This window comes from Eleutherodactylus coqui, chromosome 5 (genome assembly GCF_035609145.1).
Source record: "Eleutherodactylus coqui strain aEleCoq1 chromosome 5, aEleCoq1.hap1, whole genome shotgun sequence".
Classification (NCBI taxonomy): Eukaryota; Metazoa; Chordata; class Amphibia; order Anura; family Eleutherodactylidae; genus Eleutherodactylus; species Eleutherodactylus coqui.
Genome location: NC_089841.1, coordinates 23,065,733 through 23,202,596, shown reverse-complemented (window position 1 = coordinate 23,202,596; position 136,864 = coordinate 23,065,733). Strand labels below are relative to the sequence as shown.

At 47.7% G+C, this 136,864-nt stretch overlaps 1 protein-coding gene across 5 annotated transcripts; it reads left to right on the top strand.

Moving 5' to 3' along the window:
- The first annotated feature begins 24,488 nt into the window (after positions 1-24,488).
- Positions 24,489-119,765, top strand: LOC136627330 (zinc finger protein 271-like). Of its 5 annotated transcripts, XM_066602345.1 has the most exons (10): positions 24,489-24,599; positions 59,150-59,253; positions 59,588-59,767; positions 59,850-59,973; positions 71,759-71,862; positions 72,197-72,376; positions 72,459-72,582; positions 94,623-94,687; positions 113,293-113,395; positions 117,708-119,765. In XM_066602345.1, the coding sequence occupies exons 2-10, from the start codon at positions 59,176-59,178 to the stop codon at positions 119,642-119,644; spliced, it is 2,895 nt and encodes a 964-aa protein (XP_066458442.1). In that variant the 5' UTR covers positions 24,489-24,599; positions 59,150-59,175; the 3' UTR covers positions 119,645-119,765. The 5 variants fall into 5 exon arrangements, 1 of the variants encoding a protein (XP_066458442.1); XR_010792774.1 differs by lacking the exons at positions 24,489-24,599; positions 59,150-59,253; positions 59,588-59,767; ... (5 more) ...; positions 113,293-113,395; positions 117,708-119,765 and adding exons at positions 26,270-26,604; positions 26,724-26,852; positions 28,786-28,893; positions 29,971-30,786; XR_010792772.1 differs by lacking the exons at positions 24,489-24,599; positions 59,150-59,253; positions 59,588-59,767; ... (5 more) ...; positions 113,293-113,395; positions 117,708-119,765 and adding exons at positions 26,270-26,604; positions 26,700-26,852; positions 28,786-28,893; positions 29,971-30,786.
- Positions 119,766-136,864: the final 17,099 nt, after the last annotated feature.

The following is a 136,864-nucleotide window of genomic DNA, read 5'->3' as shown; positions in this document are numbered from 1 at the left end:
GTCGGGATCCCGGGATCGCTGATCTAGCTGCCAGACTCAGAGTCGGAATTTTTTTTTTCCATTTAAAATAAGGAAAAATGGCTTTTACCTCATTGGGTATATTTGCCTTCCTGTAGATCAATATTGGGGTGATAGGCTGAACTCCGTGGATTTACTATGTTTCTATGTTTTGTTACTATTTATTGTATCGCTGCAATCAGAATCTGCGGTAAAGGATAACATTCTATATAAATTACACCAGCATGACAAAGTAATAATGCACCAAGTGTGGAAATTCAGTTTTTATTCACAAAAACCGCTCTGTAAAACGTGAAAGAAAGTAAAAAAATCAAAAACCATAAATTCAATGTTGTCCCCACAAGCATAAAGAATGACGGCTCACCCGGCCTCACTTGTTCCGCTGTCAGGAAACTTCATCGGCTCCATTTATTCCTAGGATGATGGGAATTTGATTGTGGAAATCCTCGTCTTTTGTACAATTGCATCTGAAGCGATAGGATTGCACAGAGGGGATGGGAATTTTTCATTTTCGGATATGGACCCTTTTGTAGTGTAACAGGCGGTTACTGTCCGCTTAAAAAATGTTTTGGTAATAATTCTCCCTTCTTCGTGACTCACACTAAATAGTCAATAGATCAGAGTCTTGGCCGGTAAATGTAGGATTCCAGTCATTAGTATTAAGGTGCGGAGTAAAATGTAAGAAGACCTGTGAATGTAGCGTCTATATAAATTCCTATGTGACCAATGGTGCTGGGATGATGTGTGTTTCCTTACAAACTCTCCCACATAGAGAAATCCATACATAGAGAGGCAGCATCCACGGCAGCAAGATGAATAAAAAGGAACTTTATTCCATTATGGTTCCAGTAGGAAAAACAACAACATGGACTGCAAAACCAGGTAGTAACGGCGACGTTTATATCCAGATAGGATCTTTCTCAAGCTCAAACTACCCACACTCAAAGTTTATATGCATGTAATAATTAAAAACTAATTACCACCAGCTGATTGATCGTCATTAGAGATGAGCGAGCACCAAAATGCTCGGGTGCTCGTTGCTCGAGTCGAGCTTTCTGCGATGCTCGAGAGTTCGTTTCGAGTAACAAACCCCATTGAAGTCAATGGGCGACTCGAGCATTTTTATATATGACCCATGCTCCGCTAAGGTTTTCATGTGTGCAAATCTTCAAAACCTGCGAAACTGATGGAAACGACACAGATACAGATAGGGCAGGCGAGGGGCAACATGCAGGGCTGCATATCAGGCTCCCAGGTCCCACTATTAAGCCACAATAGGGGCAAGAGTCTGCCCCCCCCCCCCCCTAACAATTTTTACTTTGGACAAACCCTCATTAGCAAGGCACACCTTAGCTAAGCACCACACTATCTGCAACCAAGGACAATCACTGCCTGCGGGACACACCGCTGCCTCTTCTCCTGGGTTACATGCTGCCCCCCCCCCCTCTATTTATAAGTGCATCTGCCATGAGGAGGAACCGGAGGCACACACTGCAGAGGGTTGGCAGGGCCAGGCAGCGACCCTCTTTGAAAGTGTGGGCAATAACCCACAATGCTGTTGAGAATTGATAATAGATTGACGTTCCATCTTCATTCCAATCCTTTGCCACCTCCGTCAGGTGGTCATAAACCCCGTGGGCATAAAGTGGAGTCCACTCCAGCCCAGCACTTCTACACATCTCCACAATTCAGCAATACTCGGTGTGCGAAGTATGTGAGCGGGCCCTGGGTCAGCCTCTATCTCAGCAAACACCTTGTGTGGCACAAGGTGCTGCGAGTGACATAGCAATGTGGACTCCATGTGTCCACACACTACTCATTCTGTTTGGGTGTCGGATACCTCATCGACAACGCAAGGGGTAAACCATCTGCACTCTGCACCCTACCCAAGTCTGTCAGTGTTTTGGGGACAGACAGGTACAACTCGGGGGGGGGGGGGCCTAACCTGCAGAACGGACGGTCGCACGGCTCCGGAGATCCTGAGCAAGAGGGGATATTATGGACCTTCCCCGACACCTTTAGGACTTTCAGCGACACCTCCGAGCTACAGCTGATATCCCTGCAGGCTGGGATAACCCTGGGAAAGACCCGACACCGGACCGATCTGCACCCGAACATCGGGACCGTGCACCGGAGACAAGCTGCGGCCATTCTGGGTGCCGAGAAGGAGCGCGTCGTTCATAGGAGCGCAGTGCCCAGAGGAAACCTACTAGAGACAAAGCAGGGCAACGATTCCATTCCCCGAGGTGAGCGAGGGTAAGGGAGAGCGGGACAGGCTGTACTTACCAACTCAGCGGGCACCCGATTCCACCGGAGCAGCTAAGGGAGACGTCCGGACGGGTGAGCGGGGAAGTGGAGGAGGGAGACGGCCCAAAGCAGGGCAACCAACAAGAAGAGTGAGGTGCCCTATCAGATTCGAGGCAGCTTCTTTCTGGGACGAAAAGCTAAAGATGATAACACAAGCAGCCTCTGCCTCCTCGCCATCTTCTCCCCCCACTCCCCCCCTTTCTTCACCACAGGGGCAAGTTTTTTCCCGCCAGAAGCCTCACCACCATCTTACCTTCCCTGAGAGGAGATAGAGGCTGAACAAATAAAGGGGAGCCCACTAATCTCTGAACACTCAGCATACAAGAGACCCGCTCTAATTTTTACGGAACCTACAGTGCAAACCTTAAGTTCCAAACTATAACAATTTTTTACACTATAGACTCTCATAAAGAAAGTCAACTCTTAATTTTTTCACTGCCCCCAGGCAGAGCCTGACCACGGAGTGTAATGGCTGCTTGATTGCAGAACCCCATTGCAACAGCACACTCCGGGGCCCTTTCCAGCAGCAATCATTTAAAGAAAATGGTCAGAACAGGCAGAGAAAAAGGGGGAGACCTCCAGGGCACCCCTCGCCCAGCCAGAGGACAATCAGACCTTCAACGATTTCTGAAAGACCGGACCGCTCGCTCCCCTCATGCAGTAAGCAAGATGGCGCCATCCCAGCAGACCGCCGCTGCAACTGTTGCCGACAGGGAGATGGAAGATTCATCAGATGAGGAGGACGGCGAAAGAGTCTCAAAGGGCTTTATGAAGGAACTATTCTCCTCAGCTCTTCGCCCTGTTATGGCTGATTTAAATGAAATAAAGGAGGAAGTCAGAAGCATGGGAAGGAGGATAGACGATTTAGAGAACTCCACTTCCTGTATTACAACACACTCTCTAGAAATGGTGCAAGCTCTGAAAGACCACCATGACCAGCTAAATAGAGTTCTGTTACTACAAGAGGACTTAGAAAACCGTAACAAACGTAACAATGTGCGTTTAAAAGGACTCCCTGAATCCTGGGCCACAGAAGCCCTTGAAAAAGTTGCTATGGAAATCTTCACTTCACTAGTAGGGCCTGACAAAGCGACTCCTATGGTCATTGAAAGAATTCACCGAGCAATGAGACCAGTCCCAGCCATCACTGATCCACCCAGGGATATAATTTGCAAATTATTATCTTTCCCAGATGCGCTGGCGGTTCTGAGGGCAGCGAGAAACTCACAAGATCTACAGTATGGAGGTACTATGATCCAAATCTACCAGGACCTGGCCCCCTCCACATTGACGAAAAGAAGGGCATTGAGACCGCTACTAGATGTCCTAAAATCAAAAAAATATAAAATATGCGTGGCTGTTCCCCTTCGGCCTGGGCTTCAACTACAAAAGCAAGCGCTTTAACATACGCTCCCCAGAAGACCTACAGAACTGCTGGCCACACCTGGGAGTCGATCCAATTTACTTACCCTGCTTGTTACCCTTACCAGAGCTACAAAATTTTACACAACTGCCCACGCCAGAGATGTGGCAACTGGTCAGAAACCAGAAATCTCCAAACAGCAAAAAGAAGAAGAGCAGAGAGGAAACTACACCAAATGACACTTGATACTCTGGACGCTGATCCTATCACTTAATATCTCTGACCGACTAGGCGTTCTACCCAGGTGGCAACCAAAATGGTTACTTGTTTCATAGGACAGTTCACAAGAGGACATTCTAAATAGTTAATCTACTGTGCTCTTCTAAGGTCATGCACACTCACCGCAATTATCTTAAATGATTATAGTTACCTTGCTCGTCCCGAGCAGGAATAATTTACTGGGCCCCGGTGGTGCCTGTACCGATCAGGCTAAAAGCCCAGTTAAGATATAAACTCAGCTCATAACGCTGCATATCTCCCCCCCCCCCTCCATATTTGTGTATACTTACTCTCGTGGAGGAAAAATACCTATAGAGGGTAACACAAAGTTACTTATACAAGTTATTCCTTCCCCTTTTGTCTTTCAGTCACTGTCTTCTATCCTTCCGTTTTGCCCCTTCCCCACCCCCTTCCCGCTCCTCGCCCTCTCATTCCCTCTTATTACTCTGGAGAGAGACCCTCCAGACTACCCCTCTGATAAAGTCGTTTATTGTGTATTCACATTCTAACCTTTATTTTCAGCACTCCAAGCCAAGAACAGAGCTCTTCTCTACATTAGCCCCCTCCTAGGCTGAAAATGCATACCACCCGCATTTCTACGTTCAATGTTCGGGGCCTGAATTCACCTCTCAAGAGGCATAACCTCTCGGCACTACTAAAAAGGTATGATACAAAGGTCCTCTTTCTCCAAGAAACCCATTTCAAGGGTAACAAACATATGACACTCCCCGGGAGGCTTTTCCCGCAAGAGTACCATAACCCACATCCCACATCGGCTTCAAAAGGGGTTTCCTTCCTTTTTCACAGGTCCATCATCTTCAAATACGAAGCCCAATATGCAGATGGGGAGGAGAGGGTCATCTTTCTGAAAGGCACAATAAACAATGTGAAGATAACCTTCGCAAACCTATATGCACCCAATTCTGACCAAGTGCCCTGGTTAATGAATCAACTAGAGATCCTAAAACAATTTGCTGTGGGCCTGATAGTCGTTGGAGGGGATTGGAATCTAACCCTGAACCCCCTACTGGACACCTCAACAGGTCGCTTCCAGGTCTCGCGGAGGAAACTTAGGACTATAAATCGAGCGCTCCAGAACCTGGAAGTTACTGACGCTTGGAGGTGCTTGCACCCATCCACCAAGGACTTTACATACTTCTCCTCCTTCCACTCCTCCCACCAGAGGCTTGACTACCTATTTGTATCATATACCCTTTTACCACAGGTAGGAAAAGCCTATATCGATGCAATGACCATATCAGACCATGCCCCCCTACATCTAGATATCAAGTTCGGTAAAACTGAACCAAAAGAATGGAGATGGAGGCTAAATGAATCTCTACTAGATTCAGAAGAAGAAAGGACACGACTGTCCAAACTAATAGAGGAATACTTTCAATTAAACTCAAAAGACGACATAGAAATACCCATTATATGGCAAGCCCACAAGGCTTTCTCAAGAGGCCTCTTGATAGCACTAGGGACAAGGATGAAGAAACAGCACTAGGGACAAGGATGAAGAAACAGCAACAAAAACAACCAAATAGTAAAACTAGAACAAAAAGTAAAAAACTCCCAATCCAAAAATAATTTAGAGGAATTGATAGCTTTAAGATGCGATCTCAAAAATTGCTTGGAGTCCAGATTTAACAAAAAGCGTTTATTCTTTAAACTTACAGTCTATGCACACGGCAACAAAGGTAGTAAGTTTATGACTGCCCTCATTAAAAAAGCGCGCGCAAGAAACCATATCTCAACAATAAAAACAAAAACAGGTGAAGTTGTATCATCGACGGCAGAAATAGCTACTGAATTTCAGAAATTCTACACAGAACTGTATGACTTAAGTGGCATAGGGGGAAACCCCACTCCACAAAAAACAAAAGTTGAACTAGATAACTTCTTGAACGCTCTCAATCGCCCTAAATTAAACGCAACGGAAACTAGTAATTTGATGGCTCCGGCAACGGACACAGAAATAGAAAGTATACTTGAATCTTGCCCGTCAGGGAAAAGTCCCGGCCCGGACGGCCTATTGGTCGCCTACTACAAATCTTTCAAAGAGATACTAATCCCTCGCCTTAAAGACTTATGTAATGCCCTTTTACAAGGAAAATCCCTACCTAAACAAGCATTAGAAGCGCACATTACGCTGCTACATAAGGAGGGGAAAAACCCTGAGCTATGTGGCAGCTACAGGCCAATTTCGTTGCTGAACTTAGACGTCAAGATCTCGGCCAAGCTCCAGGCCAAAAGACTTGAAGATCTCATCCCTGCATTAATTAATAATGAACAAACGGGATTCATCAAAGGAAGGGAGGGCAGGGACAACTGTCTCCGTTTACTACATATAGCTAGATATGCCCAGTCGCGGAATATCCCTTTAGCTTTTTTGGGAACAGACGCCGAAAAGGCATTTGATAGGGTGAGCTGGACTTACCTGGAAGCAGCTCTCAGGCGATTTAATTTCCCCCCCCCCCCCTTCATTGCATCAATTTTTTCATTATACTCTAAACAGTATGCAAGACTAAAAATTAATGAAATACTTTCCCCTCCATTCGATATACGCAATGGAACTCGCCAGGGATACCCACTTTCCCCCTCCCTCTTCATTCTCGCACTAGAACCCTTCCTCCAGAAAGTGAGGCAGGACCCAGAAATAAAAGGCCTTACAACAGGCCCCCACTCTATATCCACTGCGGCGTTCGCCGATGACATCATGTTTGTTGTCACGGACCCCGAAAGCGGGATCCCTAGACTTACTCTACTTTTACAAGAATTTGGCACCTTATTAAATTTTAAAGTAAATTTCTCGAAATCCACAATATTAAACATCTCTATACCAGAATCAAAGTATCGCCTCTTCAAGTCCAGCTCACCCTTCACCTGGTCTAACTCCCATATTAAGTATCTCGGGATCAACCTCACCAAAAAAGCAGAAGACATTTATAAATATAATTTTCATCCTCTGATAGCCAAAGTGAAAGTAATGCTTCACTCCTATGACCTGCCTACCATTTCTTGGTTTGGCAGGAAAAATATTCTAAAATCTTATGTCCTCCCAACAATATTATATAAACTTCGCATGCTCCCAATTTCACTTCCAAGATTCTTTTTCAAAGCCCTTAAGAGAGCCTTCACAGACTATGTATGGCGACACAAAAGGCCATGCCTGGCTTATGGCTTAATGATAAAAAAAGACACAAAAGCGGAATGGACTTACCATGTATAGAAGACTTCCACAAAGTAGTACAACTAAGCTACTGGATGGAGCTCACCCAGCCCATAAGGGACCCGACCCTATCTTTACTGGTGGAGGGTGTGTGTGGGGAGTCCTTGGTGGAGGATTTGTGGTTCCCCCCTAGGTTCAGGTTCGAGAGGAGCAAATTTGAACCCCTTCTCCGAGGCCCCTGCGAGGCCTGGGGCGAGCTTGGGAGCTCCCTGGCCCCGAATCCATCCCCAGCAATGCCTCTTCGTGCATTATGCAAGCTAGTAGACACCCCTCCTGATCTGACAACTGCTAGTATATGGAAAAAATTCAAAAAGTTCTCAGTAGGAGATCTCCAGGCTCTGGCACATAAACCCCCTCCAGAAGTACTTTTGACCCTCCTCCCTCAGCATACTTTCTCAGTCCTACAAAAAGCTCACATTATTAAAACTATTGAGAAGTTCCAGAAAACGTTCAAGTCCACTAGACCTAAGACACCATTCAAGAGAGCCTTAGGCGAGAAGGCTCTGGGACAAAGGAAACTAGCAAACATAAAAAAACGATTCATCTCTCAACCATCCCTACAAAAACAGCCTTTGTAATCTCGTGGGAAAGTGAATTAAACATCTCGCTTTCTCCTGAAGAAACCAAAACTATTATGAAAACAGCTTTTGGCCTCTCACCGTGCGTCTTACTACAAGAGAGCCATTATAAACTCTTGGTAAGATGGTATAAAACCCCACAATGGCTACACGCATATAAACTAGCCCCCCACAATAAGTGCTGGAGATGAGACTCCTCTGTAGGCTCCTACTTGCACATCTGGTGGGAACGCCCAATTGTTGCACCTTTCTGGAAAGAGGTGGAGAAAACCCTACAAAAACTTTCCCCGAATCTAGAGCTATCAGTCGATACGGTTTTACTCTGGAGGCCATAAACAAACTTTCACCCGTTGAAATGCAAATTGATTGCGCTCTTAATAGACGCAGCAAAAACCTTGATCCCTAGGCTCTGGCTCCAGAAGATTCCTCCTACATTGGCCCAATGGAAAGAAAAAGTAGACATGATCTGTAACCTGGAGGAACTTTCGAGTTGGTCTAGGGGAGATCATGATGGATTTGTGAAAATGTGGACCCCCTGGAAATACCTCGGCTGATATAAACAAAAAGAGAAAAAGACCTAGTACCACTACTCTACCACACCAGTCCATTCCTTGATAAAAACCACCTAAGAGAGACCATGAGGGCCTTAACTCAGAGTCTGATAGAGAGGCCCCGAACAGATCAGAACGATTGAGACAAAGGAGGAAAAGAAGAATGGTGGGAAATTGAGATAATACCTCCGCCCCTCACCTGCCCCCCTATAACTTCCCCCCTCACCCCTTCCCCTTGTCTTGTCTATCCCTCCACCCCCCCCCCCCAGTTGTTTAAGAAGGGTTATATAGGCACACCAGGTTCGCCACATACAAACTATTCTGATGCTCAATGAAACACGGCCAACAATATTAGTTTATATTAAGAAAAGACTCACATCTGACGCCATACTAACCCCATAGAATATGGCAATCTGTAACTGTATATCACATGTTATGCTTGAAAAATGAATAAAAAAACTCTGATTTAAAAAAAAAAAAGACAGGTACAACTCCGCTATGGCAAGTCTGTGTGCACCCATACCATGGGTGGCTAGCAGGAACACACAGACGGTACATAAAGAAATCCCATTGCAGTGCCCCGGATAGCTGAGGTTACGTGAGAGGAAATACATGTTGGCCGCAGCCCACACGCCATGCCCTAGACATTCTGGGTTTTTTAAAAGTGCCAGCCAGGTAAAATTCCGCTATGGCAAGTCTGTGTGCACCCATACCATGGGTGGCTAGCAGGAACACACAGACGGTACATAAAGAAATCCCATTGCAGTGCCCCGGATAGCTGATGTGACGTGAGAGGAAATACATGTTGGCCGCGGCCCACACGCCATGCCCTAGACATTCTGGGTTTTTTCAAAAGTGCCAGGCAGGTAAAACTCCGCTATGGCAAGTCTGTGCGCACCCACAGCATGGGTGGCTAGCAGGATCACACAGACTGTACATAAAGAAATCCCATTGCAGTGCCCCGGATAGCTGAGGTTACGTCAGAGGAAATACATGTTGGCCGCGGCCCACACACCATGCCCTAGTCAGTCTGGGGTTTTTTGGGGGCCAGATAGGTAGAACACCGCGATGGGAAGACTTAGTGCACCCATAGTATACACAGACCCCTGTAATATTCCTGTAGCAAAAGGTATAAGCTGACCCTAGTAACATTTATGTTGCAGAAGTCTAGGGAGACCCCATTAACATTTCTGTAGTAAAGTATAGACAGACCCCAGTAACATTTCATTAGCAGAAGTATAGGCAGACCCCAGTAACATTTATGTAGCTGCAGTATTGCCAGACCCCTGTAACATTTCAGTAGCAGCAGTACAAGCAGACCCCCTGTAACATTTACGTGGCAGAAGTATAGGCAGACCCCAGTAACATTCTTGTAGCAGAAGTACAGGCAGACCGCTGTAACAGTTATGTAGCAGCAGTATTGGCAGACCCCTGTAACACTTCTGTAGCAGCAGTATAAGCAAACCCCTGTGACATTTATGTAGCAGAAGCATAGGCAGACCCCTGTAACATGTCTGTAGTAGAAGTATAGGCAGACCCCAGTAACATTTCTGTTGCAGCAGTATAAGCAGACCCCTGAAACATTTTTGTAGCAGCAGTATAAGCAGACCCCTGTAACATTTAAGTAGCAGTAGCATAGGCAGACCCCTGTAACATGTCTGTAGTAGAAGTATAGGCAGACCCCTGTAACATTTCTGTTGCAGCAGTATAAGCAGACCCCTGAAACATTTTTGTAGCAGCAGTATAAGCAGACCCCTGTAACATTTAAGTAGCAGAAGCATAGGCAGACCCCTGTAACATTACATGGCAGCAGTATTAGCAGACCCCAGTAACATCCTTGTGGCAGCAGTATAAGCAAACCCCATTAATATAACGGGGCAGCAGTATAGGCAGACCCCAGTAACATCCTTGTGGCAGCAGTATAGGAAGACCCCTGTAAGATTTACGTTGCAGAAGTATAGGCAGAGCCCTGTAACATGTAAGTGGGAGCAGTATAGGCAGACCCCTGTAACTTTCTTGTACCAGAAGTATAGGCAGGCAGGCAGACCCCAGTAAAATTTCTGTAGTAATAGTATAGGCCAACCTCTGAAACATTGGGATACCATGAGCGTAGGCGAAGGCCGGAAAAATTAGTTGGATAAGAGTGTAGGCGTGGACCCCAAAATTAGTGTACCAAGAGTACAAGTGTACCTCTGAAAAATTTATCAACCGAGAGGTCAGGTGAAACCCATAAACATTTTTTTAAAGATACATCTCACTGTGGCTTAATTTGTAACAGAGCCTGGAGGCAGCCCTGTTGAAAAAAATGGTTCATGTTACAGTCTCAATATTTTTGAAACTTTAAAAAATTATTTAAAAAATTGGTAGATGTAGCCTTTTGTGCCGCAGAAAAATTGGCCGTTCAGCGCGATGACATGTTGTTTCTGGAGGAGGAGTAGCAGGAGGAGGACTAATGTCAGAGACAGATTGATAAAGATAAATGCCCCATTTTCCTGGTGATAGAGAAGAGTGCTTTTATCTGCGGTTGCAGCGAAAAAATTCTTTAGGTTCCGCTGCTCTCCGCCGGTGGAGAAGAGAAGTCTGGGGAACTCCAGGCTTTGTTCATCTTTATAAGTGTAAGCATGTCGGCACTGGAAATTGACAGGCGGGTACGCTTGTCCGTGATGATTCCCCCCGCTGCACAAAACACCCTCTCTGAAAAGACGCTAGCGGCAGGGCAAGCCAGCACCTCCAGGGCATACAGCGCAAGTTCGTGCCCCGTGTCTAGCTTTGACACCCAATAGTTGTATGGAGCTACAGCATCACGGAGGACGGTGGTATGATCGGCTACGTACTCCCTCACCATCTTTTTACAGTGCTCCCTCCGACTCAGCCTTGACTGGGGAGTGGTGACGCAGTCTTGCTGGTGAGCCATAAAGCTGGCAAAGGCCTTGTAAAGTGTTCCCCTGCATGCGCAGAACATGCTGTCTGATCTCCGCACCTCCCCTGCTACTTGGCCCTGGGAACTGCGGCTTCTGCCGCTAACGCTGTCAAATGGGAAGTTTACCATCAGTTTGTCCACCAGGGCCATGTGGTATTGCATCACTTTCATACCCCTTTCCTCTTCGGGAATGAGAGTGGAAAGGTTCTCCTTATACCGGGGGTCGAGAAGGGTGTACACCCAGAAATCTGTAGTGGCCAGAATGTGTCTAACGCGAGGGTCATGAGAAAGGCAGCCTAACATGAAGTCAGCCATGTGTGCCAGGGTACCAGTACGCAAAACATCGCTGTCTTCACTAGGAAGATCACTTTCCAGATCCTCCTCCTCATCCACAGGCCATACATGCTGAACAGATGGGAGGCAAGCAGCATGGGTACCGTCTGCAGTGGGCCCAGCTGTCTCTTCCCCCTTCTCCTCCTGCTCCTCCCCCTCCTCCAAAACGTGCTGACATATAGACATGAGGGTGCTTTGACTATCAAGCGACATATTCTCTTCCCCCGTCTCCTTTTCCGACCGCAAAGCCTCAGCCTTTATGCTTTGCAGCGAACTTCTCAGCAGGCATAGCAGAGGAATGGTGACGCTAGTGATTGCAGCATTCCCGCTCACCATCTGGGTAGACTCCTCAAAGTTTCCGAGGACCTGGCAGATGTCTGCCATCCAAGGCCACTCCTCGGTAAAGAATTGGGGAGGCTGATGTTATCGGACCACACCGGTATTGATCTGATGACCTCGTTGCCAGGTGCCACATTGGTAGATATGGAAGCCCGTGACGAGGAGATTTTGCTAGCATTATCTATCAATAGCATGAAATCACTCCATGCTATGTCAAGACACTTCTCCAGTGAGAATCAATGAATTCTACTTTATTATCAACATTGCCAACTCTTATACAGAAAGACGAGGGCGTATCAAAATGTTGCCTGGTACAAAGATTTGTGTTACGTAGTTTACTGTTACAAAGGTGAAAATACTTATTGATCATAAGACTTATTGACATCTATATTGACATTATATTCTCAAAGCTCTTAAGGCCTGTCTCAGACATAGAAATGACCTAAGTCAGGATATTGCTGTTGCATTAGACAATAGTTCTGCAATAGTTGTGTGTCTTCTCTGTTAACATAGCTTAGCCTTATTTAATTTGTCTGTTGACTTCTTATCTTAAAATCCTAGTTCCTGGCACTACAAAGCATAGGTTTTAGTCTTCTATTTAAGGGTCAATAGTTCAATGCAAGGTAAGAAACATACACTTATTGCATTCTGAAACTTAACAATTTATATTCCATGACACTGACTACCACTACGCCGCCCATGTTGGAGTTGGCATTCCACTATTGCTCTACGCTGCTCATACAGCCTGGCCAACATGTGGAGCATAGAATTCCACCGTGTGGGCACGTCGCACAGCAGCCGGCGCTCTGGCAGATTAAACCGATGTTGCAGGGTCCTCAGGGTGGCAGCATCCGTGGTGGACCTGCGGAAATGTGCGCAGACGTGGCGCACCTTGCCAAGCAGGTCTGACAAGTGCAGGTAGTTTTTCAGAAACCGCTGAACCACCAGATTGAAGATGTGGACCAGGCATGGCACATGTGTGAGGCTGCCGAGCTGCAGTGCCGCCACCAGTTTACGGCCATTGTCACACACAACCATGCCCGGTTGCAGGCTCAGCGGCAAAAGCCAGAGGTCAGTCTGCTCAGTCAGACCCTGCAACAGCTCGGGGCCCGTGTGCCTCTTGTCACCTAGTTTCAGTACGGCCTGCTGACGCTTGCCCACTGCTGTGCTGGCGCGCCGCGCCACACCAACTGCTGGCGACCCGCTGCTCACATTTCTTAATTGAGAGGTAGAGGTTGCGTAGGAGGAGGAAGACGGGAAGGGTTTAGAGGAGGTGGCATAGACCGCTGCAGATAACAGAACCGAGGAAGGACCCGCAATTCTGGGTGTGGGTAGGACGTGTGCGGTCCCAGGCTCTGACTCGGTCCCAGCCTCCACCAAATTCACCCAATGTGCTGTTAGGGAGATATAGTGGCCCTGCCCGCCAGTACTTGTCCACGTGTCCGTGGTTAAGTGGACCTTCCCAGTAACTGCGTTGGTGAGGGCACGATTGATGTTGCGGGAAACGTGCTGGTGTAGGGCTGGGACGGCACAGTGTGAAAAATAGTGGCGACTGGGGACTAAGTAGCGTGGGACCGCTGCCCCATCATGTTTTTGAAAGCCTCCGTTTCCACAAGACTGTACGGTAGCATCTCCAGGCTGATTAATTTGGCAATGTGCACGTTTAAAGCTTGAGTGTGCACGTGCGTGGCGGCGTATTTGCGCTTTCGCTCCAACGCTTGCACTAGCGACAGCTGGACGCTACGCTAAGAGACATTGCTGGATGGGGTCGAGGACAACGGAGGTGAGGGTGTGGGTGCAGGCCGGGAGGCGCTCGTGGCTGTGTCCTGAGAGGGGGGTTGGATCTGAGTGGCAGGTTGGGGCACAGGGGAAGAGGCAGTGGTGCGACCCGGAGGCGGTGAATGGCCTTCATCCCACCTTGTGGGGTGCTTGGCCATCATATGCCTGCGCATGCTGGTGGTGGTGAGGCTGGTAGTGGTGGCTCCCTGGCTGATCTTGGCGCAACACAGGTTGCACACCACTGTTCGTCAGACGTCGGCGCTCTCACTGAAAAACTGCCACACCTTTGAGCACCTCGGCCTCTGCACGGTGGCTTGGCGCGAGGGGGTGCTTTGGGAAACAGTTGGGGGATTCTTTGCTCTGGCCCTGTCTCTACCCCTGGCCACCACACTGCCTCTTCCAACCTGTCCTGCTGCTGCACTTGCCTCCCCCTCTGGAGACCTGTCCTCAGTTGGCTTAGCAAACCAGGTGGGGTTAGTCACCTCATCGTCCAGCGGCTCTTCCTCCGAATCCTCTGTGCGCTCCTCCCTCGGACTTACTGCCCTTACAACTACCTCACTGATAGACAACTGTGACTCATCATCATCGTCCTCCTCACCCACTGAAAGCTCTTGAGACAGTTGCCGGAAGTCCCTAGCCTCATCACCCGGACCCCGGGAACTTTCCAAAGGTTGGGCATCGGTCACGACAAACTCATCGGGTGGGAGAGGAACCATTTTTTCCCAATCTGGGCAGGGACCCGAGAACAGTTCCTGGGAGTCTGCCTGCTCCTCAGAATGTGTCATTTTCATGGAGTAAGGAGGCTGGGAGGAAGGAGGAGCAGCAGCCAGAGGATTCAGAGTTGCAGCAGTGGATGGCGTAGAAGACTGGGTGGTCCATACATTGCTGAATGCATTTTCTGCCATCCACGACAGGACCTGCTCACACTGCTCTGTTTGTAATAAAGGTCTACCACATGGACCCATAAATTGTGATATGAAGCTGGGGACCCCACAGACTTGCCTCTCTCCTAATCCCGCAGCAGCCAGCTGTGATTCACCTGGACCAGGAACTCGGCCTGTGCCCACACCCTCACTTGGACCTCCGCGTTCTCGCCCGCATCCACGTCCACGTCCTCGAGCCCTACCTCTCAGCATGGTGGATTACGAATAGAGCAAACACAGAGCGGTGTAAATAATTATGGAATTATTTGTGTACACTTTCACGCTGACAGTGGTATTGTAACGCTAACTTCAGGCAGAAACAAAGAATACAGAAGGCTGCAAACAGGCCTAGCCGTGCAATAGTGATGCACTACAACTCCCACCAGACACCCTGTAAATTTCAGACGGTCAGAGGTAGCTCAACGATGGAGCTTTTCTTAAATTTTTTTTAAAAAAAGAATACAGGCTATATAGCGTGTACATGACTTTCCCTCTATCAGTGGCTGTGGCCGTACGCTGTGCGTTAAGTTCACTGCAGACACAGACCGGTGTAAAAAATTATGGAATTATTGGCCTACAGTTGGAGGCTGACAGAGATATTGTAACGCAAACTGCAGCCAGAAAAAAATTATACGGAAGGCTGCAAAAGGGCTAGCTGTGCAATAGTGCTGCACTACAACTCCCACCAGACACCCTGTAAAATGCAGACCATCAGAGGTAGCCCTAAGAAGGACCGTTGGGGTTCTTGTAGACAGGATCCTACACTACCACTGTCCCTATCTCAGCAACACTTTCCCTATACTCTGTATTACAGACTGCAGACTTAGAACGCTATAGCTGTAATCGCCTGCACAACCCGAGATGAAAAAAAAAATTTTGGTGCAAAACTGCTCCCAGCCAGCCACAACAGTAATGCACACGGTCAGATGTGGCCCTAAGAAGGACCGTTGGGGTTCTTGTAGACAGGATCCTACACTAACACTTTCCCTATGCTCTCCCAGTGTGTGTCTGAGGCGAGCCGTGGGTGGGACTCACTGCAGGGGGGTGGGATAGGGCTGGCACGTCACAGGAGGAAGTGGTAATGCCTTCCCTGCATGTCTATTGGTTAAAAAATGGCGCTAAACATGCAGGGAAGGAAACGGAATTGACTCGAGTACCGCGTGGTGCTCGTCTGGAGTAACGAGCATCTCGGACACCCTAATGCTCGGACGAGTGTGCTCACTCATCTCTAATAGAAAGTCAAACACCACAACATAGGTAATAAGTGACATTTCCCACAGGCCTACTTTACACTGCAATAATTTTTTAAGTGTTATTTTATTTTTTTCAGACTCCACAAAGTATATAAATTTAGCAGTAATTTTTCACATTTCCTAGCAAATTTCAAAATCTGACTTTTTTAAGGACCAATACAGTTCTGACGTGGATTTTAAGAGCCTGCATATCAGAATCCCCCATCAATTGCCCCATTTTAAAACCTGCACCCTTCAAAGTATTCAAAATGGCATTTAGAAAGTTTATTAACCCTTTAGATGTTTTACAGGAATTAAAGGAAAGTGCGTCAAAAATTAGAACTGTTCCGTTTTTCTACAGATTTTCAATATAAAACCTTTTTTTTCTATAAAACAGCAGGAGTTAGCAAAGAAACAAAACTCGGAATGTATTACCCAGATTCCGCAGTTTTTATAAATGCCCCATATGTGGACGTAACCTGTTGTATAGGCACATGGCAGGACTCAGAAGGAAACTACACCCCTCAGGGACTTTTTTAAGGGGTGTAGTGAGCGGTTTGAACCCACAGGTGTTTGAGGAATTTTTTTTAATAGTTTGAGTTCAATACAAAAAAAATCAAATTTTTCACATAGTGTTCAGCTTTAGGCCCAGATTTAAATTTTTACGAGGCGCAGAAGGAGAAAACGTACCCCATGATGCGTTACCCAGTTGCTCTCGAGCACGGAAATGCCCCATATGTGGACGTAACCTGTTGTATGGGCACATGGCAGGGCTCAGAAGGAAAGGAGCGCTTTATTTGAATGCAGATTTGGCTGGAATCATTTTCAGCCCCCATGTAGTGTTTGCAGCCCCTGAGGTACCAGTGCATTTGAGACCCCCAACAACTGACCCCATTTTGGAAACTAGACCTCTTAGGGAGATTATTAAGGGGTGTAGTAACTGGTTTAAACCCACAGGTGTTTGAGGAATTTTTTTTAACAATATGAGTTGGGAACGAAAAATTCAAATTTTTCCCATAATGTTCAGCTTTAGGCCCAGATTTGTATTTTTTAGCAGGGGCAGAAGGAGATAAAGTACCCCATGATGTTACCCAACAGGGAAATGCCCCATATATGGATGTAAACTGTTGTTAGGGCGCAGGGCTCAGCAGGGAAGGACTTGGCATGTGGTTTATGTACAAGCTGTGCGAAGTACATCGGGGTAACACGTCAGGGCAATAGTAAAACTACAATTTCAGGGAGGTGTAGTAGATCTTAAAGCAATGCTTTATACACAGGCCGGGTTGTGTGGGGCACGTTTCACACTGGTATACGGTGTCTTTTCTTATCCCCTGTTTATAGCAGACTCTGCACCTCTTTTGGGTCCTTCCCTTCTTTGCAGTGGTGGGAATTTCACTGGGAAAGTACTGCCCTGGTACAATCCTCGTGGCCTCGCTTCCAGAAGTACTGGGCCTCTCCCCCACCTCCTGGTCCCCAAATATTAGGGCCTTGATTACTTCTTCCTGAAATTCAAGGAATGTCCCCCTCTGGCCTGCACCCCGATACAGCACATAGGCATTATACAGTGCCATCTGTACGAGGTGCACGGACAGCTTTTTGTACCACACCCGTGTTTTCCACATGGCATTATACGGCTCCAGTACCTGGTCTGATAGATCTACCCCTCCCATGTACTTATTATAGTCGAGGACACAGTCTGGTTTGGGGGTCTCTGCACTGGGCACACGGGGAAAAAGTTTTATAGAATAGGACACTGCGGGATGGTGTGACCACGGGACGGGGTCAGAAAGACAGCGGAAACGTATGTGGTGTATTCACACTGACCAATATGGCACTGAGCACACCTGTTGGTTTTTTTGTTTTTTTTACACTGACAGACTAAACGCTACACTGACTAACTACACGCAACACACTAGATGGACTAACTACACGCAACACACTAGACGGACTAACTACACGCAACACACTAGACGGACTAACTACACGCAACACACTAGACGGACTAACTACACGCAACACACTAGACGGACTAACTACACGCAACACACTAGACGGACTAACTACACGCAACACACTAGACGGACTAACTACACGCTACACTAACTAACTACACGCTACACACTAGACGGACTAACTACACGCTACACTGACTAATGACGGGATAGGAAATGAAATGGGAACAAACTGAACTTTTTTTTTTTTTTACATCAAAGGATACACTGACACTACACGCTGCGCTACACTACACTGCTGGTCACACACTACAGGTCACTCACTACACTACACTGCTGATCGCACACTACAGGTCACTCACTACACTACACTGCTGATCGCACACTACAGGTCACTCACTACACTACACTGCTGATCGCACACTACAGGTCACTCACTACACTACACTGCTGATCGCACACTACAGGTCACTCACTACACTACACTTCTGATGACACACTACAGGTCATTCACTACACTACACTGCTGATCGCACACTACAGGTCACTCACTACACTACACTTCTGATCACACACTACAGGTCATTCACTACACTACACTTCTGATCACACACTACGGGTCACAGCTACACTACACTGCTGGTCGCACACTACAGGTCACTCACTACACTACACTACACTTCTGATCACACACTACAGGTCAGTCACTACACTACACTGCTGATCACACACTACAGGTCACTCACTACACTACACTGCTGATCACACACTACAGGTCACTCACTACACTACACTGCTGATCACACACTACAGGTCACTCACTACACTACACTTCTGATCACACACTACAGGTCACTCACTACACTACACTGCTGATCACACACTACAGGTCACAGCTACACTACACTGCTGATCACACACTACAGGTCATTCACTACACTACACTTCTGATCACACACTACGGGTCACAGCTACACTACACTGCTGGTCGCACACTACAGGTCACTCACTACACTACACTACACTGCTGATCACACACTACAGGTCACTCACTACACTACACTACACTGCTGATCACACACTACAGGTCACTCACTACACTACACTGCTGATCACACACTACAGGTCACTCACTACACTACACTGCTGATCACACACTACAGGTCACTCACTACACTACACTTCTGATCACACACTACAGGTCACTCACTACACTACACTACACTGCTGATCGCACACTACAGGTCACTCACTACACTACACTGCTGATCGCACACTACAGGTCACTCACTACACTACACTGCTGATCGCACACTACAGGTCACTCACTACACTACACTTCTGATGACACACTACAGGTCATTCACTACACTACACTGCTGATCGCACACTACAGGTCACTCACTACACTACACTGCTGATCACACACTACAGGTCATTCACTACACTACACTTCTGATCACACACTACGGGTCACAGCTACACTACACTGCTGGTCGCACACTACAGGTCACTCACTACACTACACTACACTGCTGATCACACACTACAGGTCACTCACTACACTACACTTCTGATCGCACACTACAGGTCATTCACTACACTACACTGCTGATCGCACACTACAGGTCACTCACTACACTACACTGCTGATCACACACTACAGGTCACTCACTACACTACACTGCTGATCACACACTACAGGTCATTCACTACACTACACTGCTGATCACACACTACAGGTCACTCACTACACTACACTTCTGATCACACACTACAGGTCACTCACTACACTACACTACACTGCTGATCACACACTACAGGTCACTCACTACACTACACTACACTGCTGATCACACACTACAGGTCACTCACTACACTACACTTCTGATCACACACTACAGGTCACTCACTACACTACACTACACTGCTGATCACACACTACAGGTCACTCACTACACTACACTACACTGCTGATCGCACACTACAGGTCACTCACTACACTACACTTCTGATCACACACTACAGGTCACTCACTACACTACACTTCTGATCGCACACTACAGGTCATTCACTACACTACACTGCTGATCGCACACTACAGGTCACTCACTACACTACACTGCTGATCACACACTACAGGTCACTCACTACACTACACTGCTGATCACACACTACAGGTCACTCACTACACTACACTGCTGATCACACACTACAGGTCACTCACTACACTACACTGCTGATCACACACTACAGGTCACTCACTACACTACACTGCTGATCACACACTACGGGTCACTCACTACACTACACTGCTGATCACACACTACAGGTCACTCACTACACTACACTGCTGATCACACACTACAGGTCACTCACTACACTACACTGCTGATCACACACTACAGGTCACTCACTACACTACACTGCTGATCACACACTACAGGTCACTCACTACACTACACTGCTGATCGCACACTACAGGTCACTCACTACACTACACTGCTGATCACACACTACAGGTCACTCACTACACTACACTGCTGATCACACACTACAGGTCACTCACTACACTACACTGCTGATCACACACTACGGGTCACTCACTACACTACACTGCTGATCACACACTACAGGTCACTCACTACACTACACTGCTGATCACACACTACAGGTCACTCACTACACTACACTGCTGATCACACACTACAGGTCACTACACTACACTACACTTTGAATCACTCACTACACTGCTGATCACTCACTCATTATACTTCTAATCACTCACTACACTACACTGCTGATCATTACACTATACTCCTTATCACTCACTACACTACACTGCTGATCACTACACTACACTGCTGATCATTCACTTACTACACTACACTTGTGATCACTCACTACACTGCTGATCACTCACTACACTACACTTCTAATCACTCACTACACTACACTACACTACACTGCTGATCACTACACTACACTGCTGATCACTACACTACACTTCTAATCACTCACTACACTACACTGCTGATCATTCACTTACTACACTACACTTGTGATCACTCACTACACTACATTACACTTCTAATCACTCACTACACTACACTGCTGATCACTACACTACACTACACTTCTGATCACTCACTACACTGCTGATCACTCACTACACTACATTACACTTCTAATCACTCACTACACTACACTACACTTCTGATCACTCACTACACTACACTACACTGCTGATCACTACACTACACTGCTGATCACTCACTACACTACATTACACTTCTAATCACTCACTACACTACACTACACTTCTGATCACTCACTACACTACACTGCTGATCACTACACTACACTGCTGATCACTACACTACACTTCTAATCACTCACTACACTACACTACACTGCTGATCACTCACTCACTACACTACACTTGAGATCACTCACTACACTGCTGATCACTACACTACACTGCTGATCATTCACTTACTACACTACACTGCTGATCACTCACTACACTAAATTACACTTCTAATCACTCACTACACTGCTGATCACTCACTCACTACACTTCTAATCACTCACTACACTACACTGCTGATCACTCACTCACTACACTACACTACATTACACTCACTCCCTGCCTAATCTACACTCTGATCACAGGTTTTTCACACTGATTACAGGTTTTTCACACTGATTACAGGTTTTTCACACTGATTACACAGTAAGTGCTCTATCTACAAGCACCGGAAACACACTGAGGTGCTTGCAGACAGAGCCCCTACAGTAAACAGCGTGAACTCCACTGCCATGCTGTGATTGGTCAGGGAGTTTTTCCCTGACCAATCACAACGATCGTGGGGGAGGGACCGCAGTGATTGGTCCCCAGCCCTGACGCAGCGCTTGTCTGCTGACTATGTCAGCAGACATCACTGCTGTGTCGCCGCAGTAACACTTTATTGACATGACGTACTGCTACGTCATGTTGCGGGAAGTACCCTGCTCCCGTGACGTACCGGTACGTCATGGGGAGGGAAGGGGTTAAATATCTGTACTTCAAAAAAGCCTTGAGAGAAGAGCCGAGGCCGGGGCTACTAAAGATAATGAAAAGGCCTCCAGACTAGCCCCCGTGTTGAGATGACATGTTCCTCACTGTTCACATATGTTCCAAAATATTCTCTCTAAACCACTTAATGATGCCATTACTGTACTTGTGTGTTCTGAGAAGCTAATCATGTATGATTCTACTGTGCCTGCTCGGCATTTTAGAGGTTAAATTCTTTATCTTGCCTATTCATATTGTGTTTATGTTTCATTGACCAATAGTAATAAATGAATTATAATAAATTTGAATTATTGTAATCAAAGAATGAGTCTCCATAAAAGCTGCTGCCTGTCAATCAATAAACAGATAACTATGGATCACATCCAGTCTGACAATTTGTTTTCAGGCCCATATATACTTCTAACCAATTTGGACCCGAGAAGCATATCTCATAGCTAATATATTTATTTGCACTAACAGGGCTAGCAATGGGGGACCCTCATACTATTGGGGCAGCAATGAAGGGTCTCATCACTATTGGGGTGGCAATAGGGGACCCTATTACTACTGGGTCTGCGATGGGGGTTACTATTACTACTGGGGCCGATATAAGGGACAGTATTTGTTAGGGTTGTGCTGTGCTGGAATCTTTTTCCCTCAGTGTTTCTAGCAGCACAGCTCCACAGGTGGATGGTGTAGCTGTCTAGGTTGTTTGCTCAGGTCAGCCAATCCCCATATATCTATATATATACATAAAGACGAAAGCCCTCACTGACTCACTCACTCACTCACTCACTCACTGACTGACTCGCCACTAATTCTCTCACTTCCCGATGTCTTGGGAAACATGAAATTCAGCATGAGCATAGAATATGTCATAAATAGGAAAAGTAAAAAGGTCCCAACTCGATTATTCAATTCTAGCGCAAAAGAATTAGCGTCCAAATTTTACGTACGGAATCTAAATCTCTCACTTCCTGATGTCGTAGAAACATGAAATTTGGCATGAGCATTGATTATGTCATAAATAGGAAAAGTTAATGGGTTGCAACTTGATTATTCAATTCTAAGCGCAAAAGAATTAGCGTCCAAATTTGACGTACGGAATGTAATTCTCTCACTTTCTAATGTCATTTTATATAAAGGAATTGTCGCATGGTTGCCTCCACGTGGTGTTTCCTGGGTAACGCAAAGAACTATGCAAAATGGTGAACATGTTGTTTTCCTCGGTATCTGTACAGCAACCACGACTTCATAAGATTTTCTGTCTGAACACCAGATAAACACCAGTACCAAGTTAACTCGGGCGAAGCCGGGTATATCAGCTAATATGTGCATATATGTCTGTTCAGTTGCTATGATTTGTATCTTGCTGTCTTTGCAGTGCTCTGCTACATACACAATACACATACAGTACAGGAGCGTGTACATTACACACATACAGCTCTGCTACATCCACAATACACATACAGTACAGGAGCGTGTACATTACACACATACAGCTCTGCTACATCCACAATACACATACAGTACAGGAGCGTGTACATTACACACATACAGCTCTGCTACATCCACAATACACATACAGTACAGGAGCGTGTACATTACACACATACAGCTCTGCTACATCCACAGTACACATACAGCACAGGAGCGTGTACATTACACACATACAGCTCTGCTACATCCACAATACACATACAGTACAGGAGCGTGTACATTACACACATACAGCTCTGCTACATCCACAATACACATACAGTACAGGAGCGTGTACATTACACACATACAGCTCTACTACATCCACAATACACATACAGTACAGGAACATGTACATTACACACATACAGCTCTGCTACATCCACAATACACATACAGTACAGGAGCGTGTACATTACACACATACAGCTCTGCTACATCCACAAGACACATACAGTACAGGAGCGTGTACATTACACACATACAGCTCTGCTACATCCACAATACACACACAGTACAGGAGCGTGTACATTACACACATACAGCTCTGCTACATCCACAATACACATACAGTACAGGAGCGTGTACATTACACACATACAGCTCTGCTACATCCACAATACACATACAGTACAGGAGCATGTACATTACACACATACAGCTCTGCTACATCCACAATACACATACAGTACAGGAGCGTGTACATTACACACATACAGCTCTGCTACATCCACAGTACACATACAGTACAGGAGCGTGTACATTACACACATACAGCTCTGCTACATCCACAATACACATACAGTACAGGAGCGTGTACATTACACACATACAGCTCTGCTACATACACAATACACATACAGTACAGGAGCATGTACATTACACACATACAGCTCTGCTACATCCACAATACACATACAGTACAGGAGCGTGTGCATTACACACATACAGCTCTGCTACATCCACAATACACATACAGTACAGGAGCGTGTACATTACATACATACAGCTCTGCTACATCCACAATACACATACAGTACAGGAGCGTGTACATTACACACATACAGCTCTGCTACATCCAGCAGCAGAATTTTGCAGAAGCTAGTCCTCCTGGTCATGTGACCCGTGACTTCTCCCCACATCAGTGATCATATGACAGTGACAACATCACAGTTCCTGGAAGCTCGCGGCTCTGCAGGTTTTGGTCCGTGGAGTCCTGAGTGAGTTGATCAGCGGAGCTTATAAGACCTGCAAGCAGTAAGTGTAATTGTATCAGGGGGAAACTAGGGGTGCGTGTGTGTTTTGCTGCGCGGGATTTGAGGGGATGATATGAGACAATTAGTGAAGAGTTTGACTGTAAATTGGCCATGTATGTGCAGCTAATTTCATACTATGCGGCGCTCCCCCTCACCTCCTCTGCAGGCTTCCTGCTGTCGGCGCTCCCCCCTCACCCCCTCTGCGGGCTTCCTGCTGTCGGCGCTCCCCCCTCACCCCCTCTGCGGGCTTCCTGCTGTCGGCGCTCCCCCCTCACCCCCTCTGCGGGCTTCCTGCTGTCGGCGCTCCCCCCTCACCCCCTCTGCGGGCTTCCTGCTGTCGGCGCTCCCCCCTCACCCCCTCTGCGGGCTTCCTGCTGTCGGCGCTCCCCCCTCACCCCCTCTGCGGGCTTCCTGCTGTCGGTGCTCCCCCCTCACCCCCTCTGCGGGCTTCCTGCAGTCGGCGCTCCCCCCTCACCCCCTCTGCGGGCTTCCTGCAGTCGGCGCTCCCCCCTCACCCCCTCTGCGGGCTTCCTGCAGTCGGCGCTCCCCCCTCACCCCCTCTGCGGGCTTCCTGCAGTCGGCGCTCCCCCCTCACCCCCTCTGCGGGCTTCCTGCAGTCGGCGCTCCCCCCTCACCCCCTCTGCGGCTTCCTGCTGTCGGCGCTCCCCCCTCACCCACTCTGCGGGCTTCCTGCTGTCGGCGCTCCCCCCTCACCCCCTCTGCGGGCTTCCTGCTGTCGGCGCTCCCCCCTCACCCCCTCTGCGGGCTTCCTGCTGTCGGCGCTCCCCCCTCACCCCCTCTGCGGGCTTCCTGCTGTCGGCGCTCCCCCCTCACCCCCTCTGCGGGCTTCCTGCTGTCGGCGCTCCCCCTCACCCCCTCTGCGGGCTTCCTGCTGTCGGCGCTCCCCTCTCACCTCCTCTGCGGGCTTCCTGCTGTCGGCGCTCCCCTCTCACCTCCTCTGCGGGCTTCCTGCTGTCGGCGCTCCCCTCTCACCTCCTCTGCGGGCTTCCTGCTGTCGGCGCTCCCCTCTCACCTCCTCTGCGGGCTTCCTGCTGTCGGCGCTTCCCTCTCACCTCCTCTGCGGGCTTCCTGCTGTCGGCGCTCCCCCCTCACCCCCTCTGCGGGCTTCCTGCTGTCGGCGCTCCCCCTCACCCCCTCTGCGGGCTTCCTGCTGTCGGCGCTCCCCTCTCACCTCCTCTGCGGGCTTCCTGCTGTCGGCGCTCCCCTCTCACCTCCTCTGCGGGCTTCCTGCTGTCGGCGCTCTCCTCTCACCTCCTCTGCGGGCTTCCTGCTGTCGGCGCTCCCCTCTCACCCCCTCTGCAGAATTCCTGCTGTCAGCGCTCCCCCCTCACCCCCTCTGCAGAATTCCTGCTGTCAGTGCTCCCCCTCACCCCCTCTGCGGGCTTCCTGCTGTCAGCGCTCCCCTCTCACCTCCTCTGCGGGCTTCCTGCTGTCAGCGCTCCCCCCTCACCCCCTCTGCAGAATTCCTGCTGTCAGCACTCCCCCTCACCTCCTCTGCAGGCTTCCTGCTGTCAGCGCTCCCCGGCTTCCTCTTTCCAGTGGTCTGGTCAGGTAAGGCCACTACAGGCTGCTGTGAACCGCAGAGCGCTGATAGGAAGCTTTTGGAGGATGTGTGAGTCCTACTGTCTGTCTGTTACATGCTCTGCCCTAATCGCATATTACCAAAGGAGGCCTGAGTTCTCCTATGGGGCCGATTCAGCCAATCAGCTGGCTGGAATCGGCACCACGTGACACAGCGGCGTGCCCGCGCATTGCCGTGCACAGGATTGTGCTGCCTGAGTTCTCCTGTGCGGCCGATTCAGCCAACAGCGGCGTGCCCGCGCATTGCCGTGCACAGGATTGTGCTTTGCCCGCGCTTTCACGTGCTCAGTGCCTTGCCATGCACTCGTGTGGACACAGGATTGTGCCTTGCCCGCGGTTTACATGCCACTCGTGTGTGCACAGACAGTTATTGATTTGGCAGGTATTTTTTGTGCTTTTTGGCAGTTTTTTTTTGTGCTTTTTGGCAGTTTTTTTTTGTGCTTTTTGGCAGGTTTTTTTTTGTGCTTTTTGGCAGTTTTTTTTTTGTGCTTTTTGGCAGTTTTTTTTTTGTGCTTTTTGGCAGGTTTTTTTTGTGCTTTTGCCAAAGGTGATTATTTCTTTTGCGCACGTGGATTTGCCAGCGGAAGTTTTACATCTTTTGCGCAAGTGGATTTGCCAGCGGACGTTTTACACAGGACTACTAAAAGCCAAGGTAAGCTGCTGCATCTGCTCATTTAATTGCGCTCTTACTTCCCCTGCGCGCATTGGCGGAGAGGCGGCCAATTCTGCATGCCGCTGCATCCGCGCATGCCGCTGCATTGTCCACGAGCGCGATCCCCAGCATGCCGCTGCATTGTCGCCGCGATCCCCAGCATGCCGCTGCATTGTCCACGAGCGCGATCCCCAGCATGCCACTGCATTGTCCACGAGCGCGATCCCCAGCATGCCGCTGCATTGTCCACGAGCGCGATCCCCAGCATGCCGCTCCCCAGCATGCCGCTGCATTGTCCACGAGCGCGATCCCCAGCATGCCGCTGCATTGTCGCCGCGATCCCCAGCATGCCGCTGCATTATCGCCATGCCGCTGCATTGTCCACGAGCGCGATCCCCAGCATGCCGCTGCATTGTCGCCGCGATCCCCAGCATGCCGCTGCATTATCGCCATGCCGCTGCATTGTCCACGAGCGCGATCCCCAGCATGCCGCTGCATTGTCGCCGCGATCCCCAGCATGCCGCTGCATTGTCGCCGCGATCCCCAGCATGCCGCTGCATTGTCGCCGCAATCCCCAGCATGCCGCTGCATTGTCGCCGCAATCCCCAGCATGCCGCTGCATTGTCGCCGCAATCCCCAGCATGCCGCTGCATTGTCGCCGCGATCCCCAGCATGCCGCTGCATGCATGGTCGCCGCTGCATTGTCCACGAGCGCGATCCCCAGCATGCCGCTGCATTGTCGCCATGCCGCTGCATTGTCCACGAGCGCGATCCCCAGCATGCCACTGCATTGTCGCCATGCCGCTGCATTGTCCACGAGCGCGATCACCAGCATGCCGCTGCATTGTCGCCGCGATCCCCAGCATGCCGCTGCATGCATGGTCGCCGCTGCATTGTCCACGAGCGCGATCCCCAGCATGCCGCTGCATTGTCGCCGCGATCCCCAGCATGCCGCTGCATTGTCCACAAGCGCGATCCCCAGCATGCCACTGCATTTTCGCCATGCCGCTGCATTGTCCACGAGCGCGATCCCCAGCATGCCGCTGCATTGTCCACGAGCGCGATCCCCAGCATGCCGCTGCATTGTCCACGAGCGCGATCCCCAGCATGCCGCTGCATTGTCCACGAGCGCGATCCCCAGCATGCCGCTGCATGCATGGTCGCCGCTGCATTGTCCACGAGCGCGATCCCCAGCATGCCGCTGCATTGTCGCCGCGATCCCCAGCATGCCGCTGCATGCATGGTCGCCGCTGCATTGTCCACGAGCGCGATCCCCAGCATGCCGCTGCATTGTCGCCGCGATCCCCAGCATGCCGCTGCATGCATGGTCGCCGCTGCATTGTCCACGAGCGCGATCCCCAGCATGCCGCTGCATTGTCGCCGCGATCCCCAGCATGCCGCTGCATTGTCCACAAGCGCGATCCCCAGCATGCCACTGCATTTTCGCCATGCCGCTGCATTGTCCACGAGCGCGATCCCCAGCATGCCGCTGCATTGTCCACGAGCGCGATCCCCAGCATGCCGCTGCATTGTCCACGAGCGCGATCCCCAGCATGCCGCTGCATTGTCCACGAGCGCGATCCCCAGCATGCCGCTGCATGCATGGTCGCCGCTGCATTGTCCACGAGCGCGATCCCCAGCATGCCGCTGCATTGTCGCCGCGATCCCCAGCATGCCGCTGCATGCATGGTCGCCGCTGCATTGTCCACGAGCACGATCCCCAGCATGCCGCTGCATTGCTATGTGTGGAGACGCGGTTACCAGAGATTTGTGCGCTGTGCGCTGCTACGTGTGGAGACGCGATTACCTGAGATTTGTGCGCTGTGCGCTGCTACGTGTGGAGACAACACCCAAGATTTGTGCGCTACGTGTGGTGAGTACGTCACCTGAGATTTGCGTGACGCCACCTGACGCAACCTGTCTTTTTTTGCAGATTTGTGCGCCTTATTGCAAAATAACGTGTGGAGAGGATCCTGACGTTTGGACGCGTTTCGAGAAGAATTTCGCTTCGCTCGGACACCATCTGACATCACTCAGCGAGGTAAGCTGCTGCATCTGCCAAATTTTTCATTGCTTGCATATGCTCATGTGTACATGCATGCGTGCCTGTATGCGTACATGCCTGTATGCGTACATGCATGCATGCCTTATGCGTATGCGTACGTGCGTGCCTGTATGCGGGCATGCGTGCCGTATGCGTGCGGGCATGCGTGCCGTATGCGTGCGGGCATGCGTGCATGCCTTATGCGTGCGGGCATGCATGCCTTATGCGTGCGGGCATGCCTTATGCGTGCGGGCATGCGTGCATGCCTTGTGCGTGCGGGCATGCGTGCATGCCCTTGTGCGTGCGGGCATGCGTGCATGCCCTTGTGCGTGCGGGCATGCGTGCATGCCCTTGTGCGTGCGGGCATGCGTGCATGCCTTGTGCGTACGGGCATGCGTGCCTGCCTTGTGCGTACGGGCATGCATGCCTGTATGCGTGCGTGCATGCCTTATGCGTGCATGCATGTGTGCGTGCGTGCCTTATGCGTGAGTGCATGCCTTATGCGTGCGTGCCTTATGCGTACATGCATGCCTGTATGCGTGCGTGCATGCATTATGCGTACATGCGCGCATTATGCGTACACGCATGCCTTGTGTACACGCGTGCCTGTATGCGGACATGCACGCGTGCCTGTATGCGGACATGCACGCGTGCCTGTATGCGGACATGCACGCGTGCCTGTATGCGGACATGCACGCGTGCCTGTATGCGGACATGCACGCGTGCCTGTATGCGGACATGCACGCGTGCCTGTATGCGGACGCATGCATTTATGTATAGATGCACGCATGCGTGTACATGCATGCAGATGCACACATGCATGCATAGATGCACACATGCATGCGTAGATGCACACATGCATAGATGCACACATGCATGCATAGATGCACACATGCATGCGTAGATGCACACATGCATGCATAGATGCACACATGCATGCATAGATGCACGCATAATTCTTCTGACCTGGTTGGGGGAGTAGTGGTCATTGTAAGTGGGTTGAGCGGATCTAGGAATCAGTAATACTGGTGGGATGTGACTGTTAACCTGCTGATTTCTCGTCATTTCCTGCAGATCTGACGTCCTTGAGAACGGGAAGGCTGCCAGACAGTGAAGAGACCCTCGTCGTTCAGCAATCTTTAAACCCTTCTTTTAATGCACTGTTTTTTCCCAGTGACTCCCTTGTTTTTAATACGCTTTTAAAAAAAAATAATTATGACGGAGGATCCTGAAAAACTGCGCAATATTTTACTGCAATGCATTAAACAGAAAAGACCCATAAACACAGCGGCCTTTTGTCTATGTCACAAAGGCTGCTAGGTGTCATAATTAAGGATGAGCGAGTATACTTGCTAAGGTACTACTCGTTCGAGTAATGTGCCTTAAACGAGTGTCTCCCTGCTCGTCCTTAAAGATTCGGGGGCCGCCGTGAGGGAGAGCGGGGAGGAACGGAGGGGAGATCTCTCTCTATCTCCCCTGCGACTCACCTGTCAGCCGCAGCGGTCCCCGAATCTTTATGGACGAGCAGGGAGATACTCGTCTAAGGCACATTACTTGAACGAGTAGTGCTTTAGCGAGTATACTCCTGCTCATCCTTAATTATGACACGTAGCAGCCTTTGCAAACTTGGATTGGTGTAGGAAAACTAAGTGTTCCTCAAAATTCTGAAAAGTAATGTTAAATTTGTACGTCTCCTAGATGGAAAAAATAAATGTACAAAAGTTTTAAACCGTGCTTCCAGAATAAAGTGAACGGATGGAAATCTATATGTTCGCAGAGATTTGTACAGAATGTTTGCACTTATTTTATATATGACATTTGACAATGTGAAAAAATGAAAATTCAAAATTGTGCAAAGTAGCAATTTTAATAAATATACACAACTTTTAACAGTCCTTTTAACAAGGGGAAGAAAAAAATGTCACAGTCACTTGGATATGCAAAACCTTTACGGACTTATGATATGTCAAGTGACACATGTAAAGTTCCAAGTTTTCAGTCTGTCACTAAGGCGCAAACAGGCTTGTTCTCTAAGGGGATAAATAGCTTAGTGTATAAACTGTGAACCGACTAACGAGGGACAGTGAGCAGCATCACATGCATCGTACTGCTCCATCAGATCCTGATGATGGATTTCCATAGCAGGTGATGGGCCATTTCCAGCTTTTAAGCGTCCTCCTGAGCCAACATCTGGGAACTTCTGGCTCTCTGGTGATTCAACTCTGTGGTTGCGAGCAGCGGAAACGGTTACCACAGTGCAGTATTCTGACCAAAACGTATCAGCTGACCTAGAAGGAGGAAGAAAAAAAAAATTAACCCTGCCTGCAATTGGCTTAATTCCGTGGGTTTTCATAGTTATTGCACTGTCCCTGCTTTTCTTCACTCCTACTTTAATAGATAAAGACATCGTATTTGGACAATTGGTATGTTTCTCCGAAGGTTTGTTCAGTATTGGGATGGAACCTGTACGTTTGCTAAAAAAAGGAATTAAATGCTCAAATCTAATGTTATGTCTTTTTCGCCCAATAAGACGAATTTAACACAGCAAGTGTGTGTGTCTGTGTGTGAGAGAGGGGGTGGCTGAGTAAGTGGGTGAGCATACATGCATGTATACATACATGCACGCATACAGGCATGCATGCGTGCATGTATACATACATGCACGCATACAGGCATGCATGCACACAGGAACGCGTGCGTGTACGCATACAGGCACGCGTGCGTGTACGCATAAGGCATGCACGCATAAGGCATGCATGCACGCACATAGGCATACATGTACGCATACAGGCATGCATGTGTGTACGCATACAGGCATGCGTGTACACACAGGCATGCGTGTACGCATAATGCGTGTACGCATAATGCGCGCACGTACGCATAAGGCATGCACGCACGCATACAGGCATGCATGTACGCATAAGGCACGCACAAGGCATGCACTCACGCACACAGGCATGCAAGCACACAGGCATGCACGCACGCACACAGGCATGCACGCACGCACACAGGCATGCCCGTACGCATAAGGCATGCACGCACGCACACAGGCATGCCCGTACGCATAAGGCATGCACGCATGCCCGTACGCATAAGGCATGCACGCATGCCCGCACGCATAAGGCATGCACGCATGCCCGCACGCATAAGGCATGCACGCATGCCCGCACGCATAAGGCATGCACGCATGCCCGCACGCATAAGGCATGCACGCATGCCCGCACGCATAAGGCATGCACGCATGCCCGCACGCACGCATAAGGCATGCACGCATGCACAAGGCATGCACGCATGCACAAGGCATGCATGCCCGCACGCATAAGGCATGCACGCCCGCACGCATAAGGCATGCACGCATAAGGCATGCACGCATGCCCGCACGCATAAGGCATGCATGCCCGCACGCATAAGGCATGCACGCCCGCACGCATAAGGCATGCACGCATGCCCGCACGCATAAGGCATGCACGCATGCCCGCACGCATAAGGCATGCACGCATGCCCGCACGCATAAGGCATGCACGCATGCCCGCACGCATAAGGCACGCACGCATGCCCGCACGCACGCATAAGGCATGCACGCATGCACAAGGCATGCACGCATGCACAAGGCATGCATGCCCGCACGCATAAGGCATGCACGCCCGCACGCATAAGGCATGCACGCATAAGGCATGCACGCATGCCCGCACGCATAAGGCATGCACGCCCGCACGCATAAGGCATGCACGCCCGCACGCATAAGGCATGCACGCATGCCCGCACGCATAAGGCATGCACGCATGCCCGCACGCATAAGGCACGCACGCACACAGGCATGCATGCACGCACGCATACAGGCATGCATGCAGGCACGCATGCCCGTACGCACAAGGCATGCACGCATGCCCGCACAAGGGCATGCACGCACGCACAAGGGCATGCACGCATGCCCGCACGCACAAGGCATGCACGCATGCCCGCACGCACGCACAAGGCATGCACGCATGCCCGCACGCATGCACAAGGCATGCACGCATGCCCGCACGCATAAGGCACGCATGCCCGCACGCATAAGGCACGCATGCCCGCACGCATAAGGCATGCCCGCACGCATAAGGCATGCATGCCCGCACGCATAAGGCATGCACGCATAAGGCATGCACGCACGCCCGCACGCATAAGGCATGCACGCATGCCCGCACAAGGCATGCACGCATGCCCGCACGCATACGGCACGCATGCCCGCACATAGGCATACAGGCACGCACGTACGCATACACGCATGTACGCATAAGGCATGCATGCATGTACGCATACAGGCATGTACGCATACAGGCACGCATGCACGCATACAGGCACGCATGCATGTACACATGAGCATATGCAAGCAATGAAAAATTTGGCAGATGCAGCAGCTTACCTCGCTGAGTGATGTCAGATGGTGTCCGAGCGAAGCGAAATTCTTCTCGAAACGCGTCCAAACGTCAGGATCCTCTCCACACGTTATTTTGCAATAAGGCGCACAAATCTGCAAAAAAAGACAGGTTGCGTCAGGTGGCGTCACGCAAATCTCAGGTGACGTACTCACCACACGTAGCGCACAAATCTTGGGTGTTGTCTCCACACGTAGCAGCGCACAGCGCACAAATCTCAGGTAATCGCGTCTCCACACGTAGCAGCGCACAGCGCACAAATCTCTGGTAACCGCGTCTCCACACATAGCAATGCAGCGGCATGCTGGGGATCGTGCTCGTGGACAATGCAGCGGCGACCATGCATGCAGCGGCATGCTGGGGATCGCGGCGACAATGCAGCGGCATGCTGGGGATCGCGCTCGTGGACAATGCAGCGGCATGGCGATAATGCAGCGGCATGCTGGGGATCGCGGCGACAATGCAGCGGCATGCTGGGGATCGCGCTCGTGGACAATGCAGCGGCATGCTGGGGATCGCGCTCGTGGACAATGCAGCGGCATGGCGAAAATGCAGTGGCATGCTGGGGATCGCGCTCGTGGACATTGCAGCGGCATGCTGGGGATCGCGGCGACAATGCAGCGGCATGCTGGGGATCGCGCTCGTGGACAATGCAGCGGCATGCTGGGGATCGCGCTCGTGGACAATGCAGCGGCATGCTGGGGATCGCGGCGACAATGCAGCGGCATGCTGGGGATCGCGCTCGTGGACAATGCAGCGGCATGGCGAAAATGCAGTGGCATGCTGGGGATCGCGCTCGTGGACATTGCAGCGGCATGCTGGGGATCGCGGCGACAATGCAGCGGCATGCTGGGGATCGCGCTCGTGGACAATGCAGCGGCATGGCGACAATGCAGTGGCATGCTGGGGATCGCGCTCGTGGACAATGCAGCGGCGACCATGCATGCAGCGGCATGCTGGGGATCGCGGCGACAATGCAGCGGCATGCTGGGGATCGCGGCGACAATGCAGCGGCATGCTGGGGATTGCGGCGACAATGCAGCGGCATGCTGGGGATCGCGGCGACAATGCAGCGGCATGCTGGGGATCGCGACGACAATGCAGCGGCATGCTGGGGATCGCGACGACAATGCAGACAATGCAGTGGCATGCTGGGGATCGCGCTCGTGGACAATGCAGCGGCGACCATGCATGCAGCGGCATGCTGGGGATCGCGGCGACAATGCAGCGGCATGCTGGGGATCGCGGCGACAATGCAGCGGCATGCTGGGGATTGCGGCGACAATGCAGCGGCATGCTGGGGATCGCGGCGACAATGCAGCGGCATGCTGGGGATCGCGACGACAATGCAGCGGCATGCTGGGGATCGCGACGACAATGCAGACAATGCAGCGGCATGCTGGGGATTGCGGCGACAATGCAGCGGCATGCTGGGGATCGCGGCGACAATGCAGCGGCATGCTGGGGATCGCGGCGACAATGCAGCGGCATGCTGGGGATCGCGACGACAATGCAGCGGCATGCTGGGGATCGCGACGACAATGCAGCGGCATGCTGGGGATCGCGCTCGTGGACAATGCAGCGGCATGCTGGGGATCGCGCTCGTGGACAATGCAGCGGCATGCTGGGGATCGCGGCGACAATGCAGCGGCATGCTGGGGATCGCGCTCGTGGACAATGCAGCGGCATGCTGGGGATCGCGCTCGTGGACAATGCAGCGGCATGCGCGGATGCAGCGGCATGCAGAATTGGCCGCCTCTCCGCCAATGCGCGCAGGGGAAGTAAGAGCGCAATTAAATGAGCAGATGCAGCAGCTTACCTTGGCTTTTAGTAGTCCTGTGTAAAACGTCCGCTGGCAAATCCACTTGCGCAAAAGATGTAAAACTTCCGCTGGCAAATCCACGTGCGCAAAAGAAATAATCACCTTTGGCAAAAGCACAAAAAAAACCTGCCAAAAAGCACAAAAAAAACCTGCCAAAAAGCACAAAAAAAACTGCCAAAAAGCACACAAAAAACCTGCCAAAAAGCACAAAAAAAAACTGCCAAAAAGCACAAAAAAAACTGCCAAAAAGCACAAAAAAAAACTGCCAAAAAGCACAAAAAATACCTGCCAAATCAATAACTGTCTGTGCACACACGAGTGGCATGTAAACCGCGGGCAAGGCACAATCCTGTGTCCACACGAGTGCATGGCAAGGCACTGAGCACGTGAAAGCGCGGGCAAAGCACAATCCTGTGCACGGCAATGCGCGGGCACGCCGCTGTTGGCTGAATCGGCCGCACAGGAGAACTCAGGCAGCACAATCCTGTGCACGGCAATGCGCGGGCACGCCGCTGTGTCACGTGGTGCCGATTCCAGCCAGCTGATTGGCTGAATCGGCCCCATAGGAGAACTCAGGCCTCCTTTGGTAATATGCGCCCTAATCACATGACTTTGACGTCATCACAGGTCCTGTAAGCACACTTAACTCAGGATGAAGAACCTGTGATGATGTCACTGTCATGTGATCAGGGCCGAGCATGACGGTGACATCATCACAGGTACTTCATCCAGAGTGCTGTGCTGCTTGTGATCCCTGTTGTTTGGGATGAAAAATGTATGCAGCAGAGCTGTATGTGTGTGTGTGACATGCATGTAGCAGAGCTGTATGTGTGTGTGACAGGCATGTAGCAGAGCTGTATGTGTGTGTGACAGGCATGTAGCAGAGCTGTATGTGTGTGTGACATGCATGTAGCAGAGCTGTGTGTGTGATATGCATGTAGCAGAGCTGTGTGGCGCACTGCACCACCAGAATCACTGGCACTATAATTTCCTTACAATTACTAGTCCTTTTTTACAATGACAGATGTAACATCATACGTAGTAATAAGCCCCGCCCCCTGATGTGTTGGCACTTTGTGATAAATAAAGAGGTTTGGGGATACAGTTTGGGCAAACAAAGCTTTGCCATCATTGCCCTAGACGGAGAGAGTGCCCTCTAGGTACAGTCTTGGGTATAACATTATAGGAGATCTCTGTACTGTCCCCTCATATACCCATTAAAAAGTTATTAGTTAATAGAGCGCCCCTAGTTACAGTCCTGGATATAACTAGATGATGGGAGAGATCTCTGTACTGTCCCCTGATATATGTATACATAGTTATTAGAGCTCCCCCTAGTTACAGTCCTGGGTATAACTAGATGATGGGAGAGATCTCTGTACTGTCCCCTTATATATCTATACATAGTTATTAGAGCTCCCTCTAGTTACAGTCCTGGGTATAACTAGATGATGGGAGAGATCTCTGTACTGTCCCCTGATATATGTATACATAGTTATTAGAGCTCCCCCTAGTTACAGTCCTGGGTATAACTAGATGATGGGAGAGATCTCTGTACTGTCCCCTGATATATGTATACATAGTTATAAGAGCGCTCCCTAGTTATAGATCTGGGTATAACTAGATGATGGGAGATCTCTGTACTGTCCCCTGATATATGTATACATAGTTATTAGAGCTCCCCCTAGTTATAGACCTGGGTATAATAGATGATGGAAGAGATCTCTGTACTGTCCCCTGATATATGTATACATAGTTTTTAGAGCTCCCCCTAGTTACGGTCCTGGGTATAATAGATGATGAGAGATCTCTGTACTGTCCCCTGATATATGTATACATAGTTGTTAGAGCTCCCCCTAGTTACAGTTCTGGGTATAACTAGATGATGGGAGATCTCTGTACTGTCCCCTGATATATGTATACATAGTTGTTAGAGTGCCCCCTAGTTACAGTTCTGGGTATAACTAGATGATGGGAGAGATCTCTGTACTGTCCCCTGATATATGTATACATAGTTATTAGAGCTCCCCCTGGTTACAGTCCTGGGTATAACTAGGAGATCTCTGTACTGTCCCCTGATATATGTATACATAGTTATTAGAGCTCCCCCTAGTTACAGTTCTGGGTATAACTAGATGATGGGAGATCTCTGTACTGTCCCCTGATATATGTATACATAGTTATTAGAGCTCCCCCTAGTTACGGTCCTGGGTATAACTAGATGATGGGAGATCTCTGTACTGTCCCCTGATATGTCTATACATAGTTGTTAGAGCGCCCCCTAGTTACAGTTCTGGGTATAACTAGGAGATCTCTGTACTGTCCCCTGATATATGTATACATAGTTATTAGAGCGCCCCCTAGTTACAGTACTGTATATAATAGATGATGGGAAATCTCTGTACTGTCCCCTGATATATGTATACATAGTTTTTAGAGCGCCCCCTAGTTACAGTTGTGGGTATAACTAGATGATGGGAGATCTCTGTACTGTCCCCTCATATATGTATACATAGTTATTAGAGCTCCCCCTAGTTACAGTTCTGGGTATAACTAGATGATGGGAGATCTCTGTACCGTCCCCTGATATATGTATACATAGTTATTAGAGCTCCCCCTAGTTACGGTCCTGGGTATAATAGATGATGGGAGATCTCTGTACTGTCCCCTGATATATGTATACATAGTTATTAGAGCTCCCCCTAGTTACAGTCCTGGGTATAACTAGATGATGGGAGATCTCTGTAGTGTCCCCTGATATATGTATACATAGTAATTAGAGCTCCCCCTAGTTACAGTCCTGGGTATAACTAGATGATGGGAGAGATCTCTGTACTGTCCCCTGATATATGTATACATAGTTATTAGAGCTCCCCCTAGTTACAGTCCTGGGTATAACTAGATGATGGGAGAGATCTCTGTACTGTCCCCTGATATATGTATACATAGTTATTAGAGCTCCCCCTAGTTACAGTCCTGGGCATAACTAGATGATGGGAGAGATCTCTGTACTGTCCCCTGATATATGTATACATAGTTATAAGAGCGCTCCCTAGTTATAGACCTGGGTATAACTAGATGATGGGAGATCTCTGTACTGTCCCCTGATATATGTATACATAGTTATTAGAGCTCCCCCTAGTTATAGACCTGGGTATAATAGATGATGGAAGAGATCTCTGTACTGTCCCCTGATATATGTATACATAGTTTTTAGAGCTCCCCCTAGTTACGGTCCTGGGTATAACTAGATGATGGGAGATCTCTGTACTGTCCCCTGATATATGTATACATAGTTATTAGATCTCCCCCTAGTTATAGACCTGGGTATAATAGATGATGGAAGAGATCTCTGTACTGTCCCCTGATATATGTATACATAGTTTTTAGAGCTCCCCCTAGTTACGGTCCTGGGTATAATAGATGATGGAAGAGATCTCTGTACTGTCCCCTGATATGTCTATACATAGTTGTTAGAGCGCCCCCTAGTTACAGTTCTGGGTATAACTAGGAGATCTCTGTACTGTCCCCTGATATATGTATACATAGTTATTAGAGCTCCCCCTAGTTATAGACCTGGGTATAATAGATGATGGAAGAGATCTCTGTACTGTCCCCTTATATATGTATACATAGTTTTTAGAGCTCCCCCTAGTTACGGTCCTGGGTATAATAGATGATGGAAGAGATCTCTGTACTGTCCCCTGATATATGTATACATAGTTATTAGAGCTCCCCCTAGTTATAGACCTGGGTATAATAGATGATGGAAGAGATCTCTGTACTGTCCCTTGATATATGTATACATAGTTTTTAGAGCTCCCCCTAGTTACGGTCCTGGGTATAATAGATGATGAGAGATCTCTGTACTGTCCCCTGATATATGTATACATAGTTGTTAGAGCGCCCCCTAGTTACAGTTCTGGGAATAACTAGATGATGGAAGAGATCTCTGTACTGTCCCCTGATATATGTATACATAGTTATTAGAGCTCCCCCTGGTTACAGTCCTGGGTATAACTAGGAGATCTCTGTACTGTCCCCTGATATATGTATACATAGTTGTTAGAGCGCCCCCTAGTTACAGTTCTGGGTATAACTAGATGATGGGAGAGATCTCTGTACTGTCCCCTGATATATGTATACATAGTTATTAGAGCTCCCCCTGGTTACAGTCCTGGGTATAACTAGGAGATCTCTGTACTGTCCCCTGATATATGTATACATAGTTATTAGAGCTCCCCCTAGTTACAGTTCTGGGTATAACTAGATGATGGGAGATCTCTGTACTGTCCCCTGATATATGTATACATACCGTGTTTCCCCGATAGTAAGACACCCCCGATGGTAAGACGTATCTGGGGTGTCAGGGGGGTCGGCCAATGTAAGCCGTACCCCGAAAGTAAGACATACCGTAGAAAAAAAAAAATCATTACTCACCTCCCCCGGCGTTCTGTCGCGCTCCGGCAGGATGTCGCTCGCTCCTCGTCCCCGGCGCAGCATTGCTTTCTGAATGCGGGGGCTTGAAATCCCCGCCTCCAGAAAGCTAATACACACGCCGTCAGCCAGTTACAGAATGGCTGTGATTGGCTGAAGGCGCACGTGGCTTCAGCCAATCACACTATTCAATGACATCATTGAATGGCTGTGATTGGCTGAAGGCGCACGTGGCTTCAGCCAATCACACCCATTCAATGATGTCATTGAATAGTGTGATTGGCTGAAGCCACGTGCGCCTTCAGCCAATCACAGCCATTCAATGCTGTCATTGAATGGCTGTAACTGGCTGACGGCGTGTGTATTAGCTTTCTGGAGGCGGGGATTTCAAGCCCCGCATTCAGAAAGCAATGCTGCGCCGGGGACGAGGAGCGAGCGACATCCTGCCGGAGCGCGACAGAACGCCGGGGGAGGTGAGTAATGATTTTTTTTTATTATAAGACATACCCCGAAAGTAAGACATAGTCTGGCTTTTGGGGATAAAAAGAAAGTAAGACACTGTCTTACTTTCGGGGAAACACGGTAGTTATTAGAGCTCCCTCTAGTTACGGTCCTGGGTATAACTAGATGATGGGAGATCTCTGTACTGTCCCCTGATATATGTATACATAGTTATTAGAGCGCCCCCTAGTTACAGTACTGTATATAATAGATGATGGGAAATCTCTGTACTGTCCCCTGATATATGTATACATAGTTTTTAGAGCGCCCCCTAGTTACAGTTGTGGGTATAACTAGATGATGGGAGATCTCTGTACTGTCCCCTGATATATGTATACATAGTTATTAGAGCTCCCCCTAGTTACAGTTCTGGGTATAACTAGATGATGGGAGATCTCTGTACCGTCCCCTGATATATGTATACATAGTTATTAGAGCTCCCCCTAGTTACGGTCCTGGGTATAATAGATGATGGGAGATCTCTGTACTGTCCCCTGATATATGTATACATAGTTATTAGAGCTCCCCCTAGTTACAGTCCTGGGTATAACTAGATGATGGGAGATCTCTGTAGTGTCCCCTGATATATGTATACATAGTAATTAGAGCTCCCCCTAGTTACAGTCCTGGGTATAACTAGATGATGGGAGAGATCTCTGTACTGTCCCCTGATATATGTATACATAGTTATAAGAGTGCTCCCTAGTTATAGACCTGGGTATAACTAGATGATGGGAGATCTCTGTACTGTCCCCTAATATATGTATACATAGTTATTAGAGCTCCCCCTAGTTATAGACCTGGGTATAATAGATGATGGAAGAGATCTCTGTACTGTCCCCTGATATATGTATACAATGTTTTTAGAGCTCCCCCTAGTTACGGTCCTGGGTATAACTAGATGATGGGAGATCTCTGTACTGTCCCCTGATATATGTATACATAGTTATTAGATCTCCCCCTAGTTATAGACCTGGGTATAATAGATGATGGAAGAGATCTCTGTACTATCCCCTGATATATGTATACATAGTTATTAGAGCTCCCCCTAGTTATAGACCTGGGTATAATAGATGATGGAAGAGATCTCTGTACTGTCCCCTGATATATGTATACATAGTTATTAGAGCTCCCCCTAGTTATAGACCTGGGTATAATAGATGATGGAAGAGATCTCTGTACTGTCCCCTGATATATGTATACATAGTTTTTAGAGCTCCCCCTAGTTACGGTCCTGGGTATAATAGATGATGAGAGATCTCTGTACTGTCCCCTGATATATGTATACATAGTTGTTAGAGCGCCCCCTAGTTACAGTTCTGGGTATAACTAGATGATGGGAGAGATCTTTGTACTGTCCCCTGATATATGTATACATAGTTATTAGAGCTCCCCCTGGTTACAGTCCTGGGTATAACTAGGAGATCTCTGTACTGTCCCCTGATATATGTATACATAGTTATTAGAGCTCCCCCTAGTTACAGTCCTGGGTATAACTAGATGATGGGAGAGATCTCTGTACTGTCCCCTGATATATGTATACATAGTTATTAGAGCTCCCCCTAGTTACAGTCCTGGGTATAACTAGATGATGGGAGATCTCTGTAGTGTCCCCTGATATATGTATACATAGTAATTAGAGCTCCCCCTAGTTACAGTCCTGGGTATAACTAGATGATGGGAGAGATCTCTGTACTGTCCCCTGATATATGTATACATAGTTATTAGAGCTCCCCCTAGTTACAGTCCTGGGTATAACTAGATGATGGGAGAGATCTCTGTACTGTCCCCTGATATATGTATACATAGTTATTAGAGCTCCCCCTAGTTACAGTCCTGGGCATAACTAGATGATGGGAGAGATCTCTGTACTGTCCCCTGATATATGTATACATAGTTATAAGAGCGCTCCCTAGTTATAGACCTGGGTATAACTAGATGATGGGAGATCTCTGTACTGTCCCCTGATATATGTATACATAGTTATTAGAGCTCCCCCTAGTTATAGACCTGGGTATAATAGATGATGGAAGAGATCTCTGTACTGTCCCCTGATATATGTATACATAGTTTTTAGAGCTCCCCCTAGTTACGGTCCTGGGTATAACTAGATGATGGGAGATCTCTGTACTGTCCCCTGATATATGTATACATAGTTATTAGATCTCCCCCTAGTTATAGACCTGGGTATAATAGATGATGGAAGAGATCTCTGTACTGTCCCCTGATATATGTATACATAGTTTTTAGAGCTCCCCCTAGTTACGGTCCTGGGTATAATAGATGATGGAAGAGATCTCTGTACTGTCCCCTGATATGTCTATACATAGTTGTTAGAGCGCCCCCTAGTTACAGTTCTGGGTATAACTAGGAGATCTCTGTACTGTCCCCTGATATATGTATACATAGTTATTAGAGCTCCCCCTAGTTATAGACCTGGGTATAATAGATGATGGAAGAGATCTCTGTACTGTCCCCTTATATATGTATACATAGTTTTTAGAGCTCCCCCTAGTTACGGTCCTGGGTATAATAGATGATGGAAGAGATCTCTGTACTGTCCCCTGATATATGTATACATAGTTATTAGAGCTCCCCCTAGTTATAGACCTGGGTATAATAGATGATGGAAGAGATCTCTGTACTGTCCCTTGATATATGTATACATAGTTTTTAGAGCTCCCCCTAGTTACGGTCCTGGGTATAATAGATGATGAGAGATCTCTGTACTGTCCCCTGATATATGTATACATAGTTGTTAGAGCGCCCCCTAGTTACAGTTCTGGGAATAACTAGATGATGGAAGAGATCTCTGTACTGTCCCCTGATATATGTATACATAGTTATTAGAGCTCCCCCTGGTTACAGTCCTGGGTATAACTAGGAGATCTCTGTACTGTCCCCTGATATATGTATACATAGTTGTTAGAGCGCCCCCTAGTTACAGTTCTGGGTATAACTAGATGATGGGAGAGATCTCTGTACTGTCCCCTGATATATGTATACATAGTTATTAGAGCTCCCCCTGGTTACAGTCCTGGGTATAACTAGGAGATCTCTGTACTGTCCCCTGATATATGTATACATAGTTATTAGAGCTCCCCCTAGTTACAGTTCTGGGTATAACTAGATGATGGGAGATCTCTGTACTGTCCCCTGATATATGTATACATACCGTGTTTCCCCGATAGTAAGACACCCCCGATGGTAAGACGTATCTGGGGTGTCAGGGGGGTCGGCCAATGTAAGCCGTACCCCGAAAGTAAGACATACCGTAGAAAAAAAAAAATCATTACTCACCTCCCCCGGCGTTCTGTCGCGCTCCGGCAGGATGTCGCTCGCTCCTCGTCCCCGGCGCAGCATTGCTTTCTGAATGCGGGGGCTTGAAATCCCCGCCTCCAGAAAGCTAATACACACGCCGTCAGCCAGTTACAGAATGGCTGTGATTGGCTGAAGGCGCACGTGGCTTCAGCCAATCACACTATTCAATGACATCATTGAATGGCTGTGATTGGCTGAAGGCGCACGTGGCTTCAGCCAATCACACCCATTCAATGATGTCATTGAATAGTGTGATTGGCTGAAGCCACGTGCGCCTTCAGCCAATCACAGCCATTCAATGCTGTCATTGAATGGCTGTAACTGGCTGACGGCGTGTGTATTAGCTTTCTGGAGGCGGGGATTTCAAGCCCCGCATTCAGAAAGCAATGCTGCGCCGGGGACGAGGAGCGAGCGACATCCTGCCGGAGCGCGACAGAACGCCGGGGGAGGTGAGTAATGATTTTTTTTTATTATAAGACATACCCCGAAAGTAAGACATAGTCTGGCTTTTGGGGATAAAAAGAAAGTAAGACACTGTCTTACTTTCGGGGAAACACGGTAGTTATTAGAGCTCCCTCTAGTTACGGTCCTGGGTATAACTAGATGATGGGAGATCTCTGTACTGTCCCCTGATATATGTATACATAGTTATTAGAGCGCCCCCTAGTTACAGTACTGTATATAATAGATGATGGGAAATCTCTGTACTGTCCCCTGATATATGTATACATAGTTTTTAGAGCGCCCCCTAGTTACAGTTGTGGGTATAACTAGATGATGGGAGATCTCTGTACTGTCCCCTGATATATGTATACATAGTTATTAGAGCTCCCCCTAGTTACAGTTCTGGGTATAACTAGATGATGGGAGATCTCTGTACCGTCCCCTGATATATGTATACATAGTTATTAGAGCTCCCCCTAGTTACGGTCCTGGGTATAATAGATGATGGGAGATCTCTGTACTGTCCCCTGATATATGTATACATAGTTATTAGAGCTCCCCCTAGTTACAGTCCTGGGTATAACTAGATGATGGGAGATCTCTGTAGTGTCCCCTGATATATGTATACATAGTAATTAGAGCTCCCCCTAGTTACAGTCCTGGGTATAACTAGATGATGGGAGAGATCTCTGTACTGTCCCCTGATATATGTATACATAGTTATAAGAGTGCTCCCTAGTTATAGACCTGGGTATAACTAGATGATGGGAGATCTCTGTACTGTCCCCTAATATATGTATACATAGTTATTAGAGCTCCCCCTAGTTATAGACCTGGGTATAATAGATGATGGAAGAGATCTCTGTACTGTCCCCTGATATATGTATACAATGTTTTTAGAGCTCCCCCTAGTTACGGTCCTGGGTATAACTAGATGATGGGAGATCTCTGTACTGTCCCCTGATATATGTATACATAGTTATTAGATCTCCCCCTAGTTATAGACCTGGGTATAATAGATGATGGAAGAGATCTCTGTACTATCCCCTGATATATGTATACATAGTTATTAGAGCTCCCCCTAGTTATAGACCTGGGTATAATAGATGATGGAAGAGATCTCTGTACTGTCCCCTGATATATGTATACATAGTTATTAGAGCTCCCCCTAGTTATAGACCTGGGTATAATAGATGATGGAAGAGATCTCTGTACTGTCCCCTGATATATGTATACATAGTTTTTAGAGCTCCCCCTAGTTACGGTCCTGGGTATAATAGATGATGAGAGATCTCTGTACTGTCCCCTGATATATGTATACATAGTTGTTAGAGCGCCCCCTAGTTACAGTTCTGGGTATAACTAGATGATGGGAGAGATCTTTGTACTGTCCCCTGATATATGTATACATAGTTATTAGAGCTCCCCCTGGTTACAGTCCTGGGTATAACTAGGAGATCTCTGTACTGTCCCCTGATATATGTATACATAGTTATTAGAGCTCCCCCTAGTTACAGTCCTGGGTATAACTAGATGATGGGAGAGATCTCTGTACTGTCCCCTGATATATGTATACATAGTTATTAGAGCTCCCCCTAGTTACAGTCCTGGGTATAACTAGATGATGGGAGAGATCTCTGTACTGTCCCCTGATATATGTATACATAGTTATAAGAGCGCTCCCTAGTTATAGATCTGGGTATAACTAGATGATGGGAGATCTCTGTACTGTCCCCTGATATATGTATACATAGTTATTAGAGCTCCCCCTAGTTATAGACCTGGGTATAATAGATGATGGGAGATCTCTGTACTGTCCCCTGATATATGTATACATAGTCATCAAGCTGTCTTCTTTTTAAACTAAATCATCCCAGTTTTGATAGCCTCTCTGGATATTGTAGTCCGCCCATTCCAGTAATTACTTTAGTTGCCCACCTTTGTACCCGCTCAAGCTGTGATATGTCTTTCTTTTGTCCACAATATCCCATGTGTGGTCGGACCAGTGCCTTGTAAAGAGGAACAACAATGTTCTCGTCATGCGATCTCTTTTTTCACGCTGGTTGCCCCAGTTAACCCCTTAATGACACGGCCTATTTTGGGCTTAAAGGGGTTGTCCCGCGGCAAAACATAATTTTTTTGTTTTGTTTGCACAGACCCCCACTTAGTAAACAGTAAAACCGCTGCCGTTTGTTATTTTTTTTAATTTTTTTTTAATTCTCTTACCTGGATCCCCGTTCTGCAGCTGTGAAGATTCTTCTGTCCAAGATGGCTGCCGCTGGTCTTCTCCCATGGTGCACCGCGGGTCTTCTCCCATGGTGCACTGTGGATGTTCTACTCCAGTCTGAGCTCCACTGCCGATTACAGCCACCTCATTGGTTGATCGGCACCACGTGATGGGGGGCGGAGCTACGCGATGACGCGGAGAAGAGGGAGGAGCCAGGACGCAGCTTGTGAGCCCGGACCATCCAGAAGAGGAATCTTCAATGCGCAAGCGCGACTGTTCCTGCGACCAGAGGAGAATGATGGTCGCCGCCATGGAAACGGGGACGCCAGCATAGGGGGGGGGGGGGGGGGGGAAACCCCTGTAGGTAAGTAAATAACTTCTGTATGGCTCATATTTAATGCACGATGTATATTACAAAGTGCATTAATATGGCCATGCAGAAGTGCTGAACCCCACATGCTGCCGCGGGACAACCCCTTTAAGGACGCAACGATTTTTGGTGGATTTTCTTCATTTATCAAAAGTCATAACTTTTTTATTTTTCTGTCAATGCGGCCGTGTAAGGGCTTGTTCTTTTCGTGGCGAACTGTAGTTTTTATCGGTGCCACTTTTGGGTACATTGACTATATTGTAAAACTTTTATTTTATTTTTTTTTATGATAGCAGGGAGAGAAAACACATCAATTCTGCCCTAGATTTTTGGGGAGTTTTTTTATTTTTATTTACAGCGTTAATTATGCAGCATAAATGACACAATCCATTTTTTCTGCGGGCCGGTACGGTTACAGCGATACCAAAATTCTTACTTTTTTTTTTTTAGATTCTCCCACTTTTCTGCAATAAAACCCCCTTTTTTTGGAAATCTTTTTTTTCCTCTATAGCTGCATTCAAAGTCCTGTAACTTTTTTATTTTTTGATGTACGGAGCTCTATGAGGGCTTATATTTTGCGAGACGAGCTGTAGTTTTTATTGGTACCATTTTGGGGTACATACAGCTCTTTTGATCACTTTTATTGCGTTTTTAGGGAGGCAAAATGCTAAAAATTACCACTTTGACTCTTTTTTAGCATTTTTTTCAATGCTTTTTTTTCCGTGCACAGTCAAAAGCATGTGCAGCTTACTGTACGGATCATTACGGACGCGACAATACAAAATATGTGCCATTTTAATTTTTTTTAACCTATTTTTATGCTAATATGAGAAAAAGCATTAAAAAGGGTTTTTTTAACATATTTTTTAAAATTCATTTTTTAAATCTTTTTTTTTTTTTACACTATTTGTGTCCCCCTGAGGGACTTACAACACTGCCCTGATGATTGCTGTGATAAGGCATGGCAGGGATACTGCCCTGCCATGCCTTATCGCTTACACAGCGATCTCAGGCACTGGCAACACAGGACGCCAGTGTCTGGCATCCTGTTGCCATGGCAACAGGCCGGGCTCTCTGCGATTATATCGCGAGAGCCCGGCAACTTCACAGAGGGAGCGCGCTCCCTCTGTGAACCAATCCCATGCCGCCATATACATAGATCGCGGCAGGGAAGGGGTTAACACTGGGGGTCGCATATCTGATGCACACCCGCTGCTGCAGCGGGAGGCTGGCTGTGACTGACAGCCGTCTCCCGCTGCGGGATAGCGCAAGAGCACATGTGATCTCCGCTATCCCCAAGACGTAAGTTTGCGCCCTGTTGAAGAAGGGGTTAAAGGGGTTTTCTCATTAGGAAAAAAATCAATACTTACCTATTCCTCCCCAGGCAGTCTTCTTACCTCATCCTCTCCCCACCGATCTTCTCCTGGCTTCTCCAGTCCCCTGGGTCACGTCATCTCCAGCCGTCCAGATCCTCTACTTCCTGTTTTGGAACGTCCATTAGCTGCAGTGAATGCTATGAGTGACGTAGGTTTCACTGCCTAGCAGCGAATGCTGAATCCTCTGCAGCCTGCTTTAGTGCACATTCGCGATATCTCGTCGTCACGCAGTCACGCTAAAGCAGGCTGCCAAGGGTTCAGCATTCCCTGCTAGGCAGTGAACTCTATGTCACTAGTGACTGGGTACACTGAGCTGCAGGAAGCAGAATGCTGGCAATGTGTGCTACGTCACAGGAAGAAGAGGATCCGGCCGGCTGGAGGTGACATGACTCGGGAGACTGGAGGAGCCAGGAGAAGATCATTGAGGTGAGGATCTGGTAAGAAGACTGACTGGGGAGGAATAGGTGAGTAAGATTTTTTATTTTTAATGACAGAATCCCTTGAAGTTTACAGGCCACAAACTTCATGTGTTTTATTTTTTTACAAGATTTTTAGCCGCTCATGTTTTTCACACAATGCTGTTAGTCATGTAGTGGACAGGAGGAGAGAGGAGAAGGGACAATACCTATCGGTCCCGCCTCTGTCCTCGATCACTCTGCAGTATTGCAAGCTTAAAGTCGTTAGAATACAGGCTGATTTATACATAGCTTTCCCGGACTTCTACACGCATGTGAAGCAAAATCTCAAATCATCCACCTGATCCGTTCTAACGCACTCCGGACCTCTGCAATACTCCTACAAATAACGCTGCCACCACCAGCTTTGGCATCGGTAAACTGGAAGCCGAATTATGAACACAAACTTCACCGTTATGGTTTGTTGTAAAATGGACAAGGCTGACTTTTCAATTGCAGATTTAATCTAGAAAAGGCCTCGCAGTGCAATATATCTGATTTGTACAAAAATATAAAAAGGTTGTTCACAGGACAGAAGGAAATACAGTAGAATACACAAGACAGATTTTTAAAATAAACTGGTGTAAATAAAAGAAAGATACCGGATTTGGATATTGGTCCAATGTTCCAATACATGCAGAGTCACTGAAGTGAATGGGACAGCCTTATGCTAAGGCGTATCGGATTTTGAATTTACGCCCTGTTGTGGGAAGGGGTTGAAGCCATATGCTAAGGCGTATCTGTAGGATCTGACAATTTGGGGCCTGTAAGGTCCCACATAGAGATGAGCGAACGCGTTCGTCCGAGCTTGATATTCGTGCGAATATTAGGGTGTTCGGGATGTTCGTTATTCGTAACGAACACCATGCGGTGTTCTGGTTACTTTCACTTCCTTCCCTGAGACGTTAGCGCGCTTTTCTGGCCAATTGAAAGACAGGGAAGGCATTACAACTTCCCCCTGTGACGTTCAAGCCCTATACCACCCCCCTGCTGTGAGTGGCTGGGGAGATCAGGTGTCACCCGAACATAAAAGTCGGCCCCTCCCGCGGTTCGCCTCAGATGCGGTGTGAGTTAGATGAGGGACAGTGCTGTTTGTACCGGAGCTGCTGTAGGGAAAGAATTGGTAGTTAGTGTAGGCTTCAAGACCCCCCAAAGGTCCTTATTAGGGCCACTGATAGCTGTGTGTTGGCTGCTGTAAGCAGTGGCAAATTTTTTTTTCTCAAAATCGCCTCTGCAGACCGTTGCACCTGGCATTAGGGACAGAAGTGCTGCATAGGCAGGGAGAGTGTTAGGAGTGAGTGTAGCCTTCAAGAACCTCAACGGTCCTTTCTAGGACCATATTTATCCGTGTGCAGTACTGTCCAGGCTGCTGTTAGCTGTGCTGCATTTTTTTTTGCTTCTCAAAATCGCCTCTGCAGACCATTGCACCCTCCATTGATACTGCAGGGAAAGAATTGTATAGGCAGGGCCACAACACAGTTATTATTCATAGAATATACGCAGTGCTGCCTTTTGGTGGGAAAAAACTGAAAACAAATCTATTTGTCCAGCCTCTGTCCGTCCTAAGGGCGGTGGACACGTGTGAGCTGCTTGAACAACATTGCTAAATCAGACGCACCCAGCTACGCTTTACTGCTGGCTTCGCCATTTGCTTTCCTTAATTGGGAAAAAAATACCTGCTCTGCCAGAGTTATAATAACTCTGCTACCCTCACGTTCTGTGACACATAAGCAGGGACACAGCACAGTTATTAAACTTCTCATGTTCATTGAATATACGCAGTGCTGCCTTTTGGTGGAAAAAAACTGAAAACAAATCTATTTGTCCAGCCTCTGTCCGTCCTAAGGGCGGTGGACACGTGTGAGCTGCTTGAACAACATTGCTAAATCAGACGCACCCAGCTACGCTTTACTGCTGGCTTCGCCATTTGCTTTCCTTAATTGGGAAAAAAATACCTGCTCTCCAAGAGTTATAATAACTCTGCTACCCTCACGTTCTGTGACACATAAGCAGGGACACAGCACAGTTATTAAACTTCTCATGTTCATTGAATATACGCAGTGCTGCCTTTTGGTGGAAAAAAACTGAAAACAAATCTATTTGTCCAGCCTCTGTCCGTCCTAAGGGCGGTGGAGACGTGTGAGCTGCTTGAACAACATTGCTAAATCAGACGCACCCAGCTACGCTTTACTGCTGGCTTCGCCATTTGCTTTCCTTAATTGGGAAAAAAATACCTGCTCTCCAAGAGTTATAATAACTCTGCTACCCTCACGTTCTGTGACACATAAGCAGGGACACAGCACAGTTATTAAACTTAGATAATTCATTCACTAGAGGCAGTGGGGCCTTTCGTTTTCCAAAAAGGGCAAAAATTATATTTGGCCTGCAGTCTTGCGCCAATTTATTTCCTGCCTGTGAAATCAAATCACTGGTAATACAGCATGCTGAGGGGTAGGGGTAGGCCTAGAGGACGTGGACGCGGCCGAGGACGCGGAGGGCCAAGTCAGGGTGTGGGCACAGCCCGAGCTCCTGATCCCGGTGTGTCGCAGCCGACTGCTGCGCGATTAGGAGAGAGGCACGTTTCTGGCATCCCCACATTCATCGCCCAATTAATGGGTCCACGCGGGAGACGGTTATTAGAAAATGAGCAGTGTGAGCAGGTCCTGTCCTGGATGGCAGAAAGTGCTTCGAGCAACCTATCGTCTACCCGCAGTTCTGCGCCGTCCACTGCTGCCAATCCGAATCCTCTGTCTGCTGCTCCTCCTTCCTCCCAGCCTCCTCACTCCACTACAATAACACCTGCTCAGGAGCGGGAACACTCCCAGGAACTGTTCTCGGGCCCCTGCTTAGATTGGGCAGCAGCGGTTCCTCTCCCACCAGAGGAGTTTATCGTCACTGATGCCTAACCATTCGAAAGTTCCCGGGGTCCGGGGGAAGAGGCTGGGGACTTCCGCCAACTGTCTCAACAACTTTCTGTGGGTGAGGAGGACGATGACGATCAGACACAGTTGTCTTGCAGTGAGGTAGTAGTAAGGGCAGTAAGTCCCAGGGAGCAGCGCACAGAGGATTCGGAGGAAGAGCAGCAGGACGATGAGGTGACTGACCCCACCTGGTGTGCAACGCTTACTCAGGAGGACAGGTCTTCAGAGGGGGAGTCAAGGGCATCAGCAGGGCAGGTTGCAAGAGGCAGTGCAGTGGCCAGGGGTAGAGGCAGGGCCAGACCGAATAATCCACCAAGTGTTTCCCAAAGCGCCCCCTCGCGCCATGCCACCCTGCGGAGGCCGAGGTGCTCTAAGGTCTGGCAGTTTTTCACAGAGACGCCTGACGACCGACGAACAGTGGTGTGCAACCTTTGTCGCGCAAAGCTCAGCCGGGGAGCCAACACCAACAGCCTCACCACCACCACCATGCGCAGACATATGATGGCCAAGCACCCCGCAAGGTGGGACGAAGGCCGTTCACCGCCTCCGGTTTGCACCCCTGCCTCTCCCCCTGTGCCCCAACCTGCCACTGAGATGCAACCCCCCTCTCAGGACACAGGCACTACCGCCTCATGGCCTGCACCCACACCCTCATCTCCGCTGTCCTCGGCCCCATCCAGCAGTGTAGTTCAGCGCACCGTTCAGCCGTCGCTTGCGCAAGTGTTCGAGCGCAAGCGCAAGTACGCCGCCACGCACCCGCACGCTCAAACGTTAACCGTCCGCATAGCAAAATTCATCAGCCTTGAGATGCTGCCGTATAGGGTTGTGGAAACTGAGTCCTTCAAAAGTATCATGGAGGCGGCGGCCCCGCGCTACTCAGTTCCCAGTCGCCACTACTTTTCCCGATGTGCCGTCCCAGCCCTGCACGACCACGTCTCCCGCAACATTGTGCGCGCCCTCACCAACGCGGTTACTGCCACGGTCCACTTAACTACGGACACGTGGACAAGCACAGGCGGGCAGGGCCACTACATCTCCCTGACGGCACATTGGGTGAATTTAGTGGAGGCTGGGACAGAGTCAGAGCCTGGGACCGCTCACGTCCTACCCACCCCCAGAATTGCGGGCCCCAGCTCGGTGCTGGTATCTGCGGAGGTGTATGCTTCCTCCACTAAAGCACCCTCCTCCTCCTCCTCCTCCTCTGTCTCGCAATCAAGATGTGTTAGCAGCAGCATGTCGCCAGCAGTCGGTGTCGCGCGGTGTGGCAGCACAGCGGTGGGCAAGCGTCAGCAGGCCGTGCTGAAACTACTCAGCTTAGGAGATAAGAGGCACACGGCCCACGAACTGCTGCAGGGTCTGACACAGCAGACCGACCGCTGGCTTGCGCCGCTGAGCCTCCAACCGGGCATGGTCGTGTGTGACAACGGCCGTAACCTGGTGGCGGCTCTGCAGCTCGGCAGCCTCACGCACGTGCCATGCCTGGCCCATGTCTTTAATTTGGTGGTTCAGCGCTTTCTGAAAAGCTACCCACGCTTGTCAGACCTGCTCGTAAAGGCGCGCCGGCTCTGCGCACATTTCCGCAAGTCCCACACGGACGCTGCCACCCTGCGCACCCTGCAACATCACTTTAAGCTGCCAGTGCACCGACTGCTGTGCGACGTGCCCACACGGTGGAACTCTACGCTCCACATGTTGGCCAGGCTCTATGAACAACGTAGAGCTATAGTCGAATACCAACTCCAACATGGGCGGCGCAGTGGGAGTCAGCCTCCTCAATTCCTTTCAGAAGAGTGGGCCTGGTTGGCAGACATCTGCCATGTCCTTGGTAATTTTGAGGAGTCTACCCAGGTGGTGAGCGGCGATGCTACAATCATTAGCGTCACCATTCCTCTGCTATGCATCTTGAGAAATTCCCTGCAAACCATAAAGGCAGCTGCTTTGCGCTCGGAAACGGGGGCGGGGGAAGACAGTATGCCGCTGGATAGTCAGGGCACCCTCCTGTCTATTTCTCAGCACATACAGGAGGAGGAGGAGGAGCATGAGGAGGATGAGGAGGAGGAGGGGGAAGAGACAGCTTGGGCCGCTGCTGACGGTACACCGGCTGATTGCCTGTCATCCTTTCAGCGTGTATGGCCTGAGGAGGAGGAGGAGGAGGAGGATCCTGATAGTGATCTTCCTAGTGAAGACAGCCATGTGTTGCGTACAGGTACCCTGGCACACATGGCTGACTTCATGTTAGGATGCCTTTCTCGTGACCCTCGCGTTGCACGCATTCTGGCCACGACGGATTACTGGGTGTACACACTGCTCGATCCACGGTATAAGGAGAACCTGCCCACTCTGATTCCCGAAGAGGAAAGGGGTTCGAGAGTGTTGCTATACCACAGGACCCTTGCGGACAAGCTGATGGTAAAATTCCCAGCCGACAGCGCTAGTGGCAGAAGGCGCAGTACCGAGGGCAAGGTAGCAGGGGATGTGCGTAGATCGAGCAGCATGTACATCCCAGGTAGTGCAACAGTCTTTAAGGGCCTGGCCAGCTTTATGTCTCCCCACCAAGACTGTGTCACCGCTCCCCAGTCACGGCTGAGTCGGCGGGAGCACTGTAAAAGGATGGTGAGGGAGTACGTAGCCGATCGCACGACCATCCTTGGTGACGCCTCTGCCCCCTACAACTACTGGGTGTCGAAGCTGGACATGTGGCCTGAACTAGCGCTGTATGCCCTGGAGGTGCTTGCTTGTCCTGCGGCTAGCGTCTTGTCGGAGAGGGTGTTTAGTGCGGCTGGGGGAATCATCACAGATAAGCGTAGCCGCTTGTCAACCGACAGTGCCGACAGGCTAACACTCATCAAGATGAACAAAGGCTGGATTTCCCCAGACTTCTGTTCTCCACCAGCGGACATCAGCGATACGTAAGCAATACGTAGGCTGCACCCGCGGATGGAAGCTACGTTCTCTCTCACCATCCAAAACGGGGACATTTCTGCTTCATCAATCTGTGTCTAATATTCCTCCTCCTCCTCCTCCTGCTCCTCCTCCTGAAACCTCACGTAATCACGCTGAACGGGCAATTTTTCTTAGGGCCACAAGGCTCACTCAAATAATTTTTCAGAACAATTTTTATAAGTTTCAATGCGCTTAAAAGCATTGGAACTTTAACTTGAACCAATTTTTCGTTACACTGGGCTGCCTCCAGGCCTAGTTACCACTTAAGCCACATTAACCAAAGCGATTAATGGGTTTCACCTGCCCTCTTGGCTGGCCATGGCCAATTTTTGGGATGTACATTAGTACTGTTGATACAGCAATTTTTGTGGGCCCTCGCCTACAGTGTAATCAAATTAATTTTTAGCCCACCTGCATTACAGCTGACGTTACCTCAGCTGTGTTGGGCAATGCAATGGGATATTTTTATGTACCGCCGGTGGGTTCCAGGGAGCCACCCATGCTGTAGGTGCACACTGAGTTTTTAATACATCTGTACACTTCTAAAGAACCCGTCTGACTGGGGCATGCAGTGTGGGCCGAAGCCCACCTGTATTACGCACGACATTACTACCTCAGCTGTGTTGGGCAATGCAATGGGATATTTCTATGTACCGCCGGTGGCTTCCTGGCACCCACCCAGGCAGTGGGTCCACAGGGAGTTTAACCTACATGTGTCCACTTGTAAAGAACCCCAGTCAGACTGGGGCATGCAGTGTGGGCCGAAACCCACCTGCATTAACCCTTTCCAGTCCACTGTGTGACCTGTGAAGACATTAGGGTTTAAGGCTGTACAGCTCCGTTGTTGGTAGACGTCCGTCGGGGTTCTCTTACTGTATATTGCCAGCCTCTCTGCTGTCGGAGCCTATCCTACATGTCAGCTCATGCAGTACTGGCTTTAGCCAGCATATAGCGCCGTTGTATAACAGCAGAAAAAGAGTAAGCCCCCTAGGAAAACCATATACAAATTGGATTGGAAAGGGTTAAGCACAACATTACTACCTCAGCTGTGTTGGGCAATGCAATGGGATATTTCTATGTACCGCCGGTGGCTTCCTGGCACCCACCCATGCTGTAGGTGCACACGGACTTTTTACTACATCTGTACACTTATAAAGAACCCCAGTCAGACTGGGGCATGCAGTGTGGGCCGAAGCCCACCTGCATTAAGCACGACATTACTACCTCAGCTGTGTTGGGCAATGCAATGGGATATTTCTGTGTACCGCCGGTGGGTTCCAGGGAGCCACCCATGCTGTGGGTCGACAGGGACTTCACAATAGGGAGTTGTACCTGCCTGTGTCTATGAATTAAAAAGCCCGGTCTGACTGGGGCATGCAGACACCTTGACAGAATGAATAGTGTGTGGCACATAGGTTCCCCATTGCTATGCCCACGTGTGCAGCTCCTGATGGCGGTGGCACAGGATTCTATTTCTCATTGCTTCTGTACAGCATTGTGGGCTATCGCTCCGCCACTTTTAAAGAGGGTCGCTGCCTAGCCGTGCCAACCTCTGCAGTGTGTGCCTGCGGTCCCTCGTCATGGCAGACGCAATTCTAAATAGACATGAGCGTGGTGTGGCATGAGGGCAGCTGAAGGCTGCCCAGGGACACTTTGGTGTGCGCTGTGGGGGGGGAGGGGGGGCGGTTGGGCAGCATGTAACCCAGGAGAAGTGTCAGTGGAGTGTCATGCAGGCAGTGATTGTGCTTTGTTGTAGCTAGTGTGGTGCTTAGCAAAGGTATGCCATGCTAATGAGGGCTTTTCAGAAGTAAAAGTTGTTGGGAGGGGGGGGGGGCCCACTCTTGCCGGTATTGTGGCTTAAAGGAGATGTCCCGCGCCGAAACGGGTTTTTTTTTTTTTTAAACCCCCCCCCCGTTCGGCGCGAGACAACCCCGATGCAGGGGTTAAAAAACCCACCCGCACAGCGCTTACCTGAATCCCGGCGGTCCGGCGTCTTCATACTCACCTGCTGAAGATGGCCGCCGGGATCCTCTGTCTTCATGGACCGCAGGGCTTCTGTGCGGTCCATTGCCGATTCCAGCCTCCTGATTGGCTGGAATCGGCACGTGACGGGGCGGAGCTACACGGAGCTACACGGAGCCCCATAGAGAAGAGGAGAAGACCCGGACTGCGCAAGCGCGGCTAATTTGGCCATCGGAGGGCGAAAATTAGTCGGCACCATGGAGACGAGGACGCCAGCAACGGAGCAGGTAAGTATAAAACTTTTTATAACTTCTGTATGGCTCATAATTAATGCACAATGTACATTACAAAGTGCATTATTATGGCCATACAGAAGTGTATAGACCCACTTGCTGCCTCGGGACAACCCCTTTAATAGTGGGACCTGTGAGCTTGAGATGCAGCCCAACACGTAGCCCCTCGCCTGCCCTATCCGTTTCTGTGTCATTCCCATCACTTTCTTGAATTGCCCAGATTTTCACACATGAAAACCTTAGCGAGCATCGGCGAAATACAAAAATGTTCTGGTCGCCCATTGACTTCAATGGGGTTCGTTGTTCGAAACGAACCCTCGAGCATCACGGGAAGTTCGTTCCGAATAACGAACACCCGAACATTTTGGTGTTCGCTCATCTCTAGTCCCACATTATAAAAGGACCCTCAGAACACTCCTTACCCCGCCCCCTCTGCTGTCACTGGAGAGTTGGGGTGGAGTCCTGTATTCCTGGTGGAAATCATATTTCCCAGTTTTCAGTCTTATCTCGACGGGAAAGCCCCCTCAAACGTGAATTTGGGCGTGGCATATTCTTAGTCCTGATTTTACATATGGTTTGAGCCCACGCACGGATGGGTTGACATCCATATTTTCCCAGATATGCAGTTCTGGGTGCTCTGAGCCTTGGACCTCAATGCCTGTAGATGAGTTTTGTTCGGCTGGTCAGCCCGATTCTGAAAATCTAATTCATATCTGGCTAAGACCTTCATTCGCCCAAATATCCTTTATTAAATGATTTCCTTCTGATGTGAACTTGGCACCAGGATGTCTGCGTGAACCATCCAAGGTGCCAATCCATGCCAGGAGGGGCCTATTTAGCATCTCCTTGTCAGTAGCTGGTGGGACAAAGGGCTTCCTGTCCTCCTGTAGATCGAAGACTTGCCAGATACAAAAGAGAGGAATGAGAGGTTAGAACACTGAATTCATCCAGCTTTCCCAGGGCCTGACAAATGACAACCATAGCATAGAAGCTGAGATAGGCCCAAGGCCTGAGACACACAATGCCTGACAGCCTGAAGTCTCTACACCACCCTGTGCTACTTATCTAGGAAACTGCCATCCAGAACTCATTATGGTCAACGGGGTCTGTCCAGTACCTTATCCTCTGTATAAGAATAGTAAGTCCTAGTGGCTGAAGGATCAGATCCCTCTGACCACCAGGATGTAGACTCCTCTGTATAAGAATAGTAAGTCCTAGTGGCTGAAGGACTAGATCCCTCTGACCACCAGGATGTAGACTCCTCTGTATAAGAATAGTAAGTCCTAGCGACTGAAGGACCAGATCCCTCTGACCACCAGGATGTAGACTCCTCAGTATGAGAATAGTAAATCCTAGTGACTGAAGGACCAGATCCCTCTGACCACCAGGATGTAGACTCCTCAGTATAAGAATAGTAAGTCCTAGTGACTGAAGCAGCAGATCCCTCTGACCACCAGGATGTAGACTCCTCTGTATAAGACTAGTACGTCCTAGTGGCTGAAGGACTAGATCCCTCTGACCACCAGTATGTAGACTCCTCTATGTAAGAACAGTAACTCTTAGTAGATGGAGCAGATTCTTCTGACCACCAGGTTGTTGATTCATCTGTCTAAGAATAATTAGTCCTAGCGGCTGAAGGACCAGATCCCTTTGACAAACAGGATGTAGACTCCTTTGTATAAGAATAGTAAGTCCTAGTAGATGAAGGACCAGATGCCTCTGATCACCAGGGTGTAGAAGATGCAATTGTTTGCAGGGCAGGGTGAGGCTGGAGGGCGCCCCCTGCAGGTTGTTTTGGTGGCCATTTGTATGACCTTCAGGATGTTTTCCATCTGTCATCAGGAATGTATTAGCCGTTCCTCACTAGTGATATTTGTTATCTTTGAGACGGCAGCGTGTAACGGGTTTCACTATAGAAGCGGTCGGCCTACTTTCTGCTACAGATTGGGCCCAGACGGGATAGGGCGGTGTAAACTTTACTGAGGTTTGTGCGGCTTATTGGATGCCGCGATCCGGACGCTGGTAAACGTTTAGGTCGTGGAGTCAGTAAGTAATTAGTACAGAGAAGTAATTAGATGGGAATGGGCTCATCTTCTCACTCCTTTTCTGGAGGAGCCACGGGCATGGCTTGATAGGCATTCTGCCAGGACAGCCCGGGGCGTTACAGAGGGCCCCCGGCTGCCATGACACCTGCACGGCTCCCTGCGATCTCATCGCATTTAAATGGCGCTATCAGAATTGACAGCTTATCGGAGTTGGTATCAGCCGCAGTAAACAGCCGGCGCTCGCGCTGTATGGAGGGAGATCGCCGCGCGTTCATACATACCCCGACGCTGCAGGACGTACATGTACTACCTATAGCACTAAGGGGTTAAAGGATTCCAGCAAATGTTTTTATAAAATGTCCTATTAAATGAATTCCTAATAAAGTATTTCTAAGGTTCTCCCACATTAAATGCTGCTATTAAAAATCCTACTTGTCCCTCACAATACCGGCGCTCATCCAGCTTTATTAGCGGATATAATAGCAATTGTCGTTGGGCGGTGGGGAGGAGAAATGGCTGCAGGAAGGGGTTAACGGGAGGCTGTCCGGAGGATTCTGCTGCCCGATGTCACACATACATCCCAACACGCATGTACATTGCAGACATCTATATTGTGCGCTAAAACACTGCAGCGCTTCAGAGAAAACCCCGTAAAAAGCAGCTGAACTTGGAGATGTTGGTTTTTGTGGTTTTTACATCGGTTCATATTGTTTCCATTCAGGTCCCTACAGGACTGATTCATCAGAGATGGAGAAGGACAGAAACAAGATGGCAGAGAGTGTATTCAACCTCACCCTAGAGATACTCCTCCAGCTGACTGGGGAGGTGAGAGACTCTGATGATGTCACATTACATCATTCTTATCTATGGTAACAGATGATGTCACTGGGGAGGGGAGAGATTCTGATGATGTCACATTACATCATTGTTATCTATGGTAATAACAGATGATGTCACTGGAGAGGGGAGAGATTCTGATGATGTCACATTACATCATTGTTATCTATGGTAATAACAGATGATGTCACTGGAGAGGGGAGAGATTCTGGTGATGTCATATGTCATTCTAATCTATGATAATAACAGATGATGTTACTGGGGAGGTGATGGACTCTGGAAATGTCTGTAGTGATATTTATTAATGTCTCCCCATACATAGGATTACTCAGTAATGAGGAAGACCTCTAGTAAAGACTGTCGGGCCCCTGTGTGTGTTGAATGGGGAAGACCCGTGAGCCCAATCATGGGGCCCTCACCTCACCCCCTGATACATGAGGACATCAATGTACAGAAGATTCTAGAACTCACCAACAAGATGATTGAGCTGCTGACTGGAGAGGTGACGCTGCAGGGAATGCTGGGACATTATACAGTAACAGCACTGGAGGCTTCTGGGTGATGACCGTATATTGTGTTGTCAGGTTCCTATAAGGTGTGAGGATGTTGCTGTCTATTTCTCCATGGAGGAGTGGGAGTATTTGGAAGGACACAAGGATCTGTACAAGGAGGCCATGATGGAGACCCGCCAGCCGCTCCCATCACCAGGTAATGGATGTATTTAGGATCATAGCTGTGGAGGGGTGATGTGGGGCATGTGCCCCTGGTGCTTGTAGGCAGGAAGTGGGGTGTGAGCCAGGCAGGACACTGTGCTAGTTGGATTAGTAGAGCCATTCACTACACAGTTGATTAAAGACAGTATAATCAGAAGGCCTACAGATCACCAGCACACATTTAGGCCCCCGGCACACGGGCGGAAATTCCGCAGCAGGATTTCCTGCTGAATTTACGCCTGTGCAAGCTGGCATAAGATTGTGTTAGAAAACGCAATCCTATGCAGACGGCCGCCATTTGTCTGCGCGAAATCACGTGTGGAAAACAAATCGCGGTATGATCTATTTCTGTGCGGAGCTCTGAGAGCCCCGCACAGAAATTTCACTCCCCGGCTGGCGGCTCCGCTCCGGCATGTGCCTGCTGGCCGGCAGCTGGCACATCAAAGACCCGGAGCCGCGCTGGTCCCTTCAGAGGCTTGGGTCGGGTCCCTTTGCGACAATTCTCGCAGCAGGATCTGACCCAGTCATCTGCAGGCGGCCTTATCAATTGCTGATATGTAAGCATCCCGGTCCTACAGTGACACTAGTCAGCGACTGTATGGCGGATGACTGCTATATCAAACAGAATGTGTCTACAGAAGATCTCTGCTCCACTAGCCCTACTGCTACAGTAGCCGGCGGCGGTGCAGGGCTGGAGAGGTGCCTTGGCCCATGCTGCCCCTGTCCCCCCAACTATCCCCACCAGATCCTCCGCTTTGCATTTAATCCCTGCAGGACCGGAGGAGGAGGGATCTGGCATCACCAGTAAGAGCTGCTAGGTTGTATCTACAGAGTGGATATCCAGCTTGGTGGGACTTGTGAGCGATGGTGGCCAATAATATATCATTGTCCGCCTTTATTGTTCTCTTAGTTTCATATTAGTAATTTGTAGAACCCCTCTAAATTGGTGAAGGGGTCACCAGTACGGCTGTGGCTACATGGAGACTCTGACCACAATACTCTTCTCATTGGGATGTAATGGCGGTCAGTACGGTTGTATCGCAGTTTGCTGTGACCCTACAATTACATGAAGCCCGGCTAGTTTGGAATTCTTGTGATTCGCGGGGGGAAAACTGCAAGCCACAATGCATTCCCCTTTACAGAAGTACTGGATGAAAGTTGTGCCGTTGATATCACCTATCTGGGTGTCAGGAAAGCCTTTGTACAGTTTCACATTAACCCCTTATTGACGAAGCTTGTTTGCGCCTTAGTGACGGAGCCAAATTTTGAAAATCTGACATGCGTCGTTCAACATAGCATAACTCCGTAAAGGTTTTGCATATCCCAGTGATTCTGACATTGTTTTTTCGCCACATGTTGTACTTCATTTAGCTGGTAAAAATAGACTGATAGTATTTATGTAACACATTCACTGAAAAAGCCAAAAATACCTGAAGGTCTGCAAAGCAGACACGGTCGCCATAGGCACGATCGCCATAAGGCAGGCACAATCGCCACCGGCACAATCGCCGTAGGGCAGGCGCAAAGGCCTTAAGCCCTGAGGATATGTAGTCAGCCAGACAATAATGTGTGGAGGAGCAACTTGTTCCTGGCAAGCTAATATGCAGTCACCCACTCAACCCAGCCCAGAATGGGGAGGAGTGACTGCATATACTAAAAGCCTGCACATGTGAACGATACCAAAGATGTCAGCCATAGATAGGTGGTGACCCACCATACAGGATATCAACCCTGGCTGATATGACAGCGGGTTGCCCTGTATCTCTAAGGTGGGCCACACTGGCTGACATCTTGGGCTCCCCCACCAACTAGCAAACTACATACAAAAGTACTAATGCATACTGATAAAATGCGGGTGTTAGTACTGCATTTTGGCCAAAACGCATAGGCTGACGGACCGCGTCGAGGTCACACCGCTTCCGTCAGTACCTACGCTAACTCACGATAAATTACATAAAATCACAGAGGTGGCGATTGTGCCTGCCTTATGGCGATCGTGCCTATGGCGACCGTGTCTGCTTTGCAGACCTTCAGGTATTTTTGGCTTTTTCAGTGAATGTGTTTCTTTTTTTCTTTTTCCTCACCTCTGTGATGATAGTATTTATGTATATTTATTAAAAGTACCAATATTGTAAAAATTTTGAAAAAATTGTCATTTTTTCACATTTTCAGCTATAATATCTCAAATATGTCCAAACATACTGTACAAAGTTTTGATGGGATATATAGTTCCACCTGTTTACTTTATTCTGGACGCATGTTTGAAAAACTTGTGTGTTTTTTTAACCATTTAGGAGCTGTACAAATTTAACATTACTTTTCAGCATTTTGAAGAACCCGTTGTTTTCCTACACCAAGCTAAGATTGCAAAGGCTCATAGGTGTCAGAATGATAGATACCCCCACAAATGACCCCAATTTAAAAACTACACCCCTTAATGTATCAACTGAGGGGTGTCATGAGCATTTTGACCACACAGCTTTTTTTTCAGGAATTCAAATTTAAAGACCTATTTTTTTTCTATAGTGCACATGAAAATGAGGATTGACACACCAAAATGGATCCCCCTGTTTGTCCCGTGTTCAGAGACATGCCCATTGTGGCCCTAATCTTATGTCTGGATGCACAACGGGGGCCAAAATGAAAGGAGTAGTCGGTGTCTTTCAGAACATAAATTTGCTTGAAGGTGTTTTAGGCCCCATTGCCCACTCGTAGAGCTCTTGAGTGGCCAAAACCATAGAGAAACCCCACAAATGACCCCATTTTGAAAACTAGACCCCTTACCAAATTTATCTAGGGGTGTACTGTGTATTTTGAACCCACAGTTTTTGAATGAATTCAAGCAAAGCAAAAGGAAAAAATTGTGATTTTCATTTTTTTTGGCAATTGTCATATTAAAAAACGCTTTTTTTGAACAGCACACACATGAATGAAGACGTTCACCCCAAAATAGATAACCCCGTTTGTCCCGTGTTCAGAGACATGCCCATTGTGGCCCTAATCTTATGTCTGGATGCACAACGGGGCCCAAAATGAAAGGAGTAATCGGTGACTTTCAGAACAGACATTTTGCATGAAGGTGATTTAGGCCCCATTGCCCACGATTTTCATTTTTTTGTCAATTTTGTCAATTTAAAAACAGTTTTTTGTCAAGCACATACATGAATGAAGACGTTCACCCCAAAATGGATACCCCCGTTTGTCCCGTGTTCAAAAACATTCCCGCTGTGGCCCTAATCTACTTACAGGAAACATGGCAAGGCCTGTAATAGAGGGAACACTGTTGGATTGCAGGGCACAACTGAATAAATTCCAGGCCCCATTGCCCACTTGTACGAAATAAAAATTGACACGTTGAAAAATTCCTACACCCCTCCCCCCCTTTTCAGCGTTCCCCAAATCTTAGCTGAAAGTAATAATATGAACTGTGTGGTATTTCCGAAGACAGGGGTAATTACGGAGGCTGGTTGGGATGGGTACATCGGGCAATAAAACCGGGTATCCCCCCTCCTCTCATGCTTTTTGGGGGCTATTTTGTGACCTCAGCCGCGCGGATGGGGTGTAAAAAGTGGCGCTCTGTGGGTCTCCGTAAGCTTGCCGAAGTGCGGCGGTCTCGCACAGAAGGCGCTCAACAAGCTGCTCCTGGAACTGCACGAAGGCGAGCGTTCCCAGGGCTTCTTGTAAAATACGTATTACAGGTAGTGGTCTGAATAACGCCGGGCTCCTGCGGCCATATGTGGAATCCGCTTGCGGAGACCCGCAGCGGATCCCAGCTGTGAGCCCGGCTGTGACCCTGCATACAACCGCGTAATCTACTGCGCATAACTGCCTACTCACACAGGCGGTCATGCGCAGTATATATATTGTTTTGTTTGTATTTCCCGCACCGTCGCTTAGCGATGACACGGGTACCAGCAGCCGTATACAATGTAGTTGCGTATGGGCTGCGGGTATATCCACGACCATGGAGCACAATGGGCTCTGTGTTGCTGATCTCCGCAGTAAAATAGAACCTGCTGCGTTCTCTTTTCTGCCAGTGGATTACGTAATTCCGACCCGCTAATGTGAGCGGAATTGTGTAATCCAATGCAAATGATCTGCGTATTACCGCGAATCAGAGACATGCGGAATCCGTAATTCCTATCCGGTCATGTGAGACCGACCTAAGGTAGATCGCTACCTTTTTATCACGTGACCGGCGACCGCTCAACAAGGTCACTGCTCCAGGCTCTCGGCGACCGTTGGTTGCTGGAAGTAAGGAGATTTTACATTTCCCGGGCTCCCCGACTCCTGCGCATGTGTCCAGTGTTTTGCCGGTGGTCGCATGTGCAGAATCCGGGAAAGTTCACGGAGAAAGATCGCGTCGGGTTGCAAATACGGAGCCCCCGCTAAAAAGTTTCATCTCCTCTCACCGATCACATCAGGGAGGGGAGATGAAGCTTCACCTTTTTTAACTTTTACGTGATCGCCATTATCCATTGGAAAATGGCCAACACGTGATCAGAAACCGCTCACCGCGGCTCTCCGTGAAATCTCCAGGCTCTCGGCTAAATTTTGTAGCCAGGAGCAGGGAGATTTTGAATTTCCCGGGCAATCTTTGACTTTTACGAATGCGTCCGCCATTTTGGCGATGGGCGCTTGCGCAAAAGCTAGGGTAAGGTCCGCGGATTAATCCAGGGGCCTTACGTACGTCATTTCATCCTCCCTCACGGATATGATCCGTGGGGGGAGATGAAATGTAAGCTTTTTACACTTTAAATGATCACATGCTGGGTGACATCCCTCTGCTCCTGGCTACACATGGCAGCCAGGAGCAGAGGGATTTTGAATTTACGCCCTGTTGTGGGAAGGGGTTGAAGCCTTATGCTAAGGCGTATCTGTAGGATCTGACAATTTGGGGCCTGTAGGGTCCCACATTATAAAAGGACCCTCAGAACACTCCTTACCCCGCCCCTCTGATGTCACTGGTGGGTTGGGGTGGAGTCCTGTATTCCTGGTGGAAAATCATAATTCCCCGTTTTCGGTCATATCTTGGCGGGAAAGCCCCCCATGTCGTCAGACGCCAGGAGCAGCGCGCCGAGACAGAGGCACGAGCGGGGGAGGGTGGGGGGCTGAAGGGGACATCGCAGCAGCGCAGGAGCCGATACTGGCGCCGAAGCAGGGGCAGTAAGGTGAGACCGGAGCAGAGAAGTAGCCGACGCCAAGAGGCCACCAGGAGTCCAGCCCCAGCAGCAGCAGAGGGGACCAGAACGGAGCAGCTGAGACAGGAGGGCAGAGTGAGCGGCCGCCGGGAGAGCAGGTGATGTCACCAGGAGGAGTGGAGGAGCCGCAGGAGCCGATAAGTATCTTCTGTGTGTGTTTGTGAGCTAAGTGTGTGTCTTCTGTGTATCTGGTGTGCCCTAGTTGTGTCTTCTGTGTGTGTGTGTGTCTGTGGGTCTAAGTGTTTGTAAGGGGGGGGGGGGGAATAAAAATTTTTTTTTGAACGGTTGCGCATAAGTGTCAGCGTGTGAGTGGTTGCGCGAGGGCAGCAGCGTGTGAGTGGTTGCGCGAGGGCAGCAGCGTGTGAGTGGTTGCGCGAGGGCAGCAGCGGGTGAGTGGTTGCGCGAGGGCAGCAGCGGGTGAGCGGAGGCAGCAGCGGGTGAGCGGAGGCAGCAGCGGGTGAGCGGTTGAGCGGAGGCAGCAGCGTGTGAGTGGTTGAGCGGAGGCAGCGTGTGACCAGTTGAGCGGTTGCAGCAGCGTGTGAGAGCCAGCACCGCTGCAGCACGACATGCCCTCTGAACGCCAGCGGGATGACTGCTCCTGTGAGACGGGGACGGGGAGTGCAGGGCAGGCTAGACAGGTTCTAGTGGTGGGGGACTCAATTATAAGGGAGATAGATAGGGCAATCTGCCATAAAGACCGGGATCGTCGAACGGTGTGATGTCTTCCTGGCGCTCGAGTTCGACACATCGCGGATCAGATTGACAGATTACTGGGAGGGGCTGGTGAGGATCCAGCGGCCATGGTGCACGTTGGCACCAATGAACAAGTTAGAGGTCAATGGAGGGCCCTCAAAAATGATTTCAGGGACCTAGGGTCCAAGCTCAGGGCACGGACCTCCAGGGTAGTTTTCTCGGAAATACTACCTGTACCTAAAGCCACACTAGAAAGGCAGCAGGATCTTAGGGAGGTAAACAAGTGGCTCCGGAGTTGGTGTAAGAAGGAGGGATTTGGGTTCCTGGAGAACTGGGCTGACTTTGCTGTCGGCTACAGGCTCTACCGTAGGGACGGGCTGCATCTTAATGGGAAGGGTGCAGCCGTGCTGGGGGAAAAGATGGCTAGAAGGCTGGAGGAGTGTTTAAACTAGGGACTGGGGGGGAGTGTGAAATGAGAAATAGTGAGGTAGCCAGTGTAACTAGCAACCCGGGTCCAAGCAAAGGGAATGGGGGTCGAGCAGGGGGTGGGGTTAGTACAGTTAGAACTGATAGATCAGCCATTAGTACGAATAGCAACAAAACAAATTAAAAACAAACAAACAAACTATATAAATTGTATGACCACGAATGCAAGAAGTCTGATTGGTAAAGTGGGTGAGCTTGAAGCGAGAATGACTGATGAAAATTATGATATAGTCGGAATTACGGAAACAGGGCTTGATGATAAGTGCGATTGGGCAGTGAATTTGCAGGGGTACAATCTCTTCAGAAGGGACCGTAGGAACCAGAAAGGGGGAGGGGTATGTCTGTACGTCAAATCGAACTTGAATCCGAGGCTACGGGAGGATATAGGAGAAGAACAGGTGGAATCTCTGTGGGTAGAAATACAGGGAGAAAAAAATAACAAAAGCCTGATAGGGGTCTTCTATAGACCACCAAAAGCAACAGAAGAAACTGAAAACTTACTATTAAGGCAGATAGAAGAGGTGTCAAACCGCAACGAAGTAATTATCATGGGGGACTTTAATTATCCGGATATAACATGGGAGAACGAAACCTGCAAATCTCACAGGGGTGATAAGTTCTTGAGAGTAATTAAAGACAATTACCTGAACCAACTTGTGCAGGAACCAACAAGAGGGAGGGCCATTCTGTACCTAGTACTAACTAACAAACCGGAACGTATAAAGGGGGTGCAGTTTGAGGGCCACTTGGGGAACAGTGACCACAATATAATCAATTTCCAGCTGTCATTCAATAAGAAGCCTTATCAGGGAGCGACAAATAAACTAAACTTTAGTAAAGCAAAATTTGATGAGCTTAGAACTACTATCGGTAACATTAATTGGGACAACATCCTCAAAAATATCAGTACGGAGGACAAATGGGAAAAGTTCAAAAGGATCCTAATCGCCTCATGTGAGCAGTTCATTCCCTTTAAAAATAAAAGAAACAACTAAAAGGAAACCAATGTGGCTCGACAAGACGGTAAAGGGGGCAATAAACGAAAAAAAGAAAGCGTTCAAACTACTAAAGCAAGAAGGCAGCGAAGAAGCGCTAAAATCGTACAGGGGAAAAAAAACAAAATATGCAAAGATAGGATCAAAATTGCCAAGGAGGAGGCGGAAAGACTGATGGCCAAAGAGAGCAAAAACAACCCAAAACTATTTTTCAACTGTATTAACAGCAAAAGGATTTGCAGGGAGAGCGCTGACCCTTTAAAAAATAATGCAGGAGAGATCATTGATGATGACGGAGGGAAAGCAAATCTACTAAACAGTTTCTTCTCAAGTGTATTCACAAACGAAAAGGAAATGCCACACGAGATGCAGGGGAATACAATGAACCCATCACAAAATATCTCATACCTAACGCAGGAGGAGGTGCGGAAGCGACTAAAGAAGACTAAAATTGATAAATCGCCGGGCCCAGATGGAATACACCCAAGGATACTAAGGGAACTAAGTGACGAGATAGCTAGGCCACTATATCTAATATTTCTAGACACTATCAAGACCGGTGTAGTACCATTGGATTGGCGCATTGCCAACGTGGTTCCAATTTACAAAAAAGGGAGCAAAAGTGAGCCTGGTAACTACAGGCCAGTAAGTCTCACTTCAGTAACGGGAAAAATTTTCGAGGAGATTCTTAGAGACACCATCGATGAGTACCTCAAGGAGAATAAGGGAATAACTCCTCACCAGCATGGATTCATGAAGGGTCGCTCATGTCAGACAAATCTGATCAGTTTCTACGATGAAGTAAGCTCTAAGCTGGACCAGGGAGAATCTATTGATCTTGTATATCTGGACTTCTCTAAAGCCTTTGACACCGTGCCACATAATAGGCTAATATACAAAATGAGGCAACTCGGACTGGGCGAAAACGTGTGTAAGTGGGTAAAAAATTGGCTCAATGATAGAAAGCAGAGGGTGGTAATAAATGGTTCGTACTCTGATTGGACCACAGTCGCTAGCGGGGTGCCACAGGGTTCAGTATTAGGCCCCACTCTGTTCAACATATTTATCAATGACCTGATAGAGGGGCTGCACAGAAAAATATAAATATTTGAAGATGACACAAAATTATACAATATAATCAATGCAACGGAGGACAATGTGCGGCTACAAACGGACCTGGACAAGCTGGGGGCTTGGGCAGAAAAATGGCAAATGAAGTTCAATGTTGAAAAATGTAAGACTATGCACATGGGCAGGAGGAACGGATGTCACAAATATTCACTTAATGGGGTACCGCTGGGAAAAAGTGATATGGAAAAGGATCTGGGGGTATTAGTGGATAATAGACTAAACTGGAGTAACCAATGCCAGTCAGCTGCTGCAAAGGCAAATAAAGTCTTGGGGTGCATTAAAAGAGGTATAGGGGTGAAGGACGAGAACATCATCCTTCCATTATATAAGGCACTTGTCAGGCCTCACATGGAATACTGCGTACAGTTCTGGACACCGGTGCTCAGGAAAGATGTTACAGTACTGGAGGGGGTTCAAAGAAGGGCAACTAAACTAATACATGGAATGACGGGACTGGAATACCCAGAGAGGCTATCCAAATTGGGATTATTTACTCTAGAAAAAAGACGGCTAAGGTGTGATTAAATAACTATGTATAAATACATGACGGGACAATACAAGGATCTCTCCCATTATCTGTTTATACCCAGGACTACGACGGTAACAAGAGGACATCCACTACGATTAGAGGAAAGTAGGTTTCATCACCAACATAGAAGGGGATTCTTTACTGTAAGAGCAGTTAGACTGTGGAACTCTCTGCCTGAGGAAGTGGTGATGGCAAAATCCATGGAGGAGTTTAAAAGGGGACTTGATGTCTTTCTGGAGAGGAAGGACATTACAGGATATAAGTCTTAGGTTAATTGTCAATCTGGGTATACAGGCAGGTAGGAACTATTAGGGGTTGATCCAGGGAACAGTCTGATTGCCATTAGGGAGTCGGGAAGGAATTTTTTCCCCAAAAGGGCTAATTGGCTTCTGCCCTTGGGGATTTTTGCCTTCCTCTGGATCAACACAGGAGGATAGACAGGCTGGACTAGATGGACATTGTCTTCATTCAGCCTTACATACTATGTCACTATGTTATGTAAACGTGAATTTGGGCGTGGCACATTCTTAGTCCTGATTTTACATATGGTTTGACCCCACGCACGGATGGGTTGACATCCATATTTCCCCAGATATGCAGTTCTGGGTGCTCTGAGCCTTGGACCTCAATGCCTGTAGATGAGTTTTGTTCGGCTGGTCAGCCCGATTCAGAAAATCTAATTCATATCTGGCTAAGACCTTCATTCGCCCAAATATCCTTTATTAAATGATTTCCTTCTGATGTAAAATTGGGCACCAGGATGTCTGCCTGAACCATCCAAGGTGCCAATCCATGCCAGCAGGGGCCTATTTAGCATCTCCTTGTCAGTAGCTGGTGGGACAAAGGGCTTCCTGTCCTCCTGTAGATCGAAGGCTTGCCAGATACAAAGTAGAGGAATGAGAGGTTAGAACACTGAATTCATCCAGCTTTCCCAGGGCCTGACAAATGACAACCATAACATAGAAGCTAAGATAGGCCCAAGGCCTGACACACACAATGTCTGACAGCCTGAAGTCTCTACACCACCCTGTGCTACTTATCCAGGAAACTGCCATCCAGAACTCATTATGGTCAACGGGGTCTGTCCAGTACCTTATCCTGTGTATAAGAATAGTAAGTCCTAGTGACTGAAGGACCAGATCCCTCTGACCACCAGGATGTAGACTCCTCTGTATAAGAACAGTAAGTCCTAGCGGCTGAAGGACCAGATCACTCTGACCAGAAGGATGTAGAATCCTCTGTATAAGAATAGTAAGTCCGTGCTGCTGAAGCAGCAGATCCCTCTGACCACCAGTATGTAGACTCCTCTATGTAAAAACAGTAACTCTTAGTAGATGGAGCAGATTCTTCTGACCACCAGGTTGTTGACTCCTCTGTCTAAGAATAATTAGTTCTAGCGGCTGAAGGACCAGATTCCTCTTACCACCAGGATTTAGACTCCTCTGTATAAGAATAGTAAGTCCTAGTGGCTGAAGGACCAGATCCCTCTGACCACCAGGATGTAGACTCTTTTGTAGAAGAATAGTAAGTCCTAGTGGCTGAAGGACCAGATACCTCTGACCACCAGGTTGTTGACTCCTCTGTGTAAGAATAGTTAGTCCTAGCGGCTCAAGGACCAGATTCCTCTTACCACCGGGATGTGGACTCCTCTGTATAAGAATAGTAAGTCCTAGTAGATGAAGGACGAGATGCCTCTGATCACCAGGGTGTAGAAGATGCAATTCTTTGCAGGGCAGGTGTGGGGCTGGAGGGCGCCCCCTGCAGGTTTATATTGGTGGCCATTTGTATGACCTTCAGGATGTTTTCCATCTGTCATCAGGTATGTATTAGCCGTTCCTCGCTAGTGATATTTGTTATCTCTGTGACGGCAGCGTGTAACGGGTTTTCGCTATAGAAGTGGTCGGCCTACTTTCTGCTACAGATTGGGCCCAGACGGGATAGGGCGGTGTAAACTTTACTGAGGTTTGTGCGGATTATTGGATGCCGCGATCCGGACGCTGGTAAACGTTTAGGTCGTGGAGTCAGTACGTAATTAGTACAGAGAAGTAATTAGATGGGAATGGGCTCATCTTCTCACTTCTTTTCTGGAGGAGCCACAGGCATGGCTTGATAGGAATTCTGCCAGGACAGCCCCGGGGCGTTACAGAGGGCCCCCGGCTGCCATGACACCTGCACGGCTCCCTGCAATCTCATCCCATTTAAATGGCGCTATCAGAATTGACAGCTTATCGGAGTTGGTATCAGCTGCAGTAAACAGCCGGCGCTCGCGCTGTATGGAGGGAGATCGCCGCGCGTTCATACATACCCCGACGCTGCAGGACGTACATGTACTACCTATAGCACTAAGGGGTTAAAGGATTCCAGCAAATGTTTTTATAAAATTTCCTATTAAATGAATTCCTAATAAAGTATTTCTAAGGTTCTCCCACATTAAATGCTGCTATTAAACATCCTACTTGTCCCTCACAATACCGGCGCTCATCCAGCTTTATTAGCAGATATAATAGCAATTGTCGTTGGGCGGTGGGGATGAGAAATGGCTGCAGGAAGGGGTTAACGGGAGGCTGTCCGGAGGATTCTGCTGCCCGATGTCACACATACATCCCAACACGTATGTACATTGCAGACATCTATATTGTGCGCTAAAACACTGCAGCACTTCAGAGAAAACCCTGGAAAAAGCAGCTGAACTTGGAGATGTTGGTTTTTGTGGTTTTTACATCGGTTCATATTGTTTCCATTCAGGTCCCTACAGGATTCATTCATCAGAGATGGAGAAGGACAGAAACAAGATGGCGGAGAGTGTATTCAACCTCACCCTAGAGATACTCCTCCAGCTGACTGGGGAGGTGAGAGACTCTGATGATGTCACATTACATCATTCGTATCTATGGTAATAGATGATTTCACTGGAGGGGGGAGAGATTCTGATGATGTCACATTACATCATTCTTGTCTATGGTTATAACAGATGATGTCACCGGAGAGGGGAGAGATTCTGGTGATGTCAGATTACATCATTCTTGTCTATGGTTATAACAGATGATGTCACCGGAGAGGGGAGAGATTCTGGTGATGTCATATGTCATTCTTATCTATTGTAATGACTGATGATGTCACTGGGGAGGTGATGGACTCTGGAAATGCCAGTAGTGATATTTATTATTGTCTCCCCATACACAGGATTACACAGTAGTGAAGAAGACCTCTAGTGATGACTGTCGGGCCCCTGTGTGTGATGGATGGGGAAGACCCCTGAGCCCAATCATGGGGCCCCCACTTCGCCATCTGATACATAAGAACATCAATGTAGGGAAGATTCTAGAACTCACCAACAAGATGATTGAGCTGCTGACTGGAGAGGTGACGCTGCAGGGAATGCTGGGACATTATACAGTAACAGCACTGGAGGCTTCTGGGTAATGACTGTATATTGTGTTGTCAGGTTCCTATAAGGTGTCAGGATGTCGCTGTCTATTTCTCCATGGAGGAGTGGGAGTATTTAGAAGGACACAAGGATCTGTACAAGGACGCCATGATGGAGGCCCGCCAGCTGCTCCCATCACCAGGTAATGGATGTATTTAGGATCATAGCTGGGGAGGGGTGATGTGGGGCATGTGCCCCTGGTGCTTGTAGGCAGGAAGTGGGGTGTGAGCCAGGCAGGACGCTGTGCTAGTTGGATTAGTAGAGCCATTCACTACACAGTTGTTAATTAAAGTCAGTGTATAATCAGAAGGCCTACAGATCAGCAATATGCATTTACTAATTGCTGATATGTAAGCATCCCAGTCATACAGTGATGTTAGTCAGTGACTACATAGCGGATGGCTGCTGTATCGTGCATCAGTAAGAGAATGTGGCTACCGAAGATCTCTGCTTCAACAGACTTACTGCTACAGTAGCCGGCGGCTGTGCAGGGCTGGAGAGGGGCCTTGGCCCATGCTGCCCCTGTCCCCCCAAGTATCTCTACCAGCTCCTGCTCCGCTTTGCATATAGTCCCTGCGGGACTGCAGGAAGAGGGATCTGGCATCACGGGTAAGAGCTGCTAGGTTGTATCTACAGAGTGGGAATCCTGCTTGGTGGGACTTGTGAGCGATGGTGGCCAATAAAATATCATTGTCTGCCTTTATTGTTCTCTTAGTTTCATATTGGTAATTTGTAGAACCCCTCTACATTTGTGAAGGGGTCACCAGTACGGCTGTGGCTACATGGAGACTCTGACCACAATACTCTTCTCATTGGGATGTAATGGCGGTCAGTACGGTTGTATCGCAGTTTGCTGTGACCCTACAATTACATGAGGCCCGGCTAGTTTGGACTACTTGTGATTGTCGGGGCGGGGGGCAAACTGCAAGCCACAATGCATTCCCCTTCACAGAAGTAGTGGATGAGAGTGGTGTCGTGGATATCACCTATCTGGGTATCAGGAAAGCCTTTGTACAGTTTCACATAAAGATGAATCTCTGAGCTCTTATTGGCTGCAGTCCCTGTGACGTCCCACAAACCGGGCGGGACTGCAGCTGTAAACTGAGCGGGGGAAGGGACAGAGCACCATGGTGGGACACAGCGGGAGGGGGGAGGTGAGTATATGACAGTTGGTTGTATTGCTCAGTGGGGAAGCGGTTGCCCCCCGATGGTACCACTAGGTGTTTATTATATAGTTTTTGGTATTATTACCCTCATTTAGTGCTTGTATTAAACTCTATAGAACCTATTAATAAAGTTATGTTTTACTGCTACATTTAGTGATTTACCTGCATTATTTGCACCTCATCTCTCGGTGGTAACCCCCTCCCGAGTAATGCTTCAGCTCCCATAACTGCACATCATTAACCCCTTAATAACGCGGCCCCTTTTTTTTTTTCCAGTTTTGTTTTTTTCTCCGCCCCTTTTAAAAAATTGTAACACGTTTTATTTACCCTTCGACGTCGCTGTACGAGGGTTTGTTTTTTGCGGGACGAGTTGTATTTTTCAATGGTTTTATTTAACGTACCGTATAAGGTATGAAAAACTCTTTATGAAATTCTAAGTGGCGTTAAATGAAAACAAACCGAGATTCTGCCTTTTTTTTGGCGAGTCTTGTTTCTACGGCGCGCAAACTGCAACAAAAATTACATAATAACCTTATTCTATGGGTCAGTACGATTACTACACCCAATTTCTATAGTTTTTTTTCCTTTACTGTACTACTTTTATTCTTCTCAAAGACATTTGGTTTCTTTGAATTCTTTTCTTCCGCCATCTTCTGCTTCCAATAACTTACATTTTTCATTGACATAGTTGTCCGCGAACTCAGCTTTTGCGAGATGTCCTGTAGTTTGATACTAACGACCACTTGTCTGTGAATATGGTGATGCCATCGCTCCGCCCCCTGGTGATGTCATTGACGTTTTTACAACATATGTAAAACAGTCTTACCGACAGAAGAACAGCACAGTTAGGGCTCTTGAAAATGGGATGACAAAAATAATAAAATTAGAATACCACTGATCTGCTATTATGTCAGCAGTCCTGACAGAACACACTGACCTACCTCCACCACAGAGATCCGGTGGGCTGAAGGACCTGTGGTGATGTCACTGCTGTGGAAGGAGCCAAGCTGTGTTTGTCTTCTGTGGTAATCAAGCTACTGTTTGTATGATGTGCCTCCAGAAACACTGGGACTATAATGTCCTGGTAGTAATAATTAATAGTCTTGGAATACATACAACGTTTTCTCTTCAATCATTTTTATTGGGTTTTATAATAAAGTTGACACATTTGTTGGGTTAGAATACGGTTTCTGTACCGTGACAGAGAGCTCTTAAACATGCGATACGTTGTTGAACAGTAAAGAGACTGATGCTCCTTCTTACAAAAGTAAGATCTGCTGGGTAATGTAGTTCATCACCGGAGTACTAGATATCAGCTATAGAAACTTGTTGGTACAACTTCAAGGCTTTTACCTTATGGCTAAAGGATCTGTTAGGGGAAGGAGGGGGTTTAAGACCTGGATATATGAAGGGTGGGATGTGAGGGGTTTGTATGCTAATTGAGGGGTGATTTGTCAGCCAATGTCCCATTTGGCTATAAGGGATCCAATGTTCTGCTTTGGACTGTCAGTATTTTTCCGTAGGTGCAGCTAGATGAGACTATAGAAGATATTTCATTTCATGAAAGAAACTCTGGAGCTTTTCCAGTTGTGCGCCATTGTAAGATGAGTGGTGTGTAGTATATGGCAGTCCAATGGCAAAATTATCTATCCCTAACAGTAGACACGCAAAATCCGGTTTGCTTTTAGTTGCGTAGAGGTGGAGGGTTTCTATCATGTTAAACACCTTTTTCCAAAGGGTGGAGATTAGAGGGCAACTTCAGAAAAAATGGAGCAGTGATCCTATTTGTCCACAGTTTCTCTAACAATGAGGGGATGCGCTGCTATAGATGTATGAGGTCTACGAGGGGATGCGCTGCTGTAGATGTATGAGGTCTACGAGGGAATGCGCTGCTATAGATGTATGAGGTCTACGAGGGGATGCGCTGCTATAGATGTATGAGGTCTACGAGGGGATGCGCTGCTATAGATATATGAGGTCTACGAGGGGATGCGCTGCTATAGATGTATGAGGTCTACGAGGGGATGCGCTGCTAGAGCTGTATGAGGTCTACGAGGGGGTGCGCTGCTAGAGATGTATGAGATCTACGAGGGGATGCGCTGCTAGAGATGTATGAGGTCTACGAGGGGATGCGCTGCTATAGATGTATGAGGTCTACAAGGGGATGCGCTGCTAGAGATGTATGAGGTCTACGAGGGGATGCGCTGCTAGAGATGTATCAGGGCTACGAGGGAATGCGCTGCTATAGATGTATGAGGTCTACGAGGGGATGCGCTGCTATAGATGTATGAGGTCTACGAGGGGATGCGCTGCTATAGATGTATGAGGTCTACGAGGGGATGCGCTGCTATAGATGTATGAGGTCTATGAGGGGATGCGCTGCTATAGATGTATGAGGTCTATGAGGGGATGCGCTGCTATAGATGTATGAGGTCTACGAGGGGATGCGCTGCTAGAGCTGTATGAGGTCTACGAGGGGGTGCGCTGCTAGAGATGTATGAGATCTACGAGGGGATGCGCTGCTAGAGATGTATGAGGTCTATGAGGGGATGCGCTGCTATAGATGTATGAGGTCTACGAGGGGATGCGCTGCTAGAGATGTATGAGGTCTACGAGGGGATGCGCTGCTAGAGATGTATGAGGTCTACGAGGGGATGCGCTGCTAGAGATGTATGAGGTCTACGAGGGGATATGCTACTAGAGATGTATGAGGTCTACGAGGGGATGCGCTGCTATGGATGTATGAGGCCTTAATGGAGTATAGTGCAGTCTGACCAATAATTTATAGTACTGTTCGTGGTCGGATGCGCATGGTGTAGATTTTACGGCCCATTTTTGGTCAGTTTGCCATTCTTGTATGCTGAATTGCCTTGAGAGGTCCATTTCCCATTCTAGAAATGATACTTTTTCTTTCTTAGTAACATGTCAGATAACAATCTGTAGATTTGTTGTGTCCGATTCTTGTATTGGTTAAGGGGATTGGATATTTGGTCTTTTAAAAATCGTTGGGATATTAATTTGGCTGGCCGGGTGCGAAGAGGTTTTCTTACTTGGAGGAATACATAAAACTCGGAAGAGGGAATTTTATATTTTTCCTGGATTAAAGAGAATGTTGTCAGTTGTCCGTTATAGTAAATCTGCTGCCGATTTAATCCCAGTGTTTGACCGTACGTCGAGGGAGATTTTAGGGATCAAAAACTAAAATGTTGACCGGGGGATTGGAGGGATCTGGCTATCCTGGGGAAGGAGGTCTTTTTTGAATCCTGTTCTCCACCCTATTAAGGTTGTCTGTAATGGGGGAAGGTATGAGGAGGACAAGTGAATGGGGCGGCTGGAGAGGAACCGGAAAAAGGGTTTCCAGTCTGAGATTTGTGCAGTATGATTCTACTGATGGCCATGTGTCGGGATGAGTAGCACATAGGTGTTTGCTTTGATTTGATCAATCAAAAATGAGTTGTGGTAGTTTTGGAGGTTAGGTAGGCTTAGGCCACCATGTTTTTTATTTTTGGTCATAAGAGAAGGCTATGTGGGGTTTTGCTTTTTGCCAAATGAATGAGTTCATTTGTTTGTGGAGGGAAGCGCAGGTTGTGATCGGGATGGGTATAGGGAGGGTCCATAGATGATTTTAGGGAGTGTAACATCTAATATAGTATAATCCTGCCCATCCATCCCAACCCCAAGGAGGCTCGTCTGTCCAGTTCTTTTTATATTGATTTTATTCGGTGGGGAAAGTTGGCTTTAAGCTGGTTTGAGGTGTCGGGCAGTAATACAATGCCAAGATAGGGAATTGAGTGGGGACTCCACTGGGATAGGAAATTGGATGACAATTGTTGTGCTTTGTTATGTTAATCCCCTTATCAGAGATTTTGAAGACTTGGCTTTATAGTAGGATAGTGAACCACAATTTTGCAATGTTTTGACGACATAAGCTAATGATGACTCTGGGTTAGTGAATGCTAGGATAACGTAGTCTGTGAAAAGGTTTATTTTCCCGGTCATCTCCACGACAGCACCACCTGAGATAGCCTCTTCCTGATAGGACAAACATCCACCAGGAGAGGCAGCAAGTAAATGGGATCCTTCATCCAGAAAGCATACAGAGTCGGGTTAAAATAACCTCCCAATCTTTATTGTTAAAAGACTGGCATTCTACAGCGATGTTTCGGCCAAGATCACTATGGCCTTTGTCGCTGTAGAATGCCAGTCTTTAAACAATAAAGATTGGAAGGTTATTTTAACCCGACTCTGTATGCTTTCTGGATGAAGGATCCCATTTACTTGCTGCCTCTCCTGGTGGATGTTTGGAATTTGGAATAGCGGATCCCAGGTGTCCGGGTCCGGATTGGGGCTTGCAAGACAAGTACGTATCTTCGAGAGTACTTCTTATTACGTGGTGCTGCTGTGACTTGTGTGTATTCTTCCTGATAGGACAGGAAACGCCGAGAGGTTAAAAGCTCCCCCCTCTCCCATCTTCCTCAGTGTTCTTCCTGTCCTGCCATTAGGCAGGATCACAGAGAGGTGCTGGTGGAGCAAAAAAAAAAGAAGACTTACAATGGGTCGGGTGGACAGTGGTTGTCAGCCTGTCCCCCCTTCCTGAGGATCGACTCCTGGGATACCACATAGGGTGGTTTCCCCAGGCCAGATTCCTCCCACAGTGGCCCATGGGGGCCTTAAAGTGGGGGTCATAGGCTTCCTCCTCTGTCCTGAGCACAGACTAGTGCTGGTATAGGGGCCGGCACAGCGCTCTCCACCTTCCTTAAGCATGACGCTGAGGGACGAAGAGCGTCTTCATGTGAGCAGCATGATGACATCAGCTTGGCGGCGTCTTGTGACTCGTGGATGGGGCATGGCTAGGTGCAAGAGGCGCCAAATTAAAAAAGAAAAAGGGATTTAAAAAGGGATCTGACAGAAGACTTGCTGTACGCTAAACTAAGCTCTGCTGCTGCAGGCTTATTGTCTCAAGGTGACTGCAGTACTAGAGGAGAATGAGTGCTCCAGCATCGGCATAGCCAAGCTAAGGAGGAGTTGGGCAGTTTTATTGAGGACATTAGGAAGCTGATTAAAGAGGAGGTCCGTTCAGCCCTGACATCACAGACAGTGCAGCCGACGGCAGCATCCGTGTCCAGGCACCCTTATAGTCCAGAAAGATATTCTGAAACAAGTTCAGTAATTTCCGACTTTGAGGAGCAGCCAGCTCCAGAGGAATCCTCAAACGAAGACGACTATAAAAAATATTTGTTTCATCAAGAGGACCTTTCAGAGCTCATAAAATCTGTGATGGAGGAGCCCAGGAAGCCTCGCACAATTCTGGAGGAAATGATCGGAGGACTAGGGGAAAGGCTTAAGCATACTTTCCCAGTCCATGGAAATATATCAAAGCTAATCCAGAAGGAATGGAACAAACACGACATGGGGTCCTTTTCCACTCGTGGGCGTCAAAAGGCGCTATCCATTTGAGGAGGAGGTGTGGGCAAACTAGGAGGAAATACCCAGGGTGGATGTCCTCATAGCCAAAGTGGTGAAGCGCACAACACTCCTGTTTGAAGAATGCCACATGATTGAGGTACCTTATGGACTGCAAAACGGCCCGGGGTAACGGCCACTTGTGTGGCTAGAACCCTGGGGGTATGGTTGGAGCAATTGGCGCTTCATTTATCCAACAAAATGCCAAGAGAACAAATCCTGGATTTACTTCCGATCCTAAAGATGGCTACAGACTTTTTGGAAGACGCATCAGCAGAAACGGAGAAGCTTTCAGCATGAACAACGGCACTATCCAACTCCGCCAGAAGGGGGCTGTGGTTAAAATCGTGGTCAGGTGACCTAGCTTCTAAAAGCAAACTATGCTTTCTCCCTTTCCATGGGCAATTTCTTTTCAGTACGGATTTGGACAAAATCCTATAGAAAGCAGCGGATAAGAAAAAAGAGTTTCCAGAGGAAAAGCAGCAGAAGAGGAAGACCTTTTTTCAGGTCATAATCCCGACGGCCCCATTTACAATGGAGGTTGCCCTCTGAACTTGGTAGGGACAGGAAGAGCCCTTAAAAGCACCTCCCTTCCACCATTCTTTAGTGTCTTCCTGTCCCTACGGTGGCCAGATGCAAGCGCCAGGGAGATCCACTTACCGGAGGGAAGAGGTCGGGGCAGCATACCTTTGTAGTCCCTGCATCTCTGACCTGCGCCACCACGGAACCGTCAGCCGCCGAGTAGCGCAGGTCTCCGTGAGCCGGTCGGCACTTTTTGGCTGCCGCGATCAGGTAGTTCCTCCTGGCAGGGGAATGGCAGCGGTGGCCTCCCTGGTCCTCAGCGCGCGTACCGGTGACGTCATCTGGCGTGGTGACATCACGCACACAACATAGGGGGCGTGGGTACCGGCGCAGACAGGGAAATGGCGCCAATTTCAAACAAACTTCTCCATAAAGCAGGCTCTACTCCTATAGAAGTTATCCTGCAGCTGCGAGAAGTGCCTCAGCATGTCTACACACGACAGCTCAGCACGAGATGGAGAAACAGATACTCTACAAACCGTGAGTGGCTATATGCCAAAAAATGGAATATGCAAACTTGCCATTTTTGATTGCTTGGTTGCATATATCAATGTGAAAAACAGAAGGAAATGTTTTATATATTTTATTTCAATACCCTCATACCGAATGGCTTAGGCCTCATGTCCACGGGGAAAATCAGATCCGCTGCAGATTCTCCATGTAGAATCTGCAGCGGGTCCCTCCTGCCCCGCGGACATGAGCGCCGAAAATAAGAATTTAAAAGTATTTACCATCCGGCGCGGGCGGAGAAGATCAGCTGTTCCTCACGGCCGGATCTTCATTTTCGGCCGGCGGATGAATTCCTGACGCCGGCGGCACGTCGCCGGCACGTCGCCGACGTGCCGCGCGCATGCGCCGGGCACATCCGCCGAGCCGAAGCAAGGAAGATGCGGCCGTGAGGAACAGCTGACCTTCCCCGCCCGCGCCGGATGGTAAATACTTTAAATTCCTATTTTAGGTCTCCCGCGGATCCGGACGGCTTCCATAGGCTTCAATAGAAGCCCGCGGGAGCCGTCCCCGCGGGAGACCCGCACGAAAATGGAGCATGGTCCGGATTTTTCCATGCTCCATTTTTTTTTAAATCCCTTTTATTGACGATCCGCGGGTATTTATCTACCCGCGGGTGGTCAATGCATCCCTATGGGGTGCGGATCCGCATGCGGGATATCCGCTGCGGATCTTAAATCATATTTTGCCCGTGGACATGAGCCCTTAAATGAGGTTTTAGAGAAATTTTAACAAGAAATCATAACTGTATTCACTTTTATATGTTTAGTTGTGTAATAGAAACAAAAATGTGAGAGACTCAAAATATTGGTCATCCAGTTTAGAGGCACACCACATATACATGTAGTTTCTAAATTGCATATAAGTTTTAAATAACAGACACTCTACCATCAGATTATAAACTTAGGATCATCACAATATATATGAATACAAGCATCTCCCATGTACGTAGTTTCTATATATATCTCACAATTTTATTCAGTATATACAGAGGTGCTGTGGGTTCCCAAGTATAAACCTTCATTTTCCCGTCATATACTTGTTAAATACTACACAGAAATGGTCCTGCAGTATATTTACTATTCACTCTTAGTGTAAAGTTAATCTTTGAATGTTCCTTCTCTGCATCTATAATGCACTTCAGCCAAAAAATGTATAGATCCAATTTTCTATTCATAATGCCCCTCGTTTGTAGCCATATGGTATCGTGCAGCCAATATTGTTGGGCTGCACTTACTAATATTCTATAGCTATTTTTAGTAATGCCATCATACTCAGATAGCACCTACGGGTGCGTTACACAGGGAAAAGATACTCGGAACATAGTCCATGTTCCATGAGATTCTTACCTGTAGATCTATGAGGGCCTTCCATGTGTCTAACGACACCCCTCTTAGACTTTGTGCTATGAACTAATATGAACGCCGCGGGATGGACTACTGAGGGATTTTGACGCGTTCAGCGTCACTTCCTTAATACCCCGCCCCATAAGTCACCATGACAACGTGTATGCTGCGGTCCGGAGCGCCATTACTCCATCGCACACGTCACAGGAAGTGCGCGCACCAGTCATTCCAGAGTCTCCATAGCGACCCGAACGCCGCGGGCAGCACGCAAAGTCCCTACCGCGAGCGTCATTAGAAGTGCGCGCGCCGGCTACCCCAGAGTCACCAAGGCAACATTAACGCTGCGGGATTGAGCACGAACCACACTAGAAGCCCGCATGTATGTTAGCCTAACGGTAGCAAGCAACAGGTTTAGGAATGTCGTTAATGTTATTAAACTCCCATAAAGATCTGTTTTGTGCCTTTTTATTTATTTATTTTTATTATTTTATTGTATTTTTTTTTTTTTTTAATTTTTTTTATTTAATTTTTTTTTTAATTTAATTTTTTATTTAATTGTTTTTTTTTTTGTTTTTTTTTATTTTTTATTTTTTTTTTTTTTTTTTTTTTCCCCTTCTCTTTCTCTTTTCAAACTGCCAGGACACCATTATGACATTATGATCATGTGATAACCACACCCACCTCAGTCAAACCCTGTTAGCCTAGCGGTAGCAAGCAACAGGTTTAGGAATGTCGTTAATGTTATTAAACTCCCATTAAGATCTGTCCGTTTTTTTTTTTTTTTTTTTTTTTCTCTCTTAAAACTTTAAACTGCTAGGACACCATTATGGCATTATGATCATGTGATAACCACACCCACCTCAGTCAAAACCCTGCTAATTATGCCACAGGCTAACAATAAGACCTGGCATCGGTTTAAGACAATAATAGTATATATAGGAACTCTTTGGATATTCTATATCATCTAATCCACACGTTCATGAGGAGTATATAGATAGGTGAATTTTTGAATTTATATATATATCGAATAAGTGATTATTGACATTTAACCCCTTGATGTATATTCCAGTCCATGTTTTCTGTTTAACCTATTGCACCATCATGTTTGCAGGCCATGCAACTGTTTGTTAGTTACCTACACTATATAATGCAGGCATGTTGTAGATGTTTTTATGCTTGAGAAAGGCCGATATAACGGCTGAAACGCGTCGCAATAAAAAGGAATTACTATATATACCTTCTGAATTCTGCCTGCTACCTTGGATTCAGGGGTGCTTAACCACTAGCACCCCTGCGAAGTAAGTAAACATCCACATCATATACACCTCGTTTGCACTACCTTGCATCATCTGCCATTTTCCAAAGCACCGGAGCGCTGGTTAATTTTCTGTTTTTCACATTGATCTATCCCTATCCCGTGGTGGTTTTTTCATCGCCGGGAGCAACCAAGACGCTCTCCTCAGGATGTCTCATGAGACCGGTGTGAGGAATTTCCTTCTGGATTGACACGCCATCTTGGATATTGACGCACGGGCACCCCACAGACGGGCCCGGCGTCACGGGGTGAGTTACCTTCTGCACACGATTGCCCCATATTTATTTACGTATATTCTCTGCATTTTTTGACAACCACGTCTTATCCATTTCTTGGAGCGCTATCCATCTTTATCTTCTTTTTGGTTGCATATATGTTTCCTTCTTCCCCTCTCCCCCATTTTTTGTATGGGTTAGATCAGGGGTCCCCAACTCCAGTCCTCAGGGACCACCAACAGGTCATGTTTTCAGGATATCCTATAGTGAGAACACCTGTGGCAATGTCTGAGGCACCGACAATAATTACATCACCTGTGCAACACTGAGGAAGTTCTGAAAACATGACCTGTTGGTGGTCCCTGAGGACTGGAGTTGGGGAACACTGGGTTAGATGGATAAGAAAGGTCCGAACGCTAAAGCGGACCCCAGGAAAAAATCTAAAAAGTGCGTTATCTGTAGTAAGAGACTAGAGAATAACTACAAAAAACCAGATAAGAGACTGTCCGTCTCAAAAGAGATTAGGAACCGGCTGGCGTTCGCTTCTGAAGACGTCCGCCTGTATAGAGAAACCTCAAAGGTCAACAAACAGATCACTAAAGTGGCCAAGAAAACTTTTCTACCCTCTGAGGACGCATCTCAGCTCTCGGACCTGATGGACAAAAAGGTTGACTATCTGATGAGGAAGACCTGGGAAGCAACGTCCTTTACCGTCGAAGCTAATATTGCGGCAACATCAGTAGCCAGATCCATGGTCTTATGGCTGAATAGAATGGAAATCTCTATTAAAGACCGGGCTCCCAGGGAAGAATTAGCCAGCTGTCTTCCCCTTTTGAAAATGGTCACTGCTTTACTAGCAGACGCGTTAGCAGAAACCGTTAGATACGGCACAAAAAAACGCGGCCCTCAGTAATACTGCAAGAAGAGTTATGGTTAAAACCATGGGCAGCAGACGTAACATCCAAAAATAAACTCTGCGCCATTCCGTTCCAAAGCAAATATATGTTCGCGCCCGTCTTGCATAAGATACTTGAGAAAGTGGGAGCCAAAAGCAGGGCCCTTCCAGACAGGAAATCCTATAGGAAGCCATCCTTTCCAAGGAGGACATGACAGCCACCTCTAGGAATCAAAGGGAAAACGGGAAGATGGTCGCACCCCAAAGGAGGTTGGTCGGGGTGAGGAAGTCCAACCCATTTCTGACTCAACAGGGGGTAGACTAGCATGTTACCTGGTTCAGTGGCGGAGGATAACATCCAACCCCTGGGTACTTCAGAGAGTTGAAACCGGGTATCGAAATTCACTCCCTACCTCCTAAGAGATTCTTTCTTACCTCCCCAGGTTCCCCACAAGAACAGATAAATCTGCTAGAGGTCATCCAGGAACTTAAGGACCTAGGAGTCATTACGCAGGTTCCCGAACACGAGGGATTCTATTCCCCCCTCTTCTTGATCAAAAAAAACAAACGGCTCTATCAGAACCATCTTCAACCTCAAAGCTTTAAACAAATTTATTTCCTACAAGAAATTTAAAATGGAAACCGTGAAGTCCATCGTACCGCTAATAGATCCCGACAGCGTCATGTGCACTATAGACCTTAAAGACACATACCATCACGTCCCAATAGCCGCAGTTCACCACAAATATCTGAGGTTCGCTCTGCAGGATGGTGACATAATCTATCATTATCAGTTTATGGCTCTACCTTTCGATATCTTGACTGCCCCTAGAGTCTTCACGAAGATAGTGATAGAAATGATAGCTTATTTTAGGCGAAATCAGATTTCATTTTTCCATATCTGGACCATTTTCTGTTGGTATCAAAAACCACAGAAGCCATACGCGCAGATCTGTCCATAGTCGACTCTGAATGATTTAGGGTGGATAATAAACAAACAAAAGTCTGATCTGATTCCGGGTCCACAGAAGATTTATTTAGTTGTACTCCTAGACTCCCGCATCCAGGAATCTCGGCTTCCACCGTCCAGAAGTAAAGACCTTATTGAATCCGTAACATCCCTATGTCAGGCCACTACAGTGTCCATCAGAGAAGTTATGAAAGTGCTGGGCCTGTTGACAGCCTGCATACACATAGTCCCATGGGCACAAGCCCATACCCGACAGCTACAACAGTTCATCCTTGCCAGGTGGAAAAAACGACAGACCTCCCTAGACAAGAAGGTGAGCCTGTCCGTCCAAGTTAAATAGTCCCTGCGCTGGTGTACCTTACAGAGTAACCTGAGCATGGGTACCTCTTGGTCACGAGAACCCGATCTAGATCCGTCACAACGGATGCTAGCAAAACCGGGTGTGGAGCGCAAGTAGCAGACCTGACCCTGCAGGTAACCTGGTATTCCCGAATAGCCGCATGCTCGTCCAACTATAGGGAATTAAGAGCGATATGGGAGACCCTCCATGCGGCAGAACCCCACTTGAGAGGAAGGCACGTTAAAATCCTAACCAATAACATGACAGCCCTGTCGTTTGTTCGTCGCCATGGGGGAACGCGACACCCGCACCTCCAACAACTGGTGGCAAGGATACTTCGCTGGGCGGAATCAACCATGTTATCCCTCTCAGCCATCAATCTGAAGGGGTCCACAAACGTCATCGCAGACTTTCTCAGCAGACAGTGTTCTTCCAGGAGAATAGTGTCTGAACCAGCAAGCCTTTAATCATCTAACACGCCAGTGGGGAAAACCGCAGATCGATCTGTTCACCACAAGGGGAAATACGAAATGCCGGGACTTCTATTCTCTCAACCCAAGGGACAACCCATGCGGAGTAGACTCCCTTTCTCAAAGTTGGGACATGGACTTGGCCTATGCATTTCCCACCTTCCCACTGATTCCATACACCCTCAAAAAGATTCAGGCCAGCCGGGCAGCAGTAATCTTAGTCGTTCCCATGTGGGACAAGAGACCCTGGTATCCCCTATTGAAGGCTTTAGCGATCCGGGGCCAATTTTGACTACCGTCATGGAAGATCTCCTTTTCAGGGGCCTATTTGGACTACCGGCCATGGAAGATCTCCCTTTCCAGGGCCCACTAACATACACGGGGGTCGAAAAACTGAAACTAGCGGCATGGATGTTGAAGGCGTGATACTTCAGGGGAAGGGACTTTCACACAAAGTAATTACCACCTTGACCAAAAGCCGTAAACACGTAATCACAGCCATCTATAACAGAGTGTGGAGGAAGTTCTCAGAGTTCTGTAACTTGGATCCAAGCAAAATCCCAGTTATTGATATGCCCATAATCTTTGAATTTGCTGCAGGCGGGCCTAGAGAAAGGCCTTAGCCCAAGAACTCTTAGGGTTCAGGCAGCAGCGTTAGGATCCTATTTGGATTTTCCCTTGGCGGAGTACCGCTGGGTTCATAGGTTCCCTAAGGGAGCAGACGGACTTCGGCTCTTTATTAGGGAAACTTTTCCTACCTGGGACCTGAATTTAGTCCTAAATAGCTTTTGCAAACCACCCTTTGAACCCCTCTTCCAACTCCCTCTAAGACTACTTACGCTAAAAGGTTTCTCTCCTAGTCGCCATAACCTCAGCCCAGAGAGTAGGAGAATTACAATCCTTATGTTATGTGGAGCCACACATGCTGATACAAGATGATAGAATCACGTTTAAATTAGAAAGTAGTATCCAAATTCCACAGAGAGCAAACAATTACCCTGCCCTCTATAATCAAACATTATAGGGTTAACGTCCAGTCCGACCAAGACTTGGGATATGGATGGAAAGTCCTCAAGGCAGTAGTCCCACCCTAAATCACTTATAATCTGACATTGCTCCATTGTAAATGGGGCCATCGGGATGACGACCTGGAAATATACGGATTACAAAACCGGTAGTCCTTTTTTTGGGAGTCATCACAACGGCCCGTAATGCCCTCCCTTATAGAATATTTATGTTCTTTTCAATGTAAATATGACCGAATAAAGGTAAATTTTGGTTCCGTAAACATTGTCCACCATAATAATTTGAAAGCCTCTAAAGAATGGTGGAAGGGAGGTGCTTTTAAGGGCTCTTCCTATCCCTACCGAGGTTAGAGAGCAACCTCTATTGTAAATGGGGCCGTCGTGATGACTCCCGTAAAAAGGACTACCGGTAAGTAATCCGTATATTTTTGGACCCCAGCACAACACTCTGAGCCCTAAAATGGAAAGGGCAAGATGGGCAGATGGAGTTACCCTAAAGGGGGTAAATGGAGAAGCTTCCTCTTTTAACCCTCATCGGGGGACCGGCCAGGCAAAAACCATGACGCCATCCCAGTCAGGGTGAGACTGGGAAGCTTCGCAGATTGATGGGCCCCAATCTGCGAGAGCTCTTGGATCCCCGAAATTCTACAACACGGATACCGAATAGAGCTGGTATCCCATCCCAAGAGAAAATTCATGACTACGGGGGGGGGCTCAACACATTAATTGCGATTACTCCAGCAAGGGGTTCGAGACCTACATTTAAAAGCAGTATCTTCAGTACCACAAAAAGAAAAATCCAGAAGTCATTACTCCAGGCTTTTTTTGATAAAGAAATCTTGCGGGAATTCGCGCAAGATTATCAACCTAAAACCCCTGAAGGCATACATCAGGTATCAGAGATTCAAAATGGAGTCGATATCCTCAGCGGTGAGGCCAAGAGGAAGAGGGGCATATACTTCCACGTATCAATCCACGCGGATTCCCAAAAATTCCTCAGATTCGCACTAAACATGGGAAGAGGAACAAAACATTTCCAATTCAGATGCCTTCCCTTCGGGATTTCATCAGCCCCCCAAATCTTCATGAAGATTATAGCAGAGCTAGCGGCCTACTTGAGACAAATCGATCTCGATCGTGCCCTACCTAGACGACATCCAGGTCATAGCAGAATCCAAGAAACCCCTAACAGAATATCTGGCAATGACCCTTCATCTGCTCCAATTCTTGGGTTGGATAATAAATTGGGAGAAATCCAGCCTGAACGCCAGTAGAGAAAAATTGTTTCTAGGCATCATGCTCAACTCAGAGAGCCAATGCTCCTTCCTTCCAGAGTCAAAGGTCCAGGGAATGAAGCTACTGGTCCAGAAAATCTCTAGGGAAAAAAACCTGTACAATCCGAGAAGCCATATCCCTTTTGGGGAGCCTGACCTCTTGCATTCCAGGGGTAGCCTGGGCTCAGACGGACAACAGACTTCTTCAAACCGCAATACTTTCAGCCTGGGAAAGGAGGCAGTCCTTTCTAGGGACCAGGATGTGCTTAGAGAATTCAGTGAAGGTGTCCCTGCGCTGGTGGACACCTTGGAACCTGTCGAGGAGAGTTCACTTGATTCAGTATCCGGCTATTTGTGTCACAATGGACGTGAGTGCCTGGGGCTGGGGTACTTATATAGGAGACTAGTTTCTGCAGGGGTCATGGCCCTCAGGGATGAAGGACAAATCATCAAATATAGGGAACTCCAGGCGATTTGGGAGACCCTTCAGCGACTAGGAGAAACCGTACACAACCAGCATCTAAAAATCTTATCAGACAATACCACGGCAGTAGCCCACATTCGGCATCAAGGAGGAACAAGTTTCCCAGCCTTAAAAGATGTTTCACAGAAAATCATACGCTGGGCGGGAGCTTGAGTACTGTCAATTTCAGCGGCACATCTAAAGGGTGCATTGAATCAGAGGGTAGATTTTCTCAGCAGAAGGCATATAGACCCCTGAGAGTGGTCCTTTTCGCAGGAAGACTTCAAGACTCTGATGGACAGGTGGTGGTCCCCACAGATCGACCTGTTCACGACAAAAGAAAACCTCAAAGTAAAGAACTTCTTCTCCCTCATTCCAGGGGATCAACCGACGGCAGTAGATGCCCTAAACCAGAACTGGGGCAGGGTATTGGTCTATGCATTTCCACCAATCCCTCTAATCCCCGGGGCACTCTAGCATTTCTGTTCCCAGAGATGTACACTAATCCTAGTGGCTGCCTTCTGGCTGGGGAGGAGCTGGTTCGGCCCCCTAAAAAACTTAAGCTTACAGGATCCAGTTCTCCTGCCTACCCAAGTGGACCTACTAACGCAAGGCCCTCTGAACCACCCAAACATAGACAGGCTCTGCTCGGCAGCATGGATTTTGAAGAATCCATACTGTTAGGGTAAGAATTCTCTGAGAAAGTAACTTAGACCCTACTGTCTAGCAGGAAAGCAACAACTAACAGTTTCTACCAGAAGGTCTGGAAGAAGTATTTTCTTTGGGGTCGGGAGAGGAAATTGCAAGTTTCTTCTCCGGACATACCCATAATTTTGGAATTTCTGCAGGAAGGCCTGGATATGGGCCCCAAGCAGATTGAGGGTTCAGATAGCAGCCCTTAGTGTTCTGTTTGACACCAAATTATCGGAAGTCAAGTGGGTCAGTAGGTTCTTGACGGTGGCAGACAGGTTGAAGCCAAGAACCACAAATCTATTCCCTGACTGGAACCTAAATTGGGTTCTCAGGGCTCTGTCTTCAGACCCATTTGAGCCAATAGAATCGCTCCCAAAAAGAATACTAACAGTCTTTTTATTGGCTATTACTTGGGCCAGGCTCTATCTATCCGTCATCCCTTTCTTAAAATCACAGACACAAAGATAGTGTTTAAATCAGATCCAGTTTTTATGCCCAAGGTAGTGTCACCTTTTCATAGGGCGCAGGACGTAGTGATTCTCTCGATTTCCGATAAACCTAGAGACACTTCGGAAAGAGAATTTAACTGTAACAGTACTAGTAGTTTGCACAGGTACGCACAGCGTGGGACTCCCTGACCCTCACCCACACCAATGTCCCTTCCTGGAGGTAGCCCCAAAGGTGGACAGGTCCAGGCCGCCAACACTGAGCCTACGCTGCCTAGTGGCAGGACAGGAAGGCACCACCGTACCTATGCAGATGACAACTTACTAGTACTGACAGGCTAGGCAGATTGAATAAACCAACACGACAGGAGAACCACAGAACACAAGCAGAGCTGGATCGAGACCAGGTAACTTCAACTGGAGCAAGACCGAAGTCAGGCACACAGGGAACGGACCCAATAACTAGCAACTGCTATCAGCAACTGCCAGACTATATTCAGGAGTTTCCTCCACTTGGGCAGAGACCAATCAAGCCGACTGACCAGAACTCCCAGCCATCCACTATAACTCAGAGAGCACGCGTGCCTCTCAGAGCAGGCACGCGCGCCCACACACAGGAACACAGCGCCACCACTCGCCGACCTGAACGTGGGCACAACACCATTCCAGAACGCCATGGCGAACCGTGCCACTGCCACCCGGGGTCCCTGACCGTCATCATGGTTACATTAACTGTCTGGACGTTATAAGAGCAGTCCTGCAATATATCGATGCCACAAGTCAGTGGAGACAGGACGACAATTTGTTTGTCCAATTTTTCGGCACAAATAAGGGTAGAAAAGCAGCAAAGAGCTCCATACCCAGATGGATCCGCCTAGCTATTACAGAAGCCTGTAAAGCATTAGATAAAGAGGTCCCCTCGGAACTTAAAGACCGCTCCACAAGGGCAGTAGCCTCTTCGTGGGCTGAACATAGTTCAGTGTCCGTAGAACAAATTTGTAAGACCGCAATATGGAAAAGGCCGCCTACTTTCATTAAGCATTACAGGGTGGACGTGCGGCTAGATGAGAATTTGACCTTTGGCCATAAGGTCCTCTCAGTGGCGATCCCATCCTGAAAAATGTATTTAGTTGGTACGTCTCAGGTGGTGCTGTCATGGAGATGACTGGGAAAAGGTATACCTACCCGATAATCGGGGTTTCAGGACAGCCCCCGCACATTATTACCCCCACACCCCCGAAAGGAAAATATATAATTTAATTTCCATTTATGAAGACATAAATTATTACCAAGACTGGTATTTTATCTTAGTTAATCTCCTACCCCCGGCAATTCGTTAGAAATCAGTGAGGAAGGTGAGAGAGGGGGAAGCTTTAACCTCTCGATGTGTTCCTGTCCTATCAAGAGGAGGCTATCTCAGGTGGTGCTGTCATGGAGACTCCTGAAAACCCGATTATTGGGTAGGCATAATCAACCTTTTGTGTGTCATGGGCCCATTCTAATTCTTCCAATGTTTTGATTATTTCTAATGTCCTCTGCCAATGCTTCCATGACAATCCAAAAAATTAAGGGGTGACAGTAGGCACCCTTGTTTGGTGCCGTTTGTTATGTTAAAAGGCTTGGATAAAAGGCCACTGATCAGAACCATCGCTGAGGGGGAGGAATATAGGCCTTTGCTGGCCTGGAAGATGGGGCCTGCAAACCCAAATGTCTGCAATGCTTGAATCAGATATCCCCAATGGACCTTGCCACATGCCTTCTCTCCATCCAAGGACAGCCACATCCACCAAGTCCATCAGGCATCTAGTACCTTTTGGGCCCTGGCAATCCTCTTTGACCAAACTAGACATCAAGGGAAATGGTCTGTTTGCTATTACCTTGGCATAGAGCTTCACATCTGAATTTAAAAGAGAGATGGGGTGATAATTATTTGGGGCATTTGGCTATATGCCTTTTGTATATATTTGTGCTCTTTAAGCACTTGCTGCATGCTTGAGAAAGATCCACATAGGATCGAAACGTTGCAGTGCAGTTTTTTAAGCTGAGGAATAAAGAAGTTTTATTATAAAGAAAAACCCAGGAGTGCTGATCTGTCCATTGATTGTCTGCAAAGTTCTATTTTGGATCCTGGGGTCCGGATCTACTACTGGATCGTGCACTTTTGGCTTAAGTATGCCTTTGTAATACATTTGGTTGTGCTGCTATCTACTCATCACGTTTTACAGCTTAAAGACACGTATGATCACGTCCCAATAACTGCCCCCCCACTACAAATATCCAAGTTTTGCTTTGCAAATGGGTAATGTAATTCGTCACTATCAATTTAGGGCTTTGCCCTTTGGTATCTGTACCGCCCCTAGGGTATTCACAAAAGTAGTGATAGAAATGATAGCCTACTTTAGGAGAAAACAAATCCTTATCTTCCCCTATCTGGATGATTTCCTGTTGGTGTCAAAATCAGTGGAAACTATATGCCCAGATTTGTCCATAGTCTTGTCCACGTTGAGCGACTTGGGATGTGTAGTAAATAGACAAAAATCAGACCTGATCCCAGGTATGCAGAAAATATATCTAGGAGTCCTCCTAGATTCCCACACCCATGAATCACGGCTCCCCCCTTCCAAGGAAAAGGACCTCATCCAATCAGTATCGTCCCTATGCCAGGCAACGTGAATTTCCATTAGGGACGCAATGAAACTTCTTGGCCTGCTAACAGCCTGTATACAGATAGTCCTATTGGCCCAAGCCCATACCCGACAGCTGCAACACTTTATCCTTGCCTGCTGGGACAAACAGCAGGCCTCCCTAAATAATAAGGTGAGTCTGTCTGTTCAAGTTCAACAGTCCTTATGCTGGTGGACTTCCCAGAATAAACTTAGACAAGGTAACTCTTGATCACAAGAGCCCTCCATATCTGTTACAATGAATGCAGGCAAGAGGGGGGTGGGGAACACAAGTAACTGAACTAACTTTTTAGGGAATCTGGGACTCTCGAATAGCTGCATGCTCATCCAATTAGAGAGCGCTAAGAGCGATATGGAAGGCCCTTTGTGTGGCAGATCCCCACCTCAGAGGAAGGCATGTCAAGATTCTGACAGAGAACATGACAGCCTTATCGTTTGTTCGTCACCAAGAGGGAACACGACACCCGCACCTTCATCAATTGGCTGCAAGGCTACTACGCTGGGCAGAATCCACGGTGCTATCCCTCTCAGCAATCCATATGATGTTATCTACAAATACTGTTGTGGATTTTCTTAGCAGACAGTCTCCTTCCAGGAGAAGGTGTGTAAATCAATGGGCTATCGAGCTCCTAACACGTTAGTGGGGGCGAATACAAACAACCTATAAGGTACCATAGCAAGATGGATCAGAACGGCCATCCGGGAGGCATACAAAGCCAGGGGTCTCGATCCTCTTGAAAATATCAAAGCCCACTCTACAAGATCCCCTTTTCCGTCGTGGGCAGAGAACGCACAGGCCACCGCTGAGCAAATTTGTAAAGCGGCTACCTGGATCAGTCTGCATTCATAAAGCACTATAGGGTCAATGTACAATCTAACAGAGACCTGGCGTACGGACAAAAAGTCCTCCAGGCAGTAGTCCCACCCTAAGAATATTAGTATTTGGTATTGCTCCATAAGTAAATGGGGCCGTCGTGATGACAACCGGGGGAAAGAAGGGATGACTTACCAGTCATTCTATTTCAGGGTGTCATCACGCCGGCCCATAGCTCCCTCTCCTAAAAAATATTTATGTTCTTTTTCAATGTAAAATGATACCGAATAAAGGTAAATTTTGGTTCAGTATACATTGTCCACCATAATAATTTGAAGTCACTGAGGAGATGGTGGAGGGGAGGTGCTTTAAAGGCTCTTCCTGTCCCTACTGAGGTCAGAGGGCAACCTCCATATGTAAATGGGGCTGTCGTGATGACTACCGATAACTAATCCCTTCTTTCAGGCGGTCTTTATTTTTTTTTTTCTGACGTTCATCGTTCTGGGTAAAGAATGTATTACTTTTGATAGATTGGACTTTTGTGGACGCAGTGATACCAAATATGTATTTTGGTTTTATTTAGGTCTTACTATAAATGTGGTAAAAAGGTGTTTTGTTTTTAAACTTTTATTCCATTTTTTTAAAATAATTAGTAAAACTTTATACAGCTTATTTTAACTTTTTTTTTTTCTTTATTCCCAGAGGGGACAACAACTTGTGATGCTTTGATCGCTCCTGCAGTATGATGTAATGCCATGGCTTGATGTGCATTTTGTTAAGACAACCCTGAAGCCATTTAGAAGGCCCCCGGCTGCCATGACACCCACACAGCTCCCTGTGATGTCACTGCAGGGGGCTGTACAGAACACCTGAATATCGTTCAGGGAATTTAAATGCCTCTGTCAGAATTGACATTGGCATTCAAAGGGTTAACAGCTCCGATCAGCTGTGCGGCTTATCAGAGCTGTTGATGTCGGCTGCAAGAAACAAACAGCGCCTGCGCTGTATGGAGGGAGATCGCCATGTGATCTCATACATACCCTGATGCTGCAGCATGTAAATAGATGCGCTGCAGTGTTAAGGGGTTAAACAGCATGGCTTCCTCCCATGACTTGTATGCCCTGTCTATAAGTTCAGCCTCGTCTCAGTGTCGCAGATTGCCTGTGTGCCGGGGATGGAGACGGGATTCAGCAGACTGAGTGAGGAAAGAGGAATAAGAAGGATGGAGAGAAGAGTGCAGGCAGTACCTGCGGGGGGCTAGGGTCAGTCACTCAAGGGTTACTCAGAGTGACAGCTCTCCGCTGGGGTCTACGAGGGGGAGATGCATTATCACTGCTCTGTGCTTGGCTGTACGTGGGACAGGGAGGGGGAGACCATCAGATTATAAGGTGCAGGGAGACTTCAGGAAGATGGATGCTTGTAATAATATGTCTTATGGTCAGAAGAATCCGGTAATCATGTCTTATTATCTGTATGTGAAGAATGACTTCAGTGTCCGTCTGTGTTTCCTCCAGTTCCATCCAGTAAGAGAAGAACCCCAGAGAGATGTCCCTGTCCTCTTCTTCCACAGGACCATCTGGTAGGTGGAGATGTTCCTCTGATCTGTAGAAGGCTGTGAAGCTCTTGTCTTCAGTCTTATTAGATGTCTTCTACTTGTGTGATGAGGCCCGTGGAGATGGCAGGATTACCGCTGATCAGAGACATTAGATCAGTTGTGTCAAACTCATTGTCACCGAGGGCCACATCAGCATTATGGTGGCCTTCAAAGGGCTGATTGTAATTGTAATGAGGTCCCCTATTGACCCCATTAGTAGTAGGGTCAATCACAGTGACCACGGTATTCATACTGTCCCTGATAGTAGCCTTAATAGTAATAGTGACCCCATTAATAGTAGGGCCCCTCACAGTGGCCCCAGTAGTAAGAGTGAAGCCCCCTATTGGACTCTGGCATTGCCCTCACCTAGCCTACATCTTTGGCCCGGCAGCCACTGGTTAGTCTATGACTGCTGACCTCTTCCCTCAGCGTCTGTGCTGCTGGCTGGATGAGTGGAATGCTTATTGGGGGCTGCACGGCCGGTGGGTCACATAACATGAGGTAGTAGGCTGGATTCGGCCAGCGGGCCTTAAGTTTAACATGTTTGCATTAAAGGGGTTGTCCCGAGAAAGCAAGTGGGGGTAAGCACTTCTGTATGGCCATATTAATGCACTATGTAATATACATCGTGCATTAAATATGAGCCATACAGAAGTTATTCACTCACTTGTCTCCGTCCTCGCGCTGTCTCTGCGTCCCCGTTGCCATGGTGCCGTCTAATTTCTTCCTCAGCAGTCTGTTTTAGACGTGCTTGCGCAGTCTGTCCTCTCCCCGCTGTGAACGAGCCGCTCCAGCGTGCCCGCGCGATACAGCTTGTCTGCGCATGCGCAGACGAGCTATCACTGCACGGGAGCAGCGTTTCATTCATTACAAGTGCACGCCTCCACCGATGACATCAGTCACCTGCTCACGTGACCGGCGTCTCGGGAACGCGCATGAAAGCCTCCTGGAAGCGCGGTGCACCGTGGAACGCACCCTGGGACATCACAGGTGCCATCTTGGAAGAAGAACTTTATAAGTTATTATTTCTTCAAAACGGTAAGTAGGAAGCGGTTTATAACCGCTTTAAAGGGCTGCTTTATGCCGGGGGGTGACAGGGGGAATGGGCTAATAGAAAATTTTGAGGTTTTGGCTCGGGACAACCCCTTTAAATGAAAGAACGATCAAGGTCCACTTTTGCTAAAACTTGATCATTTTAATGTGAAGGTTTCACAACTCATCAGGCTGAAGGTAAACAATGAAGTTGTATTGTGAACCCTGTAATACATGCAGGGAACATCTCTAAAGCTGAAAACATGGCTGACAGTTATATAATAGAAAGACAATGTTTATAGCTTTACCTTAAAGTGCCTCTATGGTGAAAACACATATTTCCATCCCTGCGCCCCTCATCTGATTGTCTGTCATGCTCTGAACCTGCCCTATGTGTAGTAAAGTCACTTCCACACAGTGCAGACTCCTCTCTGATGCTTATCAGGCACCATCTTGATGTAGAAATTTTTCCTGATTACATGAGCAGCTATTGTCAGTACCATCTCTGCCTGCTGGGAGGTATTATCAGTATTCACCTAATCATCAGGTAGATGGAGATATTCACTCTGTAGAAGGGCTGTAAAGCTCTCTAGTTCAGTCTTACTATACGTTTTACACTTGTCTCATGTATCCATTATGTAGTTTATCCAGCATCATGAAGGGACGGCAGGATAATTGGTCTGTATTTATCCTTTCAATCTTCCTTTGGAAAAACAAACAAAAGCAATATAGTAGCATAGTCTGTAAGGAGAAAAAAGACATGTCCCCCCAGATCAGCCTAAACACCCCACCCCACCCCCACCCTCCAAAACCATCACCACCAAATATTGATTAAAAAAAACAATCAGGTAGAAGCCAGTTTCCTCCAATCTTGCCATCTGAATAATCCCCGGATCAGCAAGCCTTTTGCAGGTATTAATGGTTATAATGTATAATATTACATCTCTAAAGAAACACTCCAGGCCCCTCTTGTACTCTTTTATCAAATTTACCGTTACTGCGTCCTCCGGCAGAGAGTTCCTTAGTTTCACTGCTTGACATACAAGGGGGTTCTTTACTGAAAGATGTAGAAGCCTTATTTGCTGTAGAAGTAGAGGGCGCCCCCTTGTTACAGTCCTGGGTATAAATATATGATGGGAGAGATCTCTATATTGACCCCTGATATATTTATATATAGTTATTAGGTCCCCCCTCAGCCGTCCTATTTCTAAGCTAAGTAATCCCAGTTTTGATAACCTCTCTGGGTATTGTAGTCCGTCCATTCTGTTTATTACTTTAGCTGCCCACCTTTGTACCGCTCAAGCTGTGATATGTCCTCCTTGAATACTGGTACCCCAAACTGTCCACGATATTCCTTGTGTGGTCTGACCAGTGGCTAGTAAAGACGAAGAACAATGTTCTAGTCATGTGCCCATAGGCCTCTTTTGATGCACCCTATGATCCTATTTGCCTTGTCAGCAGCTGCCTGACACTATTTGTTTTATTTAAGCTTAATGATGATGATGATGATAATTATCCGTTCAGCTGTATCCAATGTTCGGTCCCTTCATGGATCAATGTTCTCCACGCATTTCTGTCATTCACCGCTTCTTTCGGGTCCGCAATTGACATGATTTGTGGTTGCTTTGTGGTCTGGATATGAATTTCTCCAGCAGGTTCTGGGGTATTCCGAAGCTTCCTAATTGCAAAACACTAATATACGCGCGTAAGAAGACTTCAGACTGAGACACATGTCCAGTTTGAAGCTTACAGAGAGTTCTGGGGGAAAAACAATCCCAGAGCTTGTTTTATTAAAACACATAATATCTGCCCTTTATGGGCATATAACATATTACATACGTAATGTATATTTATTTTCATTGGTTAAGCTATAAAGAATCTCTTTCCCCCACCCTCCGCCTGCTCAGGCCCCCTGTACAAACTAAGCCTTTGTCTCCTCAACATGTGGTCAGGCAAAGACCAGTTCCTTTGTCCCAGAAGTTGAGGTGGGAGTGGGGAGGACTGAAGAGTAACCCAGCATTACTTTCAGCTCCACTCCATACTTATGTAATTTAACCCTAGAGTGGCTGCATTGGAACTTTACATTGGACTACTCTTATAGCACACTGCAGAGTCAAATCACTACAGCTGTGTAATACATCTAGTTTATACAAATCAATAGACATTTTACACTAATTAATCATCATTTCTATCAAGCCACTTTGCTCTTTGTTGTCCTGATCTTCTCTTTCCGCTGACCTAGCCAAGCATCAGTACTGTTTCAAGTGAAATAGTGCGTATCACGTGGCCATTAAAAGAGAGCTGCTGTTAGATTTTGGCCTCTATTAATGTTTTCGGTTTGACATGATCTAACTACCTTGTTCGTTGTCATGGCAGTCCAAGGTATCTACAGCATTTTTATCCCGCAGCATAGTTCGAACACGTCAATTTTCCTTAGTGTCCAACTATCGCAACCCTTACGTCGTTATGGAAAAGACTATTGCATTGACCAATCATTTTTTTTATTGCAATACTAATTTCTTGTCCGTATCATTAGGGGACACAGCCATATCTTGCGTATAGCTACTTCCAAAAGGAGGCGACACTAAGCAAGAAGTGTTAACTCCTCCTACTAGCTATACTCCTCCTGCAGGCATTACGCTAATCAGTTTTTAAGCTTAGTGTCTGCAGGAGGCAGATATGTCTTAGTTTAGGTCATCATAAAGACTTTACTTGTGGGAATACGGGGAGATAGGGCTTTTCCCTGGCCTCCCTGACCAGCGGTGGCAGCGGCTGTGGAGGTCATAAATCTAGGGGACATAAATCTAGGCCCAGGCTTACTTGAGGCCTACCTCGCGGCCAACGTAGATCTTCCCTCTTGCCATGGCGGTGTCGCTTGCCGCCTTCCTCGCTTCAGCGGGCCATCCCCGGGCACTGGAGTTCAGGGGGTGATAGTTGGAGGAGCCAAAAATTTAGGCCTCGGCTCAGACCTGGAATTAAGCCATGCCCACATTGGGTCAGCGAGGGAAAGTGACAGACAACCCACTACAAGACTGGGATGGCTGATCTCTCCTCCTTTCCTGCCTCCGGCCACTCCTTCTTTCTCAGAACTTCTGGATGAGTTCCTCGCATCAGACCAGCCGTGTGTGCTCAGTCTGCTGCATCTGAATTGGAAGTCGTCTTCTCTGCGAACCCAGGAGCTCCTGCTGGGGCCTGACAGCCTTGGATAGGGTAAGCTCTGCTGAGGCAACTTCCTCCTGCGCTGTACTCCTCCTGCGGTCTTCACTTGCAGCATTTTGCCCAGTATTTTGTGCACAGTATTGTTAACATCACATCCGACCCCAGACCGGAAGGTTCTGGACAGGCTACAGGTAGAGGCAAGTTTTATGCTTGTGCTCATTGTAATGCGAAGCTCCCTTGCGGTCAGTCTGAGCCCCGCTGTGCGAACTGTCTCCTAGCCCGGCAAGCTCCGGGCTAGGAGTTGAACAGGAAGCTGAACCTGAATGGGCCCAATCCCTCACTGCGGCGGTCTCTGACCTAGCTAGTAAATCTGCTGTGATTTTACGCAGGCTGCATTCAGACGGAGATGCTTTTTTCTCAGAGCGGTCACGGGGTAGGTCACGTAAAAGACGTAGACCCCATATCTCCAGGGAGTCCTCCCATAGATCCCATTGCTCCAGGGAGTCCTCCCATAGATCCTATTGCTCCAGGGAGTCCTCCCATAGATCCTATTGCTCCAGGGAGTCCTCTCATAGATCCCACTGCTCCAGGGAGTCCTCTCATAGATCCCACTGCTCCAGGGAGTCCTCTCATAGATCCCACTGCTCCAGGGAGTCCTCTCATAGATCCCATTGCTCCAGGGAGTCCTCTCATAGATCCCATTGCTCCAGGGAGTCCTTTCATAGATCCCATTGCTCCAGGGAGTCCTCTCATAGATCCCATTGCTCCAGGGAGTCCTCTCATAGATCCCATTGCTCCAGGGAGTCCTCTCATAGATCCCATTGCTCCAGGGAGTCCTCTCATAGATCCCATTGCTCCAGGGAGTCCTCTCATAGATCCCATTGCTCCAGGGAGTCCTCTCATAGATCCCATTGCTCCAGGGAGTCCTCTCATAGATCCCATTGCTCCAGGGAGTCCTTTCATAGATCCCATTGCTCCAGGGAGTCCTCTCATAGATCCCATTGCTCCAGGGAGTCCTCTCATAGATCCCATTGCTCCAGGGAGTCCTCTCATAGATCCCATTGCTCCAGGGAGTCCTCCCATAAATCCCATTATTCCAGGGAGTCCTCCCATTCACAGGCTGCATCTTCGCGATCCCGATATTCATCGGTGTCCTAATCTACGTCTCAGATGCAGCAGTCATCCATCCTAGTGTCCAAGGATACTAGTCTCTCGGAGGGGGAATGCTCTCGCTCTTCATCCCCCTCGAACTTGGACGAGGAGCAAGCGTCTAAGCTAGCTGCACTGATGGACAGCTTGGTCGTGGCAGTGCAGGACATGCTTCACGTATCAGAGGAGCCAGCGGCAATTCCGCCTGTGGCCGTGTCCTTCAGGCAGCATAAACGGCCACGGCAGTTATTTCCCACCCCATCAGGACTTCGAGGTGGTCCTGGAAAGGGAATGGGAAGTCCCCAACAAATGCTTTAAGGGACCGGGGAAAACATGGGACATCGCTTATCCCTTTCTGGAAGATCTCGTTAAAAGGTGGTCGGTACCTCCCGTAGTAGATCCGCCTGTGTAGCGACTGTCAAAACACACCACTCTTCCCACAGCGGACGCGGCATCACTTTCTGATCCACAGGATAGGAAGCTAGACTCCTTGGCGAAATATACTTTTCAGGCAGTAGGCACTGCGCTACGACCCACTTGCATGTGCAAAGCAACTAGGCTGGGATATTCTTGCGGGTGCTCTGACCAACGAGTTGCTGGATACCGCGGATAACATCATTCAGGCCGGGAATTTTGTCTGTGCGGCGAATTTGGCAAAATTCCTAGCTCAGGTGTTAGCAGCTTCTGAGGTGTCTTGCAGGACACTCTGGCTGAAGAGTTGGTCAGCTGACACGTCCTCTAAAAAGGCGCTAACCAAGCTCCCCTTTTGGGGGCAACAGGCTGTTTGGAAACAAGCTGATAAAAGATGCGACGGGCGGGAAGAGCACGTTCCTTCCGCAAAACGCGGTTAGAAGAGGAAAGGCTCTGCAAAAGGAGATCCTATTACCAGTCCTTTCGCCGCTCAAGCCCATGTACCTCGTCTGGGCAATGGTCCCAGGCCAAGAAGAATCCACAGGAGCAAAAGAGAGGCCTCTTTTAAAACCAGGACCTCTTGGCAGCCTCACTCCTGTGTGCCGAAAGCTACGAGAGCAAAGCTTTCAGCATGAAGTTCAGCCCCCACCCTGTCATGACAGGGTGGGGGCAGACTCTCCCTATACAGGGACACGTGGCTGGTGCACGTGTCCGACTCTTGGGTGCGGGAGATTGTTTCCTCTGGCTACGCCATAGAGTTTGCGACTTTCCCTCAGCATCGTTTCTTCAGGCCAAGGTTACTGAGGGTTCCAGAAAAGACGCCACAGCTTTGCGTGGCAGTCGACCACGTGCTTGCCCAAGGAGTAGTCGTACCAGTTCCACCTTCTCGGCACGGATGGGGTTTCTATTTAAATCTGTTTGTGGTCCCCAAAAAGGACGGCATGGTCAGATCGGTCCTCGACCTGAAGCGACTGAATCGTTATATCAAGACGAAGCATTTCCGCATGGAGTCATCGCCTCTATGGAGCCCGGAGAGGTTCTCTCTTCGATCGACATCAAAGATGCACATCTACACATTCCAATGCACAGATCCCACCAGCGTTTTCTTCATTTTGAGATTCAAGGAAGTCACTACCAGCTCGCGGCCCTGCTCTTGGGGTTGTCCACAGTGCCACGAGTATTCACAAAGGTACTCGTGGCGGTGATGGCTCTGCTCCACACCAGGGATATTGTCACCATTCCCTACCTGGATGAAATACTGGTAAAGGCACCGTGTCAAGTAGACAACCTGGAAAGTCTCCGCATAACACTACAGACCTTGGAAAGGATAGGCTGGGCCATCAACCACGGCAAGTCGTGCCTGGTCCCAACGCAGAGACTGGAACTCCTCTGTTTCGTGTTCCTCTGTTTCGTGTTCGAGGCCACTCTTCCGATCAATATCTAGGAGCTGCGGGCGATATGGCAATCGCTGCAGCACTTTACTCCCCACCTCAAGGGCAAACCTGTTTAGATTCAGACGGACAACGCGACGGCGGTCGCTTACATCAATCACCAGGGAGGCACCCGAAGTGTGGGGGCGATGGGCGAGGTATCCAAGATACTCAGCTGGGCCTAGCTGCACCTACCAGCAAGCTTAGCGGTATACAAACCGGGGGTGTACAATTGGATAGCGGACTTTCTCAGTCAGGAAACCGTAGACCTGGGGGAATGGGAGCTGCACCCAGACGTATTCCAGGCCATTTATCATCGCTGGGGTCATCCGGACGTGGACATGATGGCGTCCAGCTTCAATCGCAAAGTATAGCATTTCGTGGCTAGGTCCCAGGACCTTCAGGCAATAGCGATTGGACACGCTAGGAATACCGTGGTCGGATTTCCACCTCCCGTACATTTTCCCGCCTTTCCCTCTCTTACTGAGAGTACTCAAAAAGATCGGGATGAAGGGGTGCCCGGTAATTCTAATAGCGCTATATTGGCCAAGGCGTGCATGGTACGCAAACCTTATAGACCTACTCATCGGCGCACCGTGGCAAATACCGGAGCAAGAGGACCTGCTTTCAGAGGGTTCGCTCTTCCACCCGAATTAACAGTCGTTTCATTTACCGACATTGATGTTGAGGCCGCGATTCTGAGGGAGCGTGGTTTCACAGAGTCGGTCATTCGAACCATGATTAACGCAAGGAAACCATCATCGTCAAAGATTTACCATCGAGCCTGGAAATGAAGCCTGTTTAGTGCGAAGACCGTCCCCTCCATCCAATCCGGTTTTCTTTGGCTTGTGTGTTGTCCTTCCTACAAGCAGGACATGGGCCTGAAGTTGAGCTACCTGAAGGGCCAGGTCTCGGCTTTCTCGATCCTCGATCAGAGACCGCTAGCCGCCAAGTTGGCAATCCACACTTTCCTTCAGGGGATTTTCCACGCTGTTCCTCCGTTCCGGTCACCCCTGCCCGTGTGGGATCTCAATCTGCTTTTGGGTGCCCTACAGTCTCATCCTTTTGAGCCATTAAAGGAAGTGCCATTGTGTCTTTTGTCCTGGAAGGTGGTTTTCCTTGTGGCGATCACTTCAATACGCCGAGTGTCCGAGCTGGCCGCTTTGTCGGTCGAGTCCCCCTTTCTGGCCTTCCATCAGGACAAGGTGGTACTGCGTCCGGTACCACAGTTCCTACCAAAGGTGGTGTTCTCTTTCCACTTTAATGAGAATATTGTGCTTCCGTCCTTTTGCCCTTCTCCAGCGCATCCAAAGGAACTGACCTTGCATCGGCTACATCTCGAACGGGCCTTGCGGATATACATTGCCAGTACTAAGGACTTCCGTCGGACAGAGTCCTTGTTTGTAATTCCTAAAGGGCCGCTTTGGGGATCTGTGGCTTCCAAAATGACCATCTCCAGGTGGATTCATATGGTGGTGGCAGAGGCCTACCGTGCCAAGGGACGGTCGTCTTCATTTTGCGTGACTGCTCACTCGCTGCGGGCGGTGGGGGCTTCCTGGGTGGTTCACCATGGAGCTTCAGCTATCCAAGTGTGTAAGGCAGCAACTTGGTCCTCATTGCATACTTTTGCCAAATTTTACAGAGATCATACCTTCGCATCAGCGGACGCTTCCCTAGGTCGGAAAATCCTACAGGCAGCTGTTCCCTGACTGCACGGCACTTGTTGTAAGTAACCCACCCTTCCTTTCTGGGACTATTGCAATCAACCTCCTACTCATGTGTCACAAACCTTAAAATAGCAGCACATAGGGGAGGCGTGGCTAGTGACGCATGGCGGTGTGGGGGGGGATCTCCATTGTTTTGCTATAATTGTTTTTGGCATCATAAAAGCATGACCTGGGGGCGTGGCCTGGCTATGGGAGAGTGAGGACATGCATACCCTCTTCTCCGGTCTAATTGCCAGCATTTCAATATAAGATAAGATATCCCCTCCTGACCCCTTTCCAGCGGGTGCAACAGGAGCACAGAACATCCAGCGCTTCCTAGCTGGATCCAGAAGAGTGAAGGCAGAGCGGGCTCAAGCCAACATGGCGGCCACGGCGGCAGCATGCGTGTCGGACCAACCACAGCCTGCAGGAGCTACTGTGACCGCTCCTATATTACAAGCAGAGTGGGGAGAGGAGCACATGGAGGGACAGCAGCGCTCACTGCTTCCGACACACACAGCGTTGCTCACAGCGGGCAGAATGCAGGTGGAGGAGGGGAGAGCTCATTAACCCCTTGTGCAGCAGCAGCAATAGAGGAGAAAGCAAGTGGAGGAGGGGAGAGCTCATTAACCCCTCATGCAGCAGCATCAGAGGACAACTACAGCCTGCTACAGGGAGAAGGTCCTCAACACCCTCTCCTGGACAAAGCTACCAGAAGTCAGGTACTTGGCTGCACCACATCTCCCAGCTCCCCCTCAACACAATCAGCTCCTGGCCACACTTGCACCTCACTACCCTCCACAGGCAGAGATCATTCCTCCAACATGGCAAGCAGCACTGATCTCCCATACAGAGGAGCAGACATGACATTGCCCACTGTGTGTGTACCTATGCAGGGAATTGCAGCATTAGCTGAAATCAGAGCTCTCAGTTCCCATATAAAAGCCATACCAACTAAAGAAGATATGGAAGCATATATCACTAGATTAGAGAACTCATATAAAAGCGAACTGGCCTCTGTTTGCACGGAGATTCACCAAATTGACACGAGGGTCACTACAGTAGAGACTTCCCTGGCTGATCTATCATCCCGAGTTAATGCACAGGCGGCACTAATATCGTCCCATACATATCAAATGCAGTATTTAGCGGATTCTATTGATGACACAGAAAATAGAGGAAGGAGAAATAATATTCGAATACGCGGTATCTCTGAAGAGGTGGAACAACAAAATCTAGGGGACACCCTACGCCACATTTTCAATTCCATCCAGGACTCCCCCCTTGAGCTGGACTGTGCGCATAGATCCCTAAGCCCTAGGTCCCTCGACCCGGACCGCCCTCGAGACATACTGTGCAGAGTCCACCGATACCAAGTGAAAGAATCCATAATGAAAAAAGCATGGGATCGTCAAACGATACTTCATCAGGGAAAACGTATACAAGTACTTCCCGATTTATCCCGGGTCACACTGCAAAAAAGAAGGGCCCTGCGACCTCTCTTGGAATCTTTGCACCAACACAACCTCTCATACACATGGGGATTTCCTTTCCGCCTACAAGTTCATCACGAGGGTCATTTACATGTGCTCCAGACTCCCAGAGACATCTCTCCTTTCACCTCAACTTAAGGCCTTCCCAATATAATGATTCACGACTGGCCTTCTATGCCTACGACTTCATTTGAGGGGGTACCCCCAAGACCCCAGAGATCGGAAAGACGTCGCAGGGGAGATAGGTCGGGTAGGAGACAGAGCCCAGGTCGACTCGGCACTTCGTTTACATAGAGCTTCCTGCTGGAATACCCATGGGACCCTTGGATGTCTCCATCCTGCATTGTTAGTCAGCAGACTTTCTAGCAGTAAAATAGCCCATGGCCATTTGTCTCCTTCCCACGATAGGGAGATGAATACGCTAAAGCACTTGGACAATTAGCGCTCCATTGGGCCTGCGGTATGCAGGGAGCAGAAGACATCCTCCCGTGAATCTAGGGGTGTGCCCCATACATGCGAATTCAACCACAGAGGTCTTATCAGGCACCAATGGAAGGTGCTGGCGCTAATAAGAGAAAAATACAGAAAATGTTTAGCCAAAGTGGGTCTGCTTCTCTAGAGGTACAACAGAGATAGGATGTGGGACTTCTTGGGTCTTAGAAAATGTTTCACCCATGTGGACGTTAATTTCAGTTTTGAATTTATTGCCCTAAAATTATATGGTGTTAAGTTATGGCTGGCATCCCGGTGTGGGGGAAGCTCTCTTCTGTAGAAAGCCCGCCACCCATTAGGGACATCGCGTCCTTGGTTCTAGGACGCAGATTAAACCACAACCCCTCCCCCCAACGTTTCCTCTTTTCTGTTACTTTAAATTTCTTCTAATTTCTTAGGCGATACACGTCTGTCATTGCTCTTGTAGCAACTTTCTTCTCACCCATCTCTACTTTCTAACCAATAACTGTTCTACCTTTTTTTTTTTTTCCCCTCCCTTCTTCCTCTCCCCCCCCCCCCCTAATAACCTTACTAATGGCGCCCCTCGAACTTTGCTCATTGAATGTTCGAGGACTTAATATTCCTCAGAAATGGTCACAGGTTCTTTACCACATGCATAAGCAGGGGGTCCAAGTGCTCCTTCTCCACGAAACACATTTTAAAGTTGGGCATGTACCTAACATAAGAGACCGCTACTACGCGCATTGGTTCCACAGCGCCAATCCTGACTCTCGCTCCGGGGGGGGTCTATTGCAATACATAAATCCCTGGCTCACTGCCTGATAGACAAACGCCTTGACCCAGAGGGCCGTTACCTCCTCCTCAAATTAATGATCGGATCGACTAGGCTTACCATTGCCAATTGGTACGCCCCCAATCAGCGACAGGTCACGGCATGTCACTCATTCCTTAACAAGCTGTCCGAATTCGCTGAAGGGGTGCTCGTTGTCGGAGGGGACTTTAACCTTACTTTGAACCCAAATATTGACACCTTGATGGGCCGAGGCTCAATCTCCACTAGACAATTGCAATCACTTAAACGCATGCTGTATGCCCTTCAGTTGGTGAGTTCTACACCCACAAGATAAGGACTTCACTTTCTACTCGCACCCACACAATTCATAGAGTCGCATAGATTACTTTCTGCTAGGCTAGTACGCACTATCTTGGCAACCTTCAGCCTCTATTGGGGACATGCTGTGGTCAGACCATGCTCCAATATTTGTGAACATAACACTGCCAGACCGCTTTGATAAGCAGTGGACTCGGCAGTTAAATGACAACCTCTTAAAAGATGCCGTATGCGTAGCTGACATAAAGGAGCACATAGAATTTTTCTTAGAAACACATGCATCAGACAATACATCTGTACCCACCCAGTGGGAGGCGCTGAAATGTGTCCTTAGAGGCATCCTAATTAAACACGGTACGCGACTTAAGAAGGAAGGAGCCCTTCAGATGTTTAACCTCCTCCAAAAAATTAATGATTTAGAAACTGCTCACAAACATACCCTTTCTCCAGCTACTTTGACAGACCTAGTCATAGCAAGGAAGGAACTCCATTCTAAGCTAGATAAAAAATACCTATGTCTTAGAGATCAATGCAAATGCTTCGATTACGAGTATTCTAACAAAGCGGGAAGGCATCTTTTACGACTGCTGCAGCCATGGACGGCACACACTTACATCCCCAGAATTAAAAACTCAGTGGGTTTAGACACTCACAATACCTCAGAGATCCTCGATATATTTCAGACTTACTACTCACAGTTATATGATCTTAGGGTACAGTTTGCAGACATGAACCCATCTACTCTAGTGGAGCGAATCTCTGCTTACATTGCAGAGACAGCCTTACCTACATTAGACACTTATTCCAGAGAGACACTGGATTCTGACATCACGGAAGAGGAGATAAGGAGACAATTAAATCCACCCCAACAGGGAAGAGTCCAGGTCCCGAAGGCTTTACACGCACCTTTTACAAATTATTTAGGGAACAAATGACCCCCATTTTAGCTAAAGTCTTTTCAGCGATTTCTTCAGATTCCCCCTTCACGCAACAATCCTTGGAAGCACACATTAGTGTCCTGCCTAAACCTGGTAAGGATCTCACAGTTTTCCACTAATTATAGACCTATATCACTGATAAATGCGGACATTAAACTTTTTTCCAAGACACTAGCTAACAGATTGTCTCCTTTCCTCCCTTCCATCATACACACAGATCAGGTAGGATTTATCAAAGGTAAGGAGGCCAGAGACAACATTATAAAACTCTACTAACAACATCTAGAGCGAGAGTGGGGTCTTATCCTCTCTGTCTGCTGTCCGTGAATGCAGAAAAGGCCTTCGACAGGGTCCATTGGGGATTCTTGTCAGCAACTCTCAAACAAATTGGACTTGGCCCCAAATTTCTGGACAGAGTACTGGCCCTTTACACATGTCCTACTGCTAGGATAAGGGTGAATGGATTATTGTCCTCTCCCATACATATCAGAAATGGCACCAGGCAGGGTTGCCCTCTGTCACCTCTTCTGTATTTGTTGGTAATGGAGCATCTTGCAGTAGCGATAAGAAACAACCCAAATATACAAGGCCTTCAAATTGGAGGGAACCATTATAAGACGGCCATATACGCTGATGACCTCCTACTGTACATCTCCCAGCCAGCCCCATACCACACTTTTGTCGTTAATACAGTAGTTCGAGAGATATGGACATCTATCGAACTTAAAAATAAATTACTCCAAAACAGAAGCTCTGAACATTTCACTCCCGTTAGCAGAAAAACATATCTCAGAGCAATTTCCATTTAGATGGCAACGGGAGGCTATCCAATACCTTGGGGTGTTTGTCCCTACTGACCAATCTAGGTTGTTCCCCTTAAATTATCAGACCCTCCTTGAGCGCACACTAAAAGACCTCTCCAACTATGCAAACAGAGACATCTCATGGTTTGGGAGGATAAACACCCTAAAAATGGATGCGTTACCTAAATTCCTATATCTCTTCCAGGCTGTACCTATCATACCCCCTACATCGTTCTTTAATTCATTAAGGTCGACTCTAATTAAATTTGTGTGGCGATTGCTCGAGACCCAGGGTGGGAGTGTGTACGCTCTTTCGCCCCAAGAAGGTGGAGGTGTAGGTCTGCCAAATTTCAGACTATACCATGCTGCACCGGTTTTAACACATATTGTGGACTGGCACTACCACTCAGCTCACAAGCAGTGGATACAGTTAGAACAGGCGGATTGCTCGATTCCGATAAGACTTCTCCCATGGATTCGTCCCTGTGACAGAGCTCAAATCCTATCTACCAATTACCTATTGAAAGAGACACTTAAACTCTGGGACTCGAAAATACAAAAGCAGATCCTGTCAAGTCTAGATAGTCCCCTCACACCACTTTTCTCCAACCCAGCATTCCCACCAGGTAACAGCCAAGGTCTTTTCATGGGTTGGGAGGCTCGAGAGGACCCCCGGGTTCGCAATGTCCTAGGTGGCCCCTCAGTGCCTTCCTTTCAAGAATTAAGATCTAGGTTTGGTGAACTGAATCTCTCCTGGTTAGAATTTCACCAACTTCGCTCTTTTCTTAACACTCAAGGAGATAGAAACACTTTTCTAACAGCCCTCACAACTTTTGAGAGTCTATTTTCAAGAGGGTCCCCTCCGACACACGTAGTATCCCTGATATATGGTCTGCTGATCCAAGAAACATACACCACGGATCCTGGTTTCAAATGGGCTTGGGAACAGGAAATTGGAGTCATGATCTCACAGAATGAGTGGCGGAAGGCATTCATCTTTACTCATAAACTGTTCATGGCCTGTGCTGCACAGGAAAAAAATTACAAAATTCTTACAAGATGGTATAGATATCCTACCCGCCTTCATGCTATATTCCCTTCAGTGTCTGAGGTGTGTTGGCGCTGTGGAACTGATAGGGGTACAATGACGCACATTCGGTGGAGCTGTGACTTGTTGAGACCTTTCTGGGACAAGGTATTCTCCACATATAACTTAATCATCCGGGGAAATATTAACAATAATGCCCAAATTGCTCTCCCATCCATACTGCCGGGCTCAATAGGTTCACAGAAAAAGGGTTTTTAGCAGCAGCAAGAGCAGTTATCCCGAGCCAGTGGCGTTCCACACCAATTCCTTCCATGACTGAGTGGCTTTAGGAAATGTCTCATCTGCGCCATATGGAGGAATTATGTGCAGAACATAATAGAGAATCTGAAAAATTTCTGTCGGTATGGCAATTGTGGATCGACTTTGAATCTTCTTCAGATTTCCGAGCGCTCTTTTCCTAGTTGCTCAATTGCCGCGGGGGTGAGACGGGTTATTAGAAGGTAGTAATCTGGATATTAAACATTCTTGGGGGATTCCCCCTCCCCGTTTCTCCCGCTTCCTTCAACCAACTATCTACCCTTTAGTTTACCCATCCTTTTTTTTTACTTATTTAGAAATATTATTTATTTTATATTTTATTATTCATTTTGCCTTCTTGCTTTTTCTCTTCCCATAATTCATCTCTCTTTTTGTCTCTTCTCTCTTTTGTATATGTCATTTTTGTTTTCATTGTTGCAAGAGGATAAGGCCTCGGGCTTCTACCCGAATACTACAGACCGCAAACATTTTATTCTCAAATTGCATGTTCGGGTATTACCATTATTGGGGTCACCCACTAGGCCCCTCCAAGAGTTTTATTTAGATGGATATTTTCAAGAAGAGGCCGATTTATTTATGTCTTTTGTTATACATGTTTTATAGGTCTTGCTAGACCTTTTTAAGTTGTATGTTTTCTAACCTATCCTATTGAAAATTTCAATAAAAACGGATTGAACTATAAAAGCATGACCTATCGGGTACCTGCCAGGCTTGGGGAAGCTATCTAAGTTCATCAGCAGAAGAGCCAGACTCGGAACCCTTAGGGTATTTTTTTTTAAAGTTTTTTATAAGAGGGCAAAAATTTCTTCCCAAAAGCCCTTCAGTTTCAGGCAGAACCAAAATATGGGAGATCAAATACTGATCTGTCCACATTCTCTCCAGCAAGTACCACTTCACCTATTTATACTGCTGGCCATAAGCTGGGGAGAATAGTTCCATCTCACCTACAATTTTAATTTGGACTCGAATAGCTGCCCCTTCTGTGGATTGTACCGCTCCTTTAAATGCTTCCAACCACATTCTGATAGAAATTTTTTCTCCCAATTATTTTTCCCAATTTAACTTATTGGCTTTTTTCCTGACTATGGTTCCCTGTTAGCATATTGTAGAAGCAGTATGTCTCCGATTTCCTCAGATTTGGCTGTGCAGTGACTTTAGTTATGATATCCAAAGGGAATAATAGTAATTGGGAAATTACATAGGAAGAAACTGATCCTGATGTATTTAAGCCTATCTCTATCTGGAACCCAATAAGCCGTCTGTAACAATTCAAAGGACTTCACCCCATCTGCCGATATACGATCGTCTACTAATCGCCTTCAGTTTGATAAAGCTACGTTTGGGATTAGGTAGTTAGGGTTCGATAGGTAATGTTGGTTTCTGTAGGCAATTCTAATTATTTAGCTTCTGTTTAAGGGACTTCCAGGCATCGACCGTGGCTCTCGTGGGTGGTGACAGTTCTCGGGGCACCAGCTTCAATCCTGGAATATTAGACAAGGTTGTTATAAATGTCGCGTATAGTGGGGTAGTATATAGTATAGTTTCATGTCCCTTTTTTCAATAGTAATAATTTATTTAATATTCGGCGCATTCAAGATCAAACTGATCGCAATAATACTTTCTTCTCACACCTTCATAAGGTGCGCAGTACAATATATTGATTTTATGTTGGTGGATAGAAACCTTAGTAATGTCACTTCCACAACCATAGGCACCATATCGTGGTCAGATCACGCCTCTATAATGATATCAATTCAGGAACACATGAATCACTTTTCTATTAAAATCTGTCAAAACAACTATATGCTTTCTGCCTCCATCCTTTGGTGCGCCCATAAGGCCTTTATAAGAAGCCACTTTGTTAAAAAAAACCATGTCCTATGACAAAAACCTTAGAAATTCTCCAACTAGAATGAAAAACACAAATATGTTCACTACACAGACAAAATAAACTAGCTTTTTCCGCAGAGAGAGCTGAATAGATAGTTACTGTAAACCAACAACTTCAGCAGCTCCAGATGTACGACCACGACCTGCCCTAAGAAAACTGAGAGTGACTATTACTGGCAAGGCAAGAAGCCAGGAGCCCTACTAGCAAAACAGCTAAATCACAATCATCTAAACTCCACATACCCTTTATCCGTGACTCCCAAAGCAATAAGCTTTTTAACCCTCAGGAAATCATAGACACTTTGGCAACTTTTTACAAATCTTTATACAATTTAGCTTACAATATATTTACTGTAAATACTTCTCCTTGTTTAATTGCTGAAAAATTGCAATATTTGCTAAAGAAAATAGAACATAAAAAGAAATAAAGGATCAAACTTTCTAGTAGTTCTCTACATTCCCACCTCTGTCCAAAGCAGATGTCCCGTCCTAATAGGAACCCACCAAACCCACGTTCCTCGGCCACTCACTGTCCCTATCTGCAACAGAAGCAAAACATTTAAGTAAGAATACAACTACCACCACTAACCACAGTACTTGGCTTGAGATGATCTGGGAAAAACAGGAGACCAAGATGCAGTTCTGATTCCAACAACCATCAGGTGAAGACTGAGAATAACCAGCACAGGACCACAGCTAAGACCGGAATAAGAGCCCTCCCTAATTGCTAACCAGGTTCAACAGGTAGCAGAACACTCTCATAGACATTCCCAACAGTGCTAGAGAAAGCTGGGAGGAAAATGCATAAACCAGACCTCCATGAACAAATGCTAACACTTCCCGACTGCAATCTAGCAATCGGAATAATCCCTGTATCGCTCACTTTTCTGAAGTAATCAGTGATAGAACATGTAATATTATTACACTCCAGGCCCCTCTTGTACTCTTTTAGTGAGTACACCATCACCATGTCCTCAGGCAGAAAGTACCATAGTATCACTGCTCTTACAATAAAGTACCCCATTCGATGTTGCGTAGAAACCTTCCCTCTAGACGAAGATGGCGCCCCCTAGTTACAGTCCTGGGTATAAATAGATGATCGGAGAGATCTCTGTATTGACCCCTGATATATCTATATATAGTTATTTGGTTGCCCCTCAGCTGACTTTTTAAAAAAAAAATAATTTTGCTAACCTTTCTGGGTGTTGTAGTCCGCCCATTCTACTTATTAGTTGGGTTTTTTTTGCCCTTCTTTGAACCCGCTCAAGCTCTGATATGTCTTTCTTGAGTACCGGTGCCAAAAACTGTCCACAATTACTTGTCTGATGACCAAGACTAGTAAACCAAGACATCTGGACGTAAATCCCGGATAATTGTCAGTACAGCTAAAGATAAAAAGAAATACACTTGTCAGATAATCGGGAAGAGAAACGCACTTAATTCTGAAAACAAGCGTTTTAATGAAGCCAAACTTCATGAACCTGATGACCGAATCAATTTAGGAAGCCTCCAATTTTGATGTGACTGATAACTGCTGCTGTCCGGTCAGTTTTGGTCATCATGATGATTAATGACCTTTTCTGGTCATGTAAAACCTTCCACACGACTTCTCCAACCGTCTGCTGACTTTTACAATATTTGTCTCACAGCTTTTGTATCCGGATGAAGATCTAACCAATATTACGACTACAGAGACAAATGTGAGGGGCGATCAGCGGTGTAAAGAGGGGATTCCTACAGGTAACCGCCCAGGTGAGTAGTAACCACTAAATACAGCAGAGAAGAATCATAGAATGGAAGAGTTGGAAGGGACCTCTAGGGTCATCGGGTCCAGCCCCTGCTCAGTGCAGGATCACTAAATCATCCCAGACAGATATTTGTCCAGCCTTTGTTTGAACATTTCCATGGAAGGAGAACTCGCCACCTCCCGTGGTAACCTGTTCCACTCATTGATCACCCTCACTGTCAGAAAGTTTTTTTCTAATGTCTAATCTGTTTCTCCTCCCTTTCAGTTTCATCCCATTGCTTCTAGTCTTTCCTTGTGCAGATGAGAATAGGGCTGGTCTGCAGTGTGACAGCCCTTCAGATATTTGTAGACATCTATTAAGTCTCCTCTTGACCTTTTGCTTTTGCAACCTGAACATTCCCAAATAATTACCAATCCTCATAGCACAATATTTGCAGACCGCTCACCATCCTGGTAACTCTTCTCTGAACTTGCTCCAGTTTGTCTGTCTTTTTTTAAATCGGGGTGCCCAGAACTGGACACAGTATTCCAGATGAGGTCTGACTAAGGAAGATAGAGGGGATAATGACCTCATGTGATCTAGACTCTCTGTTTATCTTAATTAGAGATGAGCGAGCGTACTCGCTAAGGCAAACTGCTCGAGCAAGTAGTGCCTTATGCGAGTACCTGCCCGCTCATCTCTAATCTTAATACATTCCAGAATTGGTTTTGCCTATTTTTTTGCTACTGCATCACATTGTTGACTCATGCTCAGTCTGTGATCTATTAGTCACAGATTCTCCTCGGTCACCGGCTGCAGATAGTTATGTAGATTTATTCATTCAGCTGGAGTACAAACTAAATATGGATGACATGTGATACCGTTATAGGTGATAACACAGGATGGGCATTTACCGCCCAGACATGAAACACCCCTATGTGAGCGAGGACTACTATTCATTATATGATGTCTATACTGATGAGGGAGAAATGGTTTTCCAGCTCCGGTACGAAGGGTCCTTTTACACTGACCAACTCTTGATCTGATGTAACCAGCGCTGATCGGTAGGCAGGTCGGTCGCTGCTGGTTTACTTTATGTTTTACACATGCAAAGAATTACTGCTACGGGAACGAATGATCTTTAGTCTGACCGCTGATGCACATAGGCCGGCTGGTCATCTCCTCGGTAATATGGAGGGATGTAAAGCTACCAGGGAGCATTTTATGCTTGCTGAAAAGAAGATATTGCAATAGAAAATGGGGAAAAAATGACAAATGGTGCTTTTAATAAATCTACACAAATTCTAGTGGTCTGCTTTTTCGCCACATATTGTACTTCATTTAGCTGCAACAAACAATGTCAGAATCCCTTGGATATGCAAAACCTTTACAGAGTTATTGTATGTTAAAGTGACACATGTCAGATTTCAAAAATTTGCTCCGTCACTAAGGCGCAAACAGGCTTCATCACTAAGGGGTTAACATAAGCTTTTTCATTTATGTGATTCACATAAAAAACTGTCCTATTCTGGTTTGATTCACTGACCAGAATCGGACATGCAATGTCTACTGCCTGCCAGCATGGGGCAGCACACAGTCCATATGTGCCCATGTGATGTCCAATGCGAGTTCTCAGGCACAACTCTCACTCAGCCATCTGAATATGGCCGACCAGATAAATCATATTTCCGGTGTCACATCTTATCTCTCAGCTGGGAGTGAATGCGGTTTCTTAGAATCCCACTCCCTTACATTGTACTGTAGATTATACAATCCCGCAGTGTGTGATCTCACCGTAATACTCTTCCAGTTGCCATAAATGGGCACAATTAGGAAACAGATTCCGAGTAGTTTCATCCTAATATAACGTCTGAGCCGATTATAAGGGGGTTGGAGATAAAGTAACGGCTTACAGATGTGTTCTCTAATGGCTCCAAAGAGTTAGTTCAGAATCAGGAAGAGTCTAATGGCCGGACCGCCATCAGGGCAGGATAAATGGTTACAGAGGCCCCCGCTGGCTGCTGCCTGCCTGTCAATAAAGATATCAGTATGTCCTGAGCCAAGTCAGTGATCGCCAGCACTCTGCACACTAGCAGTAGGAATTATATCTCGGGCGGTTGGATCCCTTTAGCCCCTTCCCGCTATATGACGTACCGGTACATCATGGGAGCCTCGTACTTCCCACAACATGACGTACCGGTATGTCATCGGGATAGCGCGAGATCATGACTGACCTCGCGCTATCCCGCAGCGGGAGCCGGCTGTCGGTCACAGCCGGCGTCCTGCTGCAACAGCGGGGGGGGGGGGGGGGGGGGCATCGGAGTTGCGCCCCCCGCTGTTAACCCCTTCCCTGCCGCAATCTAAGTAGATCGCGGCAGGGAAAGAGTTCAAAGAGGGAGCGTGCTCCCTCTCTGTCTCCGTCCGGCTCTCGCAATGTTATCGCCAGACTATGTCGTCCTGTATTGCCAATGCCTATGATTGCTGTATAAGCGATAAGGCATGGCAGAGCAGTAGCCCTGCCATGCCTTATCACAGCGATCATAGGCATAGTGCTGCAAGTCCCTCAGAGGGACTCACATTGTGTAAAAAAAAGAGTAAAAAAAAATGTAAAAAAACCCATTTTTGTGCTTTTTTTAATAGCATATTTGGCATTGACGCGTCCGACACGAAGTGTACAAAAAGTTGAACATGCTTTTTAGCATTTTGCCTCCCAAAAAATGCAATAAAAGTGATCAAAAAAGCTGTACATTCCCCAAAATAGCACCGAAAAAAACTACAGCTCGCCACGCAAAAAGCAAGCACTTATACGGCCGCATCGATGGAAAAATAAAAAAGTTATGGCTTTTGAAAAATGGAGATGGAAAAGTACCAAAAAGCGCTTGGTCCTCAACGCCAAAATAGGCCGTGTCATTAAGGGGTTAAGGAGCCCCCCAGTGGTCAATGACCGGTTACTCTGCTCCCCACCTCCCACTAAAGATGCCAACACCACCGCCCACCCGTCCCCTGGGGCTCTCATTAATCTCATTATATGGGAGCCCAATATATCTCCTGGCGGCTCTGTGTAATGGTCAGGGCCCGGCTGGCAGGAATATATCACAGGCCCATGAGTAGCGGCCCGACATAAGGATGTGTTCACACGTAGTGGGTAAAGACCACAACCAATCTGCATCACATTTCAGTCTTTAGCACTGGTGTGTATTTTGATGCAGATCTGCATCAGACTTCACCCCTTCAGTTGAAAGCAGGAAATCTACTGCAGATCTGTGCCATAACCCGCACCGTATAGTGTGGATTGTCATGCAGGTTTTGGTGTGGACCTGCAGCACAATCTGCCGTGTGTGAACACACTTTAAGGGTGGAAACACACGGTGCAGTTGGCCACACAAAATACTGGCATAATTGCATGGCGACTGGCCGCAGTCGGTGGGCACGGTCTGCTTGTGTGTGACCGGCCACAATGTGTCCTTGCATCCTTGTTTATCTATTTAACAGGAATCAGAACCAAGGCCATAACATAATTACAGCACCAGAACCATGCTTGGTGATATACATAGATGCAATACTAGAACCAAGCTTAGTACGTAAATACAGCAGCTGAGCCAAGCTGTGTACATGTATACAGAACCAGGAACTGTATTTCCCCTTTATGACCAGTTTCAGATGAGCGCATTAAGGGCACATTTTACAGATGTATCCCAGCCCGACTGCAGGATTACAGAGCAGAGCTTGCCGCATGACCGGGAACTATGAAGTGTATAGACTGCAAGTAGAAGCAGGGGCATACAAAGAACCCATGGGGACCCAATCCAAGACTCAGAATGCCTCCCTGCCCCGGCCTAGTCCTGGTCTGAGGTGACAGAATATAGAATTACTGTATGTACCAAGCTGTCTTATAGATGAGCAGTTCTGTATTTGCTGCACACCGTGTGTTACTGACATCCGGCTTCATGGGAGATTTTATATGAGTACTAATGTTGGTGCAGAAATGGCCGAACTCCATCTGTATGGAATATACTATTCCTGTAGCTTGGGCTCGGAGATCTACCGGGGACAGGAGCCCGGGGCTTGTGGGGGACTCTGCTGCAAATTACTCTTCATGACCCTTTTTCAGACCCCCCAGGACCCCCATGTTATTGATGAAAACCAGAATTAGTTACTTGTAAGTCCCAATTCACAGCTGTAGTTTTTGGTGATGTTTTCTGCAGACAATCACTTGGTGGTTATGTGAGCTGCAAACCAAGTGACTTCTATAAGTGAATGATCCTCCCTCACTTGCTCTGTCAGGATCATTTTTAAGATCTATAATATGAAAAAGAAATTAACTTTATTCTTGGCAGATGACGGTACCGGGAGCTCAGAGGGACGTCTGATATCTGCAGATTGTAAAGCAGAGGATTGTGGTATCATACATGCTACATATGAAGAACCTGCGATTATCCCAGATATCCCCTCAGCCCTTCACAGTAAAGACCCATCATCTGATCCTCTCATACAGGTCCCATCTTCTGATTCATCACAGACTGCTAAATTTCACAGAAGGAGAAAACCTCAAAGAGCTGACAGAAAGGAGAAGCCATATTCATGTTCTGAGTGTGGGAAATGTTTTACAACAAAATCAAATCTTGTTACACATCAGCGAATTCACACAGGAGAGAAACCATTTGTATGTTCAGAATGTGGGAAATGTTTTGCTTTTAAATCTCGCCTTGTAAAACATCAGAGAATTCACACAGGTGAGAAGCCATTTTCTTGTTCAGAATGTGGGAAATGTTTAACTCATAAAGCAGGCCTCATAAAACATATGAGAATTCACACAGGAGAGAAGCCGTTTGTATGTTCAGAATGTGGGAAATGTTTAACTCATAAAGCAGGCCTCATAAAACATATGAGAAGTCACACAGGAGAGAAGCCGTTTGTATGTTCAGAATGTGGGAAATATTTTACCGTGAAATCACATCTTGTAAAACATCAGAGAATTCACACAGGAGAGAAGCCATTTGTATGTTCAGAATGTGGGAAATGGTTTGATTTTAAATCTCGCCTTGTCGCACATAAGAGAATTCACACAGGTGAGAAGCCGTTTGTATGTTCAGAATGCGGGAAATATTTTACAAGGAAATCAGACCTTGTTACACATCAGAGAATTCACACAGGAGAGAAGACATTTTCATGTTCAGAATGTGGCAAATGGTTTGATTTTAAATCTCGCCTTGACGCACATCAGAGAATTCACACAGGTGAGAAGCCATTTGTATGTTCAGAATGTGGGAAATGTTTTGCTTTTAAATCTCGCCTTGTAAAACATCAGAGAATTCACACAGGAGAGAAGACATTTTCATGTACAGAATGTGGGAAATGGTTTGATTTTAAATCAAATCTTGTTACACATCAGAGAATTCACACAGGAGAGAAGCCATATTCATGTACAGAATGTGGGAAATGTTTTACACAGAAATCAGACCTTGTTAAACATCAGAGAATTCACACGGGAGAGAAGACATTTTCATGTTCAGAATGTGGGAAATGTTTTACACAGAAATCAGACCTTGTTAAACATCAGAGAATTCACACGGGAGAGAAGACATTTTCATGTTCAGAATGTGGGAAATGTTTTGCTTTTAAATATCGCCTTGTCGCACATCAGAGAATTCACACAGGTGAGAAGCCGTTTGTATGTTCAGAATGTGGGAAATATTTTATCGTGAAATCACATCTTGTTACACATCAGAGAATTCACACAGGAGAGAAGACATTTTCATGTTCAGAATGTGGGAAATGTTTTGCTTTTAAATATCGCCTTGTCGCACATCAGAGAATTCACACAGGTGAGAAGCCGTTTGTATGTTCAGAATGTGGGAAATATTTTATCGTGAAATCAGACCTTGTTACACATCAGAGAATTCACACAGGAGAGAAGACATTTTCATGTTCTGAATGTGGGAAATGGTTTGATTTTAAATCTCGCCTTGTAAAACATCAGAGAATTCACACAGGAGAGAAGCCATTTGTATGTTCAGAATGTGGGAAATGTTTTGCTTTTAAATCTAGCCTTGTAAAACATCAGAGAATTCACACGGGAGAGAAGCCGTTTGTATGTTCAGAATGTGGGAAATATTTTACAAGGAAATCAGACCTTGTTACACATCAGAGAACTCACACAGGAGAGAAGCTATATTCATGTACAGATTGTGGGAAATGTTTTACACAGAAATCAGACCTTGTTAAACATCAGGACACTCACATAGGAGAGAAGTCATTTTCATGTTCAGAATGAGGGAAATGTTTTACTCACAAAACAAATTTACTGCAACATCAAAAAGTTCACACAGGAGAGAAGCTATTTTTTAAACCTGTTTTTTCTAACCATGATGAATAAGAAATGTATGTAATTACCGATAAACATCCGTTATCCGGAAACGAATATAATCCAGATAACCCACCTTTATATCAGCCGTGTACATAGAATATTTCACACGTCTCTAAACTTGTTTCTAACTGTTCATAAAAGTTTACTTGTGTAACTTACATGTTTGTATTTGGGCCGATCTTTCCTGTTCCTATTAGATGATGTTTCCTCAGAACTGATGGAGATGAGGGAGAGCTGGTACCCATTATGTGTATAAGTAGTGAGGGGAGAATCACTGCGGATCCCGGACTTGGTGATCCTTTCATAAATGATAATGGTAAGAACCGTATTCCAGCACTGAGCCCAGCAAGGGCGTCTCCCCTCCATCTCATCACTATAGGGTCATATACTAGGAAGAGTCGCACACAGTAATATACAGCTGTGATCACATGGGAAAGGTTCTACAACTTCAGGGTGCGGGCAGACGAGCGTAGGCGTATTTACGTTCGCACGAGCGCAACGTATAATCGCCCGAGAAAACGTTTTTCACCGATCACGACCATGTGAACGAATACATTCGAAACCATTGCCTCAGATGGTCACGTATATATGTTTGGTCGCAAAAACGTGCCGTTTATGCGCTCGTCTGCCCGCACCCTCAGTGTAACATATCAGACTTTATTTATACAGGACTATACAACTTGGGGCGCACAGCCCGATAAAACAAACCCCCTACATGTTTCACACTCAGATGAGCTCTGAACACTCCAGATTTCAGGAGAGCCAAGAGTTTTATACATAAGTGACAACTTGGGAAATCTGCTGCGACATAATAGCCCATATCAGGGTGCAAACATTTACAGATCCGGTAGATACTGCCAACAGGAATACATAAGATCTTACTTAGACTTCAAGCCTAACAGAACCCGGGCGCACATCTCCGTAATCCAGTAAGACTCACGTAGGAAAGGTTTTCTGTGCCAATCACCTCACTGAGAAGGAGGATTAACCCTTAGAAGACATATTGAATGAATGGTTTTGGATGAAATGTTGTGATGTCATTCAGGCAATATGGGTTCTTTGTACATTATAGCCATTTCCTTCCCTGGGAGGGGATTGGCACAGGAAACTATTGGTACATGAGTTTCCTGGATTATGGAGTTGTGTGCCCGGGTTCCGTTAGTCGTGAATTCTAAGTCTGATCTTATGTATTTGTTCTGACAATATCTGCCCGATCTCAGATTTATATTTTCACTTTCTGTGGTGATTGAATGTAAATGTTCGCTCCCTGATATGGACTATTGTGCCGGACCAGATCTTCCAAGTTACCACTTATGTATAAGCCTCTTGGATCACCTGACATCTGACAAGCCCTGATTAACAACTTACCTGAGTTGGAAAGGTGTAGGTGGGGAGTTTAATGGGTTCAGCACAAAGGGCTCTACCTAATTCACTAATCTCAGTCCTTGCCACACACTCCCCTAGATGCTGAGGCACCTCAATAGTCAGGGAGCGGCTAGCAGTCCATCAGGATTCCATTAGGTGATTATAAGGAGCTGATGAGCACCAGTGGCAGCCGCAGGCCTGGCAAAGCCCTCCAAGTCAGCTAGAAGCATGGCGTAATAGATTGCATATCAGTTATAGAGCTCAAATAGAGATATCAATCCCACTGTGCCGTCCCAGCCCTGCATGACCACGTCTCCCGCAACATTGTACGCGCCCTCACCAACGCGGTTACTGCCAAGGTCCACTTAACAACGGACACGTGGACAAGCACAGGCGGGCAGGGCCACTATATCTCCCTGACGGCACATTGGGTGAATTTAGTGGAGGCTGGGATAGAGTCAGACCCTGGGACCGCTCACGTCCTACCCACCCCCAGAATTGCGGGCCCCAGCTCGGTGGTGGTATCTGCGGCGGTGTATGCTTCCTCCACTAAACCACCCTCCTCCTCCTCCTCCACAACCTCTGTCTCGCAATCAAGATGTGTCAGCAGCAGCAGCACGTCGCCAGCAGTCGGTGTCGCTCGTCGTGGCAGCACAGCGGTGGGCAAGCGTCAGCAGGCCGTGCTGAAACTACTCAGCTTAGGAGATAGGAGGCACACGGCCCACGAACTGCTGCAGGGTCTGACAGAGCAGACCGACCGCTGGCTTGCGCCGCTGAGCCTCCAACCGGGCATGGTCGTGTGTGACAACGGCCGTAACCTGGTGGCGGCTCTGCAGCTCGGCAGCCTCACGCACGTGCCATGCCTGGCCCACGTCTTTAATTTGGTGGTTCAGCGCTTTCTGAAAAGCTACCCTCGCTTGTCAGACCTGCTCGGAAAGGTGCGCCGCCTCTGCGCACATTTCCGCAAGTCCCACACGGACGCTGCCACCCTGCGCACCCTGCAACATCGGTTTAATCTGCCAGTGCACCGACTGCTGTGCAACGTGCCCACACGGTGCAACTCTACGCTCCACATGTTGGCCAGGCTCTATGAGCAGCGTAGAGCTATAGTGGAATACCAACTCCAACATGGGCGGCGCAGTGGGAGTCAGCCTCCTCAATTATTTTCAGAAGAGTGGGCCTGGTTGGCAGACAACTGCCAGGTCCTTGGAAAGTTTGAGGAGTCTACCCAGGTGGTGAGTGGCGATGCTGCAATCATTAGTGTTACCATTCCTCTGCTATGCCTCTTAAGAAGTTCCCTGCAAAGCATAAAGGCAGACGCTTTGCACTCGGAAACAGAGCCGGGGGAAGACAGTATGTCGCTGGATAGTCAGAGCACCCTCCTGTCTATATCTCAGCGCGGTGAGGAGGAGGAGGAGGAGGAAGATGAGGAGGAGGGGGAAGACACAGCTTGGCCCACTGGTGAGGGTACACATGCTGCTGGCCTGTCATCCTTTCAGCGTGTATGGCCTGAGGAGGAGGAGGAGGAGGATCCTGAAAGTGATCTTCCTAGTGAGGACAGTCATGTGTTGCGTACAGGTACCCTGGCACACATGGCTGACTTCATGTTAGGATGCCTTTCTCGTGACCCTCGCGTTACACGCATTCTGGCCACTACGGATTACTGGGTGTACACACTGCTCGACCCACGGTATAAGGAGAACCTTTCCACTCTCATACCCGAAGAGGAAAGGGGTTCGAGAGTGTTGCTATACCACAGGACCCTGGCGGACAAACTGATGGTAAAATTCCCATACGACAGCGCTAGTGGCCGAAGGCGCAGTTCCGAGGGCCAGGTAGCAGGGGAGGCGCGGAGATCAGGCAGCATGTACAGCACAGGCAGGTCAACACTCTTTAAGGCCCTTGACAGCTTTATGGCTCCCCAGCAAGACTGTGTCACCGCTCCCCAGTCACGGCTGAGTCGGCGGGAGCACTGTAAAAGGATGGTGAGGGAGTACGTAGCCGATCGCACGACCGTCCTCCGTGACGCCTCTGCCCCCTGCAACTACTGGGTGTCGAAGCTGGGCACGTGGCCTGAACTCGTGCTGTATGCCCTGGAGGTGCTTGCTTGTCCTGCGGCTAGCGTCTTGTCAGAGAGGGTGTTTAGTGCGGCTGGGGGAATCATCACAGATAAGCGTACCCGCCTGTCAACCGACAGTGCCGACAGGCTAACACTCATCAAGATGAACAAAGCCTGGATTTCCCCAGGCTTCTCTTCTCCACCAGCGGACAGCAGCGATACCTAAGCAATAGGTAGGCTGCACCCGCGGATGGAAGCATCGTTCTGTATCCCCATCAAAAACGGGGACCTTTTCGCTTCATCAATCTGTGTATAATATTCCTCCTCCTCCTCCTGCTCCTCCTCCTGAAACCTCACATAATCACACCGAACGGGCAATTTTTCTTAGGCCCACAAGGCTCAGTCATATAATTTTTCTAAACAATTTTTATACGTTTCAATGCTCATTAAAGTGTTGAAACTTTCACCTCCCCCAATTTTTATTTTAACTGGGCTGCCTCCAGGCCTAGTTACCAATTAAGCCACATTAACCAAAGCGATTAATGGGTTTCACCTGCCCTCTTGGTTGGCCATGGCCAATTTTTCTGATGTACATTAGTACTGTTGATACAGCAATTTTTGTGGGCCCTCGCCTACAGTGTAATCAAATGAATTTTTAGCCCACCTGCATTACAGCTGACGTTACATCCGCTGTGTTGGGCAATGCAATGGGATATATTTATGTACCGCCGGTGGGTTCCAGGGAGCCACCCATGTTGTGGGTCCACAGGGAGTTGTAAATGCATCTGTGTCCACTTCTAAAGAACCCCAGTCTGACTGGGGCATGCAGTGTGGGCCGAAGCCCACCTGCATTTAACATGACATTACTACCTCAGCTGTGATGGGCACTGCAATGGGATATATTTATGTACCGCCGGTGGGTTCCAGGGAGCCACCCATGCTGTGGGTCCACAGGGAGTTGTAAATGCATCTGTTTCCACTTCTAAAGAACCCCAGTCTGACTGGGGCATGCAGTGTGGGCCGAATTCCACCTGCATTTAACATGACATTACTACCTCAGCTGTGATGGGCACTGCAATGGGATATTTTTATGTACCGCCGGTGGGTTCCAGGGAGCCACCCATGCTGTGGGTGCACACGGAATTCCCATTGCGGAGTTGTACCTGCCTGTGACTATTTATAAAAAAACGCGGTCTGACTGGGGCGTGCAGACACCTTGACAGAATGAATAGTGTGTGGCACATAGGTTCCCCATTGCTACGCCCACGTGTGCAGCTCCAGATGGAGGTGGCACAGGATTGGATTTCTCATTGCTTCTGTACAGCATTGTGGGCTATCGCCCCGCCCCTTTTAAAGAGGGTCGCTGCCTAGCCGTGCCAACCCTCTGCAGTGTGTGCCTGCTTTTCCTGTGGCAGACGCACTTATAAATAGACATGAGTATGGAGTGGCATGAGGGCAGCTGAAGGCTGGGCAGGGACAGTTTGGTGTGCGCTGTGGACACTGGGTCGTGGGGGGGGGGGGGGAATTGGCAGCATGTAACCCGGGAGAAGTGGCAGCGGAGTGTCATGCAGGCAGTGATTGTGCTTTTTTGGAGGTAGTGCGGTGCTTAGCTAAGGTATGCATTGCTAATGAGGGCTTTTCAGAAGTAAAAGTTGTTGGGAGGGGGGGGGCCCACTCTTGCCGCTATTGTGGCTTAATAGTGGGACCTGGGAACTTGAGATGCAGCCCAACATGTAGCCCCTCGCCTGCCCTATCCGTTTCTGTGTCGTTCCCATCACTTTCTTGAATTGCCCCGATTTTCACAAATGAAAACCTTAGCGAGCATCGGCGATATACAAAAATGCTCGAGTCGCCCATTGACTTCAATGGGGTTCGTTACTCGAAACGAACCCTCGAGCATCGCGAAAAATTCGTCTCGAGTAACGAGCACCCGAGCATTTTGGTGCTCGCTCATCTCTAGTAAACAGGGATTTTGGGACTGCACAGCTTAATGACCTGACTTTAAGAAATGCATTAGAAAATATCTCTGTGATCAGTGGCGTCCCCAAGAGGCAGGTGCTGAGGTGCGATTTTCCAATTTTGAATAGATTGAGTTGTTATATTGGGTCACAAAAGTAAGGAATGAAGTGGTGAAACAACTTCTGATACCTGGTGGCTATAGACGCAGGGTTCTCGACCTGGCCCACACTCACATATTGGGTGGTCATTTAGGGGCAGACAAAACACAGGAACATATTTTACAAAGGCTCCTGTCTCACACTTTAGAAGCCCTTTGATACCACTGCCCATAATTGAAATGGCATTTGAGCGAATTGCTATAGATTTGGTGGGACCCCTAGTGAAGTCAGCTAGAGGTCACCAGTATATCCTTGTAATCGTAGACTATGCCACGAGATATGCAAAAGCAATTCCCGTGAGGAACACTTCCTCTAAATGTATTGGTAAGGAGTTGTTCCAGATGTTCACCCAGGTGGGTCTTCCCAAAGAGATCTTAACAGACCAGGGGACCCCATTCATGTCAAAGGTGATGAGGGAACTCTGCAAGTTACTGAAGATAAAGCAATTGCGCACTTCCGTCTATCACCCCCCGAGAGATGGGTTGGTGAAAAGATTCAATAAAACACCAAAAAATATGCTGAAAAAGGTGGTAGAGAAGATTGGCCGGAATTGGGACTGTTTGCTTTCGTATTTACTATTTTTCACCCGTGAGGTGCCGCAAGTCCCCATGGGGTTCTCTCCCATTGAGCTATTATATATGCATGACAACCCCGTTGACTGCTCGACATAGCTAAGGAAACAAGGGAGAATGAAGCCACCCCACATAAGAGTATCAATGAACATGTGGTCCAAATGCAGGAGAGAATTACCAAAATAATGCCACTAGTGAAAGAACAGCTCCTACAAGCGCAAGAAAGGCAGGCTAACGTCTATAAGAGGTCGGCCAAAGTCAGACAGTTTAACCGAGGGGATCGGGTGTTGGTTCTGTCCCCTATAGTAGAAATTAACTTTTTGGCAAAATGGCAGGGTCCATATGAGGTGGTGGAAAATGTAGGGATGGTCAATTATAAAGTTCGCTAACCAGGTAGGAGAAAGCTCATCCACATTTACCATGTACATTTGTTAAAACCCTGGAAGGAGCGGGATTCACTGGGTTCTCCCTACTTGGTTATGGAGCCAGAGTGTAATATCCAGGAGGTGATTATAGCAGAAACCCTGTTGAAATCCCAGAACCAAGAAAGAAAATAATTTTTGCAGAGGAATAGGGATCTGTTCACTGACCGACTTGGTCATGCTAAGGTCATGGAGCATGAGATCTGTATGGACCCTAACCCTTTCCAATCCACTGTATGATATCTGAAGACAATCTGATTGAAGGGTGTACAGCTCCGATGTCGGAAGATGCCCGGCAGGGTATTCTTACTGTATATTACTGGCTGGTCTGTTGTCAGGGGCCTCTCCAGCATGTCCCATACCGCAGTACTGTCTCTAGCCAGCAGATCGCACCATTGTATAATGGCTGAAAGAGAAAGCCCCCTCGGAAAGCCTGAATTCAAAGTTGGATTGCAAAGGGCTAATGTAAGGGTCAGCATAAAACCCTACAGAATCCCCGAAGCCCGCAAGGAAGTAGTGTCCAATGAAGTAAAAAGGATGCTCGAGCTGGGGGTCATTGAGGAATCCAAAAGTGGGTGGTCAAGCCCCATAGACTTGGTGCCGAAGAAGTCAGGGGAATGGCGTTTCTGCAATGATTACTGGAAGTTAAATGAGGTTTCAGAATCTGATGCATACCCAATGCCCCGGGTCGATGAACTAATTGGCAGACTTGGTTCAGCCCGGTATATAAATACACTAGACCTCACCAAAGGATATTGACAGATTCCCGTCTGCCAAAGCAAAAGAAAAGATGGCTTTTTCCACCCTGGAAGGTTGTTTTCAGTATATAACTATGCCTTTCGGATTTAAAGGAGCCCCCGCAACATTTCAGAGCGTGATGGACAAAATCCTAGCTTCCCATGGAAAGTACTCAGTGGCATATTTAAACAACATCGTTATATTTAGTCTGGACTGAGAAAGCCACCTCAGCAAAGTTCAGGCAATATTAGACTCCCTCAGAAGGGTGGGGTTCACGATAAATCCAAAAGAATGTGCAGTCGGAATGGAAGAGATCAAATACCTGGGCCACATAGTGGGGAGGGGTCTATTTAAACCCCAAATTAATAAAGTGGAAGCCATTCAGACCTGACCACAACCTCCAACCAAAAAACAAGTATGGGCATTTTTGGGTATAGTGGGCTATTACCGATGCTTTGTTCCGAATTTTGCCACGACTGCAGCCCCGCTGGCAGAGCTTACAAAGGGGAACAATTCGGTAATGGCACAATGGACCCCATAAGCAGAACATGCGTTCAAGGAGCTAAAATTTGCATTTTGTCGACAGCCTGTGTTGATAGCTGCAGACTTTTCAAAAGAATTTCTAGTCCAGACGGACAAGTCATAAGTAGGGGTAGGAGCCATATTGTCCCAAGAGGTCAATGGAGAGGCACATCCAGTGTTGTTTTTGAGCCGGAAAATGTCCCCATGCGAAAAAAATTATGCAATGGTTGAGAAAGTGGGGTTAGTGGTAAAATGGGCATTAAACTCCCCAAGGTATTATCTCCTGGGAAAGAAATTTAAGCTGATGTCAGACCATGCTCCCTTGAAGAGGATGTAGAAAAAATAAGGGAATAATGCCAGGGTGACAAGGAGGTTCTTAACGCTACAGGAATTTGACTTTGAGGTGAAACATAGGCTGGGAAAACTGCATGGTAATGCAGATGCCCTGTCCAGAATTTATTGTTCGGTGACAGTCGGTGCCCAGCTGGCTGGCTTGGGGCAGAGATATGTAACAGCTGTGGTCTGGAATGGAAGATATGTGTCACAGAGGTTATTAGCTTCTGTGATGTAGATCAGTCCAGTTGTACTCCAGGCCAGATCTTCCACCTGAAACCAGTAAACTATATAAAGAGACAGGTTAAAGTGTGTGTGTGTGTGTGGGGGGGGGGGGGGGGGGGTGTCTGGGAGAACCAGACTTCGGTTGTAAGCAGACTTCTGTTGTAAGAAGAGGGACGCTGTGAACAAGCAGAGAGCTACATTGTCCCGGCAGGATACTTAAGGAACTCCGGCCCTAGGACCAAGGGCTGGAGATGCTACGCCTTAGGGCAAGCTGCGCCTCCGGAAGACTACAGGTCTGTGAATATAAAATGGACTTATTGCTGTTAAAACCTATTGTTGACTTAATCGCTCCTCCTGTGGACTGGTGGAGGATAGAATTGATGGACCTGCAAACTTTATAATTTTTCTGGAGATCTAGTCGTTTCTGTTATGCTGAACTTACGTTGAATAAACTGACCAAGACATAAGAGTTACTGTTGATGTACTCATTAACCCCCAGGTCGTTACAATACATTTACCTCAGAAGTATACATACCTGTAACAAATACTATAATGGCCTAATGCTAATGCCAGGTGTATTTAAATGTATGAATTATTTAATGTGGTTAGAGTATTATAGGTAGTAAATGTATTTTGCGTGCTGTTACCACTTTGGTTTTTGCCTCTATTGTATGTTGCAGCCATGGTTTAACATGCACCTATAGATTTCTATTGGGAAGTGCTGACCTATTTTATCCTTTTTTGTACAAATATTGTGGAGCTGTGGCTGCCTCCACCTGGTTGTGCATGCGTGCCATCCATTTACCTTCTGACCCTCCTATTGGACCATATAAATGGTATCCTACCTTCCCAGGTTTTAGTTGTGGGCTAAGTCCCAAGAGAGGAGCATTCTTAGAGGTAGGTACCTATTTTTCCCAGGTTAAGATTAAACCACCTGGTATTTCCTTTGGGACCCATCTGAAAGCTTGGTCACCCAGACGTTGCTAGATGAGCCAATATGATTTGCTCAAATTATGTACCAAGACCTTTGCATTATTTTATGTGGTTAGAGTATTTACTATAGGTACTAGCTGATATACCCAGCCTCGCCTGAGTTCATTTGATACAGGTGTTTACATGGGAAATTTTATGAAGTCAAGGTTACTTTAAAGTAACCAAGGAATAAAATACATATACACATAGAGGAGCATTAAATTCCCCTCTGGGTGCATGTAACGATGTCTCTCTGCGGAATGTGCCACCGCTCCCACTCTCCTCATTTAGGACCTAAAGAATTTTTGAACCAAATTTCATGCCTGTACGACAATGAGAAGTTAAATTATATAGGGGTGCTCTTACTTTTGCAATTAGCATTGAATAATTGAATTGTGATCCCCTTATTTTTCTGATTTAGGACCCAAAGAATGGTCATGCCAAATTTCATGTTTGTATGACATCGGAAAGTTAGAGAATTACATTAGGTACATTACATAGAGATGCCAATACTTTTGCACTTAGCATTGAATACTCGAGTTGTGACTAGAGATGAGAATTTTTTTTTTCCCCACAGTTGCAGGAAGAAAACCTAGGTGTAGAATTAATTAGTCACAGTGAGGGTTCTACTGTAGTCTCTAAAACGTAACTTTTATTCACAAAATGAAAGATAAATAAACAAGGATTTTGTATGTCAAAATCCCGGACTTTGGACACACAAACAAAAAAGATAAAATCTAACCCCAATCATATGGTGGGGAAAGTAATGTATGAGCCGCCTTAAGAAAGGTGTTTGTGCCGAACGTATCGGATTTAACAGACCCCAATTTTTTATCCCTTTGCCCAGTCGTATATATCCTAGGGCTGGAGAGATAGAGTGTAGGTCGGCTCACTATAAATAATGTTCCCAAATTCAATTAGATTGCTGCAGCTATTCAATAAGCAGGAAAATTATGTAGGGCTCCACAAATTAGAGCAGGTGCATCGTTCCCACTATTGCTAAATGCTGCCAGTTTAGTCAAAAAAGCCGAAAAGTGTGTATGAGTATTGAGAGAAACCACACTTAATGCGGCTAGTTATAGAGAATCAAATGTATAGCTGACAACTAATAATAGCTAGAGCTCAAAAATATTTCTCCTGAGCAATGGCAATAGAAAAGCCAACATACAGCACACCAAGCTGCAAAGTAAGATCCTAAAGAGGTTCAACGCGTTTCCGCTACGGATAGTGTCGCCTCATCAGGAACCACAAAAATCTTATTATCAAATACGTCAGCTTCAGATAAGCCAGTAAATCCCCGAAAATCAGGTGATTAACCTCAAAGCATGAGGGAGATAGACGATCCTAACACTAAGTAATAGGTCAGCTTCAGAACAGCCGGTAAATCCCCAGGTAGGGAGATTAACCTCAAAGCATGAGGGAGATAGACGATCCTATCACTAGGTACACCCAAATAAACCCAGTTTCCCCCAGAAAAATAAATAAAGTTTGCAGGAACAAAATAAAAAAATGGCAGCACCAGCCTCTGTGGTAGGCTGGCAGCTATGAATAAGCTCTGTGTCTTGTCCACTTCATATAGTCCTATAGACCCTCCCCTATTGGGGGTATGTAGCCTTTGAACCAATGAGAAGTAGTTGCTTCTCAAACCCCACCCATTTAGGGCGGAGAGTCCCCCGGGCAGATGATAAGATCTAAAAATGGAAAGAAGAGATGCTGGTTCTCCATCCATAATATCCGGAAGGACCATATAACCTTCTAGGCATGTCACAACCAACTTAGATCATTTCCCGATGTATATCGGAGCATAAGGCTCCGCTTGTGGGAGTATCCAGCAAGTCACATAATCCGTCTCGGTCATGTGACTCATTGGTGACGTGATATAGAGCCGCATATTATCTCCGTGATTGAATTCCACCAGGAAGTTAGTGCTATATGTGCTAACTAGAGATGAGTGAACGTACTCGTCCGAGCTTGATACTCGTTCGAGTATTAGCGTGTTCGAGATGCTCGTTACTCGTGACGAGTACCACGCGATGTTCGAGTTACTTTCACTTTCATCTCTGAGACGTTAGCGCGCTTTTCTGGCCAATAGAAAGACAGGGAAGGCATTACAACTTCCCCCTGCGACGTTCAAGCCCTATACCACCCCCCTGCAGTGAGTGGCTGGCGAGATCAGGTGTCAACCGAGTATAAAAATCGGCCCCTCCCGCGGCTCGCCACAGATGCATTCTGACATAGCTCAGGGAAAGTGCTGCTGGTGCCGGAGCTGCTATAGGGAGAGTGTTAGGAGTATTTTAGGCTTCAAGAACCCCAACGGTCCTTCTTAGGGCCACATCTAACCGTGTGCAGTAGTGTGGAGGCTGCTTTTTGCAGTGTTGCACTTTTTTTTTTTTTGTATATCGGCCGTGCAGAGCATTGCGCCCTGCAGTAATTATACATACTCCAGGGCCAGTAGTGGTGGTGAGGCAGGGACAGAAGACATATATTGTGACGCAGGGACAGAAGACATATATTTATTGAATATAGGCAGTGGGCCTTTGCAAAAACATTTGGGGAAAAAAATCTATTTGGGCTGCCTGTGACTGTCCTCAGTGTTCTGGGTCTGTGCTGGGTGTAGTTGTCCTCCTAATTCATACGCAGCCAGCTAAGTGTTACAGCAGACTTGCGCAAAATTATTTCCTGGCGTTCCGTAAGCGAAGTCAGCCTCCAACCACAGGCCAATAAGCGGCACATTTAATTACAGCGTTCTGTTTCTGCACTACTGGTAATACACCATGCTGAGGGGTAGGGGTAAACCTAGAGGACGTGGACGCAGGGCGAGGATGCGGAGGCCCAAGTCAGGGTGTGGGCACAGGCCGAGCCAGTGTGGTGGCCAGGGGTAGAGGCAGGGCCAGTCCGAATAATTCACCAACTGTTTCCCAAAGCGCCCCCTTGCGCCATGCCACCCTGCAGAGGTCAAGGTGCTCTACGGTGTGGCAGTTTTTCACAGAGACGCCTGACGACCGACGAACAGTGGTGTGCAACCTTTGTCGCGCCAAGATCAGCTGGGGAGCCACCACCACCAGCATGCGCAGGCATATGATGGCCAAGCACCCCACAAGGTGGGACGAAGGCCGTTCACCGCCTCCGGTTTGCACCACTGCCTCTCCCCCTGTGCCCCAACCTGCCACTGAGATCCAACCCCCCTCTGAGGACACAGGCACTACCGTCTCCTGGCCTGCACCCACACCCTCACCTCCGCTGTCCTCGGCCCCATCCAGCAATGTCTCTCAGCGCAGCGTCCAGACGTCACTAGCGCCACTATTTGAGCGCAAGCGCGCCGCCACGCACCCGCACGCTCAAGCGTTAAACGTGCACATTGCCAAATTGATCAGCCTGGAGATGCTGCCGTATAGGCTTGTGGAAACGGAGGCTTTCAAAAGCATGATGGCGGCGGCGGCCCCGCGCTACTCGGTTCCCAGTTGCCACGCGCCATTGTACGCTCCCTCACCAACGCGGTTACTGCCAAGGTCCACTTAACAACAGACACGTGGACAAGCACAGACGGGCAGGGCCACTATATCTCCCTGACGGCACATTGGGTGAATTTAGTGGAGGCTGGGACAGAGTCAGAGCCTGGGACCGCTCACGTCCTACCCACCCCCAGAATTGCGGGCCCCAGCTCGGTGGTGGTATCTGTGGCGGTGTATGCTTCCTCCACTAAACCACCCTCCTCCTCCTCCTACGCAACCTCTGTCTCGCAATCAAGATGTGTCGGTGTCGCGCGGCATGGCAGCACAGCGGTGGGCAAGCGTCAGCAGGCCGTGCTGAAACTACTCAGCTTAGGAGAGAAGAGGCACATGGCCCACGAACTGCTGCAGGGTCTGACAGAGCAGACCGACCGCTGGCTTGCGCCGCTGAGCCTCCAACCGGGCATGGTCGTGTGTGACAACGGCCGTAACCTGGTGGAGGCTCTGCAGCTCGGCAGCCTCACGCACGTGCCATGCCTGGTCGATGTCTTTAATTTGGTGGTTCAGCACTTTCTGAAAAGCTACCCACACTTGTCATACCTGCTCGGAAAGGTGCGCCGGGTCAGCACACATTTCCGCAACTCCAAGACGGACGCTGCCACCCTGCGGACCCTGCAACATCGGTTTAATCTGCCAGTGCACCAATTGCTGTGCGACATGCTCACACGGTGGAACTCTACGCTTCACATGTTGGCCAGGCTCTATGAGCAGCATAGAGCTATTGTGGAATACCAACTCCAACATGGGCGGCGTAGTGGGAGTCAGCCTCCTCAATTCTTTACAGAAGAGTGGGCCTGGTTGGCAGACATCTGCCAGGTCCTTGGAAACTTTGAGGAGTCTACCCAGATGGTGAGCGGGGATGCTGCAATCATTAGCGTCACCATTCCTCTGCTATGCCTCTTGAGAAGTTCCCTGCAAAGCATAAAGGCAGACGCTTTGCACTCGGAAACGGAGGCGTGGGAAGACAGTATGTCGCTGGATAGTCAGAGCACCCTCATGTCTATATCTCAGCGCGTTGAGGAGGGGGAGGAGCATGAGGAGGAGGGGGAAGAGACAGCTTGGCCCACTGCTGAGGGTACACATGCTGCTTGCCTGTCATCCTTTCAGCGTGTATGGCCAGAGGAGGAGGAGGAGGAGGATCCTGAAAGTGATCTTCCTAGTGAGGACAGCCATGTGTTGTGTACAGGTACCCTGGCACACATGGCTGACTTCATGTTAGGATGCCTTTCTCGTGACCCTCGCGTTACACGCATTCTGGCCACTACAGATTACTGGGTGTACACACTGCTCGACCCACGGTATAAGGAGAACCTTTCCACTCTCATTCCCGAAGAGGAAAGGGGTTCCAGAATGATGCTATACCACAGGGCACTAGTGGACAAACTGATGGTAAACTTCCCATCCGACAGCGCTAGTGGCAGAAGGCGCAGTTCCGAGGGCCAGGTAGCAGGGGAGGCGCAGAGATCAGGCAGCATGTACAGCGCAGGCAGGGGAACATTCTCCAAGGCCTTTGCCAGCTTTATGGCTCCCCAGCAAGACTGTGTCACCGCTCCCCAGTCAAGGCTGAGTTGGCGGGAGCACTGTAAAAGGATGGTGAGGGAGTACGTAGCCGATCGCACGACCGTCCTCGGTGACGCCTCTGCCCCCTACAACTACTGGGTGTCGAAGCTGGACACGTGGCCTGAACCCGCGCTGTATGCCCTGGAGGTGCTTGCTTGTCCTGCGGCTAGCGTCTTGTCAGAGAGGGTGTTTAGTGCGGCTGGGGGAATCATCACGGATAAGCGTACCCGCCTGTCAACTGACAGTGCAAACAGGCTTACACTCATCAAGATGAACAAAGCCTGGATTTCCCCAGACTTCTCTTCTTCACCAGCGGACAGCAGCGATACCTAAACAATACGTAGGCTGCACCCGCGGATGGAAGCATCGTTCTCTATCACCATCAAAAACGGGGACATTTTTGCTTCATCAATCTGTGTATAATATTCCTCCTCCTCCTCCTGCTCCTCCTCCTGAAACCTCACATAATCACGCCGAACGGGCAATTTTTCTTAGGCCCACAAGGCTCAGTCATATAATTTTTGTAAACAATTTTTCTACGTTTCAATGCTCATTAAAGCGTTGAAACTTTCACCTGAACCAATTTTTATTTTAACTGGGCTGCCTCCAGGCCTAGTTACCAATTAAGCCACATTAACCAAAGCGATTAATGGGTTTCACCTGCCCTCTTGGTTGGGCATGGGCAATTTTTCTGAGGTACATTAGTACTGTTGGTACACCAATTTTTGGGGGCCCTCGCCTACAGTGTAATCCAATTAATTTTTAGCCCACCTGCATTACAGCTGACGTTACATCAGCTGTGTTGGGCACTGCAATGGGATATATTTATGTACCGCCGGTGGGTTCCAGGGAGCCACCCATGCTGTGGGTCCACACGGAGTTGTAACTGCATGTGTCCACTTCTAAAGAACCCCAGTCTGACTGGGGCATGCAGTGTGGGCCAAAGCCCACTTGCATTAAACATGACATTACCTCAGCTGTGATGGGCACTGCAATGGGATACATTAATGTACAGCCGGTGGGTTCCAGGGAGCCACCCATGCTGTGGGTGCACATGGAATTCCCATTGCGGAGTTGTACCTGCCTGTGACTATTTATAAAAAACCGCAGTCTGACTGGGGCATGCAGACACCTTGACAGAATGAATAGTGTGTGGCACATAGGTTCCCCATTGCTATGCCCACGTATGCAGCTCCTGATGGCGGTGGCACAGGATTATATTTCTCATTGCTTCTGTACAGCATTGTGGGCTATCGCCCCGCCCCTTTTAAAGAGGGTCGCTGCCTAGCCGTGCCAACCCTCTGCAGTGTGTGCCTGCGGTTCCTCCTCATGGCAGACGCACTTATAAATAGACATGAGTGTGGCGTGGCATGAGTGCAGCTGAAGGCTGCGCAGGGACAATTTGGTGTGCGCTGTGGACACTGGGTCGTGCAGGGGGGGGGGGGGGGGGGGGTTGGGCAGCATGTAACCCAGGAGAAGTGGTAGCGGAGTGTCATGCAGGCAGTGATTGTGCTTTGTTGGAGGTAGTCTGGTGCTTAGCTAAGGTATGCATTGCTAATGAGGGCTTTTCAGAAGTAAAAGTTGTTGGGGGGGCACTCTTGCCGCTATTGTGGCTTAATAGTGGGACCTGGGAACTTGAGATGCAGCCCAACATGTAGCCCCTCGCCTGCCCTATCCGTTGCTGTGTTGTTCCCATCACTTTCTTGAATTGCCCCGATTTTCACAAATGGAAACCTTAGCGAGCATCGGCGATATACAAAAATGCTCGGGTCGCCCATTGACTTCAATGGGGTTCGTTACTCGAAACGAACCCTCGAGCATCGCGAAAATTTCGTCCCGAGTAACGAGCACCCGAGCATTTTGGTGCTCGCTCATCTCTAGTGCTAACACATTATGTATAGAGCCTTTAAGACGTTTAGTTACCCGGGAAGACATTTTGTCCTTCTAGGCACATCAGTACCAGCTTAGATCAACTTCCGATGTGCATCGGAGCATACAGCTCCGCTTGTGGGAGTATCCAACAAGTCACATGATCCGTCCGGTCATGTGACCCTATGATGACGTGATGCAGGGCCGCGTATTGCCCCCGTGACTGGGTTAAGTCAGAGAGTTAATGCTATATGCACTGAAGGAGTCCCTCAAGCGAGCGCATCGTATAGAGAAAATTTCCGGCATATATTAAGGACCGTAGGATCCGGCCGCAATTAGGGGGTGTGGCTTGGCGAATGACGTGCCCGGTCATGTGGCCATGGCGGGTCACCTGACTGCGTGATGACGTCAGTATAGACTGACGTACAGTTGTAGTTTTTAGAGCCCGAACGGATTCTGGTTCTATAGAGGCAAGCTTGGGTGAACATGTAATAGGGCATAATCCTCAATCAATAGCAGTTCCCTCCTCTAAGAACGTCGGGTCGAGGAGCAGAACCGCATTCATTGAGAAATGTGCTGGATACATTGTATAGGCGCTTTGGTAGTGCGTCCTATCTTGCGGTTCATTAACCATTCAGGGGCCAATAGCATCACTATTATTAAAATGGATTGGGGACAAAAAGCCCCGATCTTACCAATGAGTAGACGTAACCAAACCATAAATGGTGACGTGAAAGGGTGTAACCGTGCCATCACATCCAATACAACTGGACTACCCCACTTGAAGGGTAAGTGTCTAAAATGATATGCGTCGTACATTTAATAATGGTGAAATGACATGCCTAGAGGATAATGTAGTTCTGT

Excerpts from the sequence above, each read along its gene's own strand:
- LOC136627330 (XM_066602345.1), top strand. The coding sequence starts at position 59,176 with ATGGAGAAGGACAGAAACAAGATGGCAGAGAGTGTATTCAACCTCACC. Across the intron at positions 59,768-59,849 it reads TTGAGCTGCTGACTGGAGAG|GTTCCTATAAGGTGTGAGGA; the intron begins GTGACGCTGCAG and ends TTGTGTTGTCAG. Across the intron at positions 94,688-113,292 it reads TTCTTCCACAGGACCATCTG|CTTTTGTATCCGGATGAAGA; the intron begins GTAGGTGGAGAT and ends TTTGTCTCACAG.